Source organism: Dermochelys coriacea, chromosome 8 (assembly GCF_009764565.3).
Source record: "Dermochelys coriacea isolate rDerCor1 chromosome 8, rDerCor1.pri.v4, whole genome shotgun sequence".
NCBI lineage: Eukaryota > Metazoa > Chordata > Testudines > Dermochelyidae > Dermochelys > Dermochelys coriacea.
This window is the reverse complement of record NC_050075.1, coordinates 22401098-22524497: the sequence shown is the minus strand read 5'-3', so window position 1 is coordinate 22524497 and position 123400 is coordinate 22401098. Positions and strand designations below refer to the sequence as shown.

At 48.0% G+C, this 123400-nt stretch overlaps 1 protein-coding gene across 1 annotated transcript; it reads right to left on the bottom strand.

The window, feature by feature from the left end:
- Window positions 1-14983: 14983 nt before the first annotated feature.
- PPARGC1B (PPARG coactivator 1 beta) lies at window positions 14984-106525 on the bottom strand. The gene is made up of 12 exons (XM_038414880.2): window positions 106381-106525; window positions 42991-43164; window positions 37635-37847; window positions 35465-35581; window positions 30013-31195; window positions 28968-29004; window positions 28207-28271; window positions 26343-27141; window positions 24817-24892; window positions 23894-24015; window positions 23336-23487; window positions 14984-19064 (listed from the first exon to the last, which is right to left on the bottom strand). The coding sequence occupies exons 1-12, from the start codon at window positions 106462-106464 to the stop codon at window positions 18961-18963; spliced, it is 3126 nt and encodes a 1041-aa protein (XP_038270808.1). The 5' UTR covers window positions 106465-106525; the 3' UTR covers window positions 14984-18960.
- Between the last annotated feature and the right edge of the window lie 16875 nt (window positions 106526-123400).

The following is a 123400-nucleotide window of genomic DNA, read 5'->3' as shown; positions in this document are numbered from 1 at the left end:
TTTTCTAACACTGAACAAGGAACTTTATTGGACTATGCAAACAGTATAATCCATCCTCTCCTTTGGCTTAACTCTGGAGCTTCTACCGAGATCCTTTCCAGGCCCCTTCCTGCCCAGTGTCTCGCTTCTGTTTTAAAGGGACAGTGCACATATTCTCACAGATAAGGGATGGGGGCATATATGTAATCCAGGGATCAGCAATCTTTGGCACGCAGCCCGCCAGGGTAAGCCCCCTGATGGGCCGGGCTAGTTTGTTTACCTGCTGCATCTGCAGGTTCAGCTGATTGCAGCTCCCAGTGGCTGCGGTTCGCCGCTCCAGGCTAATTGGGGCTGTGGGAAGCAGTAGCCAGTACATCCCTCAGTCCGCACCGCTTCCTGCAACCCCCATTGGCCTGGAGCGGCGAACCGTGGCCAGTGGGAGCTGCGATCGGCCGAACCTGCGGACACGGCCCTCCAGGGAGTTTACCCTGGCAGGCCGCGGGCCAAAGGTTGCCGATCCCTGACGTAATCTCTCCTTTCTGGCACCATGGAGCTTAGCCAGGAAAGAGGACTGTGGTGGAGTCTCCGGCTTCATGGAGGTCTCCCTTTAAGGGGAAATCCTGGGGCCACAGAAAAGTCCATAGGAGTGTACTGGTCCATCAGAGCTGCCAGGAGGGGGCAAGCCTGACCAGCACAAAGCTGGTGTAAAGCAGCAGGGCCTCTGCATAGATGACCTTGGCCTCCTTCTGATTCCTCAGGACCTAAAGGGATTAGGGATAGGTCCCAGTGACCAATCTGCAGTGCAGCAAACCCTGCCCCCCCATGGAATAATCAGTGAGGAGGAACTCTGCAAAGGGATCCTCGAGGAGATTTCTTCCTTCTAAGCCCTTCCCCACAGGTGTAGTGCAGAAGGGAGCGATCCAAAGGGAAGGTGCTTAGATATTAGCATTCCTTTCCCTCCCTTTGCAGGAGGTATTGCTATATATTCTTGTGTGAAATTGAGTCAGTCTGGGGACCTGGCACCATCTGAACTCCTTCATCTTTGCAGTGTGCATTAAATACTTTGTGTAAACTTTGCTTTGAACAAGAAAAGCAATTAAATAAAGAATTAAAACAAATGCCAAAAATAACTAAACAATTCCTACAGACAACACGGCGCCTCATCTGGCTGTCGTGTAGAAAATTGCAGGGTGGGGCCAAAGACAAAAGCACCATAAGGTGTACAAAACAGAGCCGTAACACTTCCTGTTTCTACAACAGAGGCTCTCAGAGCACTTGATAAGGCGGGATGAGATCATCATCGGCCTTTTTTTATGCCTGAGATGAAAACTGAGGAACAAGGGAGGTGAAGTGACATGCCCAAGGCCTCACACAGATGACTAGTGTCAGAGTGAGGAAAGAAACCCAGGTGTCCTGGCTCAGTGTCTGGCTCCTGCTTTCGTCACTAGGCTAGCTGGATGCCAGGGTTCTGTGCTGATGCTCACAAGAGGCATCGTCCAGGAGTGAGAGGCTGGAGGTTTAAAATCACCTTTGTTCCTCCCTAATTCAGTAGCGGTTAATCTGAGCAGACCGTGGCTGTACATTTGTAAACTCATGGCAGCTGCAAACATCTTTTTGAACTGTAAACTAAATAATTTCAAAATGTACACCCAACACAACAGTTTATGCCACCAAGCAAATACATCAGAGTAAAAATATTTCCTTACAGACTGGCACATTAAATAAATGGGGATGCTTTTAGCAAGTTGTGTAGTGTTATTATATATTTCACCACCATTTAACTTTCATAGATCTACAATCATAGAAAACTGTGAATGTTTGTGTAGTATATGATATTGCTGTTAAAGTTCTTGTGCATTCTTTGTTGTGCACCAAAAGAAAGGCACATTAAAATGATTGGCGGTCTATTTCCACAATACACTTCTCCTATCTTCTCCCCCACACACATGCTTTTGTCCTCCATTTCAGTCTGATACACCTGCAACATCAGGTGCCTCCCTATAGCTCCCAGCTAGATATCTGCCACAGGGTTATATCAGGGCCTTAGCAGGCTGCAATGCACTCTGACCCCAAGCTTCTATTTCAAATACTTCAGGTCAGCTTAGAGCTTTGCATAGCAGTGGGTTTGCTCATAAATGAAATGTTATGGTGTTTGTAAGTGTAAGGGTCCTGACCCAAAAAGGAGCAGTGGGGGGGTCGCAAGGTTATTGTGTGTGGGGGGGGGGGGTGTTGCAGTACAGCTACTCTTATTTCTGTACTGCTGCTGTTGGCGGCTTTGCCTTCAGAGCTGGGCAGCTGAGAGCAGCGGCTGCTGGCCAGGATCCCACCCCTGAAGGCAGAGCCGCTGCCAGCAGCAGCGCAGAAGTAAGGATAGCATGGTACGGTATTGCCACCCTTACTTCTGCTCTGCTGCTGGTGGGTTGCTGCCTTCAGAGCTGGGCACCCAGCCTACAGCCACTCAGCTCCGAAGGCAGCACAGAAATAAGGGTGGGAATACCATAACCGCCATAAAATAACCTTGTGATCCCCCTGTAACTCCTTTTGGGTCAGAACCCCCAGTTTGGTCTCCCCCATGAAATCTGTACAGTATAGGCTAAAAGCACACAAAAGGCCATATTTCACAGTGGGAGACCAGATTTCACGGTCTGTGATGTGTTTTTCATGGCTGTGAATTTGGTAGGGCCCTACTCGTATATGACTAAGATCCAACAACATACGTAATGGCCTCACTAATATCACTACAAGAGTGTCTGAGAGCCATTAGAAAGACTAACGCATGGACAGGGTGTTTCAAACAAATGCTTCAAGTTTTATAAGTATAGGATTCATTGCAGGGACCTTCTTCTGGTCAGACATGTCATAAAATGACACCAAGTTTCTTTCACAATCTAGCCCCACCCTGACCACTTTTAGGGCTGGTTGCAACTCCTGGTTCTGAGCCACTTGGTGAGGGAGTGGGGAACAGGGCTAATACTTTGGTGTACATCTTAAGGACTAGGATCCCTATCATCTCCCATCGTAGGCCTGCCAATGCACATTTAATGATCACCAGCATCTCCACTGCAGTTAGATACAGATTATATCCAGGAATGTGTGCATCAGATGCATGACACTGAATGCTAACTGGATAGTTCCCATATGAAATATGGCTGCTGGGAAACTAAAAATTCTACACTCTGCCTCTTTACCTGGGGAAGGGTGGGTATGACTCCGATAGCTTCTCCAGTGATCCCCAGGGCAAATTTAAGAGGGGCACTGATGGACAACAGGGGAGGTTACAGCCAGCTTTCCTTGTCTGGAGGATTGGTTTTATGGTTAAAGCACTGGACCAGGACTCAGGAGTACAGGATTTGACTCCCGTGTGGCCTGGGGCAAGTCACCTAACTTTTCTGTGCCTCAGTTTCCCAACTATTAAATTAAGACAATACTTAGCTACCTCATAGGGGTATGGTAGTTGTTTAAATAGGTAAAGTGATAGGATGGTCAATGCAACATGAGCTCTAAAGTGCAGGAGATCTTTGGAAACTGAAAATGTACCTAAACATCTGAGTGAAGCCATTTCACCCACCTTTAAGAAGAAACCCAGAAAAGATCTGAGAAACTACCCAGAGATGGAAAAGCTTTGTTTTTAGTACTGATCAGGGGCCAGCCTGAGGGCCCCACTGAACAGCTAATTGGCAGCCAGCCCCCGGAGCCTGGAACCACTTGGCTGGGGGGTGCTGAGCACCCCCTATTTTTTTTCGGTGTGTGCTTGAGTCCTGGAACACCCACAGAGTTGGCACCTATGACTGGCCCTCTTGGTCCAAAAGAACATGGGCTTGCTGAAAGGTCCAGCAGCTTGCTCAGGCTGCTGCAGAGGGAGGCCTCTGAGGGTGCAGAGTTTTGGAGGGGTTCTGCAGATGGCTGAATTTTGCTGCCTGTGGTGAGGCTAAATGCTAGTTATTTATATTGTTTTTAGAAATTGTGTCAGGGTTTCTAGGGCTCTTTAACACAGAGACATAATTCAAAATAATTACATACAATAATAGATACTCCCCTTTGAACAGATATAATGGCCCTCTGTATGGGACTCTGATGGAAGCAGGGAAAAGGTTAATATTCTCCTCCTGAGCAGGGCAAGATGCCACAGCTGCCTGCCCTCAGCAGGGATTGCTGAAGAACCAGCCCAGCTGGGAGTTATGAGTTACTTCCTCCAGGGAACTATAAGAGGTGAGTGCTTTAGGGCACTGAGCTTTTGCCAGGTTTAGTGGCTAGATTCTCCTGGCACTACAGGAAACAGTGGTTCCCCTTTTCCTTGGTTTGACTTTTTTTAAAACTGTTTCAGGGACAGGCTCCTGCTGAGTTTTATTTTTATATCTGTACTTTTGTCCTTGTCCTTTGCACTCAGGTGGAGTTCAGGAAGCCCAAATTGTAGAAGTTCCCTTCTTGGTGGAGCTCCCTGACTGGTCTCCCTAAGCTTAGGTATACTCAGTCTTTTTCTAGTCTCTACTGACATGTTAAAGAAATGAGTAGATGATATTCAACTGCAGGGATTTGCAAATACTAGTGAAGACAGGAAAGACTAGTGGGATCTAGAGAGATTAGAAACACAGATAAGTGAGAATAGGATTCATTTTATAAAAATTGTGAACTAATTTATCTGGAGGAACATAATCCAAACCACAGCTGTGGAATGGGGGGAAAAACAAGCAGCGATGCCAAAGGAGATGTAGGGCTGATGGTGATCAAGAAACTATCCATAAATGCAGGGTCAATGCAGTTTTGGGAAACGTCTATAGAGGTGCCTTATCATGGTATAGTCAGAGTCTTTTGCTTGCAGTCCTGAGCACTCAGTACTTGAAAGACATAAACCAAGTGAAGGGAGTCCAGAGAAGAGCAACACAAGCTGGTGGGTTTATGAGAAGATCCAAACACATGTAGCTTGGCTGAGCAATTAGTGTATGTGTGTGGAAGGAAACATAACAGCCGCTGAACATTTGAAAGGTGGAAAGCCCCAGCAGGGAGATGACTGATTGATTTAGGGCAATGCAGGAGCAGAAAACTAGGAAAAATGGCATTAAATTTAAAAAGAGACAAATGTAGGTGAATATCAGGATATAGGCTTTGGAAAGGTCTCAGTGTGTGAGACATTTAAAGATAGGCCAGGCAAAGAACTAGAAATCATACTCTAAGGCAGCGGTTCTCAAACTGTGGGTCGGGACCCCAAAATGGGTCATGACCCCCTTTGAATGGGGTCACTAGGGCTGGCTTACACTTGCTGGGGCCTGGGGCTGAAGCCTGAGCCCAACTACGAAGGGCCGAAGCCAAAGCCTGAGGGCTTCAGCCCTTCAGGACTCAGATTGCAGGCCCCCTGCCTGGGCCTAAAGCCCTTGAGTTTCAGCTTTGGCCTCCTTGCCCGGAGTGGTGGGACTCAAGCTTTGGCCCCTCACCTCCCCCCACCCACCCAGGGCAGTGGGGCTTGGACAGGCTCAGGCTTCAGTCCCCCCTCCTGGGATTGTGAAGTAATTTTTGTTGTCAGAAGGGGGTTGCAGTGCAATGGAGTCTGAGAACCCCTGCACTACAGTAAAACTCTTATATAGGCAGGAAGGTGCACTAGGTAACCAGCTAGGTCTGACCCAGTGCTAGTGTCATAACTCAGGTTCTGCAGCTCCTTCATCACTGAAGTTACTCCTCTCTGAATAACTTCCAGTATCTCAATTTGTTTCTGGCTCCCCAAACTGAAAGCAGTGTTGTAGCTATGTTCTTACCAGAGCCACACAGAGATGGGGACGAACACTGCTCTGGACAGAGACATGATGCCTTGGCTTATGGAATAGAACTGATTGAGTTTTTTCCATTAAATAGTATTTTTCATGAGAAGTTTCTGCTTCCCATGGAAATTTTGGGCTTTTTGGCAAAAAAAAACAAACAAACCCCAACATTTTTGGTTTTAATTTTCCACCCAGCCCTATTATCGATCTGACAACTACATTGGCTTTTCTTGTTACACTGTTTTGGTTTAGTTTTAGTTATAAATCCAGGGAACATCACCCCTGCCTTTGTCTGCAATCCTTTCTGTTACTCCCTCTTTCCCTTCCCCTTTGCCTGCGATCATTTCTCCTCATAGTTCTATGTGGCACAGAAGTTAGATTGTAAACACTCTCTTTGAAGTGCCTGGCACACCTATGGTGCTACGTATAAAGGTTTCCTAATAATATTGTCATAAGAGCTAGGTATTATTGCAGCACAAAGAGGTTTCCTACTGAGACCACAATACCCTTCTAATGGAAAGTGTTGCTGTTTGTGATCCACTTGCAAAGAATAGAGTTGATTAACAACTTTGTCTAGTCCTGAGAGTTTAGCAAATTGGGGCTGGTTCTGTCAATAAAGAGTCCTGAGTCTGTGTCCAGACAAGGACTCCAGGACTCCTTGGATATGGAGTTTTATTTGTTTTAACCAGCAGACAAATCCATTTTCTTATAGATAGTAACAAGCCATCAATCCAGTCTGGTATGATGCATCCGCTGATCTCTTCCTCCTTCTCCCTCACCCAAAAAGGATTTAAATTATTTCCAGGTTGAATATTTTATTTCCTTTTCTTATGCCTATTCTGTGTCCCCTGGTATACACTCCCTTGTCCTCACCGGTGTCTGCAACATCTCCTGATGCAATATCATCTGCATATGTAATGACTGTGCTATTATTGTCCAATTTCAGATTATTAACACAGATGTTAAGTAAAAGTGGAACTGATCCCTGCTGTACTTCAATATAGGCTACTCCCAAATCAGGTAACATGGCTGCTTTGCATTGCCCTTTGTTTCTGGTCCCTTAGCCACTTTCAGACAATGTGGCAGACTCACACTGCTGCACATAAAACAAGGGAAGCAGTAGCTGCTAACATCTGTGGATGTTATGCTGCTAACATTCATTACAATAGATAGCTCAAGTCATGAGGCTCCACTGGACATGGCTTTACTGGGCAGTCTTGATGCTGTTTCCTCAAGTGGTCATGGCAGAATGATGCCTCGCAGTTCAGGCAGTTCCTTACTGCGTGCTGAGGCTGCCCCAGGCAGAAATCACAGGGGATATCTTGCTCCTGCCTGGGTGCTGCTGGCTTCAACTCCAGCCTGCAGTCCTCCTTGGAAGGTGGGACCAGGAACTTCTCCACAATGCAGCACAGCTGGAAGTTCTTCTGCAGCTTTGGGAAGATTAGGAGGTTGACTTGGCAGATGGAGTGAGAGTAGGTGTCCCAGGGCTTCTGCTGATTTGTATTGATCACCTCTTGGATGCACTCCTTGCAGAAGGTGTGGCCACAACTCAGAGACATGGGGTCCTTGTAGATGTCAAGGCAGAGGGAGCAGCTAACTTCTCTTCAAAGCTTTCTGTTACTGCTGCTGCCTCTTCCCTCGCTCCAGAAATGCACCCCACTGAGCCGCAGTGAAGCAAAGCTGAAAAGAAAGCAGAACATCTTAATGCTGATTGTACAGAGCAAGTTGTGAATATGCCAGCAGGGCCACTACCTAGTTTATATATTAACACCTGCCTCCCTAAAGCCTTGTCCAGGCTGGGACACCAAATCCCTACGGGCTGCAGGTGTATCCAGAGGCAGCTGCCAAACCTGGTTCTGCTTAATATAGTGATTATTAGCAAACGGCTAGCGTGGTCTGGGCAGGGCTTTGTTCCAGATAACCCTGTCAGCCTAAAAGCATGCTTGAGGCTCCCCAGCTTGCAGGCTTTCTGAGCATGGTTGCAACGTGACATCTAACTGTGTTGAATGTGAACACAAACCAGGGTCCCTGTACATGTACTTTGGCCCATTGTTAGTAACTTAGCTGTAGCAGCACACAAGATGTGGGGGCCAAATTCATCCCTGGTGCGATTGAAGTTAGTGAGCTTATAGCCTTGGGGAATGCAGTCCGGACAATGTCACAAGGGAACCCTCTTCCCCTATAAGAAATGAAAGATGAGCGGCAAAGACCTGAGGAATTTAAAGAAACAGAAACCTTCACTTGGTCCATGAGACCGGGGCTAGTCAGTGAGGAAAGTTAGAAAAGTTAAGGGGAGATGGAAGAGGGAGTTAGCTCAGTGTTGGACACAAGGGTAGCTGGAAATGATGGAGAAGAAGAAGAAACGGAGGAGGGAAAGCTCCCTCCTGACTTCTGGAAACTTGCTGAAAGAAAACCAGGAATCTAAGTCTGAATGTGAGAAGGAGCCTGGGCAGGAGCCATGAAGGGGAAAAAGTACAACCGAGGACTGAATAAACCATGAAAGGAAGTAAGATGGAGATCCAGGGCTGGCTGCATAGGCACAGAGAGAACCTATCTCTATAGCAACCAATAATATAGCCAATATAGCTGCAACAACAGAAGCAGGCATTTCTACTGCCTTGTAGGGAGAGGAACAAATTGATTCGTTTTCCTTAAAAAAAACAGTGGGGCCCTGAAGGAACAGCACCTCCTGGGTGTGACAAGGGCACAGAAATCAGCATGGTGGCTCAGACTGCACAGGCAAATTGAAGGCTGGGTAGAAAGCCCTCACAAAAGGAAGAAACCAACATGCCTTGCTCCCTGCAGTTACCTGTCTGCTACTGGCAGCAAACAAGGATTGATTTATACTGGAATGGGGAAGCGCATACATTGTCGTAATTAATTTCTCTCTAGATTTCTACATGCATTGAGTTGGCAAAGCTTTCAGAGACCTCATCAACTGGAATTTATGTCATGCAGAAGCTAAAATCAGTATTTCCAAGACGTGGAGACCTGAAGTTCTTCTGACCTCAATTTAAAGCATCAAGGCTTTGATTTTAAATACTGCACTAATACTCATATCATTCCCTGAGCAATGGAGAGCAGGAGTAAACCTATAAAAGCAATCTTGGCATTTTGGTGAGCATAGCCTCAGAACTATGCCTGGCAAAACTTCAGTTGGGAATTAGACTTAGGACATCTTGGCCTAAGACACTTGATATAACTTTAAGCTAAGAGGCCAGACCTGGAAGAATTCTGAGAGAAAGAAGCTGAAATAAAAACTCAGCAAAAAAAAATCTGTATTTACCAGAATCCTAGACTGAATGTGTTCAACCATTCTGGGATCAACAGGAATTCCCACTTCATATGCAGCAGAGACTCATAAAGGATGTCTTTGCAGGAAACTAGCTGGCCTCTGCCTTATTCCCAAATAATGAAAAAAAGATTGTACAGTCTGTTGGTGAGTGAATCTGCAGCATCAGGAGATACTTGTGAGTGAAAACACTATGCAATTCCTCCTGATCTTTAGAAGATAGGGATGTCCACATCTGAGCTCTGAGACATGCCAGGTCAGTAATTTTTAACGGAAGAGCCACTCCATTTGGAGGATCAGACCCTTTTTCACAGAGTTGTTTTATTTGAACATTCTCAGAATTAAAAGAGGTTTAAAGTTCCAAAGAAAAGTGGATCTGTGGAAGCAAGGGTTAAAACCATACATCTTCTAATCCTCCGGTTCTCTGCATTGCTGTAAAGTGAGCACGTGAGTGTATCTTTCATGTGCAGCTCACAACATACCCCACACAAACCTTGCCGCGAAGCGGCTACATTTTCAAAATGCAAATGGATCGTGGGACAGTGCAGGGAGTTAATAGGTGACCCTGCACCCTGATCACTCTGCCACCACATAGTCCAATTCTGTCCATTCCCCTCCTCCCCTGAAGACTAACTTGAGTATTGCCGTTAATTATCTAATCAGGTACGGTGCGTTAAGGGGCTGGGTGAGCTCAGGCTCATTAAGAAAAGCACAGGAAGAGAGAGGAGCAGGGTTGGCTGAGCCCAGAGTCAGAGGGATCTCCAGGAAGGGAGGCTTCTCCTCCTCCTCGACCTTGGGAAAAGGGCTGAAGATACAAGGGACACTGCATTGCTACACAAAATTGCAAAGGTGTTGGTGGAGGGAACATGAACGAACAGCATGCTGTGGAGATCCAGCCAGTGGAGTCTGAGCAAGTTTCTGTGGCAAGAAGGCAGGAGAGGACCATGTTCTGCTACAGATTAAATCACAAGAGTTTATTGAACAAATCTTTGCCAGGCTCTGAGTTAGATCTGAGGACTTGAGCTTTGCAGAGGCATGTTCTGAGGGGGTAGCTGTTTGCAGCACACCTATCAGTGAAACGTCATGGTACTAAACTTAGGATAAGTGTATTATACTGGGGAGCCTTGCTTTTCAGGACATGTGCACCCTTTCCAGCGGCAGCACCCTCATCCTGCTTCCACTTTAAAGGCACAGTTTAAGTGTCTGTCTCTCGCAAGGAGGGTTAATGAGCCATTTATGTTCTCTCTCTCTCTCTCTCTCACTCTCACCATTCTCTGACATTATCCTCCATTTGTTGGCCCCGAAATGGCAAACTTCAGCTTTCCCATGTCCAGTCTGGCCTCAGCCTATACCCACAAGGCCTTCAATTTCCGCAGGAGACATTCAGTTAGGAGGTGGAAAGGCTCCTGGTAAGAACTTCAACTTCTTCTGCATGTGAACCCCATTTGCCACCTCCTTCCATTGTACTTCACGTTTTCTGGGCAGGAACTCTAAGCAAGGCCCTAATGAGAAGTCTCCAGGCCAGGTTCCCTTTGCACTACAACCCCTCATCTCCTGTACAGTCCTATAGATTTTAATGTGCTTGGGTCTGCTCCAAAGTTCAGAGTCATGAAAGCAGAAGCCACCCAAGCAATATGGCCAGGGCCGGATTAACCTTTTGTGGGCCTGGCGCCAAACATATTTGTGGGCCCCCATGGAGGCAATGGAGCATGGCACGGGGAGGTCAGTCCCCGGAGCGAGGGGCCAACCAGAGGCAATGGGGCATGGCATGGCAGCGGCTAATGCGAGGGCACTATTTACAGACCGGCAGTTGCCAGACGCACAGTGGCCTGCCCGTCCCTGTGCTGCCAGCGTGCCCCTTCCCCTCGGGGGCAGGCCCATGTCACACCACACAGCCTCCCCCGCCCAACGCCTCCCGACTCCCTATGCCCAGCGCCCCCTCAGCCCCACAACTGCCCAGCACCCCCCACACAAAACCCCCAATCCCTAGTGCCCCAACACACAGATCCTCCCTGCCCCTTCACAGCCCAGCACCCCCGCATACTCCCACAGACCCACTCCCCCAAGCCCTGCCTGCTGGCCGCACTCACCGGCCCTGCTGGGAAGTGACTGTCTTCACGGCTGAGCTGGCAGCGCAGCCAGGGCTGGTCCCAGGACCGAGAATCGCTCCAGTCCCTCAGGAGTGGCGCAATCAGCCAAGCCAGGACCTGCCCCAGCCGGGGTCCCTCTAGATGCAATTGCCTGGAGGGGCCCAGCCAAGCCCTTTACACTGTCCCCCCCACACATACCTGGCTGAGACTGGCCAGGCTTCTGTACCAGTCCCAGGGTGGCTCAGGTCCGGAGAGACAGGCAGGGCCCACAGGTGGTGGGAAGCAGAGACTGCCCAGAGCCGGAGGTGCACTGGGGTCCGGCGAGGGGGCTGAGAGGAGCAGCCTGGGGTGGGGCCAAGGGGTGGAGAGGAAACCTCGGCCAGCCGCCGGGCAGGCCAAGAGGAGCAAGTGGTAGGTTGGGGGAACCAATGGGGTCTTGGGGCGCAGTGCAAGCGGAGCAGGCCGGGGCCCTTTCTGAGCATGGGCCCAGCTCCATGGAGCCACTGGAGCCATTGTAAACTGGGCACTGACTATGGCAGACTAGATCCTGTACAACTAAATGGGAGGCAGCTGGTGCTGCCAAGGTCTTGGCCTGATAAACGAGCACAGTCATCCAAAAAGTGTGGGCAGTGTAGCTCTGTAAAACCGCACTACCTGCTCAACTAATGTGCACAGACAGCAGTACAGGACACACACTTGCCACTACGAAAAATACCACGGAGCAGTTGGTTATTTTCAACCAAGACATCACTTGTCCCTGTTGTAAGCAAAGACATGGAGGCAACGTGGCACAAGTCCAAGTCAGCTGTAAAAATTGTCCCCAGGCACAAATCAAACTCTTGCCTTTTCTTCCCATCACCCAACAGAAATGTGTCAATCTATCTCTATGCTGAAGGGAACAGAGAGAGCACTGGCTATTGCACTGACTAATGCAGGAGGTAAAAAGTATATGAACTAACAGAAAAGGCCTCTAGGTGTGCAATAAATTGGTATTTTACTAAATAGAAACTGCAACCAGCATAGGGAAACTCCATTATTTTAATTTCCATGGGAACAAATGAAACTGATGGAGATATTTGTTGCAAATAATTTATCTGACCGATTGATGTTAAATACATTATTCACAAACCATTTCTTCTCATTCTTTAATCAACTCAGTCGATGGCCAGACAGTCAACAAAAAATGTACTTGACACAAATCTTTTTCTCCCATCAGTGAGATGTCACAAATTATTTGTGAATGTTTCCATTCACTTATCAGAATGGATGCGGTTTGTTTGTTTTAGAAAGGAATACTCCAAAGGAGGGACTGATCCTGCAAACAATTTACCCACTGAGCAATTTTTTCTCACCTATGTAGTCTCATTGGAGTCAGCAGGACTGCTGACATGAGAAGACTCCAAAACATATGTGCAGGCCAGGTGCTTAGTTGTAAAGGACCTGATCCTGACTTCACACTGGTTCCAGCTGCATTGACTTTGTGGGGCTACTCCTGGTTCACACTGCTATGAGTGTGAACAGAAAATGTAGGTCAATGTAAATATTACATATTGGATAAGCTCCAGCTATTTCCCATTTTTATCGTGATGTTTCCCTTTCCCTTCTGCTAGTGTAAAAACATACATCAGCTGGAGTGTAGGAGGCTTTTGAGGGGGGAGAGGGGAGTTGTTCTCTATCCTAGCATGGGCAAGTTCAATTGTTTCTTACCAAATCGTAGATAATTTAGTGCTGGTGAAATGTGTCCATCTGACATCCTTACCAATCAAAGCCCACGAAACAGGGAGTAGCAGGGCAACTGTCCTGTGTGCTCAGCCAACGTGCCTGAAACCGGTAAAAGACGGCATACAGACCTTCTTATTCTGCAGTAAGAGTGGCTTATTTCGATGTAGCTTAATGCAGCAAATAAAATGGATTCACCTAAACTAAAATAAGCAACTCTTACACAGGGGTTTGCACTGGTTTATAACAAAATCAATTTAAACCCCCAATTTAAAGAAGTGCAACTTCTGTGTAACAAAAAGCAAAAAGCAACAAAAATCAATCAATTCCAAAAAGAACCGCTCTTGGCAGAATGTACAATTCCTTCCATTGGCAACACCAAGTGAAGGAATTACCCTTTATCACTTTTACTGCAAATACTCAAGTCCTAAAATGAGTGGGTGGTCATAGGAAACACCTGTTTGTGGAGGGGCATATATTTTGCTCTGTAATTAATCATTCTTCCAAGTCTGAGAGATGGAGGAAAGCATTTCTTCACAACAAAAGTCAACTTCTCCCTGAACATGTATAAATGGGTTTGCACTAATAAACTGAAGCATTATCAGGACAGAGTTGGGTTTTTTTACGTTATAGTGTATTTGTTATAGTTTATTTATAGGCAGATCACTTCACTATTTACAGTACATGAGCGTAGAGATTCTACAGTCTTTGTGATGTAAACAAGTAACTCCGCAGCAAGGGGAGTCTGGAAAAAGAAGCCAGTTCTGAAGTATTTACACAATTTAAAATAGAACTTTTATACCCACTGGATAGATATAGATAATACATTGAGCGATTTGGTTAAATTATCTATGAAACTATAGAATCTGACAATGTAAAAATACAAGAAAACGTTCTCTCGTTTAGACAGTTAAATCACACTAGAAATAAATCTCTTTTTAAAAATAAGAATAAAGGAAAGGCATAAGAATCCATGCCATTTTTAAGGTTAAAGTATATTACATAAATAAGGACACAACGGAACACAACTGGGAAAGAAATTAAGTGAAATATAAAAAACCTCTACCAATTTAAAACAAAAAATGCAGTCAACTAAAACCTTGATTCTTAATCACAAAGGGATCAATTCTGCTACTTTTACTTACTTCAGGAGTAAGGTGCTACTTACTTAGCATGAGCAGGGTGGCAAAATTGAGCCCTTAGAGTTATTAGCAGTGTCCTTTTTTAAACAAAAAGTAGAATTTAGCTTTTATTATAAATAACAAAGCAGATGTGCCCCTTTTTAGGTGAAATTCTTACACCTTTCTCAAGAAATGCATCAATTTAATCCTTCTCGCTCATTCACATACACACACCCAATTATTAGATTAACCTTGTTCAGCTCTCTGATAAATAATGCCCCTTGCAGTGCCACCTGGTGTATTACAACCAGACTTTCTAAGCCACTACCTGATTACAGAATCTATATAGGAAGAGCAATGGAAACCTGAAAACTTTTCTTGGTTCTGTATTGCTCAAAATTGTCAAGGATGGACTATCACGTCAAGAACAAAAGGTTTTAAAGGCTCAGCTACAGATAATGATATATTAAGAATTCAACAGATTTCCCAAAAGAAAATTAGTACAAAAAAATAAAACTGGTTCTGTAAATCTTCTTTACATGAACCAGTACGGAAATCTAATGCAAACACTGCAACATAGGGACTTGAGCGGCTGCTTACGCTTTGTGCAGATAATGCAGCTCAAAGTTGCACTGAGTAGGAACTGGGGATAGATATTTTCCATGGGCAACATCAGCTCTAAAATCCTGCATTCCCCAGCTGTCCCTCCCCAGTCCAGACATTCAGAAACAATCCTCATCTTGAGAAGTCATGGGAATGCACTAGATTCTGCCACAAAGAACTGTATCTCATGCAAAACAATGAGATTTAATGGGTCAGTGGATGAGAAAAGGGGACTGGGGCTTTATAATTTACTCTGCATGTCAGATTTTGTACCTGATAGCAAATGGAAACCATCAAGGGATTTTCTGTGTGTGTGAGATATATATATATACACACATAATTAAAAAACTAAATGCCCCTTTCTGATTGCCTATTTTAACACACCATTTTTATTCCCACCCTCATTCAGAAACTAAATTTTATCCTTACATAAGTCTCTGCTTCCCTCATAGATGCATGGCTTCTTCCGCACATTGGCATTATTGCTGCACTGTAGTTATTACTGGGGGTGGGGGAGGGAGAGAGAGATATATGGACCTTGAAAAGCAAATGTGGGGAAAAGTGGGAGAGTGTCCCTTTAGAAGGTGGGACTGTGCGCAGAGAAGGGCGGAGAAGACAAGGAGGGGTGTCGCTGGGGAGGAGTCCCTTCCTTGGCTGGTATGCACTGTGCAACTCTGTATGGGAAGCGTCGGTGAATGTGCCATAGACATAGGCTCAGCTGAATGGTGTAACACCCACAGAGACTCTCTCCCTCTCTGTAGAGTGCCGGCTTTGTGGGACTTAAAGCTATTCCTTTCAGACTGCTATTTTCCTCCCCTCGAGTTGACGCCACGTTCTCAGAATAACCCTCTCCCATCCCAGGGAAAAGATGTGGCTCCAAATTTAGGACACAATCCTGCAAGATGGGGAGTGCCCCCAACCCTGGGTGACTTCAGCACCTCCCTGGATTGAGCCTTGATCAGTAGCATACTAGGAATCAAACTGCATTCTTTGATTGTGACTGGCCTCTGAGCAATCATTCCCCTACCAAAGCTAGGAAAGGATCCACACTCCATTGGCAAAGAGCATTCCCATCCAGAACACCGTATTATATAACTCCTCCCCTAGAATCTCCTGCTGCAGAGTGTAGCCCTGCAAGCCAAGGGCAGCTTAAAAAAAAAACTCAGTCCAGAGGGTACAATTTTTACACTAGACCTAGTGTGAGTGACATAAACAAAGCAAATATTCATGGCTATGCTTCTCAGGTTGAACATCCAACCCTCGGCAGCCACTAAGAGGTACTGGTCTGAGCTAACCTGCGTAAACTGTGCGTACATTCCAAACCATAGCCCCCCTGGCTTTACATTCAGCAATACTGGCTTCACTGCGTATGTGGTCACCAGAAGCACCAACAGGAGCTCATTGCCCAGCCTAGGCCATAACCATAGGTGTGTGCGTTTGTGCACTTGAGTGCATATTGCATAAGTTCTGGAGACACTTCTTGCAAAAATAATTTATAGGCTTCAGGCAACACGAAGACCACTTATTGCATCTCTTCCTATCCTAGGATTGCAGTACTGACTGACCCTGTGCATCACGGGATCTTCCTTCCTCTTCAAGAGTATCTCACTTGATGCGCTGACGTTATGCAACTGTCATTGGCCAATGGCCAACACAGGAAGTCCAGCCTCATGAAAGCAATACGAGATTTAAAACCGGGTGTACTGAAATCAAAGTTTGTGAAGCGAGTGAGTGATTCACACTGAAGGAGGCTCCTTTCAGGTACCAGGAAGTTCTCCTTATAGCTGCATTCAACCCCCTTTCACATTCTTAACATTTGATGCATTTTCCATCTCTGACCAAAGCCAGCGTTGTGAGCTTTGATCCATCCTTGTCTTGAGCAAGGAGATGGAAGAATTACACATATCAGTTTTGATTTATCGTTTTCTGAAAAACATCAGCACAGCACAGGACAGTACTACTCACCCTAAATGTGTCGCTATATACATTCTATAATAAGCTCTATAGCAATCACATGTAAACATCATTGTTGTGAGGAAATACTAGGACAGAAAAAGGCAAAGCTACAATGAGGTTACTGCCAATAGCAGATGCTCAGTCTAGGTCAGAGTTACTTGTGTAATTTAGCTTGGGTGAGGAAGAGCCCATGATTCTGTTTTACAGTAGGGACGCAATCGGGTAACTACTCTGCAACACGACTGAAGTAGCATGAGGAATATGCCATGCAAGTGCTCAATAATTAACCCATTAATGAAGGTTTTGGGAAGTGTTGTTTAAGTCACCAGGTAGCTCATAGGTAATTACCATGTAACTGGATATTTTTAGAACCCTGAGCTCCACGTTATAAGACAACTAATCAGATAATTGTCCTAGGGTCACACAGAGCCAAATTCTAGCACCCTTCCGCCTTGAATAGTATCTTACATCACAAGCGATACCATTGGTGTCAATGGAGCACACTACAATTCAGCAGGAATCAGTCTTAGAATCTAGTCCTGTGTAATTACTTTTTGGTCATGTGTACCCCATATGATGAAGTAATACCATTACAATACGTCAGTGCCATGTACTAGGGGAGACCTTAAGGAAATCTAATCTATCTATTGGCAGAATTTAAGGCTATTATTCTATCTACAAGGGATGGCTCAATCCCTGCGGTCTCACCTGTGTGTGAAAAACAAACTGAAAACGTGGGGGCAGGTTGTGGCGTCAGCAAGGTTGTTTAGTCCCCACTGTTAAACACTGTTTCTGGCTTGTTTTTTCTCTGACTGCCTGGTCTCTCCCCGGCTCAGATATGGAATGGCTTTAAAGTTTTTAGGTCAACTCTACAGTGAAGCTGCTGACTGTGTGCCTTAAACCCAGCCCTGCCGATGGGCTTTGCAAGGACCCCCATGATTGGGGATCTCTGGGAACCAGCGAGACGCAGGCCAGAGTTAGTGCTACCCAGCAAGCAATGAGGTGACAGCAGCAGGCAAACACCCACCAGGGCTGCAGTGCCTCCGTCATTGGCGTACTGCTAGTCAGTAGCCTGGGGAGATGAGGACCACTGGAGAGATTGTGACAGCCAAGAGAGGTCAATAGGGAGATCGGATTTGCTAACTTCCTAGTGGGATGGGGTAGGTCTATAGCTTATCAGACACCACTCAAAGAAAGGGTGGCATTCTGTGTGCGGCAGGGATGTTCAGCTTAGCTGCCATGCCATCTAGCTGCCAGTCTGAGTGAAAGGAGACTTTTCTCACCCAATTCCCCTGCATGGTGTGGAAATAGCTGCAGCAAGTTGCTTTGCTCCAGCTGAGCCAGCCAACGGATGGAGCTGGGGAGGGCCCAGCAGCATCTCACAGAGGCTTTAGCTGATCATCTAAGTGGAGCTGTGATCCTCACCTACTGCAAGACCAATGCACCTGCCTGTGTATTGGGGGGGATAGCCCTTTGGGGGCTTTTAGAATTCACTCTCTCCCAGGCTTTCAAGGCAGGACAGCAGCTTCACTGGATGGTGCCCGATCCCATCACCAAAGCGGCCTGCAGCGATTAACTCCCATGGTGCCCAGTTTGATAGTGTTCTAACTTATAACTCCCCTTCCCCCAGTCCCACAAAGCTGCACCATTGTACAACAGCGCCAGCTCTGGACCAGCCAGTGCCAAACCACTAAACTCATCACTTTCCAGCATGTTCAGTCTCAGGTAGCCCGAGATTGACAGCTGGAGACCCAGGACTTCCAGCCATGCAAGCAGGAAGAATGGCTTTTCCAACACACTGGAGTGCCAAACTCCAACCCTATTCTGTTCCAGTTCACCAGGGGCTGGGGCCCGGGCTGGCTCACTCCACAGCTGAAGGGGCAAACTCTGGTTCAGTGATTAATCCAGGATGCCCTCCCGGACTGACCCCCATCTGCTCAATGGCTAGTGCCTCATTACAGTGCATAGTTAAAAATCAAGGAAGCGATACAATAAATCTGAATTACAGTACATCTGAGCCATAAATACATTTTTAAGTATATACTTTTTTCTTCTATTAAAAATTAGTTTATAGTCCTGATTCTATTCACAATTAATGGTTTCATCATCACACACTACAGACAAAAAATGTTATGGTGAACACAGCTGCAACTCCACTCCGGGAGCTTGGGTGGATGTTGGGGGACCCGGGGAAGGCGGGGGGAAGAGAAGGCTCACTCCAAAACAACCAGTCAGAAGCAAGGATACTAATGTGTGGCAGTGGAACATCAACACCATGGGGACTCACAGACAGAAGCAGCTTTGTTCAATGTAAACATCAATTTAAAGGGACAGCAGTCTCTCTCAATCTCTCTCTCTTTTTTCATATACTTAATAATTTCTTTGAAAACGTAAACATATTGGAAGTGCCTTGACTGAGGTATTGAGGTGTTCCTCCAAGGTTAAGGCTGTTATCGATGCAGGCTTCGCTGGGCCTCCTGCAGCAAGCTGTCAAAATCCATGGTCTCATACTTGCTTTTCACTGGAGCTGGGGATGACTCCTCCACATTGGAATCTGGTAAAGGCAAGGACAGAGTATGAGATAGGGTGCAGGACATCTGCTGGGGTCACAAAGCACTGACATCCTGCTTCTCTTTGAAGATCAGTGTAGCTACTTAATTATATTTAAGACTTATAAAGCACTTCACATGGGTGGACTAATTAATCTGCACTCTTCCTCATAAGGCAGGAATTGTCCCCATTTAACAAATGGGGAAACTGAGGCACAGAGCGGTGTTCTGACTTGCTCTTTCTCACATTATTATGATGATGTGTTAGAGTAGAACCTTTAGCCCTCAGCCACTGGGGCCTTTTGTGCTAAGTATTTGTACAAACACATAGTGAGAGAGAGTTCCTGCAGCAAAAAGCTTACAGTTTAGATAGGATAGACAAACGTTGAGAGAGAAAACAGGTGAAGTGATTTGATCAAGTTCACTCAGCAAGTCAGTGGCATAGGCAGGAACAGAACCAAGCGCTCCTGAGGCCCAGCCACTGCCCCACCCACTAGATCAAACTGGCTCCCAGTGAATTAGTAGTAGCAGCGGGGATTAGAACTCAGGAATTCCAGGGTTCTAGTCAAATAATCAGTCCACGCTGCCTCCTCAAAAAAGTGGGTCTGGGTTTTCTGTTTAATTAGATGTAAATTACACCGTGACTTTCACTTCCAACAGCAATCTGACCAGCCACTCCCCACCTGACTGAGCACCCTAACAAATCTGGCAGTAGATGAGCTCACTTTCTCTTAGCTCTAATGCAGTGTTTTTCCCCTCCATCTCAGAGAAAAGCCTTCTCTTTTCAACAGAGCAGAGAGGGATTTCTCCATCAAAATCCTGGGCAATTACTTGTTTTCTGTTGTAGACAGAGGTGGTAGCAGACCCTATAGCTAAGATTGCTCAATGCTTCCCATTATAAGAAACTGTTTCCAATTGATTCTAACTTTGCCAAACTTTAGTCTGAAATTTTCCATTCCGGGTGTCTGACTCAAGCTAAATTTTTTGAAAAGTTTCAGCTAAAACAGTCCAGCCATTTCTGAGAATGAGACTAAGGAAAAAATACACTGTTTTGCCCAGGTTAAAAAAATTCTTACAGCTGATTCATTAAGAAGCTCTCACAGCTCCATGCTTTGGAGCGAGGGCTTGAACAGGGGAGTTACCCTGGTGTCAGGGCCATACCCTTCCCCATCCCTATGGAAATGTGCCTGAATTTGGGCAAGGTCTGAGCCTCTGAAAAAATTCAGTTCAGACATGATCAGTACAGTTTGGTTAGAGTTTGGCAGCTAAGTTCTCTGAAGATTGCATCTGCACTGAATATCTCTGTACCGTCATGGCTCCTCTGTGCCAACCGGCCTGACCGAGCACGCTCCAGCTCAGCGATGGAAGGGCTGAACAGGGCTTTCCCGATAATTGCTCATCCTGGCTGCTACAGAAAGCAATTGCTCCTCTGTGGCGCCAGGCGACTGAAACTAAGAGAAGGGAAACCCTCTCTCCTGTGCAGCATGGAGGAGAAGGAAAAAGCCGCCTGACTTGAATGGGAGAGGGGGAAATGGTGGAATAAGAGAAGAGGGGACCGGGAGAGGCTGGGGCAGGACAGAGGCAGAAGGGTCTGTAACCACTAGAACACACTCCCCTATAAAACCTGGACAACCCAGGATTCCTGTGTCTCAACATTCCTTTGCTGCTAGCAAATAGCTGTGAAACTCACTGGCAAAGTACGTCTCCATCCCTGGTAGTGGCAGGCCCTCAGGGACGTTAATAGCCTTCTACTGCTACCAGTTACTCCATTAACCTTAGTGATGGAGGACTGTGCTGGGGATCTAAAGCTTCAGCCCTCGCTGATGACCCATATGGGGTTCATTATGTTCACAGGATGAAGTTTGTTTTTTAAATTTTTTAAGTTTTTAATCAATGTAGGAAATTACTTTAAAAACCCCAAGCACCCTACATTAAAAGAACATTGAGGTTGCAAAGCCAAGCTTTCAAGTTAGGAAATGCCAGAATTAAAGATGCCCATGCTCCCTTAATTCAGTCCACTCCTGTGTATGCATTATGATATAATCTTTGATTACATACTATTTTTTGCACAAGAGCCCTGCATCATTCAGTTCACAGGACAGATGGTGGTCACAGGTGAATGAGGCTGTTGTTTATAGCAGGGTTTCTCAACCCGTGAGTTGCGACTCAAAATTGGGTCACCAGTATGTTTTAAAGGGCTGCATGGCCACTCCAGAGGCTCTGGTCCCCTAGGACTGGCTGGGCTCAGTTACCTGCTCTGGACATTGCAACCTCCAGGGTCATAGTGCCACTCAGGTTTGACCCAGCTGCCTCTCCGTCATGATGATGGGGGGACCAGCCAGGCCAAATTTGTGTGGTGAATGCAGGGTGGGCTTTGCAATGCCCTCCAGGGGCTCCCTCCTGCTGCAGCAGCAGTACCCAGCCCTCTCCCCTGGCCTTTTTACTAAGTCACAACAGGCTATCAACATTTACAAATGACTCCTGAGCCCCAGCTGGTTGAGAACCTCTGGCCTACAGGACCCCTGCGTCACTCGGTACAGAAGCTGGAAGGTGTTCAGTGGATGAGGCAGGGGACTGAAGGAAGATACAGGATGGTCTCATGATTAAAGCGGCTGAATGAACTGGATTCTATCCCTGCCTCTGCCACAGAGTTCCTGTGTGATGTGAGCAAATCACGTAGACCAATATTTTCATAAATGGCCACTGTGTGTTCCTCATTTTCTGGGGGCTGGACTTGATACCCTGGGATCTGATTTACAGAAATCCTGAGCACTCACAGCAGCAACTCAGGACAAGGGGAGCTCTCCTCTTGTCCTCAATAGTGCTCTACATGCTAAGTGCTCTGAAAAATCAGGCTCTGGGCATCTCAAGCCCAAATTAATTGCCACTTTGATAGTTTTGGCTTTAATCTCTGTGCCTCAGTTCCCCGCGTAGCAATGCTCCCTGGCCTGCCCCCTCACAGGGGGGCTGTGAAAAAAATGCATTAAAATTTGTGATGCACTCCACTACTATAGTGATAAGGACCACAGAAATGCCCAGGGGAATATTAATAATTCTGTGTTCCTGCAGGAACAAACGGTGTGCACTAAATAAGACTGGGGCCCATAGACTGAATGAAGAGGAAAAAAAGAAATATTGAAGAACTACTCATTCACTGAATGAGGCAGGGATCCTGTGGTGAAAATAATCTGTGATCATGTAATTAAAGATTGTATCATAATTCGGACACACCAAGGGCCTGAACTAATTTTTGAGCGACTGGCTTTGCAAACTTAATGGTCTTTTAACAACTTTTTTTTTTTTTTTGGATTAAACATACACATAAAGTGTGTAGAATCTGACTACACAAATGCTTGGCCTGGAACACCTCTGAATCAGACACTGCCAGATGCATCACACAATCATGGGACGGGGGGCCTTCCAGTTGCTACGTATAACTTTGATGAAAGATATGTGATCTAGTGGTTAGTTCCCGGGACGAAGGCTCAGTAGTTCCTGTTTCTGATCCTGACTCTACTACGGACTAACTCTGTGTCCTTGGGCAGGTCATTTTGCCTCTCTGTGCCTCAGTTTCCCAGTATGTGAAACTGGGCTAATAACTATTCACATCACATGGGATGTTGTGAGGCTTTAATTAATGTCTGTAAAGTGGTTTGAGGTCCCGGGATGAAATGAGTTGGAAAGTGCAATGTGTTATTACAGTTATGCCAGGATAATGTGGCCACTCCTCACAAAGCTGCTCCCAGGGAAAGCCCTTTCCACAGGTGTGTGTGTCTATCTATTCCTGCCATTTTTCCTGCCGGCTGCCATGGACTGGTCTGCAGGTCTGCAGCACTCAGCAGGAGCAGCTGGAGTGTGGGCTACAGGGAACCTTGTTTTTTCCTCCACTCTGAAGACTAAATGCTTCCCCCCAGCTAGCCTGGGAAAGGCATGCCTTGCAGCTCTGCTGCTGCACTTCCCCTTGTGCTCCCTGATGTTCAGAGATTTCCCAGCGCTGCTGCACCTCCAAGCTGTGGTGATTAAATAACCCCCCTGTGGCACATTACTAAAGGAAACTCCCCGTCAAGGAGAAGTCTGACTGGGGCAGCGAATCCAGACCCACGAGGGTTTAATGGACAAAGCAGGCGCCTCCCACGTGACTTCACCGGGGACAGTGAAGAGCTGCAGCGCCCCGTTGAGAGGTTTGGGCCTCGGCATTCATAGAAGGCCATAAAACTCCCTCTGCCGTAAGGAAATGGGAGTCTGGCTCACCAGTGGGGCCTGCCTGCTTTCTCACCCAAGTCAGTGTATCTGGTCCACAAGTTGCCAAGGCCACCATAGCTCAGCTGGAACGAGGGCTCGTTCCTCTTCCTCAGCGAGGCGCCGTTCTTCAGCGATAAGGCGGCGTGTTCCGAACACCGGTAGGTGATGAAGCCATATTTATCCCCCCTGAGCAGCCAAAGAGAGGAATCAAGAGGTGACTGACCAGGGAGAGGGATCTGATGAGCCTTACCTCCTAAGGGGCTGAGAGCTACATACCGTGTAGGTTGGTTTACAGAGGGCACATGCAGGAATTGTACAGTGCATCTTGCTTGCACCTGTGGTATCTTAACAGTTCTACAGGCCTCCCACACCCACCTTGGCCCAAGGGGGAATTTACAGACAGCTCCTCTGAACCTTGTGAGCCCTAGGATGCGATGTACACCAGGGGACTGTGCTGTTTTAAGGCCATCCCCATTCATCCCATTAAAAGATGAGGATGAGTTAGCCAGCACATGTCCTATGTCCAAAAAGAATTCCTACAAGAATTCCCATTGCTTTGCCAAGTGTGAGCCTGAGCTTGCACTCAACACACCTGTTATTCCTGGTCAGAACCCGACACTCGACGATCTCCCCAAACACTTCGAAGCGTTTCTTCAGTTCACTGGAGCTCATGCTGCTGGAGAGGTTTCTGAGATACACCACCCGGCCTTCACCCTGCACAAGCACAACCAATGCAGCTCAGGCCTGCCCTCTTACCAGGTCTCCCTGCGGCTCCCCTGGCATTACCCATTGGGGAATCCCACTACTGGACAATGCCCCCAAGTCTCTGAGCACATGCAAAGCAAAGATCCGGCCCCTCTGCGCAAACAGCTCTCTGAGCAGCCTCAAAGAGCTGATTTCTTTTCATGCACATTTTCTTTCCTTTATCTTTCAGTTGCATCCTTTCAGCTTTTGCAGCGTTCTCCTTGTGGAAGTGTAACTGTAAGAATGTTACTGAAAATTCCTGTCTGTGGAATTCAGCTTGTGCTGAGCTAAAAATGCCAGAGATGTATGGGGGTGTACAAGGCAACACAGAAGACCAATAAAGTACTACCACTACACACACACACACAGGCTTTCTATGTATATCTGTTGCTTTTTATATACAGTGAGGCTCAGCTCAATAATCACTTAGCAATTCCAAGTATTCCCCGAATTCCCAGCCCTAATTGCTAATTCTGAGTGCAGTGGACGTAGGGTGCTCTGAATTCCTCCAGTGCCAGGGATTCTGAATATTGCCAGCGTCAATAGCTTGCTCTTTATCTTTTCCCCATGCCCTTGTTTAAAATTGGCCCCACCCCCAGGAATGCCACAGCCAGGGCCAATACACTCCACCATCTCCTTTCTGGAGTGGGAGATGAATTGAGGGGCTGCGAATTGCTTTGTCCCAAGATTTAAATGGGCTTCAGCAGGATGAAACCATCTGCTCCCACCTCGTTCAGCACAGCACCCCCATGGAGCCTGCAGGTCACTTACAATGGCCTTGTCACGTCTCTTCTCAATCTGGTCCCGGCTCGCGTTTCCCCCTTGACATTGCTCGCTGTATTCACATCTGTTTGTAAGCAAGCACGAGAGAAGAGTTCAGTGCAGAGCAAGGGATCCTGCAGGGGGAGCTTTGGCAGTCAAAAGGAAGTGGAGGCACAATCAAGTTGCCGTGTCTGGCACAAGCTTTTAAAAAATCTCTAACTCAAGAGACTCCTGGTGAGTAGGCTCCACTGATGCCAAGTGTGGATCCTCCAGAGAAGAGCCTGGCTTCCCAAACCAAACAAAAGCGCTTTAGTCCTGGTTCCAGGACTTAAGCTGCAAGGGAAATCATTCTTTACAGATATTTGATGTGGCTCCCTATCTCCCTCCTGCCTTCTTGTAGCTCTCCCCTTCTCAAGGAGCTCCTGGCTCCTCCCCAATTCTCCTCCTTGTACCACCAGAGAAAACCACCCTCAGACAGGTCAAGCATTGCCTGACTGACCAGTGCCAAGCAGCCACTGGTGTATTATCACTTACTTTTAATGAACTAAAATAAATGACTGGAGGTAATTTCATCAGAACTCTCCCCTGCTGGGTTGGATGGTTGGAAGGGCCTGGGATTGATATGCAGTGTATGCCATGCGCAGACTAGGTGCTCTGCACACCCATGCTCTGTGGCAGAGTGCGCTGGCTTTGTGATTTGCCAGCGGGTGCTTGACCACCACTCCACCCCTTTCCCCAAGACCCCACCTCTGCCCTGTGTCTTCCTGCCCCCACTCTGCCTCTTCCCGTGCCCACTCCATCCCCGTTCTGCCCCCTCCACTGAGCGCACCCCAGTCCTGCTCCTCCCCCTCACCACTGCATGCCGCTGCACAGCTGATTGTGGCGGGTGGGAGGCACTGGGAGGGAGGGAGAGGAGCTGATTACCAGAGCCTGCCGGCAGGCGGGAGGCACTGTGGTGGAGGGGGAGAAGCTGATCCGCGGGGCTGCTGGTGGGTGCTGAGCACCCACTGTTTTTTTTCCCTGGGTACTCCAGCCCTGGAGCACCCACGGAGTCAGTGCCTATGCTCTCTGGAGGTGTTCAGTGCTAACTCTGCACTGTACGGTGTGTCAGAGCTGACTCCTAAATCTTAACACCTGAGTAATCTTTGGGATTGAATGCTTGGATGTATCCCTGGGAGTCGGGGGGAACACCTCGGCTTCACTTTGGGGTCATTGTGTTCGTCACACAGACACAGAGAACATCACTTGGCATGTCTCTAGCACCGGCTTTTTGTCTTGGCATCTCACAGTGCTTCACAGAGGAAAACAAATGTATCCTCATTTGACAGATGGGGAAAATGAGGCCAGGGAGATGGAGAAGTGACTTGCTCAAGGTCACACAAGGATTTGGTGGCAGAGCCCAGGCCAGTGCTCTGTTCACCTGCCTCTCTTATACCCCCAGTATAAACCGCCAAGAACTTATTTTGCTTAAATGTGGTTGCAGGCTGGGACTCATCAGTCCCACCCTTCCCCTCCTGCCAGCTGCCCTACTATACCTGAATGTCCGTCTGTTTGCTGGAGACCTGGACCTGCAGCACGAAGACCCAGAACTGGATCTGCTCCGGGAACAGTGGTGCAAACTGGACCTGGCAAGTGGGTTCCTGCGCAAACAAAGCTTGGATTCCAATGGACGCTCGCAATGTTCTTCCTCTTCCTCTTCCTCCTCCTCCTCCTCCTCTACGGGGGAGCTGCTCTCACTGCAGCTATCTTCAAAGACAGTGTCATACTCGGGGGTCTTGCAGAAGGCCGTGCCCTCATCTTCAAGGGCACTGTCCAGGAAGCCGAAGTGCTTGGTTAAGCTGGCTCTGATCTCCTGGTCTCTGAGCTGTTTGCTGCACTCCTTCCACAGGACCTCACCCTTCCCCTCCTTGCTGCCCTGGCCCGACCCCTGATAGTGTGCATCTGGCACTCTTCGCTTATGCTCACCCTCCGTGTGGCTCTGGGGCTCCCAGGATTTCAGCACTTTCCTCTGGAGCGTGGCCTCAGGTTTCAGCACCTGGCAGTAGTCGTGGTCCCCGAAAGAGTGAGAAAATGGCCGCTTCAGCACCCCCTGCTGCTCCGAGGAGGAAGGGCGCAGGGCAGCTCGGCTCAGGTGTGCGTAAAGCTCTGTTCGCTCTGGGTGCTTCTTCATGAGTTTCCTGGAGGCTAACACGTCGACTGCCGCTGCTGAGGTTCTTGGCCCCGGGATGGAGGAGGTGATGGTGGCTTCCTCCTTTGCTGACCCATGGGGAATGTCCGGCTTATACAGGTCCTCCTCAGTAGGCTTGTATGGCGGAGTGGTAGGTGGTGTGAGACCTAGACCCCCCCACAACAAACCACAAGAGTGAAACTCTTTGAGCAGAGCTTTCCCACTCTTACCACAACTGGTCATGGCAAGAGGAGCTAGGTCTGGGTGACTCTATGGAGAGCCACCAACCCTCTACTCTGTAGTGAGGGGCTCCCTGATGCTTACTACTAGCCTCCTGTCTTCAAAAGAGGGTCATTGCAACACCACAGTGGTTTGCAGCTAGAGAGGCCCACAGGATCCCCTTCCTGCCTCCTCCTCAAAACACATTGGTGAGAAAGGCCTTTAACTGGATTGTCAGAGGAGCTGGGCACTCATGAAGCAGTGGAGGTCAGCAGGCACTCTGCACCTCTGAAAATTAGCCCATGAGCTTGTTAATCATACATTTAGCCTGTAGTTGTTACGTATCATTACATCTAGATAGCCAAGCAGATTTGGACCTGGGCAGTGCTTGGAAGGGAGACTTCCCTGGCAAATGCCCTCAACAGCAGACCCGTCGTGAGCCCAGTTCCCATAGTCCTTGTCAATCCTATAGCAATTTTTTGAAAAGCAAGGATTTGAGGCCTAATCCAACCCCTACTAAAGTCAATGGAAATGCTCCCATTAACAGTTAACTTTATCCTTGGGGTTCTGACCAAATTCAAGTAGAGAATGTACAATTTGGCTCCTTGTATTTTCCATAGTTCCAGTTCAATACAGGATTCCTTCTCACTTCCTGGATGGATCTGTTGTGCAGTGTTGCTGTATACCATTGAACAGCTGCTATGTTCCACCCCAGAGGTGGTTGCGTTTCAGTGGTATCTGAATTGCTTAAATAAGTAGTTGTAAAGTGCTGAGGCATCCTTTCAGATGAAAGGCACTACAGAAATGTAGGTTTTTATTACTAAAATCCATTATATTTACACTGTTTAAATAATTCCTCAGATTACCACCACCCCCACCACATCTGGAAGTGGTTAGCGCTAGATTACTTCACACTGAATTTTTGGTATTGTTTCCCCTCACCTTCCAACGTACACAGAGAGAATCCCAACAACAGAGGAAGGGAGCACTGTCTCTTTACATGAGTGGCTTACCTGCAGTCCCACACAGCTCTACAGTCAGCACCTGCTCAAAGTTCCTCTTCCCAAACGTAGGATCACTGGAGAGGAGAAGAACATTAGAGGAGCGGGGAGGTGATTATATGAAGATCAGAGACTGAGAGTACTGCTGAAAGAGCAGCACAGAGACCACGACCAAAGGGGGAACAGAAAGAGGAGATGTCACCTATACAGGATGCCTACTGTGTCCCTCTCCAACTCTCTGTGGCATCAAGGATAGTACATGATGGGGGGAGGAGGGCCCCAAAATTCAAGCCTCCGAAGCTTTTCCATTTTGCCTCCTAGCTTGAGACAGAGGAACAGGCAGCTAGAGAGAAACTCCAGCAGAAATGTATCCCTCACAGCCAGAGCTCCAAGTCCTTATTTCCAGGGAAAGGAGTCAGAGAAGTGCCCCCACTATCTTCTCTCCAGCATATGGCACTTCAGCAGAGAAATCCATAGGCATAACCTGTCCTGAATTTGAGGGCCTGGAGCTACGCTATCACTTGCATTTAGGATCCCAGTCCAAGACACTGTGCTTCAGACAAAAGCCACAGCTAGTCAAATGTCTCCTCCCTGCTGCACCTCGTCTTCGTCTGATTGGTAAAAGTCCTGAAGTTTTGCCTGGCTGGCTATTTTAACTTTGAAATTTAAAATGAGTGTCCATCCAGGCAAAACTACAGGCCACCTGGCAGTCATGCTGGCCCAGACTGCCACCGGGTTGCGTTTAAATTGCTGGTATTTTATTTTACACTTACGTTTGTGCCAAGGACAGCGTGAGACACGTGGGTGTTTCTGAAAGACACGGAGAGAAGCAGAATTACTGAACATGCTGCATTCCCTTCAGACTGATTGATTGCATCACACCCAGAAAGAGGAGGCAGCGTGGGCTAGCAGATTAGGTGAGGGCTTGGGCGCCAAGAGCTCTGAATTCTGGACCTAGTTTGGCCACGGCTTGCTGTGACTAGGCCAGTGACTTTGCCTCTCTGTGATTTGGTTTCCCCATCTGCCAAACTGGATAATACCTGCCTGTGTTGTGAGGGTTATTCACATAACATTTGTACAGCGCTTTCAACATGCACATGCTAAGGTGCTGCTAATAATTAATAGTATTACAAGGGACTCCAGGGGGAGCTCCGCCCGCTCCTCAGCTGGAGGGGAAGTATTCTATAGGATGAGAAAATGGGGAGATCCTTCATGGGTGGTTTTGCAGTGATTCACTCAGTAGACAGTGTCTTTTGATGAACACATACTACTTGACACTTATTTTGCCATAGATCTCAGCCATAGATCTCAACATCCTTCAAAAAGGAGGATCTTGTCCTTGCCCCATTTTAAAGATGAAGAAACTGAGGCACAGAGAGGGGAAGCAGCTTGCCCAAGGGCAGAGTGACCCAATGGCAGAGCTGGTCTCTCAGCCCTCGCCCTGCCCACTGGACTATGCACCCCACAAATTGCACAGAGAAAACCCAATAGCACTGGAAAAGTTTGGTGTTTGCCCCGTTGGCTGTGGGGTCTGCAGTGCACGGCCATTCACGGGCACATGCACAAATGCTTCCTATGTCAGCCAGGCAGCAGCACTGCTACAAGTGACTCACCGCCCAGCGAGCGCAAAGGGTATGACATGCATGGCTAGTGCTTAGTATACCACAGACCAGCTTAGCCTATGCTAAGCCCCTCATGCACTGACGGCCTGGGAAGAACAGAGTCAGCAGGGGTACCTTTGAGCATTAATTCTGGCAATGCCAGGTCAATGCTGGGGTTAATTCACTTCTAGGCCCCAGTACTCACTCTCCTCCTTACCTGTTTCATGCAACGGGGTGCAGTGCTGGCTCTCATCCACCTCACATCCTTCCCCCTTAACTGGGCTACCTAGCGGGGGGGTCCGGGTCTCCGGGTGGTTCTGATACTTGCTGTCCCCCTCGTCTGTACCGCCCACCTCCACCTCTGCCGCTGGCTCTTCTGCACTGAAGTTCTCCAGGGCTGGGCACAATGCGGGCTCCCGAAAGGCGAGAGCATCCTTCGCCCAGCTCTCTGCTGCCTCTCTGGGGACAGATGGCTCTGGGCGAGGTTCATCAAGAAATGACAGCCAGTGGCCGAGCTCAGGGTTGAGTCTCATGGAGCGCCGGACAGCATAAATAGTGCTCTCCTGCTTCCGTCCCACTTTCCCTGAGGTTTGCTGGGCTGGGAGAGCCACATGGTTCCCAGTGGCACCCTCTGGGCTGCTGGTCTCTCTCTTGGCTTCAGACTCGGCCTTGGGGCTTTGCCTTAGCTCTGTTTTCTCCAGAGGCATTTTGGCTCTGGACTGATATCTCCCAGGAGAGCCCTCAGCCTCCTGAGCAGATGCTCTAGGAGACCTGGAGCCATGAGGCCTGACCAAGGAAGCGTACACAGGTTTGGCCAATCTGTATGGCTTGCTCACGTCACACAGCAGGTCCCGGGCCAGTAGCTCCTTCAGGATGGAGAATTCAGGCCATGTGGCTCTAGGCTTCTTGCAGCTGGCTGTTGTTTGCAAGGTGCAGGCTGTCCGGCTCTCCTGACTGCAAAGGGGAGGTATCTGCAAAGGGCAGTCTGGCTTTGCTCTCTTGTAGGGGCTGTTACAGTGCTGGTGCTTCACATCTGCAGGGTCTCTAAGAGGAAGCTTCCTCGGAGGAAGGCAATAGGTATGCATGTAGCGGATGAGCTTCACCACTGTGTGCATGGCCTTCTCGCTAGCCAATTGATCGCTGGAGCCATCCTTGGAGGAGTGAGGCATCACCGGGACCTCACTGGAGCTCAGTGAGTCTTCGCTCGAGTCGCTGTCGTCTCCACTGTTTGCAGAGTGACTCAGAGGGGAGCGGCTGCTTCTGCCTTGGTGCTCATCTGGCGGCCAGGTGGCTTTGGTCTGTAGGCAGCGTGCGGTGGAGGTGAGGTGCTTGTGCAGCTCTGTGCAGCTCCGACTTTGAGCCTGGAGAGAGCTCAACTTTCTGTCCCGGGGACCCTCCGCCTTCAGAGACAGAAGAGAGATGCCCCAGTAAGAACAGACTCCTCCCCCAAATCCTAAAATGAGGCTGTTTAACTAGTGTACCACAAGACTCCCCACCTGCAGAAATACACTCTGTGGGAGCCACAAACCCACTAGGGACACATGTGCCAGGTCCAGTTACTTCACTGAACAATGCTAGGGTGAAATAGACCCTGGGTCCATTTTCTCACGCAGCGGCGTAAGGAAGTGGGCCCTCTCTGGGGAGCAGGGCCTGTTTCTGAGCCCTCGGTATGAGGAGCCGCTGTTTGCACTGCCTGGTTACATGGACAGAGCAGTTGCTTCACTGAACGTCTTTAGAACAAGGCTAGCACGGAGTGACAGCACGACCTCCCTACCGGCACAGGCTGCCAGCCTCGGCTCTCAGCAAAGTCTCCATTGAGGAGGCTGCAGCGAGTTCCCAAGTTTCCAGATTTAGACAGTACATAACATTTATTAGGACTTGCTGAACAATTATAAACAATTAACCTGCGCTGTCCCTGTGATAATGAAAGGGCTGAGGATACTTGGCGCTCCGTGTATTATCCTTGCTCTAAATGCAGTCATTTGCAGTGGCTTCCCGTCCCCTCTGCCCCACACACACCCAGGCATGCACTGCCATTAGGCAGGCTCCACTCTGCCTGAGTTCACAAGGTCACTTTTAAACCAGAGCTGAGTATTTTTAGTGAGACCAGCTCTCCAGCCCCAGGCCCTTCCAAACGTGGTAAGCGCACCGTTACTAAGGCAGGCTCAGTCATCCCTGCAAAGAATCGGCAACAATGCAGTGTGTCAGGGGTTGTTTGTTAGCAGTGAAGGAAGACGCATCCGGCCTCAGTAGTCTACTGGGATCTGTCCTCAAGGTGGTTATGGAGATCTCTTCCCTAGGTATGTCTACTTCATCACAACCAGCTGTGTGGGCCGAATCACATCTCATTATATCTCACTGGAGACACGTGAGTTCAATAACAATGGTTCCTTCATCGGCTGCCTGAGCCCCTACTGCTGCCGGGTCTGATCCCTGAGCTGAGACCATGGGTCGGGCAAGGCAGCGCACCAAGGAGCCTTTGCTCTTTGGAGAGAGTGGATGGAGGTTGCTGTCCTTCTTTGGAACAGACAGCCTCTGAGTGATGCCTCTGGGGGGATTATGAGAACTGGCTGCGAACGGATGAGGAAATGGACGTGGCCTAAGAGAGTATGTCTACACTACAGCTGGAGGCATGATTTCCAGCCCAGGCAGACAGACTTGCACTAGCTCCGCTCAAACTCATGCACTTAAAAATAGCAGCGTGGACACTGCGGCACCAGCGGCAGCTTGGATTGGTTGCTTGAATCCAGGCCCACCCAACGCCCTGATTCTGAGCTCAGGCAGCTTGCCTGAGCCACCGCCCACACCACAATTTTTTACCATGCTAGCTCAAGCTGAGCTAGTGCAAGTCTGTCTGCCCATGCTGGGAATCACACCTCCCAGCTGCAGTGTAGACATGCCCATAGTGCCTGGATCCCAATTCATCATGCTCACCGGTGCTAGCCTGCCCATCTTGTAAACCACAGGCTTTTCGTTAGCCAGAGAACTGGGGTGGCTTAATGTGACGGAATGCACCCCTGTATTCACACCCTGCACACTACTGTAATAGTCTTTGTACAAAATATGTCTTGTAAGGTATCATTTGAAAACTAGTAACTTGCAGTTCAGTAATATCATGGTGAAATGTGTGTAGCAATTATATGTAAAGTTATGAGTTCCCCCGAATGCTGACAGTGGCACATGTTCAAACTCACGGTAGTCCTGATTAGGCAAAACTTGTCAAACAGGCCTATCTTAAACAAAGGAATGCCTATCTCAATTTACATACAAAGTCTTGAGACAGCCAGGAGACCAGGCAAATCTGCAGTTTAGCACAGCCCCTCTCTGGTCTGGACTGCACCCTGGAATGTCATATCTAGTCAGATGCAGAGCAAACCACAGCCTTCTAGAGTGCCTCTCTGAATGAGGGAGCTCCATCTTCATAGCCCTTCCATGCTTGGCTTTGTTGTTGAGCTGCCCATCACTGACATGGTAGTCTCTCTGCTCTGAACAGACTGAGCATCCCGCTCCAAAATTTGTTTCATTCAAGCTGCCCAAGAGCCGGCAGATGGAACTGGCTTTTGGTTACAACTGACCTGGGCTGAGTTTGCACCAGCTACCTAGAGGAGAAAGGCCCTGGGATACAGTCTCCTTCCTGCACCATTCAGGCTCCCTGCATCTCTCTCACCCTGCAGCAGGGCTAGCATGGCAGCTGAACCCCTAAAGCACTCACTTGACTCCAGAGGGGTGACTAGCATCTCTCGTCACCGACTCAGTCCAACCAGCCCAACTGTGTCTGCCGTGGTGGTGTAGCTGTGTCAGCCCCAGAATATTAGAGACAAGGTGGGTGAGGTAATATCTTTTATTGGATCAACTTCTCTTGGTGAGAGAAACAAGCTTTCGAGCTACAGGGAGGAAGAGCTCTGCATAGCTTGAAAGCTCGTCTCTCTCACCAACAGAAGTTAGACTGATAAAAGATATTACCTCATGCACCTCGTCTCTCTGAGCCCAGGTAACACATTCACATGCTGTGGTTGCTCTGCTTGGGCCTCTGAGCAGAGTCAGTTCTCACCCTTCAGTTATGTGGCAGAAAATAGTGCAGGTACGATGGAAACCTGTTAGAGAGATCAGCTAGATAGGCAGGTTACATGGATTCCGTCAGACACAGCTGATCGCTGTAGCTGGTGTCCGTGACAACACCAGCTCTTTCTTTTTAGAACAGTCCTTCCCCCATTGCAACTGATAAGGAACAATGCCCTGGCAGAATTTTTCTGCCTTTCCCAGGCAATCTAAGTCCACCTATCTAATGCACTACACAATTTCCATTATCCAAATGGAAAATCTTTGATGGTGGCTTGTGTTGAATTTCAGGGGATTAGCTTGAATGATTGGTTTGGGCTCTGCAATTTTGATTGCAGCTCTCCCCAGGATAAGTCAACTCAACCAAGAGCAAGTTCTACTATAATTTATTGGGAAGATGGGGATTTTATAAATCAGAACTCCAAAGAACTGACCTCAGGGAAACTGTGAGAGGCTTTCACCCTCAGCCCCGCTGCAAACAAGCTGCCCCAAATGCACAAGAAGAGTAGTTAGGGTCTCTCCAGAACCCTTTTGGGGTTGGACAGACCATACTAAGACAGACTATTTCCCCATGCACAGCACTTTCCCTTCCCCCTTCAGATCGTGAGATCCTTGTCTTATGAAAGGAGACTTAAGGAGCTTGGCTTGTTTAGCCTAACTAAAAGAAGGTTGAGGGGAGATATGATTGCTCTCTATAAATATATCAGAGGGATAAATATAGGAGAGAGAGAGGAATTATTTAAGCTCAGCACCAATGTGAATACAAGAACAAATGGGTATAAACTGGCCACCAGGAAGTTTAGACTTGAAATCAGACGAAGGTTTTTAACCATCAGAGGAGTGAAGTTTTGGAATAACCTTCCAAGGGAAGCAGTGGGGGCAAAAGATCTATCTGGTTTTAAGATTCTACTCGATAAGTTTATGGAGGAGATGGTATGATGGGATAATGGGATTTTGGTAAGTAATTGATCTTTAAATATTCAGGGTAAATAGGCCAAATCCCCTGAGATGGGATATTAGATGGATGGGATCTGATTTATTATAGAAAATTCTTTCCTGGGTATCTGGCTGGTGAATCTTGCCCATGTGCTCAGGGTTTAGCTGATTGCCATATTTGGAGTCGGGAAGGAATTTTCCTCCAGGGCAGATTGGAGAGGCCCTGGAGGTTTTTTTGCCTTCCTCTGTAGCATGGGGCATGGTTGACTGGAGGGAGGCTTCTCTGCTCCTTGAAGTTTTGAACCATGATTTAAGGACTTCAATAGCTCAGACATGGGTGAGGTTTTTCATAGGAGTGGGTGGGTGATGTTCTGTGGCCTGCGCTGTGCAGGAGGTCGGACTAGATGATCAGAATGGTCCCTTCTGACCTTAGTATCTATGAATCTATGTGAGACTCTTAGGCCAAGTGTGTTTTCCACCAGCTTCATCCCTAGGGCTCATTATTCCCCAGTAGCTTCACTCAGAGGCTGTTTATCCCTCCATGGAACCACCATTTGGCTGGTTTGTTTTCTGAATGCCAGTCTTGAGATTGGGTGATTAGGAGATGGGCAGGTGGCGGGCATCCTTAGCATTCCCTGCTGGGACAGGGCCATGGCAGCTGGGATGGGAAATACCTTTGTGCAGGGTCGCTGGGATCTGGATTTTGGGGGCCCCTGGCGTCGTGCTCTCCCTTCTCTCTGAGCCTCACAGCTTGGAGGCACGTGGGACGGAGAAAGAAGCAACTTCTTCAACTAAAAAAGAGAAGTTTTGAGAAAAAGAATGGGAATTCCAGCGCGAACAGCGATCGATCGCGTGCTAACCTCTACTGCGCACATGTGAGGTGGGTTCAGTGATATCCAATCACTGAAGCCAAGAGCCACAAATCATTGGTGTGCCTGCATCTGCTCTTGGCTCAAGCTCGGAATGTCAGCTGTAAGGATCATAGAACCAAGAAAGAAAGAATTTCACACCTCTCTGCATGCAACTTGGCTGCAGGTAAAGAATGTTATAGCCTGTGGAAGTGCTTTATGTCTTCAGAACACTTTACAAGCATTGACACATTGCTGCTCATAACACCCCTGTAGCTATGCAAGATGGGGAAAGGCTGCCCAAAGAGGTGAATTTGCTTGCCCAAAACCACATTGCATTGTACACCATGCCACCTCCTGTTATAGTCACTAGAACTGCCAGGGCATTTAAATAACCCACCACAACAATTCTGTCCTTTTCAGATGGTGATTTTAATTCTATGTATTTGTCTGATTTGGGCAGCTCACATGAGTCCTCATGCAAGAATTATTTGGCAGTAACGATCCAAAGGGGCTTGAATTGATCAATTAGCTTGCAAAGTGTTTTGAAGATATAAAGCTCTGTGTAGGTGTCAAGTATTTGTTGGGGCTCTTCCCCAAGGTGACCCTGATGTGAATTCCACTGTAATCCCACCAAGAGGGTCTGGTGACATCAGCTGAGCTGGAATTTCCTTAGGTTACACAGCATCATGGCATACTCATTTCAGATCACAGGGTTAGCATATTCTTCTGTTCAAAACATTTTTTAAAAAACATTCCATGTTCCACACGCGTAGTGCTAATGCTGAAGCTTAGATCAATAGCAAGGCGACTGCTTAGGCTCTGTGGGAACGTACAGAAGTGCAATATCTAGGGCTTGGTCTTCAAGGATGGCCTGCAAATTTAGAGGCCCCCTTTAAGACCAGGCCTATGACAATGGTTATTGAAGTGGGAGGTTCACACAACAGCATTTCTGCTATCTTGGTTGGGTTCTGCAGTGAAATTTCAACAGGGGTTGCCCAGTGGCTTAATTGTGCACTTCCCGTTTATAATAAGTGTAAGTGCTTTCCCCCTGCAACGTATACATCCTATATATACACATACACATTGTGTGTGATATATACACCCCCACATGCACTTTAGTGTGAAGTGGAAATGCACGCTTTCACCACTAGATGCCGCAATGCACTTTTATATAAACCATGCCTTTCTGTCATTACACAGCAGAGAGGTAGGGGGGTCCCCCCCATGGACGGAGTGCTCTGGCTGGTGAGTGAGCTACAGACACAGCTCCGTTATATCAGACCAGCAGGGATGCTCTTATATATGGCACAGCAAGCCTTGTACCACCTAGCGACAATGCCAGGGCTCTCCTGCTCAAGCTGTGAGTGAAACTGGCTTCCAAGGAGTGGAAGGATAAAGCACAGGATTCAAGGAAAAGTCTCGGAGGTGGGATTGGAACCCAGAAACCTCACAAAGCCACAGAGAGACCTCCTTTACGGCAGGCGTGTCCAGCCCACACCCTGAAAGGGAGGGAGAAATACCAGGCCTTTGGATGGAGGTTTGGGGATCAGGGGAAATGGCTGGGTACTGCTCCCAGGTGCTCTACTGGGATGCAGTGCAATGATGGGGAGCTCTGCGATAGAGTGGGGGTAGGAATGAGCTACAATGAGATCCTGTTAGCACAACCGTGGTGGGGTTCAGATAAAGTGAGGCCCCAGGCCAAATCCCCCCCGGGTTTGGGGAGCTGGAAAATGGATTATGCCCATCTACTAACACCCACTGCCCTTTGCACACAGCAGCAATCAGCTTGTTCCCATGAGGATGGTGATGGAGGTAACGGTGATGGCACGGCACATGTATACGTATACAATACAGGTATATGCTTTGTATCGACGGTTAAGAGTTTTAAGCCTATAATGAAAAGATTCAGACCTTTGCTTCCTATCATACCCATGCAGCCGGCTTATCAGAGGCTCATCCAAATCCACCTTAAACAGTAGGAAGTGGTTCTTACTAGAGACAGCTCATCAACCTCAGGGGCCAAAGGTGGCCCCCCCAGGGTGGGGGCGACTGGTTTGGGGGAAGGGGCTGGCGAGGCACAGGTGTGGTTGGGCACGTCCCTTTCTTCCATAGTGCGGAAGGCAGCCAGGCCCATGTCATCTTCCTGTATTTCATCCAGTGTTTCGGTGAGGGCTGCCAGCAGTGCTTCATTCTCACTGTCTATTATCTGAAAAGCAAGAGAGATTTGCACAGAGCAGTGAGAGCCAGCAGACATTTCCATTACAGGCTACCTCAAGGGGGCGTAACTACAGCTCCCACAAGCTGCCCCACCGTATTATTTAAAGGGGTCTCATTCTTCCCACGCTGATGCCAGGTTTGCATCTGTCCTACTCTACTGACTTCAGCAAGGCTGCTCCCGATTTACCCCAGGGTGCAAGCAGAATCAGGCCCAAGAGCGGCTGCAATCTGGTCCATTTTATGCCAATTTATGGTGCCCTTCCGATACCCAGCAAGTTGCCACGGCTGGCCTCAGTAGCTCCAAATGTAGGTGCCCTACAGTAGCCAGTTTGAGAGACCCTGGCCTACTCAACCATCAGTGAACACTCATTTCCAAGTGAATGCTGTTAGATTAATTTACTTGGGCTTGGTACACGGAAAGCTCACTCCTTCAACAGACGGATGCATTCTTTCTGGATTCACTGCACATCTCTGAACAGGTGTATTATTTCTCTACTGGAGTGGGGAGGCGTGGTTTAAGTTGCAAGGGCTTGGCTGTATCCTTCCGAATCAAACTTGCACAAGTGTCTTTACAAAAAAAACCCACCGCCCAACTCAATCCCCCCTTTAAATCAGCAGCTGCTCAAGTGGATTCCCAGCAGCAGCCTCCTCTCTAACTAACTTCCACCCTTCCTGTTTTGGGTGTATTTTAGACACTCTGAAAACAGAGAAGGACACCCAGTGATGTGTTCTTTCCCCAATTTGTGGGAAGCTGGCATGAAGCTGTGACCACAATTTCCACCTGACTCGCTCTCTTGCTTCCAATCAGCACCAGAGCTCAGAGGGGTGGGGAGGAGGAGCGCACAGCAAAATGCGGGAAGGGTATGTGGAGGGCTTAGGCTCAGGGCTGTGCAATGGAAGGGAGTCTGTGACCCCCTCCCCTCGGATCTGGGGAAGTGCAGGAATGGCACTTGTATGATGGCAGCATTGCCACTGCTGGCCTTTTTGGTAAGCGCTGTTTAATTCTTAAAGCCCTGATGAGTGGAATCAGAGTCTCTCAGCTTTTAATTAAAACTAAGGCAGTTTCTAGCCTTTGTGGTTGCAGAAAAAGGTTGAAAATGAGACTGGCGTGAATCCTAAAGGCTCAGAAATCAGAAAGCAAGGAGAAAGAACCCAACATGTATTATTATTTTGTAAATTCAAGATTTTTAAGCCACTCTCATGCTTTTGGCTCCTGCCTCATGATTTCTGAATGCCTGGGGGTGGTAATACCGGGATTGACTTGAGGCTGTACTGTCACATGTCATGACACTGTGTCACACTGCATGCGGATATTTTGAAGAGAAAGATGCTGTCACTGGCTCTAGGGAAACGAAGAGGGCAAGCCTATTAAACTCAGACCTGAACTGCACAAGAGACCTGATAGGGCCGCAGACTTTTCCACCACAGCTCTGCTGAGACACCTGAGTCCTGACCTGCTATTCCAGACCTGAACTCCCACACTCCACTCCGCTGATGCACCTCAGTCCCAACCTACAGCCTTGACCCCCAACTATTCCAGTCTGGGCTCCCCACACAGCTCTGCTGATGCCCCTGCCCTGTTGTAACTACCATTGTTTCAACCATATTGCCAAAGGCCAAAATTGGGGCAAAACCTTAGAATGCTGGACATAGGAAAAGGATTAAGTGCAGTGACCCGGATTCACTTCTTCAGGAGGATTCATTTCCGTGGGATTATTTACTGTAGCATTCCTGATATAAATAACTGCCAGTAATAAGTAGGATAACTGCAGCTCTGCATGTAGCACAGGGATAAATCTGGGTCTACAATGAGGCCCAAATGTAAGTTAGCACCTGCTAACGAGAATTAAAATACTCTTTTCTTCAACCCGTTAACCCTGTTAGAAATTTCTACACCAAGACCCAGGGAAAAGGCATCAGGATGCTCCATTTTGGGCTGCTGTGCATAGAAGTTCAGTGGGATACATTTCACTGTGTCCTGCTCACTGCTAACGGGCCTGTCTCTTATATTTCTATCTGTTTATCTTTTCCCCAGGAAGTTCAGCGGAAAATATGTATCTCGTGATGAAGGTCTGTCAGCTGCACTGGAGCCTTTTCAAGCACAGCAGCCGCGCAGCGTAAAGGCCAGAACATTAGCATTGTTCTGGTTCAGTTCAGAAATACTGGGGCTTTTTAAAAGTCTCCAAAAAATGTAACCAGTGCCAAGATCCACAACTGGCTGCTAACGGGCACCAGGGAGCTGGACTCCAATGTAGGCCCGTCGCTAAGCAGCAGAAGAAGAGTCAAGGTTTCTCTCTGCATGCGACCATCATCTAGGGGAAGGGGACATTTCCTTCCCAGTCCAGAGGGGATGGGGCATGTCAAGGCCACAGCTACAAAAGGAAGGATGGTCCAGCACTTAGAGCATTAGCCTAGGACTTGGAAGCCCCAAGTTTAATTCCCTGCTCAACCACAGACTCCCTGGGTGACCTTGGGCAAGTCCCTTAGTCTCTCTGTGCCTCAGTTCCCCCTCTGTACAATGGAGATAATAGCCCTGCCCTAAGTCTCAGGGTTTGGGGAGGCGCTCAGATACTTTAGTAATGGGGACCATATAAGTACCATAGCTATCTAGATAGACAACCAGGTATTTACAGAAGGGAGGGGACCTGCTGCCCATTTCTGCCTTTCCCCCCATTCTGTTAGCACTTGTAACCTACCATCATGTTCCTCCTAAAGTGCCTAGAGGTGCTGCCAGATGCTTCTGCGGCAGACTCAGCCAGTGTGTCTAAAGAGCTCACAATCCCTCACAAAGCTACGTGGAGCCTACACACCGGATCCAACCAATGGTCCAGCTGGTCTCTTGTCCCAGCTCCAGCAGTGGCTATCTCTGATGCTACAGGAAAAAGTGCCCTTACTCCATGCAGTGAAGTGATTCCTTCCCACCTCTTGTGTCGATTACTAGACGCCCTGCCGAATGAGGTTTGAGTACCTTTTCTTAGCACATCACTGCAAATGTCAGTGTTGATGACAAAAACAATCCATTTTTTTTTAACTCCAGCAATTGACTCTGTGGCTTTCTGTGACTCTCACATGCAAATTCCCTGCCTGTTGAAGCGGCCACCCCACTGACTTGTTTTAAAAGCACCAACTCTGTTTTTTCTATTGCAAACTAGTGTATATGCACTAGAGAGACCAGAAGCAGGATGCTGGACCAGCATGCCCCTTGCACTGGAACATCAGATCCAGAGATGAATTTGTAAGAAGCACCTCAAATGTCAGTGAAGTCTGGATTTGGATCTGATTCTGGATCCAAACTTGGTGACTTGGGTCCAGCTCTACTTTGTAAGCAAGGTGTTTGTTTACAACCATCAGTCTGGTGTGCCTAGTAATCTACCCACCTAACCCCTGTTTATATACACACAGGCATAGACAACACACAGGGACAATGATAAAGCTTAGCATTAATTCTGCATTGCCCAACAGTAGATCTCAAAGCCTTCTGGATGGGGAACACCCTTCATCATCCCCACATTACAAATGGGGAGACTGAGGCAGGGAAAAGCTGCTGGCCTAAGGTCACATAGGAAGCCAGTGGCACAGCTGGGCTGCACAACCACACCTCCTGACTCCCAGCCCGGTGTCCCACCCATCCACTGCCATGCTGCCTCCTGATTGCACAATAGTGGAGCGGAGTCCGGAGTGATAGTGCTTTGGGGGAGAGAGGGTGAACTAACATCCTATATGTGACCCACTTCCTACTTGCTCATTAGACAAATCCAGAGTGCCTCCCCATAAATGCAGATCAGCTATGAGCATGATGCTCGCATGTCTGTTCAGAGCGCAATTCACTGAGAGGGAGTCTCTGCTATAAATAATGTGTGCGCAGAATGCAGAGGTGATGCTGAAGCTGGAGAGTCAGATAAAAGGGAAGCTGTCTTCTGCATGCTGGAAATTAACATTCCTGTGCCACACTGCTCCATGCTGCTGCTGAGCCTCTTAGGAACCACAGCTGCCACCCACCCCAGCACAACCTGTCAGACCTAAAATCAAACAGGATGCACCAGGCACTACGCTGTGATTTCCTTTTAATAATACATCACAGGAGGGTCGGTTCAGCAGCCCTCTTCTATTCTTCCACCTCCTCATTATAGCCTTACTCCGCTTGCCCCATTTAGAAATGGAGTGCCAATTAATGGAGTGCTAATCAGCTGGGGAAGAGAGACTAATAGCCCGGAACCCCTCCCCTCCTCATCCCGCCACCTGTCCTCTGCTTCCCCATGCTGATCGAGGAGAAGGAAGGAGATGAGGCGATGTTACCTGGGTAGAAGTCGACAGGAGGCCCCGTCCTGAACCTCAGCTGCCTTGGCTTCAATGGGCTGGATATGCAGCACTGGGCAGTGACTTTGTACGTCCGTGTAGTGAGGTGTGTGCACATGGGCGGGGTGCTCTGTCCTACCTGTGCTGGCTCCCCATGCTGCAGGGGTGTGTGTGTGTGGCCGGGGGGGGGGGGGGGGGGAATGTGTGCTGCAGTCCAGCACAGCTGCCTCCCTGCAGTTCACAGGTTTCAGAGTAGCAGCCGTGTTAGTCTGTATTCGCAAAAAGAAAAGGAGTACTTGTGGCACCTTAGAGACTAACAAATCCAAGTGAGCTGTAGCTCACGAAAGCTTATGCTCTAATAAATTTGTTAGTCTCTAAGGTGCCACAAGTACTCCCTGCAGTTCAACACTGTTTGCATCGTTCTTGACTGGCAGGGGCTGGATGGGCAGTTTGGGGAGTGGGAAAGCTGTTCTCGGTGACCGTGCTCCTCAGAGAGAACCTGCTCCAAAGCCCTCTGGAGTAAATGGGGGGCTTTTCACTGACATCAGTGGGACCTAGATAGGGTCCATAGTGAATGGCCAGGACAGACTAACCCCAGATCGCTCAGTCTTTACTGCTCTTCTTTGGCTAGGCTAGGGGACAACACAGCATTCCCTCCCCCTTCCCAGAGGCGGCTTCCTCCTTTCAGTGGGCTGAAGGGACAACATCAGTGCCCTGTACTTGTAGGTGGGGGGCACGGGAGGAGAGGGAGACCTGGAAGGAAACATTCGCCCCAGAGTGAAAGCGCCGCTTGGTGGCCTCTGCCTTGGGCCAGGGAGCCGCATGGCACACAGTACCTGAAAGAGCTCGGAGTCGTCTGTGCTGTACTGGCTGGACTCGGTCTCGGAGCGCTCGGCACACCACTGCAGCTCGCTGAAGCAGCTGGCAGAGTCAAAGTCACTGGCGTCCAACGGGGACAGGTCAATCTCAGGGAAATCAGAGTAAAGGTGCTCCTCGCCAGACACCTCATACTGTGAAGAGATGAGAGGGGGTGAGCCTGGCCATCCTCTCCTCCACCTGCCAGTGCCAGAGAAGCCTGATACAGCAGCCAAAGCCCAGGGCCTCATAAAATGCCCGTCTGTTACATGCGGGTTGAGTTGCACCTGACTCAGGGTACCAAAACATTGCCCAACCACAGGCCGCCTTGGCAACTTACCAGAAGCCTAAAAACCAAACCACACCTGCTTAAAATGAGCAGATTTCAACAGACTTCAACTTGAATGCAGAGATGTGGCCTGCAGACTTCAGTTCCCAGCATGCACTGCTCTATCTCTAGTGAAGGGGCTGATACAAAGACAGAGCATTGCATGCTGGGAGCTGTAGTATTGATGTGCTACCCCCAATATTAAAGTTGAGAGCAGCAGAGGGAAGCATTAATGAGTATTATGGGTCATATTTACCCCAGGAGCAGCTTACTGGCATATGGCCCAGTTTGGAACAATTACATGGCAGTGAGGTGGCACAGGGGATTCTCTTCATTGTGAACTCTGCCACTCAAATGGGAGTGTCCACATCATTTCAAGTTCACATCAGAAACTTTGGAAAGCTGCCCTGCAAGGCTGCAATTCAAAAACTGCCACAAAACTGTGTTCCAGTATCCGTGTGTCAAAAGCTCCAGCGCAGGTTCTGCCAGTGTCATAACGGGGTGCTTTTGCAAGGGAATACCTTGGTCTCCTCTAGAGAGCACAAGCTCAAAACCATACAGGCCAGATGCTGGCAAAGCAGCAGTCCATGCTCTTCAGGGAAACTTAAGCCACTCCAGCCTTTGGTGACATCTTGCAGACAGCCAGGGCTAATCCTACTGCCCTGATAAATCAGCAACTAAAGAGGAGAGCAAGAGGCTTACAGGTCACATAAGACAGCCCTGGTCTGGGCAAGACTTTCGGGTGGGTGGTTTCACAGCTAGACAAGCCAGCCTTTCCGTCTCCCAAACCCATCTTCTGGCCCCTCTGCTCTTCCACATCCTCCCACCTGTCACATGACTCAAACTCTGTAACCCCAGCCATCACTGTATCACCTCCAAATTATCCAACCTTCAGTGACAAACCTGTCGAGTCAGTTTCACATTCCCCCTGCAGCCAAGTCACTGAAGAAGGCAACACAGACTCTTAATTTCCCATCTCTCTTTCCACTGTGTCCAATGCAGCACATGTGCGCGTGCGCACACGCACACACACAAACACTCTCAAAAAACCTAGTGTAGAGAGGAATCAATTCCTGGCACACACAGGCCAATTTAAGCTCTAGGAACAGAGCTAAAAATATCCATTAATCATGAAAAGCAGCTGAGACCTGCCCTGTTTCCACCTCCTTCCCGATGGCTGCCTTGCTGCAAAGCCACACGGCTCTCTGAGGGGCAGAACATACGATTGCGTTACACACCGGCACCACGGACGCAGAAGTGGCAAGGGAAAGGCCCCCACTGACATTATGCCAATGCCCTGCCAACCAGAGAGCATGGGTATGTGAAAGGTACTGGCTGTCGGGGCCAGGAATGAATGTGAAGGGGGGGATTTGTTTAAAGCAAAAAGTGATCCCCAGGCAAATGCTAATTTGAAAGTGTGTCGAACGGTTTGGGTGTCTCCGTCAATGTGCTCTAATTATTGAGTACAGAGAGGAGTCTTTTCATTCCTGACCCTCTTCTGTTCCAGCTGCAACACACACACACATAGAGCCCCAGACAGGGTCCTATTCCCACTGAGGTTGCACAGAAGCCTGGCTGGCTAATACCGGGTTGGTTTGAAATTAGCCCTTCATTTGACAGCCCTGAAGGCTGAAGGCCTCATCTCTGCACACAGAGCAGGCATAGCCCTCTAGTGGAAAGCTGAGAGTCCCACACACATTGCCCCTGCAAACGGGTCCCCCCCTACATTGGGGTGAGTGTCTGTCAGACTCCATGGCCCATTCATACTCTGATCCTGCCTCTTCTAAAGTCGGAGGCCCACCTCCCATTGATTTCAACGGAGCAGACTCTCAGTCCTTCCCTTCTGAGCCCGAGGTCACCAACTCCTTTCACGTCACTCACCACAAGTCATTAATTGGTAATAGTTTGTCTGCCTCTACTAATCGCCGGGGCAGGATTCGAATCTGGAGGCGAAAGGTGTGACACAATTCTTGCTGTTACCGGCCAATTTGTGGGTGTTTTCTGATGAACGGGGAAGCAAGTTTATTTATATAGTGAGTGCATTTCAGATCAGACAAACATTTGAGCATCTGAGAGGCTGTGAAGAGAGAAGAACATCCCAGGCACTGCTTTAAAGTGCCCTAAATAATCTTTTCAGGATTCAACAAGTGGAAGTAAAATCGACTTCACAAGAAGTTACAGGAATGGAATAGACAGTTTCACTCGTTTTTTATTTTTGTTTTTAATTGGAATAATCTGGGATAACTGGTCTAGTTTCCTGAGACTCAGGAAATGAGACTGTGTGTCCTGTCCCTATTTTCCAGGTTCAACAGACAGTGTACATTAAGCCCCCCAGCTTCCTTCTCTCTTTATCAACACCACCCTTGGGGAAGGTGAAAGGAAGGGCAAATGATCTGGAGGGTGTTTGCAAGGCGAGGCAATCACAAGCAGCATTCTGAGTGGGTTTCATGTGGCTGGAAGCTGAGGCACCAGAGCCTTACAGAGAGACAGACCCTAACCGAGCACTATAACAAGGCTCCAAGTACTTTCACACAGCTGCCCTCATCCTGCTCAACACAGGGCAAAATTCCAACAAGCAGCAGAGAACCCAGTTTCAAACAAGCAATGGCTCTGAAACCAAGTTCTCCATTGTCTTTCCCATTGGCAAGGCTGCATTACAATGTGTGTTTCTGCAGGTAGGAAGCACGCTCATGTCAAAGGATCCCAGAAGTTTTTTACAGTTACAGGGCCAATATCTACTTGCCTTGCCACCCCAGTGGTGCCAATAAGTCTGATTCAAGCAAGTAAGGCAAACAGGATTGGACCCATTGCTAGATCTCTGGAATGCATCATCGCATCAAGAGGGACAGCCAAGTGCCAGAAGCAAATTGCATAAGAGAGTGGGAAGGAAAAATACTGACAAGGACACCAGGGCAAACCCATGAAGGGCTGCAGGATCTTTAAAGTTTACCCAGGCCTGCCGGGGCATGGCTTTTAACTCCTCACCTGGCTGGCCTCCCATGCTGTAAATGGCCCCAATTCATTTAGAAGGTTGAAGAGTCAAGTCAAACCTGTGGGTCCAGGGAATCGGAGGATTTCAAACCAGAAGCTTCCGATTTCCCCTAAGCCAACCCCTTGTAGACATACAGAGATATAGTTTTCTGCCTTTATCCTTCCCCTTTCTGCATCTGCTCTCGGATGGATATGGGTTAGCTCTGGGGCACTGGTGCCCATTAGGCCTTCCACATCCCCCATCACAGATTCCACATCCCCCCATCTTCAGATTCCCCCATCACCTATTACAGTGTGGTCCTGATTTCCTTCCACGTTTCTTGTGTCAACCCCCAAAAATATCTGTTTCCAGCAATTGCTCTGGCTCCCTCTGTCCCCCAATTCTTCCCATGGGAACAGAAGCAATGGTTTTTATTTTTAGAAAACCCCTTTTTAGATATATTTTCAATTAAAAAAGCGACAGTCAGATTCTCCTGTTCCCTTTGATATGCCAAAAGGAAAAAGATCCTGGTGTTGAGATCACAAGGAGCAGCTGACACCTGCACTTGGGACATCTTTTGATCATCTCTACAGATGTGACATGTACCCATTCCCAACAGAGCGGTGTAAAAATAAACTCCTGCAACCTAATGCCTCCTTGGAATGCTGAGCTGCCCAGCTGGCACTCAGGGGAGAGGGGAGGGGGGCAGGGGGAGAGAATGCCATCAGTGTCTTGGTACTGCCATGCGGCTGCTTGAGGGACTGGCCAGCTCAGGGTAATAGGAACCACAACAACTTCATATCCAGCTCAGGTTGGTAGTGGCCAAAAGTCATCCCCGTCTGACTGCTGTATGAAGGGACCCCATATGTGAAAAGTGGGGAGAGCCTTAGTTCAGTTCCTAGCAGACGGACGGCACAAAGCACCACCACAGCTAGCGCCTTGGCTGGCAATCGCCACATGGAAGCCAAGGACTGAATGAGCTCCCTGCTGTGACACCCTATTATCCAGGCCACACTTGAGGTGGGGTAGAAAGAAGATGGCGCTGCCAGTGTGGTATCAGCTCTGTCAAGGAAGAACTTGTCTCCAGGGGATTTATCAATCCCAGCACTTTTGCCCAGCACAAAGTTCACTTCAGCAATGAGGAAAGAATCCCATGTTGGCTGCCTGCCATGGAGAAATAGAATAAAGGCACTTGGCAGGAGGTCAGGTGATAGTATTTTCAATTCTTCCCCTCCCCCTACCCTAGTCAGGGGTAAGGGAATGGTAAGTAGGACTTGGCTATGCTGGATCTGCTGACCATGGAGACTGGATCTGGGCTAGTCCAGCTTTCCCTTTTCCCACTCTGTGCCCTTCCTGCTGGCTTGGGGAGGAACAAACTTTGTTCTAATTTCACTCAGGAGTATATAGGGAAAACAGCCCGTTGGTTCTTGGTGTGTGTCCAGCAAACACCCATGGAGAGAGAGGTGAAAATTCTGAGCCATCTGTCACTCAAGGCAACTGATTCGTGTACACTGGAGCTCAGCAAAGTTCAGAGACCTGCCCAGGGGATTTGAGAATCAACCGATCACCACTCCAGATCCATGGGGAAAACCCACCTGACTTCAGTGGGACTGAGAATCAATGCACAGTGGAATTCACCCACATGCCACTGTGGGATTCACTTCATTTTGGAATTTACTCCAGATTCTCACAACCCTCTGGGAACGGGGGTAACAGCCAGCGGGAGTGCTCACAAGGCTGCCATTTTCAGCACTGTGTAGGTATCACGAGGGCAGTAACCACATGACCACAAAGGTGGAGAGGTGAAGGCAGAAGCAAAACTTCGAAACTCAGAAATATATACGTTGGTGTTTCCATTTCTCACCTAATAGAGAGGTTTTGAGGTGGAGGGTTGGCTTTGTGCTTGTCAAATTCAAGATCATATAGGATGACCCTCGCCATGATTGACTGGCACGTGAGGATCAAGGCTACCGCAGAGCACCCAGTAGCCTGTCAAGAATACCAGACATGCAATTTCGGTGGCTTACATGACAGTGACTTTAAGAAGGCTTCCATGGCTTTCCTGAAATCATGAGTTTCCTGCACACTCCTTTCAGGGAGAAAAGATCTCAGTTATTGACTAAAGTAGGACAGAGAAGCTGCCGACAGTCGGATACGCATTGCAAAGAGCTTTACTTCAACAGAGACTCTGGTTACCGGATGGATAGAGCTCTGAAACTATTATTAATTTACTGTTAAGCACCAGGAGCAGGCTCCCTGCTGTGAGGAGCTTATAACTTAAATAGACGACACAGAATGCCCTGGCAGACACAGAGGCAGCCTCTGTCCTAGGACATTTTGTGTTTATTTTTTTAATTCTTACCAGTGGGTAACAGCCCACAAGGGCCCCCTCTATCTGCAGCAGAGAGCCAAGCTCTTCTTTTACCCCACCAGCCTGCTCCAGGGAACATCTGATGCCACACACAGACAAACAATTCAAATAGCGGATTCACAAGGCAGGAAGTGTTTTCCCTTCTTTCAGAATTAAATGTGGACTTATACGTGGGCTTGGGCTCCACAGACTGAGGTGGGCTCTGGGGAAGGATTTCAAAACCAGAGTTCTGCTGCAGGAGTGCCCCTTATATGCATGACCCAGAGAGCGTGCCCACCCCTCCTTTGAGGCTGTGATGTACAAACTGCCCGGGGCTTAGCTGGTATTATCTTTAAAGAGAGATGAATGAAGAGAGGCTCATGCGTCCAAGGCCAGGACAGAGCCGATTCTAGAACTAGAGAGGTAGAAGTTTTTTTTCCATTTCTCAGGGGAGCCAAATAAAGAGTGTGGGCTGGATGCCCAGCTGATGTAAACTGACACAGCTCCGCTGATGTCAAAGGAAGATCTGGCCCTCACTTTTAATTATTTGGGTAATATCTCTCTCTAGCCGGTGATTCCCTCTGACCCCTTTTCTCTCCACCCCCCACCCCCATGTGCACTCTGGTGATGAACTGTCTAAGAAACTAGCTAATGCCAACTATCCTATTGGCTTCCTAGAAGCAGGGCAGGAGGAGAAGCCAGTGGTGAGGTTAGTTTCCCGCCTGGCAGCACTCATCAGCACAGCCCGCCAGCAGCAATTTTGAATGTTGTTAAAGAGAAAAACAATATTTGACATAATTGCTGTGGGCTGTTACAACAGAGAGAACAGGGCTGGGAAATGCAGCCTGGGCTGCTCTGACAGGCCAAGTTTCTTGATTGCTGAATCTTTGGCTTGTGGCAGAGATGCCCCTTTGATTAGGGCTATGCCCCAAGAAGTCCGATTCAGCAGAGCTTTGACCCAAACTCTACTCTGGTTGCAACGAGAAGAGTAGGTCTCAGTTCTCTTCGCCACCCTGGACACAGGGCTGGAATGGGACATTTACCTGGAAAGCCGAAGTCTCTGAATGTTCTCCTTCTTGAGCTGTTTAACCCACGTGTTAGCATGTGGGAGGCCTTATCTCGAAAGCTAAGTGAAGTGTTTCCTGAGACCAACTGCAATTCAAATATTGGATTAACAAAGGATTAGATTAACAACGTTTTCCCTTCTTTCAAAACTAAATGTGAACTTTGGCTCTTCATATTAGGCAGCTCCATAAAGGCCTCCCTTTTATTCGGAGTGTGCTAGCCTTCGGGCCTATATCCAGGGGCTTTGAATGTGCTGGCTCCTTCAAACCAAGCTGGGATCAGTAAGAAAAACTGGGCCTGCAGCCTCCTTGCAACAGCTCAGGAGGGACCTCTATCAGAGGCAGGGAGCCTAGTTCATTTCTACCCCATCAGCCAGCTCCAGTGAACAGTTGATGGCACATGCTCAGAGGATATAAATTGGACTTTGCCTGCAAGGCTTAGAGTTGAATGGGGGTGGAGGGGAAGCAGGGAGTTCAGCTATGGAGGGGAAGCAAACCACCCATCCTGCAGCCTTCAAGAGAAGCACTTTTTCATTTTACCGAAGGCAGACTGCAGAAGGCAAGCTTTAACCCAGCGCCTCTCCAAGACAGTATCTGCACACAGGCCCCGGTCTGTAATCTGTGCACTTTCTTGGAAAGAAACACAATTCCCATACTATTTCTACATGATCTCTGAAGAATTGTAACTCTGCTACCACGTGGGCAGCTAAAATAGGGCAGGCCAACATTTCAGGAGCATCAAGCCAGCTGCTTTGCCTGGTGCTGGAACCCACTGGGCAATCAGTGTTGAATTTCTCCCCATGTTAATGCTTACCTGAGCTTTTAGCCTCTGAAAATGCTTACTACCAGGAAAAAAGCCTTGCCTCTCAGAGCGAGGTGTACAAAACAACCATGAGGACAGCTGAATCTATAGTGGATTATTATCTACACTGCATTGAGGGATCTAGTGGAACAAGGTGCATGTAAGTCTTGCCTACACTGGGATTTTCTGCTACCATGTAGCTACCCTAGTGTTGATATGCTGCACAAATCCCACTGCACTAGTGTGCAGTGGGTCTGTTAATCTCAATATCATTATAGTTACACTGGTGCGAATTTCCCTAGTCCAGGAAACCCCTAATTCTAGCACCTTAAATCACGGCAAAGTACTTTGCAGTACAGCTCAAAGTGCCCTGGGTAATCACATGCAAATTGCACTCAGGTTTAGCGAAGCTGCAAAAGTTTAAGCTTCTAAAGTCTGCCGCTGCTAAAATGCTGCTGGACTGACTGCAACAGCTTCTCAATAACTTAATCCAGTTTAAGCCTCGAAGGCCAGATTTACATTGTCATTTGCATAAGTGTCCCCAGGATGCTTTGCAATAGGCTTGACATTCAAACGCCGCTTTGCGGCTCTCTAGGCAAGAAAAAGAAAGAAAAGTGACCGTACCCCGGAGAGGCTGTAGGAAGCAATAACCCCAGCCAGAAACAAGTAGCCATCTACTCACAAAGAGCTGCGGCTTCTGTGGTGACTCATCCAACCCCGTACAGAGCCTTCCTCTCATGACTAAGTGCCTACCCGAAGCACTAAGAGAGAAATATACATTATCACTCAGGAGAGAGCCCCAAATTAGCCAGTAGCGTTTTAGTTGGGTCACAAACTGACACAAGGTGACCAAATACATGGACTGTGCAGGGCTCCTTCAGTGACGCACTCAGAGCCCCAGGGCTGGAAAAAGCACCGGAAGGGTTGCACATGCAGGTGCAGGTTAATGTCTGTGTGTCTGAAAGGCAGGGGAGCTTTGGCCCCACTCTGGGTTGTTTCTAAAAAGGACAGAAAATCCTTGTGCAGGGGTTTTGGCAAGAGCCCTCTGGGCTTACCAGGGAAATCCATAATTACCGACAGTTTGAAATGCGGATTACAGACATCCAGGGAGACAGACACAGAGATTGTTTCGCTCTGATGAACTTCTGACCCAGCTGTCGGGATGAGTTCTCGTGTGATACTTCCAGCCCACATATCTGACCCCAAGATGTGCTGAATGTCCCACTGGCTGAGATGGGAGCCGCGGGGCCTCCATACCTTCCTAGGGCTGCTCAGCTGAATGGGTTTGCTTTCGAGAAGTAGATGTTTAGCCCTGGTGAAGGTGGGGAGGAAGGGGGCGGGAAGTGACCGGAGTAAGTGTGTGGCTAGTACACTTGCGGATCTGACATGTGCATGCGGCTGCAGGGGTTTGTGCACACAAGGAGTGTGATGAGTCTGGAAACGGGGCCCTTCAATGGACACAGTGGACCAATCTCAGCTCCGGAGTAAGTGTACCCAGTTCCCACTACAGTCAAAGTGAGCACTGAACTCGGCCTGATTAGTCTGTACCCCTCCTGAAGGGTTATATCTGAGGCACACATTCCCTGGGGCAGCAGGGACTGGGAGCTCCGCAGAGCTAGCCAGCGTAGCCCGGCACGGGGGAGCACCTTGTGTCACCCCTGAGTGGCCACCTCTTCCTGGGGCTCAGAGCAGCGTTCCCAGACTAATGTCAGAGCTGGATCTGTCCCCTCCTCATCTACTGCAGTGAAGAGCCCAGGAGTGTTGGGGAAAAGCTAAAGGCAGCCAAAACAGCCATGCTATGTTAGAGCACAACCAAGAGGCGCTGGAGGAGTCTGTGGTTTTGCACATCGAGAATGTGCAAGGTGTCCCAAGCTGGGAATTGAATAGGCCCAGCCTCACTGAAGCTGCATTATAAAAGAGAGGAGCTTGTACAGGGCCACAGCCATATAGACAAGAGAGAAACCTTACTGTCCTCCTTTCCCTCTGTCCAAGGCTTTCCCACCCTGATGACTGGCACCTTCGCTAGGAGAGAAAGAGCTTGCAAAACCCTCCTAATCCGTTAGAGCAGGGGTTGGCAACGTATGGCACGTGTGTCAAAGACAGCACACAAACCCATTTTTAATGGCACGTTGCTGCCTCCCGGGTCCCAGCCACCGGCCCCGCTCAGCCCGCTGCCGAGCCCAGGCCGGCAGCCGGCTGACCAGGGCCGGCGGCCGGACCCCGGCAGGCAGCAGCGTGCCATTAAAAATCCTGCCTGCCGTCCCCCGCAGCCACGCGGGCAGGGTGAAGAAGCTTGGTCCTGCCGGCTGCTGCTACAGGGCAGGCAAGCTCCCCCAGTCGCCTGCCTCTTCCTCCAGCCTGCTGGGTTCCTGCCCCTCCTCCTCTCCCTCCCTGCTCCCGATCAGCTGACGGCCCTTAAGAGGGAAGGGGAGAAGTGAGGGAGGGGAAGAAGCGGAGCTGCAGCCCGCTTGCTGCTCTGGGGAGGAGGTGGAGAAGAGGTGGGGACGGGGCCTTGGGGAAGGGGGGGTGGAATCAGGGCATATCCCCTCCAGCCCCCTGCCGTCAGCCGCTCTGGACAGGGGTCTGGGAGCACCCCCACAACCCTAGCCCACCCCCCAGCCCCCTGCCCTGACTCCTGCACCCCCCTCACACACATCCAGTGCTCTGCTCTCACCCCTGCACCCCCCAGCCTCCTGCCCTGCCTCCCCATGACCCAGTCCTCTGCCCTGATCCCTGCACCCCCCACACCCCAAGCCCCCCCTGCCTTGACTCCTGCACCCCACACCCCAACTCTTGCACCCCCCACATTCCCACCCCCACCCTGAGCACCAAACAGGAGCTCCTGCACCCCCCCACATTCCCACCTGCACCTCTCGCACCAAATGAGAGCTGCCTTAGTAAGCACTCGACACCCAAATCTCCTGCCCCAACCCTGAGCCCCCTCCCTCCTTCTAGCTCCTGGCCAGACCCTACACCCCAACCCCCAGCCTGCTCCTTCAGCCCCAGCCCTGTGCTCAGTGCACTCCCACCCTCAGCTCAGTGCAGAGAGAGAGGAAGAGAATGGGCTAGAACCAGGGAGAAGGCAGGTACCCACTCTATGTGGGCAGGGCCAGGATCCCGGACCAGCAGTGGGCTGAGCAGGGCCGGCAGCCGGGACCCTGGCTGGCAGGAGCCAGCGGACTGACCCCAGACCAGCAGCGGGCTGAGCTGCTCAGCCCACTGCCAGTCTGGGGTCCTGGCCGCTGGCCCCGCTCAGCCCACTGCCGGTCTGGGGTTCTGGCTGCCGGCCCCTTGCCAGCCAGGGTCCCAGCCATAGGCCCCACTCAGCCTGCTGCTGGCCTAGGTGAACGGAACCCTAGGCTGGCAGCGGGCTGAGTGGGCCAGCGGTGTAAGATCAGCATTTTAATTTAATTTTAAATGAAGCTTCTTAAACATTTTGAAAATCTTGTTTACTTTACATACAACAATAGTTTAGTTATATGATATATAAACTTACAGAGAGAGACCTTCTAAAACACATTAAAATGTATGACTGGCATGCAAAACCTTAAATTAAAAGTGAATAAATGAAGACTCGGCAGGCCACTTCTGAAAGGTTGCTGACCCCCGCGTTAGAGAGAAGCGATTTCAGCCCTACCTAACTGAAGGCCTCTCTCACACATCCAGAGCCCCACACTTGCCAGCCCCCATCAGCCAGTCCAGGGAAAAGCTGCTTTCAGCAGAATTCTGCCGGGCTTCCATGGACTGCTGGCATCTTCAGGATTCCTGGGCTGTGAGCCTTGTTATCAGCCACCCCAACTGGGATTCAGCCCCAGACCTCCTCTTCCTCCCTGGCTCCAGAAAAGGGGCCATTGTTTGGCAAGGACACGGCTGTCCCACCCCTGCACCCTTCTCTGCTTGAGTCAGAATACGGTGTGGGGAAATGGGAGGTGGAGGAGAAGAGTGACTGGTGCAGGGTAGCCTTGGAGATGGAAAAGTAAGTTATAAATACATATAAATAGGGAGAGAAGGCACCCGGCCGGAGCCATGAAGGTCACCGCGGCATGTGCCCGCAGATAAGTAAAGCCCCGCGATGGCATTTGACAAAATGTCACTCTGAATGGGTAGCCGTGGTGTCGGATTGTGTCTTTTGTCAGGCTGCCCCTCTTGACGGCAGGATATTTATAGCTGAAGTCTCAAACACCAAGGGCAGCCATTCCTCCTGGAGAGGCAGCGATAGGAGCCGGAGACCCAGCCTGCACCACTCGCAAACATAAATATTTGATGTGGGGGTGGGGGATTGGGGGGGAGGAGGCAGCAGGAATGCTGCCCTGCTGGGCTCCGGAAAGGAGAGACGGGTTCCCTTGGTGTGGAGCAAGCCCCCCGCTGAGGGCTTCCGCTGTGCCCCTCTCCTGGCAGAATGCAAACCTGCCAACTGGAGACTGGGCAAGGAGCCCCCATGGGGTTTTGATCTGTAAATGCGAGAGGCCGGTGAGCAGGGAGCTCTCTCATTAGGCCTGCACTAAATTCCCACCCTCCAGCCAAGACGAGACATGAAAGGAGAGGCTCTGAGCAACCAAAGTGGTGGTGCAGGAAGCACAGTGTGAGAGGAGAGGATGCTATCTCCCAGGCACACATGGATCTTCTAGCCCTTAGGCTAATGTGGAAGGAGCAGCCAGAACTCCCAGCTTTCTGTATTTGCATACAGGGATTTCCAGGATCAGACTTCCCTGTTAGAATCTGCGGAGGTTGAGCCTGTGCATTTTCACTGTGTTTTTAATTAAATAATAATTTATTTTAAACATTCAAATTGCTTAACAGGAAAAATACTACCATATTACGTAGGGCCTACGCAAATACATGATAATGCTTTACCCCTCTTAGTGCTTTCCTTCTGAGGATCAAATATCATTTCTTATTATTGCTATCATTTGTATAATCACAGCAGCCAGGAGCCCTAGACATGGACCAGGCCCCTTTGTAGAAACAGAGAACACAAAAATAGTCCCTGCCCCAACAAACTCAAAACCTAAATATAAAACAAGAAAGAGATGAAGAAAGACAGACAGATGGGGGAGCACAAGGAACTGACGGTCGTCAGTATGATGGCCCGTGGTCTTAACACACAAACTGCCTAACTGAACATTAAGCCTCACAACATATTGTCAGGTTGGCTGAGTTTTACAGATAGGGAAACTGAGGCATACAGTGAGATTATGTGACTTGCCTGAGGTCCCATAATGGATCAGTGGCAAAGCTGGGAACAGACCCCAAATCTGACTCTCAGCCCTGTGCTTTCGCCCATAGTACAACTCACACAAACACATACAGTGTCCTTGTGCACTGGCTTTTGCCTTATATAGAAGCACTGAAAAGTACCACAAGATATGAGCAATAGAAAATATTAAACATTAACTTAACCTGGCAAAGTATTTTTTTATAGTTTTATCTTTGACATGGAGGAAAGATGGAAGTAATTGCACTAAAGCATCCCTGAGTCATACCATGTATCTCAGAAAGTAAAAAAAAACAGGGCTTAAAATACTTGTAAAACATGCTGAATAAACAAAGGTGAAGAACAACATTTCTAAACAAACGTGTGTTGAATTTGGGAAGGGTTGAAGGAAAGTATATTTTGTCACAGATTAAACAGCCCCATTTTATTACTACAGGGATTTAAACTTCCATTTATTCATATTTTTCCACATCACACTGTCCTCTTTCTTTCACTGTGTGAACGATGACACTCACAGTTAAAGAGATGAGGTATACCCAAGGTTACTGGTGACAAAACCCACAGCCCCTCCTGAATTCCCCCCAGCGAAGACCTGACTAACACAGAGAAGTAATAATACAGTTATGTTTGTTTAGCACCTTTCATCCCAGAGGATCCCAAACTGCTTTACAAACTCAAACCGATATACAGATCAGACTACGCTCGGGGCTCAATTCACCCAGCACTGAGACGCAGCCACTTCTGCAGTGGAATGTAACAGTTGCTTAACGGCATGCGGCAATGCTGCAAGCACATTCGGACAGAGAGCGAGGAGACTCCTTACCCGCACCCCCCACTGAAACTGCAGGAGTGAGTCAGGTAGAACATAACTGTGAAAAGGACATTCCCAAAGCAGGAGTCTCTGAACAGCAGCATATGGAAATTAGACCTATTGCTTTTGCGGGGGGGAAGCTTGCCGCTGGCTCTGCCCTGATTTCCACGGGATGTGCAGCACTGAGGGAACAAGCCATCCAGGCAGAACGAGCGCATTCAAAGAAATACAATACACTGACAAAGATGGGGTAAGTGCACCAGGAAGACAAAAGGCCAAATGCTTCCCCCTGAGGTCTGGGGGTTTCCACTAGGAGTGATTTTGGCTTTCGCTGGCTACACAGGATGACTTTTTATCTGCTTGGGAGAAAAATACAACAGTAGCCTAGCACCGCAGAAAACCAGCAACACACTCAGCCCTAGGTGTAACTATAGGCTAATAACGACAGCTGCTTCTCAGCATGCTGGAGGAGCAGCATCCCCTCTCTCTGAATGCATTCAGACACTCATGCAGGCCTGATCTCCCCCAGCGAGTGGAGCACTGCATGCACTCATACACAAACCTTGCTGTGCTAATGTGACATGCCAGTTCTATTGCTGCTGGACTATCCCTCAGGCAGGAGGCAACCTGTGATCGCAATCCAAGTGTGACTGGCAAAGCTCCATTGGTCAGAGTCCATTTGACCCATACTGACAAAAACGCAATGCAAAGGGAGCCAGTCCTGAGATTGAATTGCTGAGATTCCTAGACGTGCCTCTGAGCCCTAACGGTATTTTCTAATAAATCCCTTGCTATCAGCCACACAAAAGAAAGCAGGATAAATAAAGAGCAATAACAGTAAGTATGTGCTGGGTAAGGCACAAAAATGAGAGTGCAAATTGGAACCTCAAACAGGAGCAAATTGGCTCAGGCAGCCAAGCCCTGCAGCAGCAACAGGTTTTGGGTATGAGCAGGTAAGGAGAGAAGACACCGGTAGATCTGGGAAATAACCAGATGTGGTCAGGGCAATCTGTCCAACAAGGGATCTCTTTCCTACCCATTAGGCTTGATTGTCTCCAGGGTAAACTTTCAAGAGCCAGGGACAAAGATCTCTCAGCCGAGAGCCCTCAGCTGCAGAATACACTAGCCCTGGAAACAGAGCAGAGATGGAGATCCAACTCTTCTGTTCCAGTGCAAGACTCATCCCTTTGCGTGGCCTTTCTCCAGTAAGGATGCATAGACTGTCCACGGCTGAGACATCCCGGGGAGAAGGGAGGGATGGAGAAAGAGACGCAAGCAGATCAGGCTTTGTTTTTTGAAAGACAGAAACTCTGAATGAATGATTTCTGTAGAGACGAGTCCTGAATGAGGACCTGGATTCAGGCAAAACCCCATTAATGCCAGCCAGTATCTAGCTAAGTGAAGTCTGTATAAACATAGAAGAAGGCCCCCGGGATCCAGCCTATTTTGGACTGGATCTTTAAACTGAAGACACGTCTGACGTGATTAGTGACTCCCAGGCCCAGCTGGTGTCCTGTGCTCAGCCTAGCAGGGCTCTTCACCCTTAGGCTTTCCCATGGTGACTCAAGAGCAGAGCTTCCTGGCTCCAAGGCTGAGCCTGCTGGGTAGGCAGATCCCCCTTGAGATCACCCCAGAGGCTAGAAGCAAGGAATCCCACGATAGGGAGCCAGGCTAAAACCAATCAGCCAAAGCTTCTGCCCGTCCCTTGCCTGAACCTTTCACAATTGGCCTGCCCTTGCTGGGCCACGGGACAGTGCTCTGTATTCTTGAGGTAGCCAGGAGGATGCCATGCCTCATGCTACCCCTGTTTCAAAGCCAGCTCCTCCAAGGCCCTTCCTGCAGCTCCCTGAGCAGGAACTGTCCACCTGATTCTTTTGGCTAACACAGCACCACGCACACCATCGGTGCTGAGTGAGGAATAAGTCAGAGAGATGTCACCGTCCCCATGCTGGGGCTGATAGCCTTGGCTGCCCCAACACCCTTCCATGGGCCACTCTGGCCGCTCCAAAGATGAAAGGAGGCTGGGCCTGTTTTATCAGGACAACCCCTTCCCAGACAGAAGACCGGGTTCTCTCTTGCACCTGCATGAGTGATGGACGACGCCAGCCCTATTCACAGATCCAGCCCGCACATCTGTAAAGCTCCAGAGAAAGCTCCAGCTGGAGCAGCAGCAGATTGGACGGGAATAAAACCAAGCAAGATAACGGAGCATCTGAGTCCCCAGCCAGCCCCAGGGCCCAGCCAGAGCTGGGAGAGCTTTCACTGCATCTCCGCAGCTCTGCCAGAGGCAAGGAGCTGAGCCTGACTATCTCCGCGGATGAGGGGGCAAATGTCTGACTCATTCAGGAGCTATTAGCCATGCCAATCTGTCACAGAAATTCCCCCACCCAAGCATCACCCTTGTTTTGAAAGGAACAAATGACTGGAGAAATATTTTAAGACCTTCCTCATCTGACTGTCTTGGAGCAAATGGCCACATGATAGCTGTGGGCGGAGAGGGGCTAGCCAACGGGCAGGGCAAGGGGAAATTGCGGGCCCTGCTCACATTACTGCAGGCCCCATACTAGCCCCCCCCCGCCTTTCATGTTGGGGTTTTGTCATTGGGTCACTGCTTCCAAACTACCCCTCATGAGCGATGCATGGCTCCAGCTTTTGGGGAGGCTGGAGCAGCGCAGGCAGGGCCACAGGGGAAGAGTGGGAGCGGGGCCTCGAGGCAGAGTGCAGGTGGGGCCACAGCCCAAGCATCTGCACTCTCAAAGGTGGTGGTCTGCAGCTGTTTGGGGGAGGCTTAGCCTCCCCGGCCTATTATACCTGCCGACCATGACCCTTCTGCCACGTGGTACAGGGAGCCATTGAGGAGCTGTGCTCTGTGAGGCTCACTACCCTGCCAGCACAGTGCAAATGCACTGGATTGCAGGCCCCTCCGTGACCGTGGAGGTCATGGGAGCTGTATTGTCATCCAGGGCCCTGTCTACAGTGTTTAGTAAAAATCTCTTTTCCCCTCTCCCTCTGCTCACACCAGTTCAGCGGCAGTGTTGAGAGCTCTGGAATAGACAGGTCTCTGACACTGTAACCCTGGGTTTCTAACCTTGCTCCCAGATGGCCTAATCAATGGTGTGTAAAACGGTGCCAGAAGGCAGCAGGCACGCAACTCTATGGTGCCTAACAATCTACCACTGGTGGAGCTGAATCAGAGCATGTGTTTGTGGGAAACAGGTGATGTTTTCCCAGGGAGTGTGGTTAGAAGACACCACTTATCACACTGACCAATTTTCAGTGTGGCCCTCCTGCGAGAGATTATACCCACCCTCACACCAGGGACGCTGCAATAACCACATGAAGGGTGAGGGGAGATTCCTATTATTGGTAGGCTTGTGCAATTCCTCTGAGTTTGAAGAAATGCCTGAGGTCCTGGGTGAGTAGTCAGGAAATACCAAAATGTGAGTGTCACAGGGAGTCAGATTCCCAAGCATATACTACATATGTGCGTGTGTGTATATGTGTTTCCTCCAGAAGCACAATCTTGTCTTATCATGCTATGTGATTTCTTCCCTATAAATCCCATTCCAAAGTGAGGCTGGAAAAGTTGTGCCTGCAATGCCAACAGTTCTGTATCCTGCCCAGCTTCTCACTCCTGCAGGTGGCCTAGAAAAAGAGGGGGAACCAGAGAATCGCAGTCTAAATGCAGATTGCGGAATGCCTGGCATCTCCATCTTTGACTGAGGAACGAGTGGAGGTGCTAACGTTATTTATATATAGTTCTACTCTGGTTTGGGAAACCTAGCACAGGACTTTATGGGCGACATCCCAATAAAGAGGTATAACAGTTCAGCACACAACCCTGATTCTCTGTCCATTACAACCATAGGGAAAGGTTATAATTCTCCTTTAAATTCTCTGGGATTTTTCCATATGGAATAGTCTCTGTATCAGCACACCAGCAGCACAGACAGGGAGACTAGGTTGAGACCAGGCTGCAAATCCAGGCCCTTTGCATACATCTGACGTAGAGGCAGATAAGCCGCCTGCAGCTGTACAACAAAAGCTGCACTATCACTTTGTTAGGTCTATGGTCCATAATCTCTTGGATTCCTTTAACTTCCCAAAGCAGCCTGCACCTTCTAAAATCTTGCATTCCCTTAAACCCAGACCAGTATCTATCTGTGCATTTAGACCATGCTCTCCCCTAGCCTGCATCACTCCTGAAGCACTTGTAGCAAATGTGCTGGAAAGTTTGATGAATGGTAAGGAAGAGCATCTCTCCCGGCTGCCTGTGGTCAGGTGTGGTCAGGTACCAGGTTTCTAAAGTCCTCTTACTGTGCAGAAGAAAATACAGAGCCCTGCATTCACTGAGTGTCATCGTCTGAGAGATAAGGAAATGGAGCACTGTCTCCTTAATGCTAATCAGGACAAGCAACGAGACACAGAAGGTTCACACTCAGGTTAAGAAAGCACAAGAAATAACTTAGCATCTTCTGTCCTTCCAAGCATTAGCGTCACCTCCAACGGGATGAAAACCCCAGTGCACCTGGTGCTATAAGTACCCACAGGTCCATCGGATGCTCCCTGCAGCTGCAATGCAAAGCAGTGATTGTGGCCGAGATCCAGGAACAGAGAGAAACTCCTGGAGTGTTTGCAGCAGAACATGATCCTCTTTGGTAGTTGGGCAATCTGGCCAGGTCCTGGCTAGCAGCACCAGGCACGAGCCCCAACAGATCTAAATCCAGCTAATTTCTAGCTTTCTGTCTTCTCTCCTCCTCCTCCTCCCAGAGTAGAAGGGAGCTGGAATCTGGCCATTTTCCCCCATAGGAAAAAATATACAAATGCCAAAAGCAGGAAATGGAAAATTTTGGAAGCAAGGAAGGAGGGAGAATTATTGTGAACAGCTGAATGAACCAGAGCTGCAAAGCTCACTGCTGCCCCACAGCTCCCCCCAAACTCCACTCCCTGGATCAGCCCTACTGGGCAGCAAAACAGGAGCCCACCCACTTCCCCCTTCTCTCCCCCCACAGGGTAACCCTGCCTGGCAGTGTTACAGTGCCCCTGCTCACTCATCTCCCCTTGGGCTTTGGTCCACTCTTTCATTTTTGTCTTCCCCCAGCTTCCGAAGGATCCCTCCTTTGACATCGATGGAAGGAGGCAGAAAGGAAACAGGGAAGAAGGGGGAGTGTTTCCCCCATTCTATGTAAGTGCAAGACAACTTTAGTAGGCTACAGAACGGTATCTGCTGCAATCAGCTTTACAGTCTCCAGTTCACTGCTCTGCTTGGCCCAGTCCATTTCCATGAGGGGCCTGCGGTCTCTGAACGGGAACCCACCCAAGCTGGGGAGAAGCAGTTGCATAAGGCAGGCTACCAGGAGAAGGAGCCCCGTGATGACACCTCCTCTTGGAGTATAATGGAGAAAACACACTGTCTCAGAACTGGCTCCAATCGCACAATGGGAGCACTCAGTTCCACACGCACTGCATGGGCACAGGTACTCTGGGGGCTCGTCCATCATTTCCACAGGAGAACAGAGCATTTGTCTGGCGAGGGCTGAGCTAGCCCCTCCAACACACACCCCCGGGGTCCAGAAGCATGATGACCTCAGAACTGGCAGTGATTTCTACTGTCATGCTCTGAACCCTGCTCCCTTCCCTAGGTGCCTCCTGAGAAAAGGCTGAACAGTTTGCAGAGATGCGCAGCAAGCCTTAAAAAGCAGGTATTGTTGGAAGACAAATGACAAAGGCGGACCGGTGTGCCAGAGCTCCTGAGAAGGCACTGCACCCGCCCCCACTCCCAGGTGTGCGGCTCCGGAGGATCCTGAGCCGTGCAGAGCTCCCACATTAAAGGGCGTTGTTAGGGACCGAGTCACAAGACGTCTCGGGATTAAAGTCCATTGCACCATTACAACTGAGGGCTTAGCTGCAAGGGAAAAACACTGGCATCTTTTTGTGTCCCTCCACCCCCGCATCCTATCTCTCCCTGCAGGGTATTCCTATGGAGGCCTATTCATCGGTACAAGCCTAAACAAAGCCCTGCTCATGCCATCCCCATTTTTGACTGTGAGGCACACAGAAGTGCTGTTCCCTGAATGACCAATTGCCACGGACAACACTGCAAGTGCCACATCACGTTCACCTCCACTGCTCCGGAGAAAACCTGGCACCATACTGGGAGCTGCCTGCTGTCGGCTCTGGCACTCTACTCCGCATAATGCCAGGGGAAAACACCTCTCTCTGAGCTAACAGCTCAGGTCACTTTCCACTGCAAGGGAGGCTCTGCCTCTGGAGTAGTGCCCCTGCCTATCGCACTATGTGGTCTGAATACACCACACGCCGGGGGGTGAGCAGTGGAACAGTCACTTCAATCTGCACCTTGAATCTGGACAGCAGACCCTCTTTCAATCAAAGCTGACGACTACCTTGTTTCCCCCTGTGGTTTCCCTCATTAGCTCGGCACTGCAGTCTTTCTCATCAAATTAGTGTCTGTCGTCTGCAAAGCCCCGGGAGATGTCGTGGCACAAGCAGACACGTGACCAGCCGGAGTGGTTATTGCTCCACTCTGCTCCAGCATGACACATACACAGAATCTCCGGGAAACATGACCGAGGGTGCTGCACGCAACAGACAATGCCCAGCCTAGTGCCTGGCTAACCTCTTCTCAACCCTGGCCAAGGAGTGGGAGCCCACTGGAATTAGCCACTGAGACTGACAGCACCCATTCCCCAGGCTGTTCCATTTAGGTGCTGAGACTGCACCCCTCTCCATGGCAGCTGTGTGCCAGTGCCACTGTCTTCTATGATTCCCCACTCACACCTGTCCACGCTGGGTAGCTATGGCTAAAACACTACAGAGGAAAGGACATGACAAATGCTGTGGTTAAATTTTTTTAAAGGATGGGTGTCTGACCATTACTTGCAGTAATATAGCTAAGATGGGGCCAATCCAAAGTCATGCTTCAGGGCACCAGCTGCTCACCTTAGGGGTCAGGACAGATGTGTGCCCAGCACAAATGGCCATGCTGGAGGCAGGAGACCAGACATTATAGTTTGATCTGCTGCCAGGTTCCCAAACTCGCAGCTATGTCTGGACTCCAAAGGAGTTGGTGGAATGAATGGTCGGTTGTCTAGGTTTAAGGACACAATAATCCGGTTTCATGGGAATTCCTTTGGTTTGTTTATACATAAACACCCTTCTCATTCCATCCATTTACCTGGATGATTATATTATGTGGTAAAACCTTTTATTTGCCCTTCAATTCCCAGCACTTGAGTGACTGGCACCGCAGGCAGGATAACAATGCACAGGGATAGGAAGGCGGTTGGGGAAAGCAAAGACTGGCTAGAACTAGGCTGCCATGTATTCTGGGCCAAGCCTTGGGGAAAAGGAGTCTGCACAGCAACTAGGGATCGGCGGCTTTGGCCATTCATCCAGCTGCTCCTGCTATTGGTATGGTTACAGGACTAGACAGTGGTGTATTCTGGCCAGGGAGTGGGAGCTGGAGCCAGGCATCTCTGAATGCTCTGGGATCCTGTAATCTTCCTGCCTAGCTTCCACCTCACTGACACTGACCCAGCTTAGGAAAGTGCTTAGAGATCTACAGATGGAAAATCACTATCAGGGTCAAATGTTCATTTATTTATAAATTATTATAATTCTATGTAAAACAAGACACACACAGGTCCCCAAAGCTCCCCTTTATTCAAAATTACCTTCCTGCAGGAATCCATATAAGCCTAAAAACAAACAACCTCCCACAAATCCTAAGAGCCTAAAAGGAAAGAAACCTAAGGTGAAGACCTGCTAGTTGTGTCCAAAGCTGGTTTCTTGCTGCAACTGCCTAGATAAGGGATACTGGCTTCCACTGACTGTTGACAAGACAACAGGCTACAGCACAGTCCAGAAATATGACTGAGACTTGTGGATCTGGGGAGTGGGGCTGAAGGGCGATGAGGGGCCCCCTCTCTAGGGGATGGTACAGGATGGCAGGTAGACATAGTGAGTAACCACTACTGGGTTATATGCTACATAACATAAGAACTGCCATACCAGGTCAGACCAAAGGTCCATCTAGCCCAGTATATTATCTTCCGACAGTGTCCAATGCCAGCTGCCCCAGAGGGAATGAACAGAACAGGTCATCATCGAGTGATCCATCCATTCATCCATGCTAGTATAGTGTGTAACACCTCCACAGAACGCAAAGCACATTCCTCTCTCCCAGCGGGGTCAGCCCCAATGGTGCTGAGCTGTGTCTCCACCCCTGGGTGCTGCCATTGTTTGCAAAGCAGAAATCCAGTGGGAGCTGATGGAAGTCTGGAATACAGCACATGTGGCTTCGAGCGCTAACCCAGCTGGCAGCACAGTGCACGCCGCATCCCAGAATTGAGACAAATCCATACCCACATAACCCGCCCTAGCTGCTGCATGCTGAGCTGGAGCAAGGCATGGGCTCCCAAACAGGGGTACCCCTCCTTCTTCCCAGCTCCGACCCTGGCTCCTGACCTAGCCTCTTCACAGCCACCCAAAGGCACAGGTCCCCCAGCAGCAGTTTTTGACATCATGTCCAGTTAAAGCAGAGATGGATCAAACCTCAGAGCCACAGGCATTGGAACAGATAGGACCCTGATCCAAACTCTGCCTTTGGCCCCTTTATCTATAATGGCACAAACCTAAAACCTGGATCCATGTACTCTGAAGAAGTTTCAATCTAGATCCAGTCTTTGCAGCGCGGGCCCATCTCTGGCTGGAGTGAATTAGAAGCAAAGGTACCAACACAGAGTATAGGCCTGGCAATGAGGTCTGCACTGGAGAAGACCAGTTCCTGACATGCCTGGTCACCTCGACCAACACTAGAAGGGGTTAAGGTGGCTGTTCAACATGCCACCTTCAAGAACTTTGAAAGGCATCAGGGAAAGCTACTTGCGAGTCACGTGAGCAGCTCCAGTTACCCGGCACCCAATCATGCAGCCTGGCTTTTATCAGATCCATCTCCCCACTCAAAGGAAGCCATCAGTCTCTCTCCGCTGCCTCCGCATTCTGTGTCAGGGGGCGGTTGGACGCAGAATGCAGCTGGGTGCCCTTGAATGGGCAGTTTCGCCTCCAATGTCACCTTGGAAAGAAACGCTGCAATGCAAACTTTGGAGAAAAGGGGAGGGAGGAGATAAAGAGAGCTCTGTGCTTTACTCCCAGCTTTGCTCAGATAAAGCAAGAGTGACAGGAACATTGATCAGGCCCTGCTACCGTTCAGGGACACACCAGTGGGATCATCTGTAGCCCCCGCTCTGCCTGCCAGGCAAGCAATGCAGGTGGAGAACAGACTGAACTCAGAGGCTGTGAATTCAAGTGCCAGGATATATCAGACTTGTGCCCAGTGGGGATCCTGCAGCCAAATCAGGGGCCGTAGGTTCTGGTCTTGGATGCATGTCCCTGCCCATCCGAAAGCTCCTTCTGCAGCACGTAGGAAGCCAACACATTTCTCCAGCGATGTGGCTGCACCTACCCTGGGCAACTGGGCTTACGATCGGGCCCCAAAGTTCTGAAATTCTGTTTCAAATCATGGACCACCTGGAGGATCTGAACCGCTAGGGGCTGGTTTAATTGCATCAGTATTTACAGTAAACAGAGACAACTGTAACCATATGAATTAGTTGGGCTTCTGCCTTTCCATCAGGTGGGGACTTCCCCCCTCTCCTGAAATGGTCTCTCCTGGGATAACCAAGCTCTTCCTCCCCCCCACCACCCCTAGATGCTGCTGTCCTCTGTGCTGAACGGGCCCTGCAGATCCTCTTCCCTTACCACTGCACAGGCTTCCCTACTTTCCCTGATACACCTTCGTGCTCGGACACAGCCATGTGGCATGTAGCAGTGGCTGGGAACCGCTGTTCCACAGTTTCTCTCTATTGCTATAAAGATGCTCTCTCTGCAACACTCTTTGCGGTGTCAGTAGCAGCTTGGTGCCCCGTGGCAGCACTCTGCTTTTTGCATGGTATTATGCAAGGTACGAGGCACCGAGTGAGGCAGCTGGAAACCAGCCCTGTCAGCAGGTTTCTCAGACCTTGAGGTGTCCTCAAGCTTTACGGTATTGATGATGCGAGCAGTGTGCCACCAAAGGTGATTGGAGGAAAGACCTCGCTGCTGTGCACGAACGGCTGATAGTGAAGTGGTCCCACTGCTCCTAGCTGGGGATACAGATCCATGTGCCATAGTGTATTTAGATTTCCAGAAAGCCTTTGACAGGGTCCCTCACCAAAGGCTCTTACGTAAATTAAGTTGTCATGGGATAAGAGGGAAGATCCTTTCATGGATTGAGAACTGGTTAAAAGACAGGGAACAAAGGGTAGGAATAAATGGTAAATTTTCAGAACGGAGAGGGGTAACTAGTGGTGTTCCCCAAGGGTCAGTCCTAGGACCAATCTTATTCAACTTACTCATAAATGATCTGGAGAAAGGGGTAAACAGAGAGGTGGCAACGTTTGCAGATGATACTAAACTGCTCAAGATAGTTAAGACCAAAGCAGACTGTGAAGAACTTCAAAAAGATCTCACAAAACTAAGTGATGGGGCAACAAAATGGCAAATGAAATTTAATGCGGATAAATGTAAAGTAATGCACATTGGAAAAAATAACCCCAACTATACATCCTATATGATGGGGGCTAATTTAGCTACAACTAATCAGGAGAAAGATCTTGGAGTCATTGTGGATAGTTCTCTGAAGACATCCATGCAGTGTGCAGCGGCAGTCAAAAAAGCAAACAGGATGTTAGGAATCATTAAAAAAGGGATAGAGAATAAGACAGAGAATATCTTATTGCCCTTATATAAATCCATGGTAAGCCCACATCTTGAATACTGCCTACAGATGTGGGTCCCCTCATCTCAAAAAAGATATACTGGCATTAGAAAAGGTTCAGAAAAGGGCAACTAAATTGATTAGGGGTTTGGAATGGGTCCCATATGAGGAGAGATTAAAGAGGCGAGGACTTTTCAGCTTGGAAAAGAGGAGACTAAGGGGGGATGATAGAGGGATATAAAATCATGAGTGGTGTGGAGAAAGTGAATAAGGAAAAGTTATTTACTTGTTCCCATAATATAAGAACTAGGGGCCACCAAATGAAATTAATGGGTAGCAGGTTTAAAACAAATAAAAGGAAATTCTTCTTCACTCAGCGCACAATCAACCTATGGAACTCCTTGCCTGAGGAGGTTGTGAAGGCTAAGACTATAACAGGGTTTAAAAGAGAACTGGAAAAACTCATGGAGGTTACGTCCATTAATGGCTATTAGCCAGGATGGGTAAGGAATGGTGTCCCTAGCCTTTGTTTGTCAGAGAGTGGAGATGGATGGAAGAAGAGAGATCACTTGATCATTACCTGTTAGGTTCACTCCCTCTGGGGCAGCTGAGCACTCCCTGCTATGAATTACTCCTCTCCACTTTATCTGCTTGTTACCACGGACTGCAGGCTGTTTAGTATGCCATCCTTGGTTAGTAGAATCCTCTATGGCCCTCGCTACACAGAGGAAATGTTGCCAAAACATCCCCCTGTTGCTCACCCCAGTTCATTGTTAGCCACACTGGGGACATGGGCTGCTGCCAACGTTGTAAGCCCCCTACGGACTAGCCTGTGCTGGGTTAGATGACACAATGCAGAAATGGCAGCGGAAGCCCGCAGCCCATCTGCACTAGAAGCTCCCAGAGTTGCTGGACCCACAGTAGCAACGGAGGGAAATTTTTATTTTTGCCTAGTGTAGAATTTCCCCTGTGCTGAACTTATGCTGAGAGCTCTGCACAAGGCTGTGGGAAGCAGTAATGCAGGCGTTCACGTGGCCCTTTGTAAGAGGAGTAGAAATCGATCAGCGAGGGCCATGGTGGAAGGAGGGGAGGAGGATTCCCGCCCGGCTGAGTTACCGAACGTGCCAGGAAAGCAGGATAACCACCAGGCGAGCGTGACACAGAAGATGGATCTGTCCCAGGAATATGTTTCTTTGCTACTAAACTTCCATGCAAGTAAATGAGGCCTTTGCCAAAGCAAATGGGCTCCTGGCCACGTCACCCCTCCCAGAGCTCCTTGGAGCGGATCCTGCTCTGACCGTCCTTGACTGAGCACTAAACCCTAGGTGTGTTTTTTTTCCGACTGGTGCTGGATCTCCCATAAAATCCTTCTGGAAAGGTGATATTGAGTGAGAGAAAAGCACCAGCAGCAAGATAGGGAAACCTGCTTGTGTTGTGTAGTAAATCTGCTGGCAACAATGTGATGCTCCTCCAGACTGCGACTCTAAATATAGCATCCTCATTTATTACTGGGTCTCCTGCTGGATTCGGTACAAGAGGAGCCAGGGCACCTGTGACAACACTTCCCTGCCCTCCGTCAGCCCTTGGCCAGTGGGAGCAATCAGCCACGTGCATGGGGACAGGCATGGACACGCTGCATTGCTCTCCAGCAGTCTCACTGAGGAGTGAGCTGCTATGCCCAGAACATAAAAGCCACCAAAGACGGGCGGGTGGGGGAGGAAGGGAGAGCTAGAAGGAAGGTAGTGGTGTGTGTCTGGCCCCAGCATCCCCCTTCGGCCATGCCTTCCAATACAGTGCTGCCTGCACAAATCAAAGGCCAAAGTCTCAAGGAGCCACTAACTACATACCAAAAATATTCATCTACACATATAATTATAGGATAGACTTCTTCGGATTGGAGGGTGCAGGGTGCTCAGATACTCTGGTGCAGAGTATGCAATCAGCCAGACATATTGGTGTGTGAAAACCAGGTACTTGTGCTGGGGCCTTTAGAGTAGTTGTAAGTATTTTTGGCGGCACATCAAAAATCTGTCCCGAAAGAGAAAAAAATCAACCTGTGTGTAGCTACGGAGAGTTCTGATTGGTCTCCCACTTTCATTTAATACACCAGAATGATCTGAAACGCCACACAAAAGCTTCAAGGAATTCTGCGATTCACTGGTTAGTCTGTCTTTAAAATACCACTCATGTCTGTGTGCGTGTAGAACCTATTGTCTGTTAGCCACTCGGACAATAGTTAACTGATCTAAACTAACTGGAAACAGCCAGGAACAAGTGTAGCAGCAGCAAGAAAAACCTCATTATTCATCAGTATAAAAATAAACATTGGGCAGTGCTGGGATTAGTCATAGCTGAACAGGGAGAAAACACTGTCTACTTGTTCTGCATTTAGCACCCCATCTAGGGTCCCCACTGCTCTGAGAGAGGGACAGTGATGCAAAGAGCACAAAATGTTAAATATGGTCCCGCTTATAAACACAGATCAAGGCTATAAAAACCAGTCTGCTGGGGGATAGGAGTGTTCCCCCACATAGTGACAATACAACTTGGTCTTGCCAGTGTAGATGGGAGCGAACCAGGTACATAGCCCAGCCTAAAACCTCACGCTGGGATACAACTTGCTTTGGCCCTGCCCAGAACTGCAGTTATGATCCAGTTTGACCACAAGTGCACTAAACTGTCCTGCTTAAGCCCAGGTACTAAACATAGTTGTTAGGACTGTGTAAACTCTTTGGAGGTCTCCCCCTGGCACTTGCAGCATTTTAAAGAAGGCTCCAGAGCTGTAGATTTAACCCTGATGCTTCGCACTGTAGGCATCTTCCAAGAGAATGAACCCCATCTCCATATCTCAGAACAGCACTTGGCCATTTACCATCTCAGAGGCATTGGAAGTAGCAGGGAAAGGGGATTCCCTTTACCCTTTGTGAGAGCAGAGCAGCTAAGGACCAGGAGACGCTAGCTAACCAGCCTGAGCCAGCGCCCCCAGAGACCCATTTTATGTTGTTTTCTGCTGATGAGGTTTGGCACTTTGGTACATTTCACAATCCAAAAAGCCAGGATACCAGAGGTCAATCTGATGGAATCAACTGTCCCTCCAGGACATGGAGCTAGGAATCATTTATGCCAAATTCCTAGGATTGCTCAAGTCACGCAATAATTTTGTTTCTACATCTTGGATCCCATAGTGAAAGAGAAAATCTGAACTGCATTTTTAAGGGGACTTCCTTCCTGGGTTTTCTTCCATCATGAAACTCGCAATCACTGGGTTAACTTTTGCTCACTGGCTGTCTTAGGCCTGTTCAAAGTTCCAGGGCATGTCCTGATGTGGGAGGCAGAAGGGAGCAATTCTCAAATTTGACAGACTGAGAAGATGAGCTGGCATCATCCTACACCCTCCATAATGATCTGTCAGCTACAGGCCGAGATCTGTGTTGCTGCAGCAGAAAAAGGGAGGTCAAAGTGGTTCTTGATGCAGATCTGAGACAGGCATGATGTGAAGACTGGATCTGGAGGGTGGGGAGACCCTGGCCTGGGAACAGAAAGAGCCGCCCCTGCGCTGAGTTGGGACTGAGCTTCACTATTGATTTCCAAGATAATATATAACAGATCAGAAATAAATACGCTTGGTAACTGCACTAATCATTTGGCCCAATGAGTCACCATGAGGCAAACCGCGTGGCTCAATCGCACCTGGTAAGAGAGCAAAGCTGCCTCCCTGCCATCAACGGGTACGTCTACGCTGCAAAATAATGGTATGTTCTTACCTCGGCTTAGCTAACTCATGTTAAAGTAACAGTGGAGACAGGGTAATTCGGCTGCTAACTCAGGTCAGCAGCTCAAGGTCAACCTATAGGGCAGCCTAGAATTGAAGTCAAACTGCTAACCCTGAGGATCCCTCAGCTCTCTGTGTTTGGGAGGGAAGGGAGGAAAAGACAAGGAGTTTTCTTGCTGTCACTGACCAAATCAAGTTAAAGCCAAGCTGCCGTGTCTTCACTGCTGTTTTAAGCCAAGTTTTTTTTTCCATGTAGATATGCCCTAAAGTGCCAAACCCTTTGACCCACACCATTCTCACCTGGGAGGAGGTTGGGAATGGGGCGGGGGAAGCTGAAAGTGGGCAGAACCCTAGCACCAATCAGGAAACAGCCAGATTCCTGATCAGACTCACTGCAGGCAAGTTCTGAGCGGCAGAAACCACTATCCTGCTGCAGTGGCAGAGTTCCATGACACTCAACACCTAAAACTTAGCAGCAGCAGGTGAGACAAGTTACTGCTGTGTCCCACACCCAACCACAAGAGAGCCAAATGCACAGAGGTGTGGTGCCTGCCTCCCCTGGGGGTAACACGAAGTACACAGGAATTGGCCATTCCCTGGAAGTAACAAAATGAGATGGCACAAAGCCAAGTTACAGGTGTTCACCACAACAACACACAAAAGGCAGGTGTGGTTCTGCAGAGCCTATCTGGATGGAGTTGCCAGAAGTGGGCACAATGGGTTAAAACAAACATCATCCTCTACATGTGCTGCATAAAGGCCTTTGGAGTAGCAGCCGTGTTAGTCTGCATTTGCAAAAAGAAAAGGAGGACTTGTGGCACCTTAGAGACTAACATTTATTTGAGTATAAACTTTCGTGAGCTACAGATCACTTCATCGGATGCATTGGATCCACCAAATGCATCCGATGAAGTGATCTGTAGCTCACGAAAGCTTATGCTCAAATAAATGTGTTAATCTCTTAAGGTGCCACAAGTCCTCCTTTTCTTCTTATAAAGGTCTTTCCCATCAAATCCTCCCTAGAGCAGAGCATCCTTCTCAGCTGCATTGGGCACCTGCTCAGCTCAGCTGGAGGCACATTCCATGCTACAACGCATTCCAAACCCTGGGAGGGAGGGAGCAAGGCTGTTCCATGCACAATCTCCTCGCCAGAGAAACAACCCAGAAAGGAAACACAATGTACTGAAGGAGGGTCCAGCCTCTGTACCTGGGCAACATCATCTTTACAGCAACTCAGGCTGCTAGGGAAAGGATCCCTAAAGCAACCTGGGGTAATTCTCAAGCCAGGAATGTGCTTGTCTGACTCCAGAAGTGATGAGCCTGTGGAGGAAGGAAGGTGGGAAAATTTGCATATCACTGGCTTGAGCTCAAGAGGCAGGCATTCTGCCAGATCTGCTAGCTCTTTGGAGCGGATCTGCAGCACCCAAGGCTATTCCAACCCAGGGCTCCCCTGACACAGCTCTGACAGTGCCCCTTACTCCTGACCTGTGACACCTAGCTAATACATCCTAGATGAATGCCCCAACTCTGCTCACTCCCTAACCTGCATCATGCCCTGCTGTTCAATCCCTAGCCCCCGGCTCTGCTGATGCACCTTAGTCATGACTCACAGCCTCCTCTCCTCCGGTTCTTGTGCAGGGCTTCCTCGCAGCAGCAACAAATTCATGTTGCAGGTGAATGTTCACATCTCCCCTGTGGGAGGACAGATGAGAGAGTGGTCACACATCACTCACTGACACTCTAGAGGAGACCAAACTGAAACCACGCACTTTGGAGACAAAAGAAAGTGAGAACACAGGGAAGTGGCCACTGAACTTCCGATAGGGATCATCTCTCAGGTGACCCTGCCCCACATGGGCCCAGCTGTACTTGTCTATTCCTTTCTGACAGTGAGAACAGATTGTCTGATGGGGTCTTTACCAGAGGGTCCCTCAGCTCTCTGTGTTTGGGAGGGAAGGAGGAAAAGACAGGGAGTTTTATTGCTATCACTGACCAAATCTGTTCTAACAACAGAAGGGTCCATTCTGCCTCTTGCTGTGGGGGAAATTAAAGGCAGGTCTGAGCCACGACTGTAATTCTAACCCTGCCCTTTCCTATAGCTACAGGAGAACGGCCTCTAGCTTTATCAGCTCAGTGTCACTGTCTTTTCAGAGGTGGCTGAGCCGGAAGGGAGCCCCAGTGTCACCGGAGTGAGAAGAAGGACGCTGTGGAGAAGTGAACCTGGGGCCACTTACACCTCACTCCTTGGGACTCTCAGCCTGCGGTCTGATCCAGCACATAGCAGGAAATCCCACTGATCTTCCTCATCCTGGGGGAGGAGAGACCTCTGCCCTTTCTCAGCTAGCTGTGGTGGTTCCTGGGGCTCTGGGCCTGAGGGCACAGGTTACATACCATTGTCAGTTACACAACCACCGCTAGGCCTCAGCAACCTGGGCATACCACCCTACCTCTAAAACAGGGAAGGCCAGAGAGTGAACCCCTGGCAGCTGCACAGTGTGAGCCCAATGCCCAGGCAAAGCCAAAGCTACCTGAACACAGTGGGCTGCAGTGATGGGTGGTGCTGTTGAGCAGGGGGACATGGTATCTAGATTGGAGACCTTGAGCTGTATATCTAGAGCCCTGTCAAAGCTCAGGAGCATGGGCATCCCCTGGCCCATAAGAAATACAAAAGAAATACAACTAACTACAGATCAAGCCCAGAAACTCCCCTCACTCACGTCTGCTTCCAGCAGTTCCCAGGGTAAGCAGCTAACCCTTGGCCAAGACAGAGAGAGGGAGCTGAAAATCAGAACAAGGCAGCCTCCCCTCAGGATGCAGAGAAATGCTCCCCTGACTGGCCTTGACCACGCCAGGTGCTCAGCACCCTATGAGCCCACTCACAGGGTGCTGTCAGTGCTCAGTAGCTTGAGGGAGGCACCACGTACCCTATAGGCTGGGCACTACGGAGAGTGACTGTACGTTCTGAACCCCATCCTGAGTCTCAGCAGCTGGACTATTTCCCCTCAGCCTGTTCCCTTTGCAGTGCAGATCGGGTAGGAAACATTCTCCATTTTGGTCACAATGTGACTGAATCTCATTATGGTTTTACCTGGATTCTCCAAGTCTTTCTTGTCTGTAGCCCCCTGTGTTAGCGCTAAGCAGGCTCACGCTCTCTATGAGTATCTATAATCTGGCTTCTCACATGTGGTTTGTCCCGTACAGTTTCCCTTAGGCTGAATAAGGACTCTTTGCCAGATGCCCTACAACATGGAGGGGCCTTCATAAAAATGGCCTTCACCCTACATGTGACCTCAGAGAGGAAAGTGGTCCTAGTAATGGTTGGTCAGGAATATGGGAAAGCCAAAAGATGTCCTAAATCCCTTCTCTGCTACCCAGCACACCCAGAGAAAACCCACCTGTCACAGAAAGGAAACCCTGACATCTAGGCCCAGATCCTCAAAGCTATTGAGGTTCCTAACTCCCACCAAAATCAGTGGACGTTAGGAGCCTAAATACCTTTGAGGATCTGGGCCTTTGTGTTTATAAAGTAAAGAATCCTGGGTTCACATTCTTCCTGAGCCATGTGGGACTGTGACCAGGTCAGCTGAACTCTTTCTACATTGGTCACTCCAGCTGGTGGGTATAAACAGGGAACGTCACTGGAAATTAGCTGCTGCCTCTGCAATGCTGCTCAACTTTGGAAGCCTGGATGGGAAGACGCTCTGCTGGATGTTTAGAGTAAGCATCCCGTTGCTCTTGGCATGCAGTCTCACTGACTCAGGGCCAAGGAGCATGGAAACGCCAGGAATCCTGCCTCCTAATGCCAGTGTTTCCAGAACGTTGGTTCACTTTGGGACACCTGCTATGCAGGAGGTCCAAGTGGCCCTGTGCTCCAATTGGCTGGCAGACTCCAGCAGTGCTGCTATTCCATGGTAACATCTCCACTCAGAATATTCCTGCCTTATGACTGTGGGGCCAGCCAAGAGGAACGCCCCCAAGCAATGCATCCAACCAATGGTCAAAGCCAAAGGGACACAGGGGAAGGTGCTAAACAATTAATCTGCGCTAAAAATATCTGAGTCCCAAAGCACATTCACCTGCAAAAACACAGCACACCTGTCCAATATTTTGGAATATTAACATTCAATAGACATGCCAGATCTGTTAAAAACGTAGAGAGAGAGATTTCACTCAGATTATTAAAACCACTAGAAACGACATATTACAGGTGTTGGAATGATGCTATATGGTAACACCCTGTTAAACAGAAAGGTCTGATGAGTATATTCCTGGATAATTTCTAATTAAACAAAAGCTCACTGTTGCCGTGATTGTTTTGTTTCTGATATTTACATGGCAAGAATCTGTGAACCTGTTAATACTTCCTACGTAAATAAACAAAGAGTTAAAGAAAATATATCTGAGTCCAGAGACATGCATGGAAGAGCAATTCCTGCCCTGTTGAGACTCACTGAATCCCAGCACCTACACTAAAGCTGCAAACCAGCTGGCAGGTCCCTGTTGTTTCTAAAATGCCAACAACAGCCTCAGTGCTGCACAAGACAGTACCTTTGAGAGCTGAAAGTCAGGGCACGGTATTGTTCTCTCAGAGGTAATGGTTAGCTACTAATGAAGTAGCCCAGTGCCATGAAAGCATTATTTTCCCTGGTGGAAGGATACTGGTGTTGAGAAACAGCTCCACAGCAGTGCTTGAGAGCCTGTGTTGGGACAGGGACCTCTCCCTCCTAACTTATTTTGGGCATGCTCGAGTGGTTCATTGTATCAATAAACGCAATCTCAGGGGTCTGTAGCAATGTCGGTGCTGCAGCATAGGCAGGACAGGGAAGCTACCTGATGCAGAATGTTCTCTCTCTGAAATGCCCCGGCGCCGGGGCCACGTTCCACTCCACACAGTGTTCACAATGGCCATGGAAAAAGAAGGTAACTGCACCCACTAAAAGTCTGACCCACCCGCATGTCTACTCCAGGGTTTGGTGGATTTAACTGCAGTGCCCAAGGGTGTGAATTTTTCACACCCCCTATGCAACATTGATTGATCTAGCTAAGCTAAGGAGAGAGGGAGGAAAGATGACTTAAGCTACGTTCCGTTTCACTGATCCTGGCCCAAATGGGAGACATTCAGGTCGCTGGATAATGGCTGCAGTTGTACCATATGAACCATTGTACCAGCCAAGGATCATCTGCCCTGTCCCCTCCCACTCTGACCCACCTTCTCATCCCTCCCAAGTATTGCACAGGTACATGATTCCATTCTGCCTCCCAACAGTCCCCTTGGATGTCAACAGGATGCAGAATTCTGCTTCCCTTTCCAGCCTATACTGTTGTGTAGTGTTGCTATCCACTGTTTTACAGGTGCCACACTCCACCGAGGCGGCTGCATTACAATGGTGATGGAAGAGATCCCTTTATGTGTCCAAAGTGATACACAATCGAGTTTCCCAGCAAGTCCCTTCTTCTGTGCATCCACCTGTTACACTGTCAGCGTCTAGAGGTGGAGACTGTCTATGCTTCTGTGCATTGCACAAGGCTGAAAATACCGTCGGCACTGACAAACAATACCCCTATCTCATGCTCAGAACACTCTTGCATGGCACAGAGACTGCACAGACGGGCAACAAATTTCCAGTTTTGAAATTCAGCTGAAATTTCTAATTTTAGACTTTTTTTAAAAAAGGAAAAAAGGTTGAAGGACAATTTCTTTTTCCTGAATTTCCCCCCTGCGTTTCTACTACCCAGCTCTTCATTGTTCAAATTTTAACAACATTTCAAAATACTAAATTGCTTTTTTAAAATATGAGTGCAGCTGCATGGCCACCCGCTTTTTTAAAATATGAGGGTGAGGAAGGGAGTGGATTTAAAAAAAAAAAAAGCCACAAAAATTCCTCCCCCATTTCTCAGCCAGCTCTGGGATGGCAGTGTCTTTGTGGTTTTAGAGGGGGATAACTGAGGCACAAAGCAGTGATGGGCCCACGGGTTCAGAGGGAATCTCTAACACAGACAGGGCTGTATCTCAGGAGAGTTACTCCTTCCCCATCCCATGCTCAGACCACCAGACAATGCCTCCCTCACTAGCCTTCTCTTGTAAAGCTCTGTCACAAAGAGAGAAGTGTTTAAATCTATGGCCCATGCAGTAAATCACACATGAGCAGGCACACGCATGTGGACACGTGATCACAACAGCACACCCAACCCAGGACAAAAAAGCCTTCTCTGAGCCCAACTCCATGGCCAGGGCAGCCAGGGGCTCTGCACCCCTCACACACAGACTAACACACCTGGTGGCTATTAGGTCACACAATTGAATGGTGCTGGGGTAGCAATAAGGGTACGGGGAGGATCAGCACACAGGACTCAGGCACTGCAACCGGGAATGTGGCCAGCATTCCCTCCCCTCCTCCCCCCGAGGCCTTTGCCCCAATTTCCACTCATTTACGGGGAGAGAAACCCTTGTGGCAGTATATTTGGGTAAGTCCACTGAGACACCAGCCCGGGACAGCTGAGAAACAATGCACTAAAATAAGAATTGGCAGGAGCCAAGCTGGGCTTGGCAGTGACTGAGGGAGACGCTCGGAGCAGGAGGGGATGAGAAAGGGAGATTTGGCTCCCTTAAAAGAGACAGGCAGGGTCTGAGCCATGAGCTTGTATTCCTGTGCTCACCCCACAGCCACTTCCCCCACACCCACCCTCTGGGGTCCTAACTCCCCCTACCCACCCTTAGGCTCCCTTTCCTCCTGCTTCTGACCCTCAGGGCATGCAGGTTTGTCCAGGAAAAGGCTCAGAAATGGGTAGCACACTGCACCAGCGAGGCCAGGATGGGAACGGGGCTGGAATCAGAGTGCAGCTGCATGGCCACCCGTCTGGCATTTCCACTCCTCCTACAGCAGCCCAAGCAGTAGCAGCGCATGCTCCAGAAACTCTCCCACGGTCGGTCAGCAAGTAAACATCCTGGGGACACTCAGGGATCCAGATGTCTGGCGAGACGTGGAGGAGTGCTGGGGAAGAAGCAGGGCAGCAGAAGGGGGAAAGGGGAAAGAGGGGGCAGATGGAGAGAACACAGCTTCAGGCTCATGGTACAGTCCCAGGAAGGGTCTGTGATTCTGACCTTCCTGTGCTGGGACACCTCTAAGCCTTAGCACTAATTCCCCTAGGCTGAGGCTGTGGGGGGCTTAACCCCATGCAGAGAAACTGTTTTCATCCTGAGAGCTCATCTTGACCTTTGTTTATTTCAGACAGTGACATTTGCAGGCTGAAGCCTGAGCTCTGCTTCGTCCTAGCTGAAAGGACACCCTCCGCCTCTCCCCCTAACCACTGCCCAGAGGCCTGCTCTGTGGAGCTGCTGGGCTTGGACTGACCCCCTGCAAAGTGACTCAGGCTTTGCTCACCGTCAGTGTTTATACTGGTTTCACCTCTGCATTAGTGTCATGCTCGGGCCAGCCCAGGGCCAGCCATTCCGGGGCGACTCTCACTGGGCTGCAGCCCTGCTGCTGGACAATGTGCTGCAGGTAGAGCCAGCTGGAAATGTTTCATCAAAATAGATTATTTTTTTTTAATGCAAAATGCCATTTTCACACATGCTGAAAAATTTAGGAAAATGTCTTTTGATTTCTACAAACATTCCTGCCGAAAAAATATTTCAAAATTCATAAAAATCATTAGTTTTGGGGAAATTCCAATATTTTATTGTTTTTCAATTTTTATTTTTAATTATTTGTACATTGCTTTATAATATGCCAGTAGTTGTGGTGCATAATGTGAGGCTCCTGTCATAATATAACACAATATACTAATTGAAATATTCTATTATTTTTATTTTAAAAATAATTAAAGGCAGTTGTTATTTGGTACTTATTGAAACATTAATCTTCTTGTCTAGATCAAAGTGTCTCTTTTTGTGTTGTAATGAAATAGTTTGATACTTTGACATAAAGCGTCTAATTCAGATAAATTTCAAAAACACATTTCAATATGTTGAAATTTCCCATGAACCAGAAATTCTGAGTTTCAACTGGCTCTCCATGTTGGTCCAAGGACATACAATGTACACAGCTCTGGTCAGCTCCGTTCCACCTCCCCATGCGATGCTGTGGCCAAAAGGACTAATGCAATCCTTGGAGGCATAAATGGAATTTCGAGTAGGAGCAGAGAGGATATTTCACCTCTGTATTTGGCTGCTGGAATACTGTGCCCAGTTCTGGTGAACACAGTTCAAGACAGATGTTGATAAATTGGAAAGGGTTCAGAGAAGAGTCATGAGAAGCATTAAATTATTAGAAAACATGCCTTACAGTGACAGACTCAAGGAGCTCAATCTATTTAGTTTAACAAAGAAAAGGTTGAGTGACTTGATTACAGTCTATAAGTACTTACATGGGGAACAAATATTTGATAATGGGCTCTTGCATCTGGCTGACAAAGGTATAACACAATCCAATGGCTGGAAGCTGAAGCTAGATCAATTCAGACTGGAAATACGGTGTAAATTTTTAACAGTGAGAGTAATTACCACTGCAGCAATTTACCAAGGGTTATGGTGGATTCTCCATCACTGGCAAGATATGATTTTTTTCCCTAAGAATCTGCTCTAGGAATTATTTTGAGAAGTTTTATGGCCTGTGTGATACAGGAGGTCAGACTACATGATCCTAGTGATCCCGTCTGGCCTTGGAATATATGAATCTATGCTCAAGGCTCACTGATGCTGCTCCAGTGGAGTATCTCTGTCTGCATCAGTCTCACATATTATTGGCTGCTGGCCTGAAAGACATTGCCACCATTAACAACCAAGGAGTATCTCCTCTCAGGGAGAAGAGCAGCCAGTGTAACATCTGAAGATCCCCTGCAGGGAGCATGCCCAGTCAAGAGACCAGCATGAGAGAGTGAACAAGGAATGGGAATGGGAGCTGGAATGCTCAGAGTTCTGATCCTGATCCACAAGTGTTGGAGACACCACATGAGTAGCTCAGCCACTGACTCACTCTATGACCCTGAATGCTTCACTTTCATTTATCATGCCTCAGTTTCCCTATCCATACCATGAGGCTATTGATCCTGACCCCCCAGGAGGATGAATTAGTAAATGGCTGTAAAGGGCTTTGCAGCTGTGAAGGGCTTTCTAAGTGCTAAGCACTATAAGCCTGGAAAGCCGTTTGGCATCCATCTTGAATTCTGCCAGAGACTGACTGAGGATTGATACATGAGAAACCTCTGCAAAACTGCCTCCGTATTGGCCACAATCAACATGGGGGGACCCGCCAGGCTTCACTGTAGACAACCAGCTGTCAGGGACCATTTCTGCTCTTGCTAGTTTTCTGTCTGCTTCAATGTGAGGCAACAGACATAGACATGGGCTCTGGAAAGAACGAGGGAGGGAGCGGGTGGTGGTGCACAGAGCAGGGAGGACGACCAAAGAAGGAAAGAAGCAGGACAGAGGAGATTACGGGGCTTCCTTCGCCAGCAAGCCCATACTGTAAAAGGAGTGGGAACAGGGACGGACTGGCTAAGGCCCCAGCTGTGCTAAGATGGCTATGTAGCTGCAGCAGGGGAATTAACCCTCCAGAGTTCACGCTGCTCCTAGGTCACCCAGGAGAGAGTGTACGTGGGCCTTTGCCACCTGTAACTGCCGGTGTCAGTTACACCCTGAAAAGCCACTCAGCTCCATTTAAATTATACCGGCAACAACATTCATTCCGTCAGCATCAACATCTGGAGCCTTCCTGGGTGAACAGCCAGGAGCATTCTCCACATCTGACCACTCAGAAGCGAGATACAGTTCCCAAAGGCAGACTGGATGGGCATGCAGAGAAGGATGAACAGGGTAACGGGCAACATGCAGTCATACAACAGGTTGCTTCAGGGGTGCTGGAACAATTTGTATAGTGGGGTGGGGGCAGCGGCTGGGAACCATTGAACCAAACTGTAAACCCTGTATATAATGGAAACCACTTCAAGCCAGGGGTGCGGCCACATCCCTAGCATTCCTAGGTCCAGCATTTATGGGCTGGTTCCCAAAGAAAAGTCAGCACATGTCCTTGGGATAATTCTAGCTCTCATGTGTAACCCTGTTCCAGTGGTCACACCGGTGTAGCCGGGGCAGAGCCGCTTCAACAAACTCTAACCTGGGTGCCTACATCTTGCTCACCTACATTCTCCTGCTAGGCAGGACTCCTCTTCACTTTCTGCCTCAACTGCCATGCAGCAGGGCTGCTGCATTCCATCCCAGGAGTGGCTGCATATCAGTGCTGGCTGAGGTGAACCCCATATATTGTTTAGGTGCCAGTCTCCAATGCATGTCTGGCTCCTTCAAATGAGGTGTGCTAGATAAATTCAGTCTCAGTACAACGCAGGGGTTCAGGAACTCCCAAACAGAGTGGGCAAACATTTTCAACTGACAATCTTTTTTAGAAAAAATGCAGATTCAGCAACACTGAAACATTTCATGGATTCCTGTTTCTTTTGCTGAATTGTTCATCTTTAAAAAAAAAAAAAGCCTAAATGTTTGGATATTCCTATTCAAAATAACTTTTCAAGTTGAAATTTCCTTCAATTGTATTTAAAATAATTTTAAAACCTTTTTAAAATGCTCAAAATCAAAGTGAAATGTTTGTTCAACCTGAAAAAATTTTTGAAAAATTTTGTTTTCAGGTCAATCTGAAATCTTTTTTTTTTTTTAATTTTTCAGAATTGTCAGTGAACCAAAATATCAATTATTTGCACAGCTCTGCTCTCAAGTCTTCACTCCAGCACCAAAGCCAACTACCCTCTATGCCTTCGCCAAATGCTTTCTCCTCTGTGTAACTCACCTGCCCCACTGGCAACACTGGGGCAATACTGACCTGCCTCCTGGGGAGCTAAGACCATTTAGTGCGTATTGCCAATGAAGTGCTTTGAACATAACAGATCCTATATAAATGGTACTATCAACAGGAACTGCAAGACATTAGTCTCAGGGAAAATAACTTTAGGAGCCGAGCTCTGCCCACCCAAGATCAGACTAGAATACCTGGACTACCATTCAATGGAGTGACGGAATATAGCCCAGCAGAAGAGGCCATCCAATAGCCCAAAAAGCCATACCTTCCCCCTGTCTTTCAACCGTTGCTATGCTTTAATGTCCTGGCATGGGTTAACGGAGCAACTGGTTCTGGGTGAGAGTACAGGCATTTGGTGTTGTAATGAACATTACCAAAGTGTTAGTCGGTTGTAACAAGATTGCAAGTGGCCTCACATGACTAGTAGTTCAGTGCCTGCCTGACCTTGTCCCAACCTGCCTTCACCTATACACACCCTCCAGCACTTCCAGCCAAAAGGAAGAAAAAAAAAGTGTGTGATTGTGCAATCACCTGCTACGATGCCAGCAACACTCCCTCTGATACTGCCGGGAGTGACTGCATGTGCTAACTGCCAGTCTGGGCTGTGGCAGGGCCATCGCTCCACGCAGGGTGGGCCCTGGCATCCCAGCCCTGTCCCTGATGGGTGCTGAGTACTCAGCCCAGTGTACTGGGAAAGACATCTGTGATATCCCCACTGAACAGACCAGCAAAGAGCCCTGTGAAAATAGGCAGCACTCAAACAGCATGGAGGAACCTCAGCAATCCCTGAATATCCCAGCTTTCAAACAGACCTGGGTTGTCTCCTTTCGGTATCTTAGAAGGTCACTAGTTCGACTGCAGGTCAACATACATCAAAACAGGGTCCAATGACGTCAGTGGGATGACCTAGGTTAGGAACACAGGAAGTGGGAGAAGCCCAATCCCCCTTTCTATCTCCTGCCAAACCAGAGCAGATCAACTTTCCATCCTGTATGTACTGGAGCTAACCAGTGCCCTGTCCACTACTGCATCCCATCTCCTGCCCCTTACACTTGCCTTAGCAGAGCAGGCCAATGGCCCATCCAGTCCAGGATCACGTCTCCTGCCATGCAGAAGCAGGACAATGGTCCATCAAGTCCACACCAGCACAGACCAATGGTCCTATCTGATGTCTGTTCAATAGTGGCCAGGACTGAATGCTACAGAGCTGGAAGTGTAACACACTCCTCCCCATGTTATGTGTCTAAATGTGCAATATTCCGCCAGGGGGGTATTCCTTCTGGGCCAAAGCTGGCAACCAGCATCATGAAGCATGAGAATGGACAGTCCTTGTGACTTCAGCCTAGCTAGTGTCATTGCCAGTACTGTTCTTATCCAGACGTGTTTCTAACTCTTTTTTGAACCTCAACAAACTATTAGCCTCAAATGTCCTGTGACAGTAAATTCCAGAGCCAATGCCTTACACCCTCTTTTAACCCTAGGAAAACAGTTAACTTCCAGGCGTATGTCACCAAGAGGCTGGCTGTTTCCAAAGGCCTATCCTCCTGATAGGACTCACCTTCTCTGCACAACTCCCTGCCATTCCCAACCTTCCCCTCAGGCTGGGAACCAATGGGAGGCAGAGACAGGAAGCTACTGGTATAGAGCTGGGGAGGCTGAGCCAGCAGCCGGTGGGAAAGGAGCACAGCCCCTGCTGATAATGGAGAGGTGAGTGACTGGAGGACTGATCCAGCAAGGTGGATGGAGACTGGAAGGGTCCATTCTGCTTGGGGGAGGGAGCAACAGCTGGGAGGTGGGAAGGTGGAGAGGACAAATTTGGCTCTAGCGTTCGCAGGGTTACACATATCAGTGTAGTGTTGCTTCCTTATTTCTGTCTCTCTATGACCCAGGGTAAACATGAGCCCCATGGATTGGCTCCATCTCATCTTTTAGATTACAGGCCACTCTTCCATCTCCAATTACTCTGCTAGTCCTCATCTTTGTAATGTATCCCCTCGGTGGGAATCCGACCCCTGGGTGCCACCAGTCTGGGCTGCTGCCCTTCCCTGGGCTGTGCCCTTGAGACAGATGAGGTGAGCTGCACTGAGCAGTACAGCATGCAAGGTTCTGAGCGCAATAGCCAGAGAACTCACAACTAGGGCTGAAAGAGGGTGACGTAGAGACAAATGAGGTGCCTTAATTAACAGGGAGGCTGCAATATATCCGACCTCCCCAATAGTGGGCAAGACTCCCTGCTGTGGAACCACCAGAGGAACCTCTCCAGCATTCAACAAAGGCATAAAGCTCAGAGACATTGTCTGCTGCATCACTTCTAAGAAAAGCCTTCACCTGCAAATGGGCAAGGCAGGATGTTCTGTGTGTTACAGCATGTTCAGGAGGATGATGGCAGCAGTGCATTTAATTACACACATAGAACCTGTGTGCAAGGTGGCCGGTCTCCACACAGCCAGGACAGAGTTTAGTGTACTTGTCGCCCTATTCTTTCCCTACACACACACACACATACACACACTTCTCATATGAAAAGTGAAACAGCAGGCACCGTAACCTTGCTGGAGCCTGGTTTCCTCCTACACTATCAGCTTCATGACCCCATTCTCAGGAGCCAGAGTGGCCTTCTTGGATACTTTGAGAGGAGGTCGCAAGACTGAAGATAATTTAAGCCCAAGGCAGCTGAGAGACCACACTGAGTGTTAATGCACCGGGAACCTCAAAGTGAATCCACGTTGCTGCTGGTTCTGTACCAACCTGGGAGCTTTATGAGTGACAGAGATAGTCAGTCAGACAGAGCCTTAGAGAGAGGATGCCAGGCGCCTTCCCATTCTAGCAGCATCATCTCTGTGAGGTTCCCATCCCCAGAGGAAGACTCTGCTTACAGCAACACACCCAGACTCTGGTTCCCTCCCTCCCACCCCTAGCGCTCCAGCTTCTCTTCACAGGAACCTCCAGCAATCAGCTTATCATAGTTACGCTCTCCTGGCATCCAACCTTGTGTCGTGGTAGCACTTTGGTCTCTGCCCCACCCGCATGCTGCCTTGGAACAACGCCCGGGGTTCACCCCACAGGTTCTGTGTCTGAGGCCTCCACACCACAGCCAAACTGTGCTTTCCTTCCACAATAGGTACATTAGCTAAAGGCCCTTCCCACTATGGGGGCTTGGGGCATCTCACCTCAGTGTAAGGTGTGAGCTGAGTGTGTAACTGATGGAGCTGTCATCTCCCACAGGGATGGGGAGGGTGTATCCCAACACAGTCAGTACATGCAACGGCACGCCGAACTGGGAAGAGGTAGATGGTGCGCTCTGGGGGAGTAGAATTCACATCTACTCCAAGTTCTCTGCTCTTCCCATGTGCAGTCTGCCCTTTGCTCCGAGACCTGATTCCACGGCCCTTCCTCAGCTGGGTGCGCCCCCGTGCTCCAATCCATGCGTCTTGCTTGGATCTAGGGAAAACCCTAGAGGCTTCAGTGCCTGTCAGGTTACCTGCCTGGGCTACTCCCATCAGGAAGCCATAGCAAGGGCTTGTCAGGCTGGACTAAAAATCTAACCGGATGGCAGGGCAGCTGCATAGCTCCGTGGGAGGGAAAGCCGGCAGCACGTTCAGTCTTGGAAGAGAGAGTTCCCTGAGCCATCCAATATATTAGGCTGCAAACTACAATTAGCAAAGCAATAATACATTCATGCACCCCTCCAAACATGCTCACAAACATATACAAACCTCCATGCACACTAAGGATGTAAAATGTTAACCGGTTAACTGGTGAGCACAGTCTTTCCAGCTAACCACCTTAACCGTTATCCCCTGGGCCAGCAGGCCCAGCCACAGTGCCCGGCTGGAGTGGGCCCAGCCACAGCGCCCAGCCAAAGCAGCACCATCCAGCCAGAGCAGGCCCAGCCAGAGCAGCTCCAGCCCTAGCTGTGCCGGCCGGATGGGCCCCAGCCGCTTAAACAGTTAACCGTCTAAACAAATATATATTTTAATCATTTAAACGGTTAACTTTTTAAATGGTATTTACATCCCTAATGCACACCCCTACTGGGACTCACAAACACACACACACACACACACACACACACACACACAGATGTACAAGCACCTCCACATGCAAATGCAAATGCAACTCTCAGTGTTAGAAGCTACAAGTAGGTGGCCCCTGCAGGGAAGTCTGGGATGCTGATAGTGGGTCTGGGATACACAACCCATTGCACAGACCCACCATCCCACAACTCCCATTGCACATACCCACAACTCCCACCTTGCCAGTGGGGTTGAACTGCTGTGTGCAATGGGGTCTCTTTGCCAGAAGCTGGGAATGGGTGATAGGGGATGGATCACTTGATGATTACCTGTTCTGTTCATTCCCTCTGGGGCACCTGGCATTAGCCACTGTCGGAAGACAGGATACTGGGCTAGATGGACCTTCTGTCTCACACAGACGGTTAACTGTTTAACGGTTAAGGTGGTTCTCTTCAAATGCCAGCAGCCATAGGAGAAGAAGAGCCCCCAGTTCAGTTTTTAATTAGGGAAAGGAAACACTGCTAGAGAAAGGAGGAGAAATGGTGTTCGGAGGGGAGGCTGGAAGACACTTGACTTCTGTAGGAAAGGGGGGAATGGAGAGAAGAGGTATCCTCAAGAAGGTGCCCCTCTAGGGTAAGCACTCAGTCCTCTGCCCTGGCTGCCAAAACCTCTCCCACCTTAAAAAGTTTGTACTGCTGCTAACACGTGCCCATGTTAGATCCATAGGTCAGAACCAAGAAAAGGGGGGTCAGGGGGTGAGGATGGCAGCACACTATGTGCCCATGGGGCCAAAGGGATAATGTCACATGCTCCACCCACTTCTTGTCCCACTCCCTGTAGCAGGAGGTGCTGTTACATCAGACCCACCTACCCAGAATCAGGGCACCCTCCAACCACCTGCCTGTGCCATTTCTACCATGTGATCACGAAAATGATGGGGCATCAAGTCAGACTGTTCTTCGGTATATGTTGTGACAGCCACATGCAACACTCCTGTCCGTCATGTGGCTGAAAGAGCCAGTACAGTGGGGGCAGGGTGGGGAGAGGCCTGGCCAGGAATGGACAGGAGGAAACAAGCCTGCACCGCATGCGTTCCTTCAATTAATTACACTGGTCTACACACAAATGGGCTTTCTCAATATTCACCCTGAGAACTTTACAAATCAGCACTGCCCGGGGAGCATCCACCTCTGGGGTGGAGGGCCGGTGTGAGTGTCCAAATCCATCACACGGGGGTTCTACTGAGGCCTCCATGTTTGAAAACTGGTCACTGTGTGTGTGTGTGTGTGTGTGTGTGTGTGCGTGCGCACACGCCTGTGCATAGCAAGAGTGCAACACACGCTGCCATTTCTTAAAACCAGTTGACTGACTGACGTTCCAAACAGGAAGAAACACAAGCGGACATCACAGCTCAGAACTTGTCAGTCTGATCTGATATTCGAATTCAGTGACTGATGCACACACACGCACACACCCCCCTCACTGGTGCATGCACCACTGCCAATACACACCCACTAAGGGGCAGCCTGTGCTCAGGTTGACCCATGATATCATGCTTAAAATACAAAAGGAAAGCAAGATCAAAACAATTATTAAGCTGCTAAGAGAATTCCAGGGAGAGGCTGCGACCCTGCATGACTGAGAAGCAGCTTATGAACTAAAAAAAAGTTCTATCCACAGAGTTCACTCTTCTCCTGGGACATACTGCTCTTCCCATTCAGTAAGTTTCCTCTTGTGCCCCCCCGCCGTCCTTTCTCCTCCTCCTGCTGTATCCTCTCAGTCTGCTGGGGCTTATAAAATCGGGCATGAGTTCTACTGAGCTGTAGGAGTGGGAACTGGCATGTTCTCTGTGGGTCAGCTTCATTGCCTCACCAGTTCTTTTGATCTCACTGCAGAGTCAAGCAAGAAGGGGCATTGAGACTTTGCCCAGCTGAGAACTGCAGCAGTAATTTAGGGGCCATGTGCATACAAGGGAGCATACTGCAATCACCTGCACTTCTACAATGGAAGTGCAGCCAGTGGAGATGCTAAGTGCTGCACATAATGCTACATCCTGATCTGGCAGGCTGGAAACACTCTCTGTGGAGTGTACATCAGGCTACCCCCAAGCCACATTGTAGGGGCACACAGCCTACGCTATGGCTGTCCTAAAGTGAGGGTCCTCAAGGAAGACAGTCTGGGGAAGGCCCAGCCAAGGTCTGAACCCTAACATCACAGACCCATTGAAATAAAGATGGAGAAGGCATATCCCAGCCCAGCCAATCAAATCTGCCGGATCCTTCCCAGCAGTTCAGACGCTGCTCCTTCATTTGATCAAGATGATATGCTGGACTTCCTCAGAGACACTCAGAGGAGAAAGTCCTTGGCAGTTTCTCCCCACTAGATCTGAGCCAGGGCAGAGGCTGCATGGGATGGGAGGAAAGGGGAGAGGAGCTCAAAGAGAGTCAAGAGGTTAATCATCAGTAGGTAAAACAACCAGAAAAAAACCCAGTCTGTTCCCACTACAGGGAAAGAAGATTTGTCAGAACTTTTATTTAAGCACCAAAATATGCTGGCAAGATACTGAAGTGTGAATCCTGTCTGGCTAGTGGGATGGGATGGAAGATCTCACCTACATCAATGCAAATCCCATTGACTTCAGTGGAGTTACTCCTGATTTACACCAGTGTACGACAGAAGAATCAGGCCTGTCTTACTGCTCTTACGAATGAAGGTGGGAACAGGGTTGCTAAAGATAACTTTGCAAAAGGACTCTATTAATAGTAATACTTTGCATTTGTATAGCAGCTTTCTATGAGGATCTTGCACTGCTTGGCAAATGCTAATAGATCAGGCCTCACTACAGTTCTCTGTGGGTGAGTAAGGGTAAGTGTCATTATTGGAAGTTGAAGCTAGACACATTCAGACTGGAAATGAGGAAATATAAAAGGCACACATTTTTAAGTGAGGGTAATTAACCATTGGAACAATTTACCAAGGGCTGTAGTGGATTCTCCATCACTGGCAATTTTTAGATCAGATTGGATGTTTTTCTAAAAGATCTGTTCTAGTTTAAACAGAGATTAATTCAGGGCAGTTCAATGGCTGGTGTTATATAGGAGGTCAGGTTAGATTGTCACAATGGTCCCCTCTGGCATTATAATCTAGTCTATGAATCTGTGCATTATCCTTGTGATATAGATGGGGAAATTGAGGCACGGGGAGATGAAATGACTTGCCCAAGGCTACACAACAAGTCAAGGACAAAGACAGGAGTGGAACCCAAGAGCCTTAATTTCCAGTAGAACCACTAGACAAGGCTGATTCCCCAGTTACAAATGGCCGATCACTGTAACTGGTGGAGGGTTCTGATCAGCTCCCCACCAACGAGCAGTTCTCCATTACAATATTTCTAGATTACTGGTCTATCATGCACAGGAGCTGCACAGTGAGACTGCAACCCTGCTGGTTACCATGACTACATCACTGCTCCTGCTCAGGATGGAGATGACAGGGTCGGCAAGGAAAGTAACTAAAAGGAGCTGGCATTATCCTTCATCCTGAAGGGAAGTGACGGAACTGACCCAAGGCTGTGCTCAGCTGGCCGCATGCTAAGCTAGCTTCACGGAGCTACCCATTGCCATCAGTTACCCTCCACGGGGAACTGCTCAGATGGATAAAACTCTCAGAAAGAGTGAGGATACCCTGATAGCTCTGCTGGCAGGCATCTCCCCTGCGAGTGAGGGACCCCACTGTGCCAGTCCCCCAACCTCAACTACTCTCTAATGAAGGGAGATGCCAAAGTGTAGGCTGCATAGGTGATCCCCCAGCATGCAACACTCCAAACAGCCTTCCTGCACTGCACACTGGGACCTGCAGCACGTATGGACCATACCTCCTTAGTGAGTTTGAGAGTGGCTACCATTTGCTCCAATTTATGCTGAGTAGGTACAGCCCACCAACTCCTGGCAAGTTCACGATGTGGCAAAGTTTGGGCACCACCTAGTGTAAATTAACATACTCACTGGCAGCTCTTCTTCTCTGATGAACAAGGTGAGCACCATGCCCCTGCTGGGGGAGGTATATCTCTCTGCCCTGCCCCCAGCCCTCTGGGAAGGGCCCCTAAGTAGACACAACACAGTCACGTGGCTCTACTGCTCCACATCCTACCTCCAAGGATTTAAGCCACTTCCAGGGCTTCACATAGTTCTGTGTAAAAACTCTACCCAGTTTCTCTTCCAACAAGCCACATGTCCCCAACCCGACTCTCAGGAAAGCCATGGCAATGCCCCCATTGACAACACCATGGAGCTAATCAGCCGCTTGGTGTATTTTACTGCTCATCCTCCTCGTTCCTGCATTTGTGTGATGTCCACTTGAATAATGAGCTCCTCAGGGCAGGGACCATGTCATCCTGTTGTCCCTGTCTAGATAATAACAATGATGATGATATATGAGCAATGAGTCAGTGGGTTTCAGTTCAGTTCCTAGTGTCTCTCTGTCTAGTTCCCTATTCTGCACAATGGTGTCTGAGCACTCAGACAGGAGTTCACTTCATGCCTGGCACTAACTGGCCTTTATGCAGACAGGCTTGGCAGGAAGCCCAAGAACAGGATGGGCCATGGCGGATCTAGAGAAGCCCATCTAGGTTGGGCTGAGGGACATTCATGAGGCACCTACATAGCTCAGGCTGGGCCTCGTCCCTAGATAAATGCAGGCCTTTGGTCTCCAGGGCTGCCCAACCAGCACCTTTTCCAGCACAAAGGATGCAGAGTACATGGCTGAGTGGAGCAGACGGTGCCTCCATGAGTCCCTGATTTTTGCCATCATCAGCCACTGAAGAGCTCCTTAGGAGGCATTCAGGTTCTCCTGGAAACCTAAGGTCAAGAATCCCAGCAATGCTGTATCCAACTGATTTTCAGAGACATGTGTGCCGGAGGACAGGGGAAATCAAATGCACTACATTCTGCTCTCAGCACATGACTCAGGAAATTGGCACAGGCCCCCACAGATCCTGCAAAGTTACCTGAACCCAGCTGAGCAGCAATTTTGAGAGGCCCCTTCTCTCCCATACAACCCTCTCCACTGTTTTCCCAAAATACTGGTAACACTATGTACTTGTGCCTGTTTGTTTGGAAGATCACGCAGCCAGTTAGCACCCTTCGTTAAGTTCTTTTGCCGAAGCAGTTTACTCGCATGTGCAGTATTCTGCAGTCTTCCCTTTTACTACAGCATTGCAATTAGCCCTGCTGACCTCTGAAATCCTCAGCCTCTCTAAGCAGCCATGCATTAAATCCTGGATTCAAGAGTGGAAATAGACTTCGTAAAAGGCTTATGACCCTATTTATTACATTATATGCATGATGGATCCCAACACTACAGCATAATACTCATTTAATGCATTGCAGTCATTGCTTTCTCTGCCTCTGTGCCAAGACAGACAGACAGATGAACGGGTAGGTAGTGGCGAAGACAGCAGAGCCTTGGCAGATGTTTATTACAGTCCATCTTGCATTGCTAAAGGAGTGTGCACACAAGCAGAGATGTGGATTGAAACAAAAGGTAACACACTGAACTCTTATATGGCAGATGGCATATCCGCCACGCATAGGTACTCTTTAGACCAGGTCACAACACAAGCTGGCCACGTGGGGCACCACACTGACTCCAAAACTCATGCTCTGGGTAGGCCTCTCCCTCGGACAGTGGATTCAACAGGCAGGAAGCTCACTGGCACAGCAGGTCTTCATTCCTGGTCTACTGGGAACGGGTTGGTGCCCGGAGATTGAGTGAAAGCAGCACAGGCAGGCTTTCCCATGGTAGAGCTCCAGATCGGTATTCACGCTAAGCCTTCAGCCATTCTGTACACACACATGCATGACAGCAGCTGTCAGCACCATTCCTGGGTCCAGCAGCCTAGGGCTGACTGGCACTGCTGACTCTAAAAACTAAACATGGGAATGTCTAATGTAAATCATTTGCTAACGATAAAAAACGAGTCTGGATACAAACAGCAGAAGCCCAGTGCTCGGGAAGCATGTGCTGTGGGCAATGCCACATATGTACTGCAGCTCCTCCATCCCACAGCAGAATTCTGGGCATATTTTTTCCTTAGTAAGGCATGTCTTGAAAAGGAAACAATAAGAAATTCACTGAGCATAACAAGTCAAGTAGCTAAGGGACCTTCCACATCCCTGTGGAAAAGATACAGCAGCCACATCCAATGCATGTTCCAGTCAGGGACTGGATCACAAGTCAGATCAGTTAGCACTTCAAACAGCTCAGCTGAGCAACAGAGCCTATGGCAGGAATGCCTGGGTTTGAATATCAGCTCTGAAAAGGAGGGGGCACGTGTGGGTGTCTCTGTCTATACAGTTATAAATAGATGGGTACAGAGACTCATCATGTAGCACACACTGTTCATCATATCCAATGTTCTTAGGACAGCAACACAGATATACACAAATGGAGGATCCCACTAGAGGAAGGGTCAACCCATATAATCATGATGCCCAGCCCATTTGTAAATCAGATCGGGGAGATCACAGGTTAAATCAGGGACCACACTACACATCTATGGGGAGTTATCTTTCCACTGACATTTGGTTCACACTTCAAAAGGATTTTACATCTGCATGTTGCTATAGCAGAATCCCCAGATAATGTAAGAGAGAAACTGCATATTGCAGTGCAATTTGGGGAGATGATTGCACAACACTGACCTACACATGGAGTCAAATCCTGTGCTCTGCAGGTTCTTGTTTGTGGCTCCCACTGAAGACAACAGGAGCTCTCCATGTGTATCTGAGGGCAGAATTTGGCCCAAGTATGTGTCTCAGGATCTGCATATGGGGTGCATATAGACTTGTTAACCTGAAATAAGAATGGAGTTTGCAGGCCACCCTAATGGCCCAGCTGGCAAAAAAGACCAGAGTTCAATCTATTTCTTCAGGCTGCATCCACTTTTACGCTTTCCTTCCAGACGGAGTGACCAAGACTCAAGGAACGGGAGCAACCGATCCCATGTTCCACTGGGTGACCATGTCTCAGATAGAACTGGAACTCCAGATGCTCCCATAGACCTGTCTTTCTGATATGAAAGTGGATTCCAGTTCCTTTCACTGGCCACTCAACTAATTCAGCTAAGTGGTGCAGTAAAGCAAGGGCCACAAACAAGATGTTATGAAGCCATCTCTGACTAATAGAAATCACACACGTCAAGACTCTTTCCATCCCACAGTTTTAAAGGGCAAACTGCACATTTTTTCATTAAATGAGCGAAATGTATTTTTAATGTGCTCAGTGCCACAAATACCAGGGCAACAAAGGGCATTCGCCTTCACTATTGTTTCCCTTTCCACCCCCAAATGTCACGCCTGCTGGCTCCGCTCTGATGCCCTGGAATTTATCATCCTGAGATGTCACAGCCACCATTCTCATTAGAGCCCTGCTGAAGCAGAGAACTTGGAGAGGTGCAGGGAAGTGAAGTTATTTAATCCTACAGCACAGTTTTTCCTTGTGCATTTCTGAATATGATTATTTCATCCCCATTGGCCTATAAAATAGTAACAAAACAGTTGGCCCCCCAAACTTGCACTCTTGCCTCAAATTATATTTAGATATTTGAAAAATAAATCCGCAATTCCCCCTTAAGGCAGTTTTTTATCTGCTGCCCCCATTTAGGATGCTTGATGTTGCTGGTAATAGCAATGAGAATAATTTCGAAGCATGGAAATAACACAGGACCCGATTTTTCAAAATTGCCCAGCTCCCCTTTACACAGCTCAACAAACTGCCCAGAAATTACAGACCAGTGAGCTTAACTTCAGTACTCGGAAAGATAATGGAGCAAATAATTAAGCAATCAATTTGCAAACACCTAGAAGCTAATAAGCTGATAAGTAACAGCCATCATGGATTTGTCAAGAACAAATCGTGTCAAACCAACCTAATCGCTTTCTTTGACAGGGTAACAAGCCTTTTAGATGGGCGGAAGTGGTAGATGTGGTATATCTTGACTTTAATAAGGCTTGTGATACTGTCTCACATGATCTGCTCATAAACAAACCAGGGAAATACAACCTAAATAGAGCTACTATAAGGTAGGTGCATAACTAGTTGGAAAACGGTTCCCAGAGCGTAGTTATGAGTGGTTCACAGTCATGCTGGAAGGACATAACGAGTGGGGTCCCGCAGGGATCAGTTCTGGGTCTGGTTCTGTTCAATATCTTCATCAATAATTTAGATAATGGAATAGAGAGTGCACTCATAAAGTTTGCCGACGATACCAAACTGGGATTGCAAGGGGTTGCAAGTGCTTTGGAGAGTAGGATTATAATTCAAAATGATCTGGACAAAGTGGAGAAACGATCTGAAGTTAATAGGATGAAATTCAATAAGGACAAATGCAAAGTACTCCACTTAGGAAGGAACAATCAGTTGCACGCATACAAAATGGGTTAGGAAAGAGTACTGCAGAAAGGGATCTGGGAGTCATAGTAGATCACAAGCTAAATATGAGTCAACAGTGTAACACTGTTGCAAAAAAAGCACACATCATTCTGGGATGTATTAGTCGGAGTGTTGTAAGCAAGACACGAGAAGGCATTCTTCTGCTCTACTCCGCACTGATTAGGCCTCAACTGGAGTATTGTGTTCAGCTCTGGGTGCCATATTTCAGGAAAGATGTGGATAAATTGGAGAAAGTCCAGAGGAGAGCAACAAAATGATTAAAGTTGTAGAAAATATGACCTATGAGGAAAGATTGAAAAAATTGTATTTGTTTAGTCTGGAGAAGAGAAGACTGAGAGGGGAAATGATAATAGTTTTCAAGTATATAAAAGTTGTTACAAGGAGGTAGGAGAAAAATTGTTCTCCTTAACCTCTAAGGATAGGACAAGAAGCAATGGGCTTAAATTGCAGCAAGGGTGGCTTAGGTTGGGCATTAGGAAAAACTTCTTAACTGTCAGGGTGGTTAAGCAGTGGAATAAATTGCCAAGAGAGGTTGTGGCATCCCCATCACTGGAGATTTTTAAGAGCAAGTTACACAAACATCTGTCAGGGATGTTCTTGATAATACTTAGTCCTGCCTTGAGTGCAGAGTACTGGACTAGATGACATCTCGAGGTCCCTTCCAGTCCCAGGATTCTATGATTTTGTGTTTCTATTATTTTCAAAAGAGCTCAGTATTCCGATTCTGGATGCTGAGTACCTCTGAACATCTTCCCACCTCATTTAGGTACCAATGGGGAAGATGGGCTCTTTTGAACGTATGGCCAATAGTATCCTCCAAAAAAGTAAATACATGCATATATTATAACATGGTGTTTTCAGATGATCTTCCATTTGATCACAGCAAGCTAGTATCGGAGAGGGGAACAGGATCCAGGCCTCCAAGCTCCCAGTCTTTTGTTCTAACCTAGACATGCTGTCTTCTGAGTTTAGTGGGTTTCAATCTAGGACCTCGTAGACAGAGGGCAAATCACAAGACTGGCAGTTTGAGGACAGAAGGCCATGCTGACTGAACTCTCCATTGAGCCCTAGGTGAGATTCCTCTAGGTCATGGTGATGTTGATCATTTCTTAATTGACATTATGTATTTAACACCCACTGTGTGCTAGGTGCCTTACAAACAAATAGGGAACTAAGGTATCTGGGCAGGGGAGCTTACAGTCGAATTGGTGGGACAGTGTAGGGAGTTTTCACCAGTACTGTCTGTATGATACCTGCTCTGGTCAATAAAGACGTCAGTAGACTTCAGTCTACAGGTCTATCAATGCAGCACCTTTCCCCAGCACTAAATTCATACACACACCCCATGAGAAACAAAGCAAATGCTGAGCAGATAACGGCTAATGCAGAGGAGCCAGTGTCACTAAGCACACCTGGAAAACCAGCGCGAAGAACAACCAGGCCGGAAGCTACAGATATGGCCCCCAAACATAATAAAACTAGGATGGATGGAGAAAAGGAACAATCAATAATCAGTAACAACAGACAAGCAGACAGAATCTGAGAGAGAAGGAGGAGGAAACAGAGACAATGTGGCACTGAGAGCACCAGGGAAGACTAGACAGCAAATAAGCTCTCCAGCTCATATTCACCCCATTGCTTCCCGCAGAGCACTCATAGTCTGGTGATAAACATTGCAGCTTCTTTCCCCAGGCCTCTAGTTTCACTCAGCTGCCCCTTCAATATGGATGTGATGGAGGAACAGAGAGCAAACGTATTAGTTTCTCTCATGCACCTGTTGCTTCTTGTCACTAACTTCAATTGTAAGCTCTGTAGTGCAGGGCAGTTGCTTCTCTCCATGTTTGTACAGCATCGAGCACCCTGTAGCCTCAGTCCCTGATTGGGCCCCATGAAACAAGACCAGGCAGTTTGAAAGAGCCAAGTGGAAGTTTTAAAAATCCCGCGAAAAAGTCGTCACTGAGATGTTAGTAAAACAAAATTATGGGAGCATTTATTTATGCTTCGTAAAAGTACAGTCTAGATGTTGGGCCTAATTTGAACTGTAGGCCACTTGATCATATCCCTCTTGCATGACACAAAGCTCCATCAGAGGGAATTGTTAGAGCGGTCCCTTGGTCAGCTCTAGGATGGTTGGAAAAGGAAGGCAGCTAACTAGCTATAGTTTAAAGGGGGCCAATGGTTCATGAGTGGCCAGTACATTTTTAAAGGAAATTTAATAGGAAATTCAACACAAACCTCAATCAGCTTAAAACCAAAGGATTATGAAAGTCACATCCACCCTCTTTAAACAAGGAGAACCCAGCCTGTTAGTATCCACCCTGTTCAATTCCCAAGAATTCAGGGAACATGGAGAACAGACTGGAACAAAGTTCACCGAAGCCTCGCTGGATGCCAGGTGAAGAGCATTCATGCAGCAGGAAAGGGCTCTGTCAGCTGGTAGAGCACAAGTCACTATGCAATCCCTCTCCCCTGCTGTGGGTGTGGCCTGAGAGTCCCCTGAGGAAATGGTGATGGGAACCAGGATGGCTATGCAAGGCTCAGAGACCGAAATGATTAACCAAGGCTAAAGATGTTACTCTCAGTAGTGGGTTTCCTCGTTGAAGGGTAACAGCATTGCCTTAAGAAAACGGCACATTTTCCATTGCTTTGCCAATGCATGTATTTAGTACAATCAAACTGCCCAAATTAGGGTTGCACTGTCAACTTGCCCAAAGCCAAAGGACCACATCTCCTTTGCATAACATGGAGCAAACTGCAGTGTTGTCTTCATTAAAGAGGCAGCCTACTGAGTCTACAGGGTCCACCTTGAAATGCTCTTTCTTAGTCCTAGCAGAAACGCTATCTTCCCAAGGAGATGTAAAACAAAGGCTCCCTCAGCACTTGCCTTCAGTGGGCATCATGGGAGCTGGATAGCCTGATTATTACTGTTACCTTATTGTATATGTGGCTAGATGAAATCATAATCACTTTTTGCTTGAAACCAATCCAGCTGCTCCAGTAATGGACAATTATACTGCCCTGGATATTCTCTCCTGTGCATGCAAAAAGCGCAGTCACTATGGCATCCTCCCTCTGCAACACCTATTGCAACATTTCAGTGCTACATTTTCACTTTCATAATGCAAACCTGAGAACTAATTTCTACCACCAAGCACTCAACTAGGTTAAAAAACCGCCCAGCTGCAACAACAGCAAGCAACACTTCCTCTTCCCAACAGCAACTCACAGAGGGTTTGATCCTGTGCTCACATAACCCATGTAGCTCCACTGACTTTAGTGGAGTTACGCCTCATTTACACCAGAAGAAGTGAAAGCAGAAACAGGCCCAGACTCAGAGCAGCAGGAGGTTATGCTCAGACAACTTGCAAACTTGCAAACACCACCATACAGGGATTGAAAAGAAACCTGATTTGATGGTGATAGGCTTTCTGGTGTGTGCATGTATCTCAGCAATGGTGTTCCTCTGCACACTGCTCTGACCACACTAGCTTGATACACACAGGGACCTCCGATCCTGTGGTTTGGCAGGGGTATTCTGATCCCCTGGAGAGTCCTGTCAGTTTCAGGATTTCCTTGCCCTTGAACTGCAGGGAAACTAGGGCTCCTCAGGGGAGGTGAAGGTGGCTCTTAGCCTGGAGAATGCATGGCCACCCTGCCTGGGATTAATAGGTTATTTGCAGCTCTTTTTGAATAACAAATTTGGAAGCTGCAGCAGCAATGAACTCCACAAACTGAAACAAGAACTGAGCTGCCTGACCAGCAAAGGCTTTCTCCCCAGAAAGGGGCTTTTTCTTCCAGCATGCTCAGTACTGCTGCTGGGAGCAAGTTCACAGCTTAGGAGCAAGACAGAGAGAGAATTTAGCAAGTCCGTCTAATTAAAATATAATTCCCCACAATGATTTTATTGCAAGAGCTAGAGGCACTGCTTTCATCCTAAGCTGCCTTTTATTGCTCCCCTCAGCAGCAAAGGAAAACAGCTATGTAAAGAATATGTCGTTGGGTCCCAGGAGGAACACAGGGGAAGCGTCACATCAGTGTTCCCAATGCCCCAGAGTTTCTCCCACTTACATTGTGATGGGAGACGAGCAGCCACAGCCATCTGGGACTCCTCTACCTCTCTGCTGCTCCACACAGCAATAGCAAGGGGCCTCTTGTTCCACAACGTGTGAAGGGAAATGTGCGTCATGTTCAACCACTCTAGCTTCCCTTCCCAAGGCTAGGAAAGATTCTGGCTCTGACTGCCTGGGAGGGGAATCCAGAGACACAGAAAGGGATTCAAAGAGCTGTTCGAGATGCACCAGCAGTCCCTGTCTCTTACTGCTCCTTCATTCGCTCCATACCTCAGACGTGGACTTGCAACCCCCACTCCCCCCCCCCACACACACACAAAGCAATGATCTGCCACTTGGGTTATAATGCTGAAGGATTTTGAAGGTAGAAAGCACAAAAGAAGTGTTAGCAGCAAACTTCTGTGCCATCTTGGGGCAAGGGGGAAAGAACAGGGAGAGGATAAATGAAGCACTGCCAAGCCACATCCTAGCTCTTCCACCCACTAAGTGCTAACCAAATGCTAGCCACAATGGAAGGTGATGGTCCACCCAGCACACCTGGCCCCGGGGCTATGACCAAGTTCATGCTCCCACAGTTGCTTGCATACATGCTGGTATTCAAAGCAAGCACAGGGGAGTGGGGGGGAAGCCCTGACCCTGTTCAGCTTCTACAGAAACTAAGGTCCACAGAAATGTTTGCAGGGTTTGATTTCCCTTTTTCAACTCTAAGGTAAATAAGCTGTTGTTTTTAAATCATTGTAACCTGGTGCATGCGAGTCCCAAAGTGAAATGGCCAAGGAGCAAGAGCGGAGCCGACAAGATCATAAGCACTTGAAGGACAAGGTGATATAGACATAGCGATGGGTGTGCGTGCATAAAATGCCTGCCACATCCTGGATGCTACCCCAACACAAACAATAAACAAATAGTAATTTGTGTCTTTTCGTAGTCCAGGCTGAGAGAAAAGTGGAAAAGCAAACCAGCTTACCAGTACGTAGTGACAAACTCAGGAAATGTCTGGCATCACATCCGCAGCTGGTGTTAATGGGCACGGCTTCAATGAAACTATTTACACCCATTGATGATTTGGCCCATTAACTTTAGCCTGTTAGCGGTCTTTATCACTACAACTTCAGCGATTTTTTAAAATCTCTCTCACTCTTCTAAGCCTCTACAACCTGGTATTTGTCTAGCATGCAGCCTGGGCTAGAAGATGGGGAATGTCCTTCCTATTCATTTAAACTTACAAGGAAAAATGCGGTGACTATAATGCCATTTGCGATATGGTTGCTCAGACCATAGAACCTGGCTCACCAGACCCCATTTTAGGGACCTTCTCCCCAATACATGCATCAGCGCACCACCCAAAATACAACCCTGTGGAACACGCACCACATGTTCCATTGAGTACTCTGTGGCTAAGGAGAAGAGAAATGTCTTGTGTTGCCAAGGCTGTGTGCCATAGTCAGCTGTGCTGTTCAAAAAGCCAGCTCCAAGGCTGGCTCCCTGGCAATCTGCAGTTCACAGGGTTTAGAAGCCATCTCTCTCTGTTAAATCACTTTATTCTGCCAAATCATCACGAGAAACATAAGCCTCTACAGTGTTGCCATGGAGCGCAGCTACGCCATGGAAGCGGAAGCTGAAAAGTGGATTCCTCTGACCAAAAGCATTTACCAACAGAGGCCTGTTCTGTGGAGCATATGAAAGGAGTCTGGTACATTTCTGTAGACAGGCATCCATATCTCATCACGTCTGGCTCCTTGGTTGGCAATCTCAGAGAGAAGCGAAGAACTGCATGAGCTATGGTCTCTACCCTAAAGGCAGTCCTTCCAGGGAACACATGCCCTGCTGCTGTACCTGCTCTATGGTGAACAGAGGGATTCAGCCTCCCAGGCTGTCAATCTGGCACTAAATTCACAACCCGAAAGTGGCACCGTGGTGAAAATACAAGTTTCACTGCAGTGGCACTTTGCACACAGACACTCCCATCAGAATTCCTGCACTCTTCCCCCTGCCTTCCAAAGGACCACGGGACTCTGAGTTAGTTTCAAATCTTTACGCTCATTGAAGACTGGTCCAGAGCAGAGGGGAAAGCCAAATGAGCACCTATCTTGGTTTACTGAGTGAAGTAAAAACACCACACTCTAGAGGTCCTGCTGAAGATCAGGGTCTTCTGCAATTTCCCCATTTCACCAACACAAGTCATAATGCCCTCATGTCAGAGCCACCCTCCCTCCAGCCACGGTGGGGTGAATCCTGCCCACTGGTGAGCCCATTAATCCTAGTCTGTGTGTTGCCCAGAAGGTCACTGTTAAGTGTCATGGAATGCTCCTTCCCTGCCTTCTGTCTCTGCTAGCCTGGAACACGAATGCCAACTGCCACATGACAGAATGCTCTTGGGCCAGTCCCTAATTTAACTGAAGGAAACCAAAGGGCAATGTATGAAACCTCAATGTCTTCCACTGTGAGGAACACAAAAGATGGATGCCTGCTAGTCAGCAGAACAGTCACATAAAAAGCACAGCAACTCGCTTCCAGCCTAACCCTCCAATTAGCTCAAAATAGCAGGAGTCACCCATTGGGCCAAGGAAAGGGGAATATGTGCATGGCAGAGACTATGCCATACAGTGCTATCATGCAACTCAACAACCCAGCAATGTCAGGTTCGAGGCTCAGCGGTTTAAAGCCAGTCTCCTTAAGGGAAAGAAGAGGTTCTTCTGGAAATCAGCTGGGGAGTTTGGGGGAGGGAGGATGTCAGTGCATTTTTACCCCCATCAGGTTGTCAAACGAAACCCTAGAAGAAGTAGAATTTCTTACTATAAAGCGGCTTTTGACACTGGAAAGGTTAATGTGGGCAGGCATGCTGGAACAATTTTTATAGTGGGGGTGCTGATGAGACCCATTGAACTAAACCATAAATCCTGCATGTAATGGAAACCACCTCAAGCAAGGAGGTGTGGCAGCACCCCCAGCACTCCTAGTTCCAGCACCTATGATGTGTGATAAAAGTTCCCTTTGCTAGAGACAGCAGGTTAAGACCTTAATTATTCACCTGTGGGGTACATGCCTTTGAATCACAGGATGAAACAAGGAAAGGAATGTGCTGGTGCAACACAGACAAAACCCCAAACACACACCAGGATGCAACCAGTGGATTCCTACTATGAATAGTAAACACAAATTGCCAGAAAAGCAAGGCTTGAAAATGGGATGACCTGCGCATAGGTTCTGAAAAGGGACCAGTCTCCAGCATGCCCACCCAAGCTGCCAGTGGGAATTCTCTGCCTCTGCTCCTAGCAGTTAGTACCTCATCACTGAAAATGATAAATTCAGCAGCAAGCTGTACTCTGGATTTTTCACATTCAGCACTGAGATATAAGCTGTTGCCGCAACTCCAAGCAGTGGCCACCTTCCCAAAATGTCTGTATTCTGCTTTGGATGTATCAGTCTGCTCTTCGATAAACTCAGATTCAGTAATCATCACAACACTTCTCTAGACTTGTAAATGGCTACTATTCTCAGACCCTTCTTCCCACCTCTTTTCACTGACGTACACTACAAAAGAACATACCCGCATGCAGTCCAACAAAAGGTATGCTTGACCCAGGTGCAAAGAAGGGTCATCTTTGGCTTGGCCTTATTACTCCAGGCCTCAAGACAAAAAGTTTTGATAAACAGCTATTGAGCAAGACTGAGAAGAGGAGCACACAAGAAGTAGAACATGGGTTCGAGCTATGAGGAATAGCTGGAGAAGAGCAAACTGCTTAATGATTAACAATAATAATTAAGTTGCTATACTGCTTTTCAACTGAGGACCTCAAAGTGCTTTTGCACCCATTAATGAATTAAGCTGTTAAGAAGGTGCAGAGAAGCTAAATAGGGAATAAGGTATTTCAGTTCATGTGATCTTTAAACGTCTCCAAGCAGCAGCCTGTGTTATTTTTTCCTATGCTAATTTTTAAACAAGTCAAAAATGGAAAAGTCAGACTGAGCCTTGTTATTTATACCAGAGAATCAGAAAAGATTCCATAACCCGACTGGTTTTGTCCACTATGCCTGGTCCCTTCCAACACCTGATACCTTTGGCAAATTAGCTGCAATTGTCTTTATCCTTTTAAGATTAAATGAGCAGCACAGAATGCATTAAATTGGCCTATAAATCATACATTTCAGGTCACTTGCAAAATAAGCCCATTTTGGTAAGAAAGTAAAACATAAAAAGAAAACCCTTTATTCTCTTTGTGTAGCAATGCAGTTATCATGAGAATAATCATTACCTTCCATATGTAAATAGAGGTTAGCATGCACCCTCAGTACAATCCTGAATAATTAAGAGACTGATTCAAATAACCATGTTAAACTTGCACTGTGCCCCTCAGGTATTTTGTCTGTTTAGCTGGGCTGGGCCACTAATCACCTACCGCTTTTGAGCATCTTGCTGTGAATTTCTGCAATACTGCTGCAAAAGAAAGGAAAAGGGGGGATGATGGAGGAGAGCTGGAGTCCTTCAGGATTTCCATGAAGGAAACGGATAATATTCATGATCTCATGGCCTCCTGACATTTTAGCCTCTTTGGATAATCTGATCCTGTGGTAGAACACTGGGGACTTTGCAGGAGCAGCTTTCAGGCTTCATTGAGAACTCAGTAAGCCAGTTGTAAGCACAGGCTAGTACAGTAGTAATGGGGAGAGACGTCAGAGGCGAGCCTAGGAACCGCCTCCCTTTTATAGTTATAAGCAAAGCATGTGACCAGAGCCTTCACTGCAGTTTCATCAGAGGTTAAGGTACAAGCACAACACACACTTACAACTTCAATCATTTCTCAAACAAATCACATGCTGGGACTTTAACCCTACTATACATGTGGGGCAAAGAAGCAAAATGAAATTAACAAAAGCACCTTCCATACATACCCTATAACCAACACAGATTGCATAACACTTCTGAGGAAACCTGCGCAGTCTGCAAAGATCTATTTGCTGCTGTTAACATTACGCACACAACAGATGACAGATTAGCTATAACACTATGTATGTACATAGTGCTACTATTAAACTACTGTGTATGTTATATATGAAAGAAAGCTGCAAACTCAGAAAATATTATTTCAAGAAATGTCATGGAAAAAACACTCTTATTTCATCACAAGCCATTTCACAGTTCGAAACTTTGCAGAAAATATTCACAATATGGTGGTGTTGCAACAAACATACAAACTCTCAAAAATGTCTGCATCAGGATATAAAAAAGAAGGGGGGAAAGATTCTTATTGGAATAGCATTTTTAGATTGGAATTTAAAATGCAAAAACTTCAGCTGTCAAAGTGCATGCACAGCATATAATATAATTATTTATTTCATGTTAGACAAGCAGAAAAGATGCATTTTATTACTGGGTATCATACCCAAGACCTTTCACCTGCATAGAGAGAAACCACACTTTTACAGATTGTAACCTTTCTGAAATACTTTGTTTTTGAAGAATGACATCTATCTATACAATCTCATATTCTCCAGTGTTTCCTCATCACTAATTCCCCTGGTAAAAATAAATCCTTCCAACCAGAAAATACAAACTCTGTTTATAAAATGTCCTCCCCCCACTTCTCACCTTTTCTGACCCTTCATCTATAATCAAACTGTCAGCAGCTTGCAGTTAATAATGAAAGTTGCCACACACACATCCCCACTGCCCATGTCCCATGCCAAACTGGAAATCTCCAGTGCTGGTGTATGCTTCAGAAGGCACAGAGACCACATCAATCTAGCTTGTGGCAAGACCAGCCTAGTTCTGTCTGGCACATGCACCGGGGGCAAATGAGATTTACTAAGTCTTCAACTATTATTTGTTATGAATCCAAACAGCAATTCTTCCCCATCTCCTGCAGTCAAAACAAATAAACCAGGGAGAGAAGAAGGGCTGGCATTTATGTGGCAGATCCACAATCAAAGCTGTTTTGTAATCTGTGATTATGAGACTGAGGGTGTGTTGGCGGGGGCTTATAAGTAACTATACAAAACTCTTTAGATTTGCAACAGGCTCCGGGCACATAAATCTGGCTGCAAAATGTGTGGTTGTGCTCCAGATCAGTCAGTTTCAGCTATTGCAATGTTTATTATTTAGCCCCTTTCCACCACCCCCCAAAATGGAAAAGCATGCAGCCTCTGATATATCTAGCACGCACCCTCTCGTGATCATGCAGAAGCTGCCAAGGAGACTCAATCTGATTTTAATATCCTGCTCCGTCCAAAAAGGAGCTGATCCAGGTTTTTAAGTCGCTTATTTGCAACAGTAAGACCCCTCTCACTGCATCCCCCAGATCTTAGTCTGCATACATGTAACTGACACACAGCATGACTCATCCGCACAGTCCAATTCTTATCTGCCCCCACACCACACAACCCCATCACCACCATATCTCTGGAGGACCGCCCAGGGGCAACCACAACGTTTAATTCATCTACCAAATGCCAGCCCTAGCATTCAGGCCAGGCTGTTTGTTTGGATGGGAGAAGCCAACGAGGCAACAACCAATTCCCCTCTTACCCCTTCCTCCCCCACCTTCTTTCACCCACTTGTCTGAAGAAGAAGAAGAAAGGAAACACACTTGGGAAGATGGGGGGTGAGCAGGAATCGATACATTAACCCGACAACTTTAAGGAACTCTGCACCCACAGGGGTTCTCAAACTGGGGGTCGTGACCACTCCGGGGGTCGTGAGGTTATTAAGCCGGGGGGGAGCTATCAGCCTCCACCCCAAACCCCGCTTTGCCTCCAGCATTTATCATAGTGTCAAATATAAAAAAATGTGTTTTTAATGTATAAGACGTGGGGGTCGCACTCAGAGGCTTGCTGTGTGAAAGAGGCCACCAATGCAAAAGTTTGAGAACCACTGTGACTAGATTTCAGAGTAGCAACCGTGTGAGTCTGTATTCGCAAAAAGAAAAGGAGGACTTGTGGCACCTTAGAGACTAACCAATTTATTTGAGCATAAGCTTTCATGAGCTAGACTGTTCCTTCCCAGCATTTCCCCCCCCCCCACACACACTATCACTTCCTCCCACACAACCGGATCCCCCCAGCGCTGTCACCCCCTCCCCCAACAACTACACTTCCTCAGACTGCCCCCCCCCGCCCAGTCACACACAATAACCCTGCAAAGACGGATTGATTGAGCCCAGGTAGGGCCCTTGTGCCTTGATCGTCCCCTCCCCCAGTGTGTCCAGCCCGGCCGGGCTGCTGTGCATAGGGAAGGTGTCTGGCAGCAGCACCCAGGAGTCCACGTGTGAGTGGTGCTGAAAGTGCTCGGGCGCCGCGAGCTTTGCCCCGAACCAGGGCTCGAGCCTCCTCGGGAGCGCAGCGTAGCAGCCTCCCCGGTGCCAGGTCCCCCACTGCTGCGCGGGGGGCTTTGCACGCGCACCCCCGTCAGTCAGGGCTGCCGGCTGCACCCTCCCATGCTTCTCCCACTGGGACTGCAGCAGCCGCGTGCAGCCCCCTGGATCCCCCCCTCTGCCTGCCTGGTGCATGGAGGGATCATGAGTCCCTGCACCCCCAACCTCCCCCTCCCTGGCGTAGAGGGGGAGTTAGGGCTTCCTGCACCCGCAGACTTCCCTCGCCCTCTGCTGTATGCGAGGAACCAGGACTGCCCCATCCGTGGTACATGGAGAAACCGGTGTTTCTGCACCCCCGACTCCCCGGTCCTCAGTCCATGCGGGGGAGCGGGGCTTCTGCACCCCTGTATTTCCCTCTGTCTGGTGCATGGAAAGTAGGGCTCCCTGTCCCCGGTGCATAGGGGTTCCGAGCTCCCTGCACCTCGCGGCCCCCCTGATCCCGGTGCATGGGATGCAGGGCTCCCCGGTGCATGGGGGATCCGGGCTCCTTGCCCGCAGTGCACGGGATGCAGGGCTCCCTGCTCCGCGGCTCCCCGGTGCCTGGGCGGGGCTCCCTGCCCTGGTACCTGGCTGTCAGTGAGATAGCTGAACACGAAGGAGGAGAGCTCCTCGTCCAGCAGCGCGCTGCAGTCTGGCGCCGGCTCCGCCATCTTCCAGCTCCGGCAGCGGCGGCACCAAGCATGCGGCGAGCCTAGAGCAGCGAGGAGCCGGGAAGCCGGCGGGGCGGAGCCGGGCCGCACCGCGGGGCGGAGCCACGACCCGGCCGGCTGCAGAAGCCGGCACTGGCGGCAGAGCGGGGAGGAGGGGATCTTAGCCGGCCCGCCTGTGGGAACGGCCCCCCGCCCGCCGCCGCATCAGAGCCCGGGGAGGGGCCGGGTCCTGTCCCCTGGGGGTCGCTGTCCCGAGGTTCCTGGCCTGTCCCTGTTCTGTGCGTCCCCAAGGGGGCAGGACCCCCCCCCCCCCCCGCAAGGAGCAGCCCTCCACAGAGCACCTCCCCCAAATAGACTAACAAATTTATTAGAGCATAAGCTTTCGTGAGCTACAGCTCACTTCATCGGATGCATCAAATGCATCCGATGAAGTGAGCTGTAGCTCACGAAAGCTTATGCTCTAATAAATTTGTTAGTCTCTAAGGTGCCACAAGTACTTCCCCCAAATAGGGGTGCCAGTTTTGGTTGGACTTCTTCCTGGAGGTTTCATCACGTGATATCATCTTTAATTAAAGATTAATCTTTAATTCCGAGAGACTCCAGGACAAACCTGGAGGGTTGGTAATTGTTCACCCGAGGGATCCTCCCCCCTCGAGACCCGCACCCCAGGGGATAGGACCCCCCCGACAGCCTCCCCAAGAGCACCCCCAAAAGGCACATCCCTTCTTCAAAAGCCTCCCCCAAGGGGCCAGTCCTGCCCCCACCCCAGAGCATCCCCCATTCAGGTACTTAGCCCCACAGCACCTCCCATCGGCCCCTTCCTTAGGAGGGGCCCTGCTTCACCTCACTCCCCAATCCCCTGCCATGACAGCCCTGCAATCCACCAGAGCCAAAGCCAAGCCCTGTGTGGAAGCCAGGCAGCAGAGCGTTTCTCATTGCAGGGGGCAGAGCTCTTCCCTCTGGGGCGCAGGATAGCTCCCACTGAGAGAACCCTTGGGGTTTTGGGATGGAGAACACTCAGAACAGCTCTTCCTGGGCAGCCAGGGCAGGGGGCAAAACACTTCCCATGGGGTGGGAGGAAGGCAGCCCCAAAATCAAATCATCTGGGCACAACACTGGCCTAACTCATATAATTTCCAACTCCTCCTAGAGCTGCTCTGACGTTGGGGCCTGTGTCACACCTTTGGGCCCTGGCTGGGTTGTGAATAACGTTGATGATAACCCCCAATAATGTTAAAGAGAGCTCTCCGGGGATGAGCAAATCCCTTTGTTTGAATCTCACATCAATGACGTAAGGCAATGCTGTCCCCTCACCGCTGCGTTTTGGTGCGACAGCAAACGGATGACTCTCCAGTCGTGCTTTTCTACGTTTATCTTATTCCATAAAGTTCACAGCAAAAAGCTGGCTGGGCTGAGCTGAGCCCTGAGGGTCTCCGGCAGATAGAAAAGCAACTCCCCTCACCTTCTCTCAATCGATATGTTCGACAGAAACAGGACAAAAGCAGAAAAAAGAATAAAAATGTCCATTAGTTACATGCCGCTTCAGGTCAGAAAACAGAATACAATCAATTCAAAGAGATAAGGCCAGCTATTTACTAAGGCCTGCTCTATGCACAGTGTTGTACTGAGATAATTTGTTGCTTGTGGTGTGATTTTTTTTTTTTTACCAAAAAAGTTATACAGGTACAACCCTAGTGTGGATAAAGTTATATGTATAAAAGTGCCTTATAGCAGTAAGTAGAGGTTATTTTCCTTCTGTACAGGAATAAACCCTACTGGTATAAGCCACATTTATACTGATTTTATTGCATCTGCACTTGGTAGGTTGTGCTGCTTTGACTATACTGGCATATTGTGCTGCTTTAATGACATACTCTAACTTTTGAAATCCTTTATTACTGGCTGTAGCACTGACTGCTGTGAGAAATCCTTCTGACTTCAGTCAGCCTATTCATGGTAATAAACATTATACCCAACAGTAAAAATGTTGGCAGGATTGGTCCTTTAAACTGGAGAGACCAAACTTTACAGCACCTCAGACTGCATTGGCAGCGTTCCAGGAGCCTGAGGGTTGCACCTTGTTGGCATATAAATGCACATCGTCATTAGAATTGCTTGCACGGGGCCCTCAGCAATGTTCATAGCCATGTGACTAGCCGCTGAATATACACAATAACCAGAGTACATAGTGACCCAAAGTGAAGAATGAAGAGGACTGAAAGGTCGCCACTAACTCAGTGCTGCATTGCATGTGTGGTGTTCTCTCTGTCAGTGAATGGTTTCATGTTGCAGGCACAATTTTCTGGCTTACATTTTGCTGACCACACTAAAAGCTCTTTCAGAAATAATTTATCACTGGACCAAAATCTCATGAACATTCTAACTTCACATATTCACAAGGATTACGAGGGGGAAAAAGCACTGCCTGGCAGTGCAGGCAGCTAAATTAACCGATGTGAAATTGATCAGAGTAGCAGCACATGCAAACTATGGGGCCCAGATCCCCAAATCCTATTAAAATGCTCAGATGAGACCATATGATACTTATGTGCATAAGCTGATTATGCAAAGAAGGGTTATGTACTGATCTAGGTGGAGTGCATCATGGTTGTATTTCTCTAAATGGATTAATATAAATGTATTGTTGTTTGAGGCCATCAACAATAAAAATGTGTAGCTGTTGAACTTTGTCTTCACACTGCTGTTTCAAAGGAAGGACTATTTCCAACCACTGTTTAGCTCTCGTAGAGCACATACTTTAGGCACTATTCCATGTACTAAAAACAAGAAAAAGAAAGATTTGGCAATGGTCATTTTACAAAATAGTACAAGTTATTTTGAGTGGTCTACAAACAAAAAACTATGTCAACACACCAGTAAAGTGATGGTGGGTAGCATAGATGACTGGTGACTTCCCATACTGGAGGGGCACCAGCAAGCTAAAGGGGAGGACACATGACCACCCCATGTGCCTCCCCTGCCTAGTGACCCCTCCCGCCCTGTGCCCAGCCTGGGGCACAGAACTCTGTCCTTCTCTCCCTGCGCCTCCCCACACACGCATTCGGCCACTTTCCCTGGCAGCTGGGCAAGGAGCAGGACGGAGCCACTTCTGTCTGAGAGAGCATAATAATGGTTGGCACTTCTGTAGTACTTTTCATGCATAGATCTCAAAGGGTTTCACAAAGGAAGGGTTGTCCTCATTTTAAAGATGGGAAGAGACACAGAGAGGGAAATTTCAGGTTTCAGAGTAGCAGCCGTGTTAGTCTGTATTCGCAAAAAGAAAAGGAGTACTTGTGGCACCTTAGAGACTAACAAATTTATTAGAGCATAATGCATCCGATGAAGTGAGCTGTAGCTCACGAAAGCTTATGCTCTAATAAATTTGTTAGTCTCTAAGGTGCCACAAGTACTCCTTTTCTTTTTGAGAGGGAAATTGAAATTCAAGGTCACATGGAGAGTTGCTGACAGACTCAGGTCTCTCAGCTCCTAGTCCTGTGCTCTATGAACTGGACTGTGCTACCACCACCACCCCTAAATTCTAGATATACAGAATGACACCACAGGGCAAGCATGGCCAGTGAGGAGAGCAGTGCTGGAAGCTTCACAAATTGCCTGTGATTTATGGAAGAATTTGATGCACAAAAGTGGGAACCAAGTCCAAGTATGATTTTTATATTCTATGTATGCTCCAATACCTAGACACAAAGAATAAGCTAATTATAAAGTTTTAACCTTGCATCTGAATTTCCCTCAAATTGTTGATTTAAAGCCAGAATATAGTTTTATATTTAACACTCTGTGTGTGTGTGTGTGTGTGTGTGTGTGTGATTTTTTTTTTAAACATGAAAGCGTACAGTTAGCATGATTGATCAGACATGGGCTATAACACAGATATCTACATTTTTTAAACGTCTAGCCCATAAGGACATCTAATACATAATTAGTGTTCTGGTGTAAATGCATAGAAGAATCCATAGAAGGAAAGCTAGATAAAGCATATGCTGAGTGGATTTCTTTTTAAGTTACATCTCTCCACATGAAGTCTTTCCATTGATTTGAATGAGATCTGGATTGATTCCTGAATGAGGAAGTATGCATTAGATTACATGACTGGGAGTCAGAGCTTCTGCATTCCCAGCTCTGCGAGTGATTAAAGCTGTGATTCTGGACAAGTCATTTACTATTCTGTGCCTCATTTTTTTCACCTGTAACATGGGAATAATGATACTTCCCTACCTCACAGGATCAGTATGAGAATTAATTAACGAAAGTTTGCAAAGTGCTTTGAGATCTTCAGATGGAGAGCAATAGAGAAGAGCCAGTTATTATAGTTATGATTGTTGTTTTCCTCCCCTTAGAAATAAACCACATGGCTGCATTAAAAATACTCAATTCCTGGAGTTTAGGATGTGCCATTTGCATGTTATGTTGAGGCAAAAGAGTTAATCATATATAATGTGGTATTATATATACTTCTTATGTATGTCGAGTGGTTATACAACAACATTACAAGCTAATTGGTTGCCACGTCTCTTTTTTAAATAAAAACGTTTGAGTTATACAAGGAAAGAAAAGTAGTTGACAGTGGTCAGACCTCTTGTTTGTGCATTTATGTAACTTAAGAAAGCACAGTCAAACTCATTTATAAAACAAAATGTTTTGTTAATTAAAAACAAACTTTTCCCTTTTATTCATGCTTCAGGCAAAACCAGTTTGCTATGAATGAGTTGTAAACCCCAGAGAAATGAAGTGTTATATGGAATGCCTGGCAGACACAGAAGAAGTACTAGAGGCAATAGGATAAGTAGGGTATTGTAAAGAGATTTTTTTTCTCCTGTGCTAGTGAAAAGCAGTGAAATTTCCTGGTTTATCCAAAACAAAGGGGCAAGAAGCTGTTATGTCTCTGGGTCCATCTCATGTGAACTTCTGATACCTCAAGATTCAGTGATATATATATTCTTTGCTCTATTTGGAACATGCCAAGTGGCCCTGCAGGCCATACTGACCCAGGAGCCCACTGAATTTTAAGGTAAAAAAAATATTCAGAGCGTCTTCCTCATTCACAATTGTATGTGTTTGTGTGAGTCATGGATTATAACCAGTGTGATCTCCAAGAGTTTAACCAGCTTAACCAGCTGCTGCAATGTGATGCTTGGCCCAGAGAGGCTGGGTATAATATTACCAATCTAAAGTGTGACAGGAAAAGGCTGCAAATGCCCTTTCAAAACAACAGGACACAGAGAGCAACTAATGTCATTAGGCCACCGGTCAGGAGAGGACACAGAGTTTATATATACCGTTGCCCTACCAAAGGCCAAATGTGGGACGTAAAGAAGAGAGCCAATGGAAATCAGTTGAGTGGGAAACACCCAAAATTGTGTGTGAACTCTCTGGCTTTGCTTTCATATCTCAGATGCTTCTGATGCTTGTAAAATAGAAAATGTTGTAATAATTGAGTCAGCATGCAGTGAAATGCAGGGACATTCAAATGCAGATGTCCATATTATAATACTATATGTTCTCTTGGCTCCCCCTTGGTGGGTTTCACCATGCCCATGGGCTCTGCTAGACAACTTGGGCTGGGCTCCGGCATTGTGAGGGAAAAACAAAGGGATGGAGCTAGCTCAAACGCAACCTACTGGTGAACAAGAGTACCACCACCTTCCTGTCCCTCCCTCATCCCGCTGATCCAATTGTCTAAGTCTGTGATGCTCGATCTCCTTTATAGATGAAGAATGAAACAGTCAACAAAGTTACAGAGACAAGATGGGTAAGATAATATCTTTTATTGGGCCAACTTCTGTTGGTGGAAGAGCCAAGCTTTCAAGCTGCGCAGAGCTCTTCTGGTCTGGAAATGGCTCTCAGAGTGTCACAGCTAAATACAAGTTGGAACAAATTGTGTAACATAAGGGTTTAACATGTTGTAAGAGACCATCCAAGCTGACATGGGCAGTTAACACCTCTGCAGTTGTAGTAAAAAAGAGGGTTAGTGGGTTATAGATCATTGTTAATGAGCCATAAATCCAGTGTCTTTATGAAGCCCATGATTTTTAGTGTCTAACAAGTTATGAATTTAAGTTCCCAGGCTCATCTTTTGAAGTATTGTTCAGGTTTCCATTGAGGACGAGGACTGAGAGGTCAGATATGGAGTGATCATTTTCTGAAAAGTGTTCACCCATGGGTGATATGGTGGTTTTGTCTTTTATAATTTTTCTGTGTGAGTTCATTTGAGAACATAGTGATTGTCAGGTTTCACCCACATGGCGGTTATTGGGGCATTTAGTGATCTGGATGAGAAACACCACATGTTGTGACAGGCAGGAGTAGGACCCATAAATCTTGAAAGGTGTGTTGTGAGGACTTCAGAAAAATTGAGGAACCATCTCCTGCACCTCACATACTCCATAAGGGACCACTGTAAACAAGAAATCATTATGTACTCCTACACACTGGAAGGAAAAAATCAGGAAACCTACCTGCAGATCATGGAAGAAACCCAAAAAAACTTTAAAAAAAACCTGATGACAGGCATCCAACACAAAAATATGAAGTAGAACCAACTACAACTCTGCAACCCACAGAACACCACTTCTGGGAGAAATCATGACACCAGGATCCATCACACGGACACTAAATGTCACCCAAACATCATCAACTTATCAAGACCACCATTAACCAGAACTGAATTATCTGTACTCCCTCAGGGACTGAACTTCTGCCTGACCACAGAACCTGATACCATATTAACGTGGAGATATAGAAGAATTATCTTGCCTACTCCACTGAAAAGAATTCTTTCACAACAGAGACACACCACCCACAACTACCACCATGGCCTTACTGATAGTCATAAAAAAAACCCAATAATCTGACTGGACACATCACAGTGGACAAAACTACACACTTCCTCATTATATTGATTGCTTCAGGAAAAAAAATGAGTGTGAAAATCCTTAACAAAATCACATCCACCACAATCTCGCCACCACTTAGAAGACTGCTGTACAATCCAAGCACCAGATAGTCATCAAACCAGCAGACAAAGGGGACACCATTGTGGTCTTCAACCTTGATGACTATGTCAAGGAGGCCAACAGACAACTCTCTGACAAAACCTACTATAAAGAACTCAAAGACACCACATCACAATTCACTCAGGGACTTTCCTAGATTCTTAAAAAAGGGAACCCAGGCAGAACCATCATATCTGGCCATGGAACTCTTACTGAAGACTACTGGGACTCATAGAAACCATCCTCAAACCACTTACGACACAAAAGGCCAGTTTCCTGCAGGATACAAGCAACTTCCTCCAGAAAATCTTCAATATTAACAACCTTCCTCAGAACACCATCCTTGGCACCATGGCACCTCCCTATACACCAACATCCCTCACAATGATGGCCTAGCTGCCTGCCTCAAATATCTACAAGACAATGGACAACACTCAGATATCCACCCCAAACACATTTCCAAACTCATCCATTTCATCCTCACCCATAACAATTTTACATTCAACAACAAATACTTTGCCCAAACCATGGGAACAGCCATGGATACTAGGATGTCTCCCCAATATGCTAACCTCTTCATGAGTCACCTGGAGAAAGAATTTCTAAACAAATATACCATGAAACCAGTGGTATGCCTAAGATATATCGATGACATTTTCATCATCTGGACACATGACCTATATTCCCTCATAGATTTCTACAACTTCAACAACCACCACCCATTCATCAACCTCTCTCCCACACCAGCATCAACCTCCTGGGTACCACAATCAGCTTCAACAATGGAACCCTCTAGACAACTATTTACAAGAAACCCACAGATCACCACACTTATCTTCTCAGATCCAGTAACCATTCTAAACACACCAAGAAATCTGTTATCTACAGCCAGATATTCAGATACCACAGACTATGCTCTGAGGAGAAAGTCCAGGATATACATTTTAACACACTTGAAACCGCTTTCACCTAAGACATTCCACCAGAGAAGTAGATCTCATTATGGAACAGGCCACCCAACTATCCTGAGATGACCTGCTTCTATAAAGGAAAAAAAATCTCCCACTGCACACCCATAGTTGTCACCTATCACCCCACATTGGAATCCTTACAGGTTAGTATTAAGAAATTATAATCCATACATGATGGGGAACACATCCTGAAAGAAATCTTTGCCAAGCACCCTTTTCTGGCCTTTAAACAACCCCCAGCCTTGCCAAGCTCATCATCAGAAGCAAGCTCCCCACAGACCAGGACCCACCTGCCGCGCTGTCTGGAGTGGCTCACAACCAAGAGTTGCAACCTCAGGGCAGACTGTCAAAAAGCAGGGCAGACACCCCAAGCTGGTGATACGTTCTTTAATTAGATTTGACCAACCCAGAAACAAGTGTGAACTCCTAAAACACTAGAACAGTCTTACCATGGAGTCACAGACAATTCTCTTGGGCATCCCAGACTATCTTGACACCCAGGCAAGCTGGACTATGTGATAGACGATCACCTTACACCAAAAATGACAGCAATATTCAGGTTACTCCCAGTCCCAAAGGACCAGTCACATACCCCCGGTCATTTGTACTCAGATCTCAAACCAAAGACAACTCCTGTAGCAACTCCTGTAGTAAACTAACTAAAAATTCATTAACTAGGAAAAGAAATAAGAGAGTTATCTAGAAGGTTAAAACAGGAAACACACACACAAATGAATTGCACTCTCAGATTTAAAAAGATAATGTAAGCTTCTCTAATAAGCAGCTCTATTTGTCCTTTATGGCTAACCCATGCCAGCAGCATGCAACCTCTTGCTTACGTTTAGGAAAATTTGCCCCTCAGAGTCCAGACAGCATAAAGATTCCAGTTTCTCCTTGTCAAGGATTTTTATCCCCTCAACCTCAGAATGCAAGCTGAGGATATGAGTTCATGTGCAGGCCTCCCCTTCCTGGAGGGAGTTAGGAATACAGCCAATAAGGTCTCTGTCCTTTGATGCTACACAATGTCTCATTTGCCTTCAGTGGGCCATCTTGTGTGCAGGATGAGCACTTTACCTTAATTAACACTTCTTTTCCTGTGTGGTGGGTTACATCAGTGGTTCTCAAACTTTTTTTCCCCGCAGACCACTTGAAAATTGCTGAGAGTCTCAGCGGATCACTAAATGATCTTTCCAAATGTTGTTTGTATCATTAGCAAACTATTATAAAGCACTTTGTATAAAAGCACTATATATATAAAAAACTTAATAATAATTCATTTTTTGTTTTACAAATAAAAGCACACAATTCATATTTTAATATCACTAGTCTTACCTTTCTAATGCGATGGATGTGCCCTCTCCCCTGCTGCAGCAGTTCCCGAGCTGGGGGTGGGAAGGAAGAGTATCTCTCCTTCTCTCCCCTGCTGTGGAAGCCCCCGAGCTCACGCTGGGAAGAAGGGGGGTCTCTCCCTCTCTCCCCCACCGCAGCAGCCCCTGAGCTGGGGCTGGGAAGGAGAGGCATCTCTCCCCCACTACAGCAGCCACAGAGCTGAGGCTGGGAAGGAGGGCCATCTCTCCCTGGCAGCCACAGCCCTGGAGCTGGGGAAAGTCAGCTCTTTCTCTGGCCACCGCAGCCCTGTACATCCCAAATTCCCCCCACCCTCTCTTCTCACCCCAATGCCCCTTCCTGCCTACCCCCTATTTCCCCCAAGGCCACCACCTCACGTTACATGTGCATCTTCTCCAGGGTCCAGGCACGCCTGCGCAACTCCATTAATTAGGTGGATGGCCCTTCATTCTCTCATGTGCGGCTGCCCAGGAGTGCACCTTAGAGGGAACTATCCGCAGACCACCTGAATGGAGCTCACAGACCACTGGTGATCCATGGACCACAGTTTGAGAACTTCTGAGTTACATAATTATGGAGGTTTACAATGCAAACACTCAATATAACTTTCTACCAATGGATACAGATATTATAAGTAGGATTAATACATGCAGCATCCTACAAGCATTCCATAAAGTCTAAACACATTCTAACAACACTAATATCTATTTTAACTATACTAACCCACGCGTGAGCCAGACTGGTTTCCTGCTGAGTGTTCAGTGAGGCCCCCTGGGCCTTTAGCCTGAGCTGGAACCTGGTCTGCCAGTGTTACACCACCAATTCAAAGCATCACCAGACCCTGCGACAATAATAGATTCAAAATCTGCAGACATATCTCCACTGACCTGTATGATGCTTAATACAACTTGCAATACATCTTTCAAAATCCATGGGTCCTACACATGCCTATTACAACATGTAGTGTACCTCATCCAGTGCACTAAATGCCCCAATAACAACTTTGTGGGTGAAACAAGACAATCACTGCCCTCTCGAATGAACTCATGCTGAAAAATGATAACACTGTATCACCCAGGGCAAACACTTTTCACAAAACAATCACTCCATATCTGACCTCTTTGGTCCTCGTCCTCAACAGAAACCCGCACAACACCTTCAAAAGATGAGCCTGGGAACTTAAATTCACAACTTTGTTAGACACTAAGGCCTGGTCTACATTAAAAAGTTAGATCAACTCAGCTACATTGCTCAGGGGAGTGAAAAATCCATACCACTGAGTTTCATAGTTAAACGGACCTAATCCCCAGTGTAGACAGCACTAGGTTGACAGAAGAATTTTTCTGTTGACCTAGCTACTGCCTCTCTGGAGGTGGATTACTACGCCAATAGAAGAATCCCTTCGGTTGCTGTAAGGTGTACCTACACTGAAGTACTACAGCAGTGTAGCTGTACAACTTTGGTTTTCAAGTGGAAACAAGCCCTAAAAATCATGGACTTAATAAAGAACATAGATTTATGACTCATTACAACAATCTGTAACCCACTAACCCTCTTTTTCGTAGGAATGCAGAAGGTGTTAACTACCCACTTCACCTTAAATGGTCTCTTACAACATGTTAACTCCTTAGGCTAAACAATCTGTCCCATCTTGTATTTAGTTGTGACACTCTAAGGACCTTTCTCAGAGCTGAAGAGGAACTCTATGTAAACTTGAAAGCTTGGCTCTTTCACCAACAGAAGTTGGTCGTGTAAAAGATATTACTTACCTCACCCACCTGTCTCTCAATATATCTTAGGAACAACACTGCAGTCAACAGTACTGGTAGTTAAATGCTCATGATGGAGCATCTGAGCTAACCTCTCAGTGAAAAGAATGGGACAGCTCACACCTCTCAGTGCTATTGTTCCAAGTTCTCTGCAGACTCATGTAGACAGGACTTGTAGCTGTATCCGCAGCATCCGAAATGTAGACATCGCCTACGTTCATATTTTGGAGGTTTTCTCCACAACCATATTAGCTAGAAACTAGCTTTTTTAAACAAATGAATAATCTGGAGAACAAGATAGTACCTTCAGAGAGGTGCCAGTCTGGTGTATAGCTGCGTGCCAGCTGTTTCCAGGCCCTGTGTATAAGCACTTGTTTGCATTGGGGATTCTTGAGTGGCTGAATTGTTTTGAAGCTATCATTTTATCTTTAACAGTTAGGCCAGGTCTATACCACAAACTTCTGCTGGCATACTTATGTCCATCGGGGGTCTGAAGAGGCATGACCTGTGACCAACATAGCCAGTAAAAGTCCCTTGTATAGATGCAGTTATACTGGCAAAGCAGCTCTGTTTTCAGTATAGCTGAAATAAATTATATTGGCAAAAGCACAGTTTTGCCAGAATAAACCATGTCCACCCGAGGAGCGCTTTGCCAGTAGAATACACCAGCACAGCACTATCTGCGTAGCGCTCCTAGTGTAGACCTGGCCTAGTGTTTGAATTCCATCTGGATGATCTAGTGGGATGTTAGAAATTTAGCTCTTGGAGGTTGTGGTTTGAGGCAAAACCCATGGATTCGAAAGACCAAAACAAAGGCAGAAGAGCCTGCAGCCAAAAATACAATACACTACAGTACAGCACTGCCATACAGTACAGTTCACCTAATTTTTCATAGTGACTTTCTCAAAAATGTATCTCAACATGCTGTTATAGCATTAAAATAATATATGTACAGAGAAAAAAAATGGGGAGAATCAGAGAGTTAAGAGAGGGTTTTATTGAGCTATTAAAATAGATGGGGAGTTCCTGAGGCAGAAATTCACAGGATGATGGAGTTTTCAGAGGAGAAGGCTAGTGAAGTTGGCTCGTATGTGACAGCTCATGTTAACAGCCACCCATTTGGCCTGAGAGATTACACTGAGGCCACTGATTTCTTTCAATGGCAATTTATGGCATTTGAGTGACTCGCAGATGTGTGCATGAGGAAACAAATAACAGCTGAAGCAAGGCTGGTCTTTCTTAATGAGTCTGCTGGCATTGGCCTGGTACACCAGGGCATACACGCATCTAGGGATTGTAGGTGATGATATGTATATGTGAGGGGACAATGCAAAGTTGTTAATAAAGGGCCCAATTTTGCAAAACGCTGAGCCCCCTGTTCCCTATGAAGTCCAAGGGAGTTGAAGATGGTGAGCACATTGCAGAATTTGGCCCTGTTTTTGAATATTTTCCCATGCATGGTGTGTTTCTTTTCCCACTACAGTACAGTCATGCCCTCCATGTGCTCTCAGTAAGCTTTGGGGGCAGGTTCTTCTGGAAATCTCACACAGCTCCCAGTTGGTAAGAAGCCCTAGTTCCTGATAGGGTAAAGGCCAAGTTAGAAAGCAAGTTATGCTGGGGAGTCCAGTAGAAATCAAAGCTTGTTTCATATGACAGCATAAATGGATAGCCATAATGCTGGGCCCTAGACCACACCTTTCTCTAGTGCCAGTCATTCCTGGAGAGGGGATACTCCAATTGCCCTGTGCCTGAGAGCAAGATGCCTGCCCTGTCCCCTTTTAGTTTTCCAGGCACCAATAGCTCCCATCTTATTTACCCTATCAGAGTAGTCAGACATCAGCTGATTCTTCTCCATGATTTGTAAGTGTAGACAAGCTCCCCTTGTTTCTAGGGGCAATGTCCCAGGAACGCAGGCCATCAAAGCATGCAGCTCACTCCAGCCTGTTTCTTTAAATCTAAGAAGAAATTGGGAGGTTTATGTTACCCTAATTACAGGGTACTGGTACTGAGCAGCCACATCTTTATCTGTGCAGTTTTCTGCGTCCTTGTCTGACTCCAAGGCACTGACCTTTCCCTTTCATTTTTACTTTAGATCACTGACCTTCTACCTCTCTAAAGCAATTTGTTCCTTTGAAGGAGATCTAGGTGGATAAAACTAGAAAGCTATTTACTTTTTGTGACCAAACACAGCAATCTCCTGGCATACATTACACTAGCTCTCTCTCTCACTCACTCTCTCACTCTGGACGAACTCTGCTTACCCTGCTTTACTGTACCACTGCAGGCTGTTACACTCGACTTACGGTGTCTGTCATATTGTATTGATGTCATCTTGCTGTAACTTAGTAATTCTGCCTTGCTCATTTGATCCTGCTGCAGGTCCCTTCCTAGCAGCATCCCTTAGCTTCTCCTACAATAAGATTGCTTACCTGGCTGGTCTCAGTGGTTAATAATGTCATGTCATGCAACAGCAGCCACATCATCTTTCCATTTGTCACTCTCATGTATTTTGTATTTGTCTCCAACAGAGGATCAGCAGCTTCAACTCAGCTGTCCCTAAATGCATGAGGCCAACTCATTCAGGCAGTGCTGAGACCTGGGAACCCCCTGGGCTGACCTGCTTGTCCTCCCTCTTACTGAGAACCATGCTGAGTGACAGGCAATGCAGCAAAGTCTGAGCCCCTCCCATCTGAGCAGGAATCTCCTTCCCTTTAATAACCCATATAGATCTTGTCTCTGCATTCCTGCTCACAGCATGGGCCCACTGGTGCCATCAGAGAGCCAGACAGTTTGGAAGGCAAATAAACAAGCTATCTCAGCCTGGGGAGGAATAAAACTCAAATCCCACAGGCGCTAGAGCAGCTCAGAAGAGAGGTGCCTCCCACCCTTTATCTGGATATATCCTGCTCCCATTGAAGCCAGGGGGAGTTTTACCATTGATTTCAACAGGAGCAGTACCTGGTCCTTTGGGCCTGACACAGCAAGACACTGAGTCCCCTCAGACCCCACTGGACTCAATGGGATTTGACGGCTCTCAAGAGGCACTGAAGATCTCAGATCAGACTCCAAAACTAATCGCTCAGGGCCGGGCCTTTGTCCTCCTTTGAATCATGTTGAGCGCTGAGCTCCCCACTGAGTCTTCAACAAATAATAGCAAATAATAATAACCCAGTTCATAATCAGTCACAGGAGGCACAAGCAGCTTGCATGTCTGGCTCAGCATTTCTAGTGCAGGTGTCCACAGCAGGGGCACACACGGCCAGTTGGAGAATGACCTAAGCATTTCACAGCCAATTCGAACCACAGGCAAAATGGCCTGGTGGGGTGAGAGGCTACGAAATGCTGAGGTTCGTCTCCGGGTGGCTAGGGTGGGACCTGCCCTGGGTGGAGACTAGCACTTAGCCAAATGGGATGAAGTCACCAAGGGCAGACAGGGAGGGGGAAGTTTTCCCCGTATATATGTTAATGTATAAATGAGGCTTGTGCATGTAGAGATCCCTGTGCATGCTCCCATTTTTCCATGTATGCTGACATTTCTCTCTGCACCAATACTCTTGGGTGCACTGACAGCCTGGTGTGTGCACAGGTATCTTCTCATGCATGCAGATGTCTCCATACATGTCGATATCTGAGTGTGCATGGTGCTATCTTCACCAGTGTGCACCAGTTCTCCATGCCTAAACTTAACTCAGTCCTTATCAATAGAGATAGCTGCTGTTTATCTGCTTTCAGGTTTTAATTGTGTTCTCTAGGGCTTGGGATGCTTATTTGTGGCCAAAATTTGGACCCCAAAGAACTGTCTGCCAGTCCCCACTCTTCTCTGATCACCGTGGCCCCAGAGCACAGAAATTCCATGCATCTCTCCTTGGGGGGTTGGGTTAGTTTTTATCTGAGTACTGAGATCACTGTTTTCCTTCACCTCCCTCTGTTTATCTGTCCCCCTCTGAAGAGGCATCATTATCTCATGGAACAGACCCCTGCTCCCTCCTCAGTGTCAGCAAGTGCAGAATGGGTAAGACAAATGAAGGAAGCAGTGGTGGGATCCAGCTCTCTGTGGAACTAGGACTTCTTGTTCTTTAAATTGCAATTGTTGGCAATGCCATCCCTAGGCGCCATCCCATTTCCTTATGGCTCAGGTCCCAGAGCTATCAGTTGCTAGCCCGTATCCCATTTAGCAAAGAGCCTAAGACTCTCATTAGCCCCAACTTTAGTTCCTCCCTTCCCTTTTCTTTATATTTGCTCTTAAAAGTCCTGCCCCATCACTATGCTGACTTAGAATAATCATTCTGAATGACCAGTACCCGCATTGCCATTATTGGCACATCAGGCTTCTGAGTAGGGTCTCTGAACATGCCATCCCTCCCTTAGTGATGGGCTTGGGTCCCAGGGCCGCTATTACCTACCATCCCATTCGCTTGTGCCTTCTCTATGCTCCAGACCACTCCAGACCCCAGTATCATGAGCACTTTTGTAGGCTAGAGCTTGCATAGGTGAATAGGAGGCCACTGGTCATGACAGCCAAAGTCACAGGGTATGTCTACACTGCAAGAAAACCCTGTCCAGGTGACTAAAAAACTGCAAGAGATTATCATTTTTCCCCTCATCCACCCACCTTGTCTGGATTCCCAAATCCTCCCCTACTTACTGTTTGTCTGACTCCTTCCAAAGAAACCCCTTATATATATAATGTGTGTGTAGGTGTAAATATTTACTGTTTAGTACAAAGGATGACATGGGCTAACTTCCTAATAACCACATCATAATGTTCAGCTCAACATAATGTGCTGGATACCACTGGAGCTAGTAGTATTGCTGTGGGTGACTCCTCCGCATGCAATATGTTATTACAGAAGCAAGCTCACATCACTAACTACATTGTGCACATATCTTTGTCTATTCCTCTCTCCTCTCTACACTATAGACCTTATTGTCAAAAAGTTAGGCAGACAATTGCATATCTATTTGCCTGCACACTTACAATTGTGGCACAGATCGAGCATTTCCATGGACAAAGCCAATCGTGTTTTGCATAAAAACAAATACTCAATTTTCTTATTTATTTGGGGGTAATTGTGTGAATAAATTAGACATGGAATTGCACGCCACATTTGTGCATCTAACTTTTTCAAATCAAATCTCTCTCTCTCTCTCTCTCTCGCTTTTTGCATATATATCCTCCCCCGCCCTTCCCCCCCACAACATGCACAGATGCAAAAAACAGGATCTAAAGAAGCAACACCACTGTCTGAGACCTATTCTTACAAGCTACGGTATAGGAATATAGAGTGTACGGTATAGAAATTTTGCTATTAGCAACCCATGGATGGTGATACAAAGAAAACGTATGGATGTGATAAACTGGGTTTGCTCAAAATAGCTTACCACCAAGGAAGAGCATTATAGACACCAGAATAAGAGGGGAAAACGCACTGTTGGAGAAATGGCAGTTTCTGCTCTGCTGGAGCAAACAGATTGTAAACTCTTTGGACCAGAGACCATCTCTTCCTCAGTAGATTTGACATTGTTAATGCTTGACAAAGAATACATATTAATAACAAAATAAGGAACATCCATCATCCATACAGTCCTTAAAACAAACAAGAACCAATTTTTTTCTTAAATTCCAAAATATTTGGTTAGCCTTTTAAATTTATTTTTCTTGTTGGTTTTCTCTGGCACAGACATGTAGCACTCTCCAAGAAAGGCAGCTCTTCTTGTACTGTTCACCCCTCCAGAAGCAGAAAGCACTGGAAATCTTAAGAGAGCAGATGTTCTTATGTGAATTTCAACCCAGAGGTTCAGATTTGAAGATGCAGGCCTTGTCTGCAGTCTGGTT

Coding starts and splice junctions, on each gene's coding strand:
- PPARGC1B (XM_038414880.2), bottom strand. CDS start 106,464: ATGGCGGAGCCGGCGCCAGACTGCAGCGCGCTGCTGGACGAGGAGCTC. Junction 31,196..35,464: donor CCCAGCGACCCTGCACAAAG/GTATTTCCCATC, acceptor CTGTCTCTGAAG/GCGGAGGGTCCCCGGGACAG. Junction 19,065..23,335: donor GACCAGATACACTGACTTGG/GTGAGAAAGCAG, acceptor TGCCTTTACCAG/ATTCCAATGTGGAGGAGTCA.